The following is a 144,179-nucleotide window of genomic DNA, read 5'->3' as shown; positions in this document are numbered from 1 at the left end:
GTCACACTGGCAGGATTCTGCAGCGTGTCAAAAACTGTTTTATGTCCCCGCGCATTCCTGCGTACTGCTCGGTGTTTATTTTTTGGTGCGCCGGCTATTGTGCATAGATGAGCTGTATGAAAATTGTCGGCATCACGCAGCCGTGAGCAAATGTTTTTGGTTCTTAAGACACGCTAGCTGCATCATTTTGTACCCTTCACTTCAATCGTGAAATGCACGCCGTGCACGTTTTCATGTTCTCAGCTACGTTTGTAAATGCGGGAGGCGACCTTTCTCAGGCGTGGAGTTAATCCGGGCGCTGAGAGCCTAGTAAAATCGTCTCTTGCGTGTATGTAGAGCGAGCGCTCCGTCCCGCGGCACTGCCCGCTCATCGTAGTCTTGTACGTAGCATTAATCTGCAGCCTCTGAACCGCGCAAAATCATCTCGTGCGTGTCCGCAAAATAAATCATTCATCTTGTGTGTGCCTCAGTTCAGTCATGCATGCATGCATAATCAGTAAAACTGCCTTTTAGAAGAAAAAAAAAACTCGTGCTTCCGTACTGAATCGTGTGTTGTAAACATTTTCTGCAATATTCTTGTGTGCTAACAGATGAGAATTTGTACATGTTCATGATAAACTTTGGGCCACATGTCTGCCATTGTTTCCTAATTTGCTCTATACTGCTCCATATTTCAGTAACAGTTGAGGAGATTATTGCTCGGTGGAAAAATCTAAAAGATACGTACAGGCGAAAAACTAAAGACGAAAAAGATGGGAAGAAGAGTCGGTCAGGAGCCACTGCAAAGACGGCCTGGCCACATTTAAAGCAGATGGAGTTCCTGAGGGACTCCATGGAAACGAGACGGTAAGCAATGATACTAATGATGAATTGAATGTGTAAGTGACAGCAATTAACAGCCTGTACATTCTACTCAGGAGCTTCTGCAACCTCGACGCAGTGAGCCACGTGCAGGTGGCCAGCGCAGCAGCCGAGACGAGCCACGCCAGCTGCAGCCCAGCTTCGCCAGGCTCGATAGAAGTAGAAGCATCGCCAAATGAATTTGAATGCATGTATAGTGTCCCAGGCCTTCCTGATGAACCAGGACCATCCTGTATGGCAGCAACTTCACCAGAGGTTCTCCCACATAGGGGAAACAAGCGACAGAAGAAAAGGCGGCAGGAAGTGGAGGCTGCGGACAAGGACATTCAGGCCGTGCGAAGTGCAATTGCAGCGCACAGGCCAATGGTTACACCGCACGTACGGACTTAAAAAAAGATGTTATTACCATCAAGATAAGAAGTAGTTGATATTTAAAAAAGAAGAGTTCTTTATTTCTTAACAAAATTTGAGTAATCGTGGCAAAATAATGCATAAACATTGTCCATGTTGACGTTTGCAAACCACCGAAACCAACCGCGAGCTCGTATTCTTTGGCAGCAACACTGGGATTCGCAGCGGCAGTAAACGCTGTGGAGCGACGCATGTGAAACGGAACCCTGCGAAAAGCATCGCTGCGCCGTGCCGCTGGTCGCTGAGTTCGCTCAATCGCTTGCATGTGAACCGCCCTTGAGTCGAAGCGACAAAGGCGGCTACGGGAAAAGCCAAATACCTATGTGTCCCCCTCATTCCCAGCCCATGTTCCTTCAGCTGGTTGCCGACGCCATTTATTATTCGCCATTTTTTTTCTACTTTATTGCCGTGCTCCCTGTTTTCCTCTTTTTTTTATTTTGGTGCGTCTCTGTCAGGAGCTCTGTCAGGCGCGTCAGCCCTATACTAGTACTGTCGAATGTGGGCGAGTAATTCTCACTATTCAAGAGGCTTTGCCTCCCCAAATCTCTCGCGGCGCACAGAAGAAGGCAGCTGGTCGGCCCGACGATTAAATATCGCTGTTTAGTTACTGCGGCGATAAGCTCATCCCCATGGCATAAAGTGGAGATGTGCTACTACCGGCGCATTTCGCGAGTGACTTTGGGAATTGGATCCTTTTAAAGACTTTCTATCTATTAAAGAATTTTGAAGACTTGGTTAACTTTCGATGTTTACAGCCTTCAATTTATAGTTCATTCATAGTCTTTTAAATGAACTTTATCACGGACATAATGTCCGCCTTGGCGCACAATCCACCTGCACGGACCACGACGATGTATCTTTTACGGCTTTTAAAAGAAAACTCTGGATACATTAGAAAAAAAAAGCGCGCGCTATTTGCTGCAGCCAACACAATATTAATGAACATCCGTCACGTCTGCAGCTTGGCAGCGTTCATAACAAGGAACAAAACAAAGAAAAAATTCAATATACACGAAAAAAAAATTTGAAAAGAGTATGATACAAGCAAGAACGCGAATTCAGCTTCTCATAACGAGATGAAGGGCAAATGCTTACCCATGTATTCTCTCTAGTGAGGCTATCTGTTTAGTTATTTTTTGTTAAAAGATTCAGTAGTAAGTTAAGAACGAATTCTCCTCACAAGCGAGACACTATCCTAAAATCGAGTCGCAAACACTCACTGATAGCAGTGCATTGACAAGGAATCACCATTCGAAGTCTTTACTTTATTGTTATGGTGTCGCCGCCGGCAACTAATACAGCAAACGGTTTCATCACTTTTGCAGGAGCATAATAGTATGAATGCAAGCATGCAAATACTCAGAGAGTAGTTCTACCATCCTTCCGTTCCGCAACGAAGCGTGCTAACGACTACGCTACTTCCTGCCAACGCATATGTAGTTATGCTTGTCTAGGACGCTGGAGAGTGTTTGCAGAAGGGCGTCGAATCAGATGGATGCCTCCCAAATGCCCTTCAGTGTCTCCAGCCTTTAAGATTCTCAAGCAATTGTGTGCTTAATTAACATCATAACCCCACATCAGTGACACAAGCAGCAACACCGCGCTAAAGGCTTTCGCTTCACCGCACTTTAGTTCAACAAAGTGCCCCCTGAATTTTTTTTTCTGGTTCTAACGTAATAATTGTTTGCAGCCTGAGACTGCGATGCAAATGTTGCATTTGCGCAGGTGAGAAGCGTATTACACTCCGCGTATTCTGTATAGCAACGTTGTGTCCATTTTCGGGAGGTTACGTTGCTGCATGTCCCAATTTTATCCACAGATTCCCTCCTGAAACTATGCTGCAAATGTACAAACTGCATGCAGTGGGAGATCGAGACAGGCAACCATAGAGGGATATAAAGTCGGAACCCGACGCATGGCGTTGCATCGCTTCTAATATTGTCGCAACACTGGAGTCAGTGTTCTGAATTACTGCCCGGCCCGATTACGATGTACAAGAGCTGTAGTACACAAAACATGGTGAGGAAGGTTAGTTTTTTTCTTTTGCTTCGGGCTAGTCTGGTTTGGTTTATTGGGTTTTAACGTCCCAAAGCGACTCAGGCTATGAGGGACGCCGTAGTGAAGGACTCCGGAAATTTCGACCACCTGGGGTTCTTGAACGTGCACTGACATCGCACAGTACACGGGCCTCTAGAATTTCGCCTCCATCGGAATTCGACCGCCGCGGCCGGGATCGAACCCGCGTCTTTCGGGCCAGCAACCGAGCGCCATAACCACTTAGCCACCGCGGCGACTCTTTGGGCTAGGATAATTTAACAAACAAGCGCAAACATTGGTACATGGATTTGTTTGATAACTGCGTAACAGAACCAAGAAACAATCCTACTCATGCTCTGTGCAGCTTGTTGGGAGAGCAGTCGTGGTCGTTTCAATGTACATGCGGGATTACCCTTACTGTGGTCTGTCGGCAATTGCTCCATCTGAGCCCGTTAATTTAAACAATGTGTTTCTACCACTGTCCCGCAAAGCCATTGTTGGCCGCTCAGTTCATGAACGCTGAGGGTACACGATGAGAGAGACGGTGTCCAAGAGGACGTTCAATCTCCTCAGATTGCACCGGAGTATCTCACTACGGTCACAAAAAAAAAAAAAACCTGGAGTGCGCCGCTATTCGTGGTTTCACCAGTTGATGTTAGGTACGCTAAGTTCTGGACATGAAGTCCTATATTTATTTATTTATTTATTTACTTATTTACCCAATACTGCAGACCTCTTGCTTGGGTGCAAGCAGGAAGGGCACAAATATATAACATACAAGGGCAATAAGTCAGTAATAAAAGCATGCACGACAAATAAAACTGAAGAATATCTCTATACAGTAACTAAAATACATCATCAAAGGCCTTCAGAAAGTCAACAGCGGATATCACTCTCTCAGGGAGACCATTGCAGTCAGTAACCGTCCTCGGAAAAAAAAGGAAAGAAAATTTATAACCGTTACTTTTCGCGAAATATAGCGCTGAACTATAGTCGTGCTGATGAGGAGTTCGACGTGTTTCTGAAAATTGTACATGGCATTACGCCGATAAAAGAGCTGGTTCACTGATCCGCCGCAAAGATAGGCGACAGCAATTACACAACCAAGACGGCATCTTGCAACTCCCCAAATGATTGTTGAGATTGGCCTTTTGGACGCTTCCATTGCATTCGCCCAAAAAATTCTACAAGCATCTGACATCCCTGCATTCGGCGTCCTCGATTTTTTTTATTTTTATACATATTAATTTGGCTTGTAATCACGAGCCTAAATCCAGGAGTTCACTAAGGTGGCACTTTGGGCTAGTTGTAATGCAGCGAAAAGATACGGCGCCGGTGAGACATGACACATTGCATCACTGCGTCCTGCTTCTGCTGGGATGTATCTCTTCTCTACCTTACAACTCGTCAAAAAGAACCACGCGTTTTCACTCCACACAGCGTCCCTATCGAACCAATACCACCTAGACTAGCTCAAGGCCTCCGCACGCGTCCATGACGTCACACACAGCAGATGTGCCTGGAAGTCAGCTTCACCCCACGCGGTTTTTCCGGTTGCCCGTCGGGCACCCATTTCTCAAAATACTGCGTGTTTTGTGCCAGCGTAATATTAGTATTTAACGGTTTCTGATTAGAATATGTATTCTTCAGGAACAGGCGGGAACGCGAAATAATCGACGCCTTCGCTATGCATGTTGCTCCAGATAAGCAACGCGTCAGCTCCGCTTCGGTGCTATTAGGGAGAACTGAATTAAACAACCTCAAGATAAGTAATCTTCGGCTGTTGTCAAGGCACGTGTTGTTCGTTTCTATTCTATTTTATTTATTTCTTCATATCGCTCTTGTCAGTGCGGTGCGGTCTTCCCTCTTCTGCGCATGATTTGACGTTAACATGTGTATATATATTCATGTTTCTTCATAGAATATACAGTTGCTAGAAAGCGCTTTGTCCTGTTTGTTCGTCCTTTCTCGTATTTTGACAGCGCTTATCATCCCCTTCAAGAATGCATTTCCAACTAGCCCCAGTTGTAGCTCCTTTGACTTTTTTTATTTCTTCCTAGGCAGTTGCCTTGCATCCATAAAATGATTACACTATTCACTTCCCACTCATAACCACTTCAGTAAAAATCGAACATTCCCCTATGCTTTCCTTGGTTGCATTGACTGTCAGCTTCCTTCATATGTTATTCTATACTACTTCACGTTGCACGGATGTTTCACAACAAACCAGCAAGATTTCTAAAAAAAGTTGCAACGAATACAGTGAATAAAGAGTTTATTTAAGCACTTCCCACTCACACACACACACACAAAGAATATAGCTGTCACCAAGTTGTGTGATTTGGTGAGATGCGCACACAAGAATCCAGTACAATTTGTTCAGTGCCATACTGTATGAAACAGGAACAAACATACCCATTTGCATTTACATGTCCATCATACAGAAGGGAAAAAAATTTGGTACACAAGTTACCACTCACTACAGTTCTATCAAATGTTCTATAGCTCCAGTTGCTAAGTATGAAAAGAACATGTACAGATTATAAAATGCCTTAATACAAAGCTATCTTTATAATGTAATCAGGTGTGCATGAAAGGTCCGCTATCTAAGAAACACTTACCATTAAACGATACAGTCATCAATCCTCAGCTCTTTAGAGTTTGCATTTTTGCTGCCCCTTCGACACTGTTGTGTTGTTTTTCATTTTTGCACAGATTATTTAACAGCGTGTTGGCAGTAGCACTCAAAGTATGGTGCATGACTTTTTCTGGCGAATGACCAGAATCACACGTATCAAGGTCTCCAGAATCGTGGAGAATGGTTGACACAAGAGAAACAAGGGCCTCCTTCTGATTTGGAAGAGCCAGAAATTTGGATGCATGCTGCTCACTCCTCAATTTGTCAAGGACTATTTCTGTATAAAGTACAGCGTTCACTACGACATCTCGTGGAAACTTTTATCCTCCTCTTGTCATGCCTGGAATGAGCAGTGTGTCATCATGGTCCAAACTGGTGTTATCCAGGACGAGATTGTCCTTGCACGACATACACATGAGCTTTTTCAGTGTTGCATGGGCACAGTATCCCGTGTTGCAAATGGGTTGCAAGCCCCAAGGGTAGCGTTGGCCTGGCGGCCTGGGGCACAGCTGGAAACATCCGAAGGTCCCGGCAAAGGATGAGTCGACTGGCAACAGAACAACTTGTTTATTCTGGCATCGCAAAAGAGCAGCCGGTCAGGGCGACCACGTTACTCGACGGAAGAAAATCGAAGTCCCTCCTTGGCGTCCGGGGCAGCTGCTTTTTGTACCCTCGGAGTCGAGGGCAAGAAAAAACGGCTAGGGATGAGTCGCACGAGACGGCGACGCACGGACATGTAGAGACGTGAAGTGACGCGTCCGCCGGGCCGGCGCCGGTCAGACCTCCTCGCCTCCCAGTTGGGGAGCTCCTCTCCCCGGCTGCCGCGCTTTGACAAGCGTGGGCACCAACATGCACACACGCACACACGACGACACGTGGCATCGAAACCTGCCTGGACGCGCTTGGCGGGAGGCGTTACGGCAGCACTGAACGGGCCCAAAATGACCGCCACTTTGAACGACGCCCCGGCGTCCGTTGCATCCGCGCCGGCTATACCGCGCGTCGTATGCGAAACGTAACAGACCGCCCCGCCGGGAGAAGGAGATCCCGATGGTCAGGGGACTGCATCCGCTGTCCGGAGGGATGTCGCTCGATGACGCTCGTAATCAAAACCGGTCGTCCCTCGACGTTGCTTGAGCGCAGCGCACAGAGAAGGCCTCGTTCTCAGGTTCAGGATCACACAGGACACTGCAAAGTGACTTCGGGAGAGTTGCCATTTTTGTGCTCGTTCCCAGCAAGCGTTAGAACTACGCCGAAACGCAACCGCTCAGTCAGCAAGCACGAGACAACCCTCACTAAGCTCTGCCAGGCTCTTTCCCCTTTTATACTACTGCCTAGTTCCTTACAGTAGTCAAGCAGCACTCAGAACGCGTCCACAAATTGGAAAATTGCACTAGAAAGCACAGAATCACTTTGAAACACTAAACAAAAGCAATATGTTAAAAATCCTGCCTCAGGAAGAAAACATCACTAACAAACAACTTTGAGGCGGATTCCGACGTTAGGGGCTTAGACTTAAGCCATCGGCGTTACCGTTGAGACTCCCCTTTTTGTAACGCACCTCAAAGAAATATTGTTGCAAAGCGAGGCTCCAGCGCAGGAGGCGGCCATTTTTGGGAGAGATGGTCTGCAGCCATTGGAGAGGGCAGTGATCCGTCTCAATGACAAACCTCGAGCCGGCTAGGTAGCATGACAATTTCTGAACGGCCCACACGAGACACGCACACTCTTTCTCGGTGGCGCTGTACGCCTGCTCACGACAGGTCAGCTTACGACTAGCATACAGGACGGGGTGTTCCACTTCTCCATTTTCCCGTTGGCACAGTACAACGCCCATGCCTCGCTCACTAGCATCGCACTGAACAACGAACCCTTTTGTGTAGTCTGGCGATCGTAGCACAGGTTGGCTTGTTAGGGCGCTCTTTAGGGCGCTAAAAGCTCTTTCCTTTGTCTCGCTCCAGACGACTGTTTGGGGCTCTGTTTTTCTTAGAGCATCCGTCAGGGGAGCCGCGATATCGGAGTACCTGGGGATGTACCTCTGATAGTAGCCGGCGACACCTAAGAACGACCGAATATCGGTCTTCGTGCGCGGTTGCGGGAAGTCTCGCACAGCGGCCACCTTTATTTCAGAGGGGCGGCGACGACCCTGTCCAATCACGTGACCGAGGTATACAACCTCGGCCTGTGCTAATTGGCACTTGGGAGCCTTGACTGTCAAGCCCGCTTCGCGCAGGCGGGTTAGCACTGCCCGCAAGTGTGCCATATGCTCAGACCAGGATGCGGAGAATATCGCTACGTCGTCTAAATACGGTAAAGCGAATTCTTCCTGTCCCCGCAACACTTTGTCCATGAGGCTTGAAAAGCAGTATGGCGCGTTCTTCAAACCAAAACTCAAAACTTTAGGACGGAATGTTCCCATTGATGAAATGAACGCCGCATACCTACTAACCTCTTCTGTAAGTGGAACCTGCCAATAACCCCTGACAAGATCTAGGGTGGAAATAAACTGAGCGCTACTAACTTTCTCAAGGCGCTCCTCGATGTTAGGGATCGGATAAATTTGATCCTTAGTGATGGAATTAAGCCTGCGGTAGTCGACGCAAGGACGAGGTTCCTTGCCCGGTACCTCAACTAAAATCAAAGGGGAGGTATAATCACTCTCACCCGCCTCAATAACACCGAGCTGTAGCATTTTCTTTACCTCAGCCTCCATAATATCGCGCTGGCGGGGTGACACCCGGTACGCCTTGGATCGTACTGGCTCTGGGGAGGTAAGTTCTATATCATGAGTAAGGACAGAAGTCCTACCAGGCCTCTCAGAGAACTGACCTTGAAACTCTTGTAAGAGTTGGTGTAGTTCGGTCTTCTGCTCAGGCGACAGCGGTGCTTTACTGAGTAAGTCACTAATGACCTGATCAGTGTCTTCCCTGTTCGTCACTGAGCCTAGTCCCGGAAGCTCGACCGGAAGCTCTTCGGGAACGTTTACCATCATACACACCACTGCTTCCCGTTGTCTATAGGGTTTGAGCAGATTACAGTGGTAAACTTGCTGTGATTTCCGTTTTCCTGGCAGACTCACCACGTAGTTAACGTCCGACAGTTTTTGAACAATCCGTGCTGGGCCCTCCCACTGCACGTCGAGTTTGTTTTTTAGAGATGTGCGCAATATCATTACCTCATCGCCCACCTCAAAACGACGGGCCCTGGCTGTCCGATCATAATAAACCTTGGCCCTCTGCTGGGCCTTTGCCATTGCTTCACCTGAAGACTCCTGTGCCCTTCTTAAGCGTTCGAGGAGACTAAGCACGTACTCGACCACGACTGGGTCGTCACCCCTGCCTTCCCACGAGTCTCGAAGCATGCGAAGCGGAGACCGCAGCGAGCGACCGTACACCCCGTAGCCGCATGCGGCGCGGTCCTTAATGCAAACATCACCCCAGGCAGACACAGCTCCCAATCACTTTGTTGCTCAAAACACAATGCTCTCAACACGCGCTTCATGACGGAGTGGAGCTTCTCAACGGAATTCGACTGTGGGTGGTACACTGAGCTGTGCAACAGCTTTACCCCACACCTTTCGAGAAAGGCTGTCGTCAAAGCGCTGGTAAACACTGTGCCCTGATCTGACTGGATTTCCGCAGGAAAACCAACTCGCGCAAATATGGACAGTAGTGCATTGACTATCTCAACTGAGCTGAGTTCTTTAAGCGGCACTGCTTCAGGGAACTTTGTCGCTGGGCAGATCACAGTCAAAATGTGTCTGTACCCCGTGGCTGTTACCGGCAGAGGTCCCACTGTATCAATAACGAGCCGTCTAAAAGGCTCCGTAATGATAGGTACCAACTTCAACGGCGCCCTCGATTTGTCCCCTGGTTTGCCAACCCGCTGACAGGTGTCACATGTCCTCACAAAGGGTTCTACGTCACGAAAACACCCTGGCCAATAGTACTCTTGCAAGAGATGGTCCTTAGTCTTCTTAACTCCTAGGTGTCCGGACCACGAACCGCCATGCGACAAGCGCAACAAATCCTGACGGTAGCACTGAGGCACGATCAGCTGATCGAACTCGACTCCTCTGCGGTCTAGATACTTCCGGTACAGGACCCCACCTCTTAACACAAAACGAGCATTTTTCTTGGCGATACCTTCCTTGACATTGCAGCGCATGTTTTCTAGGCTGCCATCCTTTTTTTGCTCGGCTATCAAAGCCGACCGGCTGACTTTTAGCAACCTATTAAGTCCATCGGACGTAGGCGCGATGAGCAAATCGGCAGATAACTCTTCTAACTTTCCCGTGTCGGGCATTTCCTCTCCAGTACCTGGTGCCTTCAACGCTACAGGCTCAATTTTATTCAGTTCGGACGTGCTCTGAGTATCAGCTTGCTGCGCCTCCGACCCTTTCTCATTGTTCGACAACGTCGGCCCCGCAACTACCGCCTTTGCAGCGAGCTCCCGAACTCTCGATCTGGTTAAGGCCTGAACGCTAGCCTCACCAAACAAAAGCCCCTTCTCGCGCAGGAGGTGATCGGACCTGTTCGAAAATAGGTACGGGTACTGGGGGGGGCAGCATAGATGACACTGCGGCCTCCGTCTCAATTGCTCCGAAAGGTCCTTCAATAAGCACTTTTGCTACGGGCAGACACACGCTGTGAGCTTCCACGGCTTGCTTGATCCATGCGCACTCGCCCGTGAACATATCGGGTTCTACGTAAGAGGGGTGAACTACATCCATTGTAGCTGCGGAATCACGAAGCACTCGGCACTCTTTCCCGTTCACAAGGAAGTCTCGCATGAAAGGCTCGAGAAGCTTCACGTTCTCGTCAGTGCTGCATAATGACAAAAACACGACTTTTGTTTTTGTTTCTGGACACTGCGCCGAAAAGTAACCCGGCTTCTGGCACGTATAACACACGCGCGCTTGCCTCGTCTCGAACCGCTTTCTGCGTTCGGCTTCGGCTGCCGCCGTCTCCTTACGTTCGGTCGGACTGCTTTCACTCGCATCCGCACTACGTGTGTCCCCCCTTGCTCTCATGGGTGTGAACTTCGGCCTCTCAGACTTGGAGCCAAATTCACCATTTTGACCGTCCTTAGCTCCGCGAGCCCGACGCGTCACAAACTCCTCGGCTAGCTCGGCGGCTTTAGCCACTGTACTAACGTCTGGCCTATCCAAGACCCAGTACCGCACGTTCTCAGGTAACCGACTATAAAACTGTTCCAGCCCGAAACACTGCAGATTTTCTCGTGGTCACCAAACGCTTTCTCTTCTTTGAGCCACTCCTGCATGTTTGACATAAGCCTGTAGGCAAACTCTGTATATGACTCACTTCTGCCTTTTTCATTTTCTCGAAACTTCCGACGGAACGCCTCCGCTGACAGCCTGTACTTTTTTAGCAGACTCGATTTCACTTGGTCGAAATCCTCTGCCTCCTCTCTCTTCAAGCGAGCGACTACGTCGGCCGCCTCGCCGGGTAACAAAGTGAGCAAGCGCTGTGGCCACGTTTCCCGAGAGAACCCCTGCTTCTCGCACGTTCGCTCTAAGTTAACCAGGAACAAACCAATGTCCTCTCCAAGCTTAAACGGCCGCATCAGGTCAGTCATTTTGAACGATACCCGTTCTCCTGCACCGTGTGCCTGACTTCCATTACGAGCGCGTTCCATCTCTACCTCGAGACGCTTCATTTCCAAAGCGTGTTGACGGTCGCGCTCTTCTTTCTCTTTTTGTTCTTTACGTTCGCGCTCATCTTTCTCTTTTTGCTCCCTCTCCTCAATGGTCTCAAAGCATTCCGACAGCTCGTCATCCTCAGCCTCCAACTCAAGAATAGCCCTTAGCAGTTCTGGTTTTCTGAGTTTGTCTGAGACATTCAGACCCAACTCTCTTGCAAGCTCCAGCAATTTCGGTTTGCGCAACGACTTCAAATCCATGGCTGCTCCGAATGCTGCTTTCTCTACTGCCTACTATTGTCTTGCTGCAAACTAACCCGGCAGCAACGACAACCACAATTACCAGCTCTGTTTCTGACACTAACAAAAGCCTGGCAAAACTCAGAAGAAGAAAGTCCCGCACTCACCAAACCTCGCAGCCAAGAATTCAGCGCAGTCGTTCCGCTGCAGGCAACCAGTCATCACACAGGGCTCGTTGTACTGCTCCCGGATGGTCGTTGTGCTGCTCAGCATACAGTTGACCGCATATCTTCGCTGCTGGCCTCCGTTGTCGGGATCTCACCGCTGGCAACCAGTTGTTGCAAATGGGTTGCAAGCCCCAAGGGTAGCGTTGGCCTGGCGGCCTGGGGCACAGCTGGAAACATCCGAAGGTCCCGGCAAAGGATGAGTCGACTGGCAACAGAACAGCTTGTTTATTCTGGCATCGCAAAAGAGCAGCCGGTCAGGGCGACCACGTTACTCGACGGAAGAAAATCGAAGTCCCTCTTTGGCGTCCGGGGCAGCTGCTTTTTATACCCTCGGAGTCGAGGGCAAGAAGGAACGGCTAGGGATGAGTCGCACGAGACGGCGACGCACGGACATGTAGAGACGTGAAGTGACGCGTCCGCCGGGCCGGCTCCGGTCAGACCTCCTCGCCTCCCAGTTGGGGAGCTCCTCTCCCCGGCTGCCGCGCTTTGACAAGCGTGGGCACCAACATGCACACACACACAGGCACACACGACGACACGTGGCATCGAAACCTGCCTGGACGCGCTTGGCGGGAGGCGTTACGGCAGCACTGAACGGGCCCAAAATGACCGCCACTTTGAACGAAGCCCCGGCGTCCGTTGCATCCGCGCCGGCTATACCGCGCGTCGTAGGCGAAACGTAACACCCGCAACATACGTAACAGCGGGAATCATCGACGATTTTTTTGCTACATCAGCATTGGTCACTGCTATACTGAACTGTGCACAAAGTGATTCAACAATTATGACGGAGATCGGTTCTGCAATAATGTCAAGATCAGGCATGTCCAGTACTTTTTGAAGCCTTAGCTTGTTCTCAGATTCATAAATCTGCCTGATCGAGACATGGTATTGGGCTCCGGATAGCTGGCGATACTTCCCGAATCTATCCTCAAGGCAATCTGCTTAAATTTTCCAAGGAGCACATACCGAAATCCCAGCTCTTCCAGGCAGTATAAAGCGATCTCATGCAGAGCGTGGCTCGTGTGGCCAAAAGCCATGTGAGTTTCTTTCGTCAGGTGGCCAGCATCGTGTCTGAGGCTAGCCCAGTAGTCTAGCCACTCTGGTATTTTCCTCAAAAATTCAAGCTGTGGCATGTTGTTGACGCAATCGGAGACTGCATTTCATCACGCAGGCGTTCACCTTTTCTTGGCGTCTTTACATTCACTATTCGCCACCATGTCAAAATGGTGTTTATGAAATCTGCTGTTCCTTTAGCATGTTGTACAGCGGAACATTGCAGTGCAGCTGCTGTCGATTCATTAAAAATCCTGAGAGCAAGCTTAACGTTCTGGCGCTCCATAGTTGATGGGTTCAGTGCTTTCAGTGAGAGTGTTGGTGCCAGCTTTAAAAGGTTATTTTTCTCAGCCTCATGCAGATCACACAAAGATTTAAATGATGCCGTAAGAATAGGTGGCTTTGGGTCATTGCTGCTTGGATCACACTTTCCACTGTTTCTCTGGTTTAGCCAATTGTTCCTATTTGACTTCAAAAGGTGCACAGGGTCCAAAATGAAAAACAGTGGACGAGAGGAATCAGCTGGGTGTGTGTAAACTATACTGGCTTTGGGGGGGGGGGGGGGGGGGGGGGCTAGCAAAAAATGTCATGGCTGTCCGATTGATAGCATTGTTGTCTGAAACAACAGCTAGTACCTTAAATCCAAGTGACTCAAGGTCAGTAATGTGCTTGTGCAAAAATAGATGCCGTGCTTTTGCATCTATCTGTGCGACTGGCAAAATGTGAACAACATCCTTGTTGCTTGACAAAAGGCTTTGTAGCATGAACACATATGCTGTTTTAGCCGGATCGGAACTATTGGCGGCGGCACCTGTAACGAAGCCTGCTTTGTACTCAAAGTAGGTTTGAAGATGGATCTCATCCATCATTAATGTCACAGTGCGCTCATGCTCGGCCATTGCTTGCAATACAGTTTTAGCATAGTTCAAGAAACAAGGATCTTGCTGTTCAAGTGCTGGATTCATGTGATATGACGAACACAGTCGTCGAATAGTGTCTGGGTGCGGCAGCTTAATTTTAAGCGAGCTTCTGATGAACCTGTATGCATGTGGAGAAATGGTATACAGCAGACCTGAAAACACGAGTACATCTGGTGGATATCGAGGCACATTTTTCAAAACAAGCTCGACTTGGCTTCGCACAAATTTCAGTACCTGTAAGTTCCATCCATGATGTTCTTGGAGCTCATAATCCTTGTTCACCTCATCCAGGAGCATTAGCACAGTTGCGAGAAGCTGGTGTTCCTTTTCGCTGCCACTAGCACAACTCTGCAGCTTTTCAACAGACTGCAGCACTTTATCAAGCTCCCTTAAATCCTTCATTTGTGACGGCACACATTCGTCTCCAAGATTGTGGAGACGGGACCATCCGAGAAACACCTGAACAGACAGGTCGTCTAAAACCACCACTGATGAACGCACTGCGGGAGCTTGGTCGAGGGAGAGCTCCAGGAACAAAACCTTTGCCTGCGTAGTGACCACAGTCCAGAAGTCAGAAGTCTTAAGCTTCGGAAGGGCAGAACCCAGCTCCCCAAAACTGCAAATTTTGTTCCTGCGATCTTCTTCCTCTTGAGCAGCAACAGAAAGCTCGATCGCTTTTCGCAGTGACGCTGCCTCGAGTCGGGCCTTCTTTTCTGCAGGAGCTTCTCGCGAAGATGGTGGCTGAGAGAGATATTTCGGGCAGCCGGGAAACACACTCGGGACAGCAGCTGGCTTCAGGCGGACACGCTGCAGCGGAACTTCGATAACGTTTCCAGTGTTCTCGTCCGTGTACGTTGCAAACCTCACGAAGTCACTCGTTTGAAAGTGTTTTTCACACACCTAAAAACAAAGTAAAACCACAAGTCCATTAGGTTTGGGCGACAGGCTTACAAAATAATCGGCAAGCGAAATAACTGGGAAATAAAACTCCGCAAGCGAAGTAATAAGAAAGTGAAGAAAAAGTCCCCTCTCCGAAGCAAGCCATAAAATAAAATGTCGTGTGAAGCACAAAACCAAGGAAAAGGAGCAGCGCAAAAACATGCAACCACAAGAGAAGAAAGGACAAGACACGGCACAAAACGCGAAAACAGCGCTCGTGTCTTGTCCTTTCTTGCGTGGTTGCATGCTTTTGCGCTGCTCCTTTTCCTTGGTTCAAAATGCACTAACTAGGCTAAAAACAAGTTTTACTGAAGCAAAAAGTTTAAGGCAAGCATCCTGAAAAACAGCACCAAAAGCGACGCTTACCACAGTGTGCTTGGTTGGCACAAAATCTTCGCGAGAAATAGCCTTTGTCCATGCTGCCCTTTGCGTCTTGTCGGCAGGAAACTTGTAGACGCGGACACTCGGACCACCATCATAATTTGATCTGCAGCCTGGGGCGCAGCAGCAGCCAGGCATTTCAGAACTGAGGCTACGCAGGTTCAAACACGCAATCGAAGCCTCTGCAGATGAAAAAGCTTGCACAGTTCTTGAGCTCTTCCGTGAAAACGCGACACATTCACGTCAGCTAGCACCATCACCATGTGCGTACTGGTTGTCTCAGTGTTCCCAACCAACTTAGGATGCGGACTGGCATTAGCTTTCAAGCGCAAGTAGAGTTGGATGTTAAACATTGTTAGAGCCGCAGTTGACAGCAAGGATGCAAGGCTTAACACGACATTTATTTTTGCAATATTTCAAACGATAAACTCGTTAATATAAGCGTGGCAAAAATGAGAAAAGAGTTTTCTTTAATTTTATTTGTAGTGACAAGAAAATAGCCAAGTTCGAGCCAAGCCAGGATAATTCCAAATCCGATTTTTTGCCCCGCCGCGGTGGCTCAGAGGTTAGGGCGCTCGACTACTGATCCGGAGTTCCCGGGTTCGAACCCGACCGCGGCGGCTGCGTTTTTATGGAGGAAAAACGCTAAGGCGCCCGTGTGCTGTGCGATGTCAGTGCACGTTAAAGATCCCCAGGTGGTCGAAATTATTCCGGAGCCCTCCACTACGGACCTATTTGTTCCTCTCTTCTTTCACTCCCTCCTTTATCCCTTCCCTTACGGCGCGGTTCAGGTGTCCAACGATATATGAGACAGATACTGCGCCATTTCCTTTCCCCAAAAACCAATTATTATTATTATTATTAACAGAATTTTTCCGCTTAGTCAGTTTTCTCCCAGATGGCGCCACGTCAACCTGCTGCGCGCTGCATCTCTTAGCAGTGACGTAGACGCTTGGCGAGGAGGATATGCGGGGGCCTTGTAAAGTTATCTAGGTGGTATTGATCGAACGGCCTCAACACACCCTTCAGCCATCTTGCCTTTTCCGTCTCCTCTTTCTCTTCTAACTGGGCGCCTTTCTCAATATCCTGCTACCGAACATGCGTTCCTCAGGCGCAGCGAAGGCTTCACGCCGCATTGATAGTTATTTTTCTCCCACAAAGCCCTACTTGCTCCTTCCTCCTCCTACAGTGTGGAATCCGAACAATGGTTAACCTTCCCAACCCAACCCCGCAGCTGTGCGCCCTCCCGTCTGCCTGCGTGTGGCTATGCGAAGCAGGAAAGGGGAAACGAAAAGAGAAAGAAGGAGTTCAGGGTGAAGCGGCCCGTGGTGGCAGTTTGCCGATCTAAACGGCCAAGTCCCTGAAAGCTGGGCTTGCTTGTGCTAACAGTACCGTTGCCTCAGAAACAAGAGTTCTTTATCACATAAAAAGATAGAGGGAGAGCTTACACACGTCTCGCCCGAAGCATTTATCCTTTTAGCTTCAATTATTAACCGTGTGGTCATGTCGCTACATTTTGCTAGCACAGCAGTGTTTTTCAAAAATTGGTTTGCACGTTTTAGATCCGCATGAACGAATGTGGCCAACAAGTGATTTCTCTTTCCCGTTCTTCACGTCGCGTGCGTGCTCTATCAATCGCTGATTGAGGCACTTCCCTGTCTGGCCGAAGTAATGGCCCGCGCATGATAACGGTATTTTGTACACGACACCTTCAAAGCATGTCACATGCGGCTTCTGATGACGTCGTGCTTCCTCGTGTTCTGTTATCGCTGGTTTTTCCAATTTCACACAATGAGGGAAGTTTCTTTGGTGCCGGAAATACGACAGCTCCGTTTGCGCGCTGTCCAATTCTTTTAAGATTGTGAAAAATCTGATGCAAATATGGCAGTACAATAAAGCGCTTCCTTTCACCGAGCATCGGGGCCGGTTGGCATTGATCTTCATTCAGTTTTCTTAAAAGCTTCTCGGCAATAGACACCTGGACATCGTCGGGGTACCCAGCATCAGTATGCCTTTTGGTCTGCTCCTTAAAACTTTCATACATCCTGTGCGTACATGATTTTCTCAGGGAGTTCTAAAAACACATGTTGACGATGGCTCTTTTTACTAGTTTGGAGTATGCTGAATGATAGGGTAATATATGCTTGTTACTACGAGGCTGGTAGGCCCAGCAATTAGGACTAGGAGGAAAGCTGACGTAGAGTTCTAAAAACCTGATAGAGTCATTTACTGAAAATTCAGCGCTTAAAACAAGTGGTTCAAAACAATCCTTCATGATGGATAAAATGCCTACGGCCTTTGACTTTAGTGAGCGAGAGTCACTGTTAACAAGGATTAGGAAATCATCAACAAAACTAAATATTTTCACAACGTCCTTATCATTAAGGCCACTAATAGCAGTCTTGTCAAGTTGGGGTAGAAACAAATTACTTAAAACCGGCGCCAGGCATGATCCGATACATATTCTATCGTTTTGAAGGTGTGGTTTTCCTTTCCAGTTTATAAAGGTTGATTTCAAGTAAAATGCTAAAAGCTCCAGGAAGTCGGCCACTGATATACCCGCCGCGTTTTGGAACGCAAGCACTGATATACCCGCGTTACGGAAGCCGACGGCTACCCGTAGCGCCGTCCACAAGTTGGAGGCTTTGGACCTGCCGGAGTACGTGTCCAAAGTGCTATCTTTGGGGCCTAAGTTCGCTGTAGAGTCGAAGCCGTCAGCACCACAACTACTTTCGATGGTACGACAAGTTTCACAGCATGCACCGCAACTGGAACACCACCGATGTATATCCGAAGGAGTCGACGTCGTGCACCGCTCCAGGACAGGTTGTTCCAAGATACCTCTCAAGCGCGTCGAGACCTACATACGGGAAAATGGACTGTCCGTACTTCCAGCAGACAAAGAATGTGGATTTGCTACTTCATCTTTAGAACTTTACTCTTCGAAGGCAGACAAAGCCGTGTCTTCCGTGTTTGACTCACGTGACGATATAGCTACATCGAAAGTAAAGGCCGAAGCAAAGCAATATGTAATCGGTTCAACCTTACCGATTTTGCCAAATTTATAGGTGAGTCAAAGAAAGATTTTCTAGACGTGTTTTTCAGCGTTAAAACGCATAAGCCGCAACAACCATTTAGGGTTATTTCTGAAAATGCCACATGCAGAAAACTGTCTCCATGTGTTTGCAAGAAAAGTTGAACCTTTTACGGAATGACGATCCTTTTGCTGTTAAGGATTCTGGTGAAATCATAGAGTTTGTACAGAACTGGCCTGGTGGAAGTATTAGCGCGTTTTCAGTGGATATTAAGGATCTATATTATTCGTTGCCAAATGACAAGGTGCTTTGCTGTGTTGAGGATTAGATTGAAGATTTCGGATGTGCTGTCTTCCAAAACGTGGCGGGTATATCAGTGGCCGACTTCGTGGAGCTTTTAGCATTTTACTTGAAATCAACCTTTATAAACTGGAAAGGAAAACCGTACCTTCAAAACGATGGAATATGTATCGGATCATGACTGTCCTCGGTTTTAAGTAACTTGTTCATATCCCAACTTGACAAGACTGCTATTAGTCGAATGGTAACGACGCTGTGAAAATCTTTAGATTTGCTGATGATTTCCTAATCCTTGCTAACAGTGACTCTGGCTCACTAAAGTCAAAGGCCGTAGGCATTTTATTCATCACGAAGGATTGTTTTGAACCACTTGTTTTAACCACTGAATTTTCAGTAAATGACTCTATCAGGTTTTTAGACCTCTACTTCAGCTTTCATCCTAGTCCTAATTGTTGAGCTTACCAGCCTCGTAGTAACAAGCATATATTACCCTGTCATTCAGCACACTCCAAACTAGTAAAAAAAGCCATCGTCAACATGTGTTTTCAGAACTCCCTGAGAAAATAATGTACGCACAGGATGTATGAAAGTTTTAAGGAGCAGACCACAAGGCTGACTGATGCTGGGTACCCCGACGATGTCCAGGTGTCTGTTGCCGAGAAGCTTCTAAGAAAACTGAATGAGGATCAATGCCAACCGGCCCCGATGCTCGGTGAAAGGAAGCGCTTTATTGTATTGCCATATTTGCATCAGATTTTTCACAATCTTAAAAGAATTGGACAGCGCGCAAACGGAACTGTCGTATTTTCGGCACCAAAGAAACTTGCCCCATTGTGTAAGATTAGAAAAACCAGCGATAACAGAACACGAGGATGCACGACGTCATCAGAAGCCGTATGTGACATGCTTTGAAGGTGTCGTGTACAAAATACCGTTATCATGCGGGGGCCATTACTTCGGCCAGACAGGGAAGTGCCTCAATCAGCGATTGATAGAGCACGCACGCGACGTGAAGAACGGGAAAGAGAAATCACTTGTTGGCCACATTCGTTCATGCGGATCTAAAACGTGCAAACCAATTTTTGAAAAACCTGCTGTGCTAGCAAAATGTAGCGACATGACCACACGGTTAATAATTGAAGCTAAAAGGATAAATGCCTCGGGCGAGACATGTGTAAGCACTCCCTCTATCTTTTTATGTGATAAAGAACTCCTGTTTCTGAGGCAACGGTACTGTTAGCACAAGTGAGGACGTGTCTTTGATGTATATGTATGTCGCATGTGTGAAATAAAATTAGTTGGAAGTTAGCGCTCGCGTTGTTCGTTTCTTCTGTGTCCTGTCTACTCCGCGCTAAAGCCTCTTTCTTGATAATGCACCAACAAGCCCAAAAAGCCACGCTTTTGAGCATAAACTGGTTGACTAGGTGACGCAACTCGCGCAATTTCCAGCCTTGCCTGTCCCTACCAGGGCCCTGCACATCAGCGACCGTATCGAGCATGCACTTAAAATCGTGCAACATCACAACGTTACGTCCTCCAAGAAAATACGCATCTAGATCTTTAAAGAATGGGTTTACCAAATTAGAATGCGCAGGCGCATAGATGCAAAGAATTCTCAGGCGAAGTGCCTTAAAAGTGTAGTCGAACGCACGCACGCGTCCAAGCGCATCGTAGGTAACATGATGGTCTCGCAAGAGGATGCGGTTCAAAACAAGAACGCCAACGCCGCTAGAACACGTGCTGGCGTACGAAAAGTAAGCATCGATGCCAAACCTACGCTTAAATTCCAACACGTCACTGAGGCGAAAAAAAATGGTTTCTTACAGGCAGAGGATATCGCAGCTCGATGAACGAGTGAAAGCGGCCACCCTAGGCCTGCTTCATAACATTGCGGAACTCCTGCACGTTAAGAGTAATGATGTTAAGAGTAGTCGTTTTGGAAATGAAAAATAATACTTTGAGCTGTGATGTCTGGGCAATACACTGCGCGCCGTGAACGGCGCCAAACCACCTCGCTTTTTCCGTTGGGTCGGACCAGAGGAGACACGAGGCCTCCTTGGCCGACCAGCACAACTGTCCGAGTCCGTAGTCGACGCATGCGGACGGTTTAAGCTCGAACTCAAAGCGACCATCTAAACACCCGAAGACAGGGTACTACAAGTGCTGGCGCTAATCCTCGATGTAGAAGAGGACGGCGACTGCACAGGTTCCGCGTCAGGAGATGGCCTTGGCTCCTGCCAAGGCGAAATATTTGTGCCGACACTAAACCTCGATAACGGAGATGCCGACGGCGGCCACGGCTCCTGCCCGGGCACGATTATAGTCTCGTCAATGACGAGGTTGACTGAAGAAGACGAGGGCGACAAGCGCCTCTCGTCACCATCGGTCTCAGATATGTTGGCGTTGTTGCTCAAAGCCGTCACGATGGCTGCGGGCTGCAGCGCGGGCTCCGAGAGCGGCCTGTCCCCAGCATCAGAGACTTGCAGGGGCGCAATGGGCTCGGTAGCGGCAACAAGGCGGAAAATTTGGGCGAGTTGGTAAGTGTTCATTTTCGCTCTTAGCGCAACACACGCCTGTTTGTGCTAGTCCTTCGTCTTGTGTCCCGTTCGTGTTACGGTGAGAGCGAATATGAACACTGTAGCGGCAGGTACACTTCGAGAGACTGAGGCCGACAGAGCAGGCACATTTACTGTCCGCTTGCTAGGTGCATCACCGGGCGCATCACCCGCAGGCCCCGGTTCTTCCACACAGACACCCTGAGACGCAGAGGAACCACCCGTAACAGCGTCGGTGTCGGAAACGCAGGGCTCTTTGATGGCTTCATCGGCTGCCTGTGCGGCCGGCGGAGGTGCAGGTCAGGCCGCAGCCTCAGAGTACGAGGGCTTGATCGCGCATGCCACGCTAGCGTGTGGATCACCACAACGACGACACGGCAGCACACAACCTTGGCCTTGGGGCCTAAATACCCGCAGCGGGCGCAGAAGGGAGCCGTGCACTGTGCTCTGAAGTGTGTAGTCGACCCACAACGCCGACAAACCTGCGGCATGCCTTTGTAATCCAATGTCACGCGGTTGCCAGCGACATTGAAGTAGTTAGGCGCGGGCGACTCGGGCTTCATTTCAATTCGGACGTACCGCGTCCCGGTGGTGACAGTGGGACGCGAACCCATAATGCCGCGACTTATGTTCAGCACCTTGCCATAAGGGGAAAGAGCATTGGCAAGGGCATCACTTGGTAATCGGGTGGGCAGAAAAAGAAGTCAGCTGTGTCACCTGCGGCCTCAGGGGAACGGTGGCGGCGCTTTCCATGCCGATGATGAGGCAGCACGCATCAACGATTGCAGCCATAGCGGCTTCACTCTTCACAGTTACTTGGTAATTGCGTCCACCGAAGTGCTGGGCACAGTAAACTTCTCCCAATCCAACTACAGAGGCTGTCGCATCGACGACATCCTGCGGACTAGCCCCCTCAGGAACAACGACATCAAAGGCAAAAGCCTTTGTAGGTGGCTGGCTCACCATGTTGAGGCGCCCGCCAGCCGAAGGACACCCTAAGAAAAGATCACGACCAGAGTTCGAAAACCGGCCACCGACGCAAGCCGGCTGCCGGAACACACAGCTCCGTAGACGCTACCCTACGAGCGCCTTAACACACGCTTGTATATAGACAACAAATTTAATTGTGACTTTTAATCTGGAAAACGGCTGTGAGAGAGCTTATTTTCCTCTACCTCCAGCCGCCCCGGCCGTCTCTAGCCGTTCGGCGAACATGATGAACTTGGTCCGGGCAGCCATAAAGGGCCGCCATATTGCCGACTGTATTTCTGGTGGAGGGGACTGAAGCCTGAAGAACACCATCAACACATTTTTGTTTTGTTTATTTGTTTATCTGCATCATCAAGGTTCTCGTGTGAGACATTACATGAGGGAGTGGGCGTTACAAGGCAAAAAAAGTAGAAATCAAACTGAATTATTATCGGTGAGCCGCTGGAATGTTACTGGGTCGATGATGGTGGCAACTTCGATGTACAAGCCATTCCATCTCTCGTGCTGTGTGCAGGAAAAATGACTGTTGAAAAAAAGAAAATCAGCGCAAAGGACGGAGAGACAGAACAGGAACAGAGGACGATGCTGGTCCTGATGAGGGCATCCCCAGCGCCGTCCTGTGTTCATGTTCATGTCCTTTGCACTGGTTTTCTTTCTGCAATCATGTACCGACTCGCCCAGCTCTCCACTCGACTGCCTAAAAGTCGTGGTATAAGCTTGTGGGGGATACACTGCATTACGAGGGCTGGAGCAGGCGATGCGGTGATGAAGGGTGGTAATTTGGGCCTGTTGTTTGATCACAGAAGAGGAAAATATGCCGCGCAAAAAACGCATGGACGACAGAAGAAAGACAAACACAAGCGCTGGCAATGTGAACCTCATCTCAGACTGCTTTGAAGCAACCATCTCTAGCTTGACCTTGAAAAGGGAGCTTCCTACAGACAACCAGTTGAGATTCCTGGATCTAGTTTATACTTTTCACCCACACCATCTATGCTGGAAGTACGCCTTCGACCTTTCGTGTCTGCACACTCAAAGGTAGTTAAATGTAGTGTTGCCATAGCAGCAATGAGGGATGCACTCAAAAGATCATGCCCATCAAGTTGGTACCAGCTTTGCATCCCAAATCAAGAGGCTGGAATCGGCAGGTTTTCTCATGACCTTACTCATGGATCTGGCAGAGGTGCTCCTGGCAGAATTCCGGAAGGGAAAATTGAAGCGCGACCATTCACAGGATGACAAAATGAAGACTGTCACAATTCCATGCGTGCATACCGTTTCGCATCGGCTAAAGAAGGCTGGAAACCGCGCTGGCATCCGAGTTGTGTTTTCAGCACCAAACAAGCTGGGCGGCCTTTGCCGAAAAGTGAACCAGAAAGAAAGCAAAAAGGTGTCATGCTCCAAAAAACATGAAGCCCGCTTTGTTGACTGCAAGAACGGGGTCGTTTATGAGATTCCGCTAACCTGTGGTCGAACGTACGTCGGTCAGGCAGGCCGTTACCTCAATGACCGGCTGCGTGAATACGCAAACTCAATAAGGACTGGAGCAGGTAGCAATTGGCGATTACAATGCAAGAAATGCAAAAGCAGTAAACCAAAGCTGCACTAAACACTCGTTCTGTGTAGCTACAGAGAGAAAGGAGCGAAAGAAATCTTCGAGGCATTCGTCATCGACAAAAAGGGGAGGTACCTGCATAAGCACACCATCGATCGCTCTCCTCCAGAAGGGATTGTCCTATCTGAAATCTTGAGTTCGCTTTCCGAGATTAGTGTCCGACCTTTTTTGGTTTCCTTTTTGTTTTGCACCCTGCAAAATGACTTGTGTTTTATCTTTCCTTCCTTCGATGGTATTTATTGCAGGCGCAAATAAAACCGTTTTCAGTTGGTAGTGTCAGCACTTGTGTTTGTATTTCTTCGGTCGTCCATGCGTTTTTTGCGCTGCATATTTTCCTCTGTTGTGATGAACCAATAGGCCCAAATTATCACCCTTCATCAGGTCACTCCGTATCAACTAGCCACGATATTGACTTGAGGAGGGCACACGTGCTGGCAACTGAAAAGAACCTGCTGCGTCGCCTCCACCTCGAATCATTATTTACTCAAACTACTAATCACACGCTCATCGCGGCACTGGAAATGTAACTCTTGTATACAAATGCTCCCCGCGCACTCTTTTCAAGCGTATTTACCCATTATCCAGTATCTGTGTCATCTCACTGTGAACAAGGCTCACGCGTACGGGAGCCATTTTCAAGTTTTATTATCATATTGTCTTTCCTCTGACAAGTTACTTCTGCAGATGAGGGCCAACATGAAGTTTTTTATACTTGCCCGTTTCTTTTCTCGCCATCAAAGTGAGCCCCAGTGGATCGGAATTAAGAGCGCTTATATCACTAGTTTTGCATGTGAACTATTTTTTCGGTCCGCAGCTGAGCCCAACCAAATCCAGAGCCACAGGGCTGTTTTGGTTATTCGTTACTCCATTTTATCTGCGACATGGCGGTCAAGCAACGCAGAACTGTGGTGCGTACGTGCTTTCTTCTGTGTGACGTATTCGGTGCGCTAACAAACAACAGCGCCCGCCAGTGCCTCCTCCGGTCGCACCGAAACGCCATTGAAAACAGGTCCGGCCATCACCCGCTTCTGCCTCTGGTCTCTCGGTCGCTATATGCCCAGTTTTCAGCTACACTCACGTTTGGACTTTGCCTTCTGTAATACTAATTAAATGGCAGCGGTGAGCTCTAATCGATCTGTATGCTCGATTATTCATAAGCTTATGCTCCAGCCGAATGTATATACGTGTACACCCAGCATCAAAAGTTAATACAAAGCGACGCTATCGAAGAAATTTTATTTGTTTGCATTCGTGGTCAACTGCTTCTGGAATCTTGCTGCACTCTACAATTCGTCGTGGTGCACTCTACAATCACAATTACGCTGGACATATTTATTCCGGTCTGCAAAAAATTGCGGCGATGAAATTATTTTTTTTCCTCGCTAATATCGCTTTTCCCAGAGCTTCGACTGACACATTGATTATATCCTATTAGTGACATTTCTTTCTTATTCAATCACTTATGTCCGCTGCGTGCAAGTGATTTCTCTTGAACATACTCACATTAGCCTTATGGCTGCATTCGCTTGGGTGGATGCCAATCAGTATTTGCTTCCTTATTACGAATTTACTTTACCTTGGGGGTCTCCACTAAACACTGGGCCAATACTCATATTATATTTGTTGCTCGTGTTTGTTGGCGGACATCGTTGCTCTGAGCCATTCGCAATGCTAAATACACAGAGGCTAACGCTGAACGTAAAACTCTGCACACATTCGCACCACAAGAAAGAGAGTACAAAGCAGAACGAATTGCGTTATATTCCAGGCGCCATGCACATATTTCGGGCTCTCGTATTCAGCCAGCCGGAAGTCTCTTGCCTAGAGAAAAATTATGTGCGCGGCGCTACTCTCCCTGCAACAAACTAGTAACGCCAGTAATCAGCCGTTGTCAGCGCTCGGCAGCAAGGCGTAATCCGGCGCGGTAGTGTCGACAGCGAGTGGTTTTTGTTTGGCGACGGGGACGAATTTCCTCCGCGCAGAGCGAACGCTTGCAGGCTCGTCCTTGGCTTCGCCCGTCTCCGTGGAAGGCAGGAACGGGGTCTCCTGCTCTGTGGTAGTGGTCCTCGAGTCTTGGAAGGGGGAGCGTAATCTGGAATGAAATAACCATACTGAAGTAAAAACTGTTTTCAGTTTCGTAGTCCATTATGAGAACAGCGGGGTTAAGTTATTGTGCATAATCGTCTTTATAGCCTACCCTGTGCTGACGCAGCGAATCTTGCATTCGGTACAGCAGTCTAGTTCACTTGTTATGGAGCCGCCGCGGTGGCTGAGTGGTTATGGCGCTCGGCTGCTGGCTCGAAAGACGCGGGTTCGATCCCGGCCGCGGCGGTCGAACTTCGATGGAGGCAAATTCTAGAGGCCCTTGTGCTGTGCGATGTCAGTGCACGTTAAAGAAGCCCATGTGGTCGAAATTTCCGGAGCCCTTCACTACGGCGTCTCTCATAGCCTGAGTCACTTTGGGACGCTAAACCCCCACAAACCAAACCACACCAAAGTTGTTATGCCACCGAACGGTGCATTAAAATAAACTTAGAGCTGTAAAAACAATATTCGGCGATAAAAATAAAAATAAAATGACAAAATTCATCTACAATACCATATCCTGTGCTTAAACGGTGTCAAGTATATATCTGATGAAGTACTTGAAAAGGCAATGCCTGCTCATTGACTAAACTCGACGGATCGGTCTCTCCTTTTGGCCTTGATTGTGAACTGTGAGAGCATTAAGAATAAAAGAGATGACTTCGCTGCCCTCCTTGGCATGAGTCAGCCGATTAGCTCTAGGGTGCTTGATATAGATGCTGGCCAAAACGAGGCAGTCTGGCTTTCACTAGACTTGAAAACGGCAAAACTGTCTGTGTTCGTTCTACCTCCCGCCGACTGCTCCAGCAAATATTTTGCACGAGCTAAATGATGCAATTCAGACAGTGCAAGCGGATTGCATTCGTACTAGGAGGCGGCTTTAACCTTCCTGAAGTACTTCAAGCGTACAGAGTGCAACCGACTGAAGCAATCATCGAAATTTGCTGCTCTTATGCTCTGACGCAGTTAGTCCTTCATACTACGTAGACGTAGAACTCGCCGGCATTAGTGATTACACGTTGTTCTCTGCGAAATAAAACTGCAGTGCGCAAAAACTACGAATTGTGCTCGGTGGCGCATTTACAGCTAACAAAAATACCGTACTAGCATTTTTTTTAGGTGCATATTACGATATCTCTCAAACTATAGCGGAGAACGAGAATGTGCACACATTGTGGAACATATTTAGAAATAAACTTCGTCAGTGGGATCAGTAGGTTCCATCATGGATAATGACGGCGCGACGCAGCATATCTTAGGCATGGTGTAATCAGGAGATCCGCAGGATCAGCAGAAAAAGAATGACTGCTTATGCTGCTGCTGCATATAAGAAATCGCCTTCGCTGCACTTTAGTCAAAAACTAAAGCAAATAACTAAAGAAATGAAACGTGTTTTGAAGATAAAGAAAAATTCTTTGAGTCTCTTCATTCAAGGATACAGAGGCGCCCAAAAACAAATCTGGCAGTTTATTAAATTGAACGCCAAAGATTCAATATAGATTCAACCACTCGAAGACGAAGGTACCTTCATCCACTGTGACCTTGTAAAGGCAAATCTCTTCAACCAATACTTGAGCTCAGTGTTTGCTGGTCGCCTGAGCAGCCGTGAATATGAAGCGCAGATAACCGATGTGGCCGCAGAACAAATGAACGACATAGTTTTTGATCTGCACGGAATAAAGATAGAACTGAAAGCTTCGAATGCCACGTGGCCGGACGGCTCACCATCTGCATTACTTCATGCGTTGGCCCGGTATATTTAGTTTGCTATCTTCACGAAATCCCTAAAATGAATTTCTTCGTCAAATGAATGGAAACTTACTCATGTCGTGCCGGTGGCCAATCCGGGTCCCCGCAGTATTGTTTCGAATTACCTCCCGAGATCGCTAACGAGTAATAGCTGTAAAGTTCTTGAACATATTTTCTTTACAAATATTATGAATCATTGCAGTTTTTTTTTGTTACTAACCCCCAGTAACATGATTTCCGCACAGGATTCTCTTGTATCACGCAACTGACCGAAATTAGACATGATTTGGCCGGTGCAGTTGACGACGAATTCACTACTGGCTGTTCTTATTGAGATTTCAGAAAAGCCGTTCATTTATTCCCTCATTCTTTACTCCTTAAAAAACTACCCTGATGCAACATAAATTGTTCAGTTATTACATGGATAAAAGAATATTTACATTTCAGATGCCAGATAGCAGTGTTAAATAGATCGCAGTACAGTAGGGGCCGCTTCTTGCGCCACTCCTCCTTTAAATCAATATGAATTACGTATGCTGGGGTATTTCCTCAAGAATGCGCCTGTTTGCAGACGACTGCGTTATATACAGGGTCATTATTACTTCCGACAACTGCAGTGCTCTGCAGAATGATTTATCATTGATTACTAACTCGCACAATACTTGGCGCATGGATATTAAGGCGAAATCTTTTGTGTAGGTGTGTTTTACTAGGAATAAAAGCTCTCTGGACTTTGCATACAACATTATCGCCGAAACAGTGTCAAAAGTTTTCGAACATTATTATCTTTGTGTTTGCTGCAAATTTATCCTGGCATCATCATACTGATTACAATACAAGCAAGGCCTCCAGAGCGCTGAGAATTTGCTGCTTAACGCTAAAGAGCTCTCGTACATAAAACTAACATTAGACCAGTAAAAAAATATGCTTGTTGTGTCTGGGCTCCTTGGCTGCAAGTACACATTCACAAGGTGTAAAGAGTTCAGAATTTTGCTATGCGAATAATAATGCAAATTATTCTAGAAATTTTAGTGTCTCCGAGGCAAAGGAGAAGCTTAGAAGGGAGCCACTCCAGCAGCGAAGGTAATCTCTCCGACCAAAATTTCCCCCGAGTGAATTCTACAACAAAACTAATATTAGTCGGAAGCATTATCTGTACAATCCTCACTACGACTCACCGCGCCTTGTTCATGCCTATTAAATTAGAGAGATGAAATGCATAACAAACTTCTTCAGGACGTTGTTCTCCGCCAAACGATTTACGAATGGAACAAACTCCCTCATGCCATTCCTACCACTACCTCCACTAATGTATTTTGTTCCTTTCTGCGGAATGTGCATTGTAATTAAGCCCTTCTTTCTTCGATTGTTGTAAAAGGTGTTGTTCTATGCTTGCTTCTTTTTCTGAATGATTGTATATTCGATTGCTTGCCTGCATACTGTTATTCGCGGTTTCTACTTCCATCGAATATGCTAGTGTTGTCTTATTGTTTTCATTGGTCATATTTATTCGCCAACTATGCGCCTACTATTCCGCCTTTTTCAGTACCTGCGGGTTTCAGCGGGAATTAAAATTAAAACTCGGGCTTCTTTTACCCAAGAAAAAGCGGAGCACTTCGAAGAAAGCTTGCTTGTAAGCTACATCGTTCTTATGTCTTAAAATAATTCTACAGCAGAAGAGGACCACATCATCACAGATAGGGCAGAACTGAGCGCATGGCGTCCAACCCGGGAATTTCGCTCTAATTCTGCCATGCGCGGCTGGCCGACACTATACATGGCAGCAACTTTCTTCTGCAGTGGATGTAGCCTTATTAAGATTCGCTATATAACAAGTGGTTTCTATGCGGGCTCCCGAAAAGGGGGGGGGGGGGGGGCAGACGCTTGTCCATCACGTCATGCGTTAACTGGCCTGGTCTGAGATGGGCTCTCGCAGCTCTTCTGGTGGCATTCCGCACGTGCAGAAATCTCGGACGCTGCTGAAAGCGTTTTTTTTTTCGTAAAAGTGGTCCCGCATAATTCGCCATTCGTCGGCTAAGTAGGTAAATGGTGCCTTCGGTCACCAAAGCCATCGGTATTGGAGCAGCGTCACACCATACAGTGCATGAATTATTCCTTTTAGAGAAGCGCCTGTTCCTTTTAGATAATTATTCCTTTTAGAGAAGCCATTCTTTCTGTGCCAGTCTTTAAACTATCTATAAGGTTCCATTTTCGTTCGAAATAATAAATTGCCACCTTCATTCGCAAACAAAACAGCACACAGTAAACAATACGGGGGTATGCTACAGAAGCAATGCGGGGCATCGCTGGTGATGTACTGCCGCTGACCAACGCTACTTCTCGAGCTTATGAAACGGGGGGCATTCTCGACGACAATGTACATTAGGGCTGCGCCGGAAAGGTTATTAACTTGAACGAGGGCAACGAAACGCGCGTGCACACACACACACACACACACACACACACACACACACACACACACACACACACACACACACACACACACACACACACACACACACACACACACACACACACACACACACACACACACACACACGCACGCACGCACGCACGCACATGCGCACGCACGCACGTACGCGCGCACATACACACACACACAACACGCACACACACACAAGAAGGGCGGCCCTTTGTGGAGTTCACTGCTAAAGCGTGCCATGCTTTGGAAGTGTTCTCAACTGGTTAAAGGGACACAACTGCATCTAAGTTTTGTTAGCAGTAAAAATAAATCGTATGGCGCTTTTAAAAAACTTAGGAGTTTCTCCCACCCGAAAAAAAACCGCAATTTTTGCCAAGAAAATTGCATTTAAAATTGATACATTTTATTCCCGCTGCTTCATCCGCACTCAGGATGTCGAGGCCAAAAAAAAAAAACGAACTACATCAGCTAAGATGCTGCTCAAACGAATTATTCACCTGAAACCATATCGCCGCGCAAGAGTTCCTGATGCCCTTCGCGAGGACGCTGTTGGCCCGGCAGTACCCTTTTACAAGGTGTCTGTTTCGTTCACAGCCTGGCCCGGCCAAAGGGATGACTATACTCCGTTTCATACTTAGCTGTCTACGCAGCCAAGGCTACGGTGCCTGTTTGCGATCCTCGTCCGCATCATAATATAGTGCGTCAAAAATAAAAATAGAAATGAATTGACAAGCAAAGTGAACAGTATAGTTGATATTATAGTAGACCGATGGAAGTGTTTTATTTTGCAAATAGATTGATTTTTCTTTTATGTTTTCCAGAACCGAGTGACGCAGATTTTTCGTTTTCTCAGGCGCCGGCTGTATCAGGTTTTCGCAGCTGAGCCGGCAGGTCTGTTTGTGAAAATGGCGTCGCTGTCACCTGCTCGCTTGTTTTCTTCCCCCGCTTCGACTTCGAAAACATCTCCTGTTCGCCTCTTTTCCAAGGTGAAGTCTCCAAAGTTTTCTACAGACTGCAAGGCGGTGATTGCTAATGTCTACGCAAGCATAAGGAAGCTCCACCCCGAGAAGACTGTGCGTGACGTTCTCGCAATTGTGGGCGAGATGACCGGAGTGAGCCCTCGGACAGCTGTGAGGTTTAAGAAAGAAGGTCTTTCTGGCGGAGTAAAATAATTGAAGCCACACTGAATTCTATCACCCCACAATTAATGATTCATTGTGTGCAGCATGCGAAAAAATCCGTGAACACCGAAAAACAGCGCCTCTCAGCACGTCCGTTGCCAACTCTCACTTCACTTTCTTTTCCCTGCGGAAAAAGTTAACAGCACGCTTCTTATTAAAGAAGTCATTTCATTTTGATAACAAAAAAGGCCACTTATATATGGCTCGCATTTAGACTTTCTATCTAGAGATTCGCCGAAAAAAGATAAAAAAAAGAACAAACCTACGCTGAGGATCGAACCTGGGCCCCCTCACAAAATGAACAAACATGCCCGCGCTTCGTACCACTCAGCCACGACGCGAGGCGGAGTGACACATTTTGTTAGTTTTTTTTTGACGGACTACTTCCGTACCTTTGGCTGTGTAGACAGCTATGTATGAAACGGAGTATAGTTCAGATGCTTCTGTCCACTTGGCGCTGTGGATAAGTTCGACCACAAAGCCTAGCGCCTTCGCGTTTAAAGTGACGTAGGCTGCATTTTAACGCGATATCGTTCAATGCTCCGTTCACAAGAAAATCCGGTGTGTCGTTTTGAGCAAAAAATCACGAGCATGGCTCCGAAAAGTGGTCGCCAGAAAACAAACTAGGAGGCAGGTGGGCCACTTAGGTAATGGGGCCTTACGTCATCACAACGTGCCCAACGGATAGTGAGCAAATTATTGGTCCATCGCGATAAGCAAACCTCGTCGCACAAGGCCCACTGCTGAGAGCACTTGGCATCACAGGGCAGTGGCCCATAGCTTAACCGCTGAACCACTGAGACAGGAGGGGTAAGATGATCCCCAGGGATCTATGAATGTAAAGTAGAGAATGACCTTCAGCTTATGTGGCTATTAACCTCTTGCGCGCAGTCGCCTCAAAGCCTTAATAAGGCGGAGCTAAAATGTGCCCTCCAAATTTTGCCATTGCCTGCAGCTCTTGTCAAGCTCAAAAGCATGCCGAATCAGGGCTGCTGACTGCGGCTGATAAGCCGGTCCCGCGTGTACCGTAGCGAAAAAGCTGCAAGCCCCGCACGACTACCGCTCTGCGTCCAAAGATGACGAAGCGGCCACAAAGGAATCCGCTGCGTCCGGCCTAAAGCGACATGATGTTGCTGCAACACCACCGCCAACGCCCACCCTTCGAACGAACCAGTAGACACATTTAGCACACCGTGTACCGTGCTACCGTCACCGTGACTGTAGTAGCGGAAGCCCACCCATCGCCAATGAGCACGCGCTGTTTGGTCCCGATGTGGCAGACTTGCGCGCAGCAGCCGGATACCTGGCGCCACCTGGCACAGTCAAGGCGATTTGCTCAAGCACAATGACGCCGCGCAGGCTCCCGGTCCTCCGGTAACTTTAAAATGCTACACGGTATGCTAAAGATATCTATTACCAGCAGCCTCACGCGACCTACGGATAGCCGCGAATGAGACGACAGGGCCACTCGCACGCGAGGAGCGCTCATGCTCGTTTCGCTGCAGCTTTGGGGCATATCACTGATGGCAACCGTGTCGTGCTCCATATAACTGTTCTCCACCGTGAAAATGCTCCGTGGTCACCATTTGCAAAGGAATGGCAATGTTGCCTATAACGTAAGATGAGCGCACAATAAAATCGCTTTGACGTTACCGCAGTTCATTTTTTTAAAAGATTGCCATAGTATGAAAGCTCCCTTTTAATTGAAAGTGCATTATGTGATTAGCACGCGAAAAACAACAGATAAGAGGCAATGTGGAAGACTGGGCGAGTTGGTAGGCAGTCATTCTAGAAAAAACAGCGCTGTTTTTTCTAGAAGAAGAGGCAACCTGTCCTGAGTGCTCCTATTAGATGGCCACACCCCGAAGAGGTGTGGCGAGCCAGCTGCACTCACGCAGCTGTCGCAGCAACCTCCTCCCTTCCGAAAGGGCTGCCTCTGCGCTGCGTGCCGACCACCAGCAAGAGCAGAGCGGCCACCAGGAGGCATCCCAGGAGCACCGCAAGTGACGCGCACACCGTCCTCTGCGTTCCTGGCGCCTCCTCCACGGCGCTGCGGAGGACGTGAGGTGAGTGCATAAAGAGATAGCGGCGGCCGCGTTACTCCCATGTACATCCTTCCCACGTTCTCGCTAACCACGGTAGCAGCCATTTTGGTTATATCGCCCGATAGCCAACCGTTACCTTAAGGAAAAAAACAGGTTATTATAATCTGTCTACCGCCCTATCGGATTACGCTACTCTAGACGGCGTCCTCATGGCCAGTACATAAAGAATTTATGCTCAGCTTTTGTGAGTGCACGCAGCTCAGAGGTGCGAAAATATTCGTTTCAGACAGATTCTAGTAAATGGATCAGAATTTTATTGATAATTTTGAGAGGTTCTAAAGGGCTCATTGAAACAGTCAGTAGTTTAATTTTGTGGAAGCGTTCTCAGCAGAACAATGGTGGCGAAGAGGATTGTCACGACGTCCTCACCGCGCTTTATTCTCATGGCGAAGCCTACGTTGTGCCGTCTCGGCCCCGCCCTGGCTCGCATTGGCTTCTTCCTTCGCCACGCCGCCAAGACTGCCAACGTCTGCAGCGCGTATTTGAGGACCACCGCCGAGATGGGCCGCTCTGAAAGCCGCCACAGAACCGCGGTCCACGGCCACACCAATGTTGACGCGCCCTGGGCAAGCACCGCCGTGTACCGCACTTGGCGCCGCCATATGATCTGCTTTTGCGGTTGGCACTTCCGTGCTGAGGCGAGCCGTAGGCGACGCTGCCTTATTTCTGGGGCTTCTGCCTTTAGGAGCTGCGCCACTTCCAGTAGCCTTTCCGTCTCCCACTTCTGCTCTTCCTCGAGTAGTTCCTTTTGTTGAGTTACCGGGCGGTGCTTCGGCAGCGGCTGCAAATGAAAACCTTATTGAACACATGAGGCATTTTTATGACGCAATGACAGGTGCGGCACATGAGTGCAAAGAAAGAGATCTCGGAATATGTGTAGCGGAATGATGCTGCTGCCGCCTGCGCTAAACAGCACTTCTGAAAAATCAAGACTGGGAAGAGTTCCCTGGCGCCTATTTTTGATAATGCTCTTTCGAAAAGGAAAAAAAAAAGGATGCACAAGACGGGGCAAAACGCAGCGTCGCTTGTTTTGATCTACACATCTGATCGCATGTTTCATCGCAGAGCAGCTGAAAATAATTCAGAGACTTCAACGTAAACCTGAAGTTGCGAACACGAGCACCACTTCTCCCAAGCTGCCACGAAATCAAGTGAAGCTGACGTACTTTTTCTGGATCCCATGCCGCACCAGGACACCCCTTCAGCTTTCCAGGCAGAGAGAAGCGGTTCAGGCCCCGATCGTTCTTCTGTCGGGACTGCATTAATTTCTGGGGTGGTTTTAACTTCCAGCTGCAACAATCAGAAACAAAGGGTCGTTGTTTAACCGTTAACTCACCTTCTTGCCGCCATGGCAGTGGTTTTTCAAGCTATGGAATATGACGCGAACTGGCTAAAGACTTCGTCAATTGCAATAAAACACCATTATTCCCGCTAACTAAAACTCACGAAGTGGTGTGTTTCCAGCCTCCTTTAAAACAAGCGTTACTTAATTCAATTCAATTTTATTTCGCATTTTTTACAGACAGTACAAACAATTCAAGGGCAAGCAACAAAAAGCTGCTGATTAGCAGCTTGACAAACGTTGCTGCCCCTATATCTGGCAGGTTAAAGGGCGTTAACATGCAGCTTTCATAGAAACAATTGTGGACGTTTCAATTCAAAGCAGAGAAGTTATATGTTGTAGACACTCTCATTGGACACAACCAAGCTTACTAATCATAGGCGTACATGGCGACATATTACAATCAATAAGACACAACTAATAACACTATTGGACATATATTGGTGCATATGTTACAGGAACGTTAAAAATGCGCAGGAGGGAAAATATTTTGAAGGTTTCCTCGCAAGTCACTGTCTTACTTGTCAGGATTGTTCACCTGCACTTGATAACACGAACAGAAAACTGGGCAAGTTGGAATGCCTCTATCACCATTTCGCTAAAAGAGCAGACCTATTTGCGCATGCGTGAGTGATAGCCACGGCTGTACAGAATGTTTATAAGAGTGAATTCTTTTAAAATGAAAGCTGTTGTAAGTTCAGCGCCCGTCTTTTTTGCGCCACTTTTTCTTACAAAAATGTTACACACTGCAATATTACACTGGCACTTCGCGTGTCACGTAAGCTTAAAGAAAATCGTGAAAGTGCACCATGTTCATTATGCTGGAATCTTACAGCAGAAAAAAATAAATAGTTAGGTAAACCTTCATACAATTAAATATAAGAAAAATTATATAAAACCACTATTAGATGCAGGACACAGAAATTATCGATACAATGGCAACAAATTGTCATTGAGGACCGGAAGTTAATTACATTACTAGGCTAAGTTGCAGGATCTGTGCTAGAAATGAGACATTTTTTGCACTCTTTTTTTGAGCAATTGTTTGTCTAGATTTACGTCCTCTGAATTGTTTAACAGTTTTAGAAGACAATTTCCTATCTTCTTGCACCCTTAATTAGTTCTAGAAAATGGCAGCGTCTAACTCTTTCTGTGTGTGATGTCGTTTGCAAGTTGCGATGTTTTTGTCAGGTTGCACAGTTTGAGAAAGCAGTTGAGAGAATTTTTCAAGTTGTGTTGGCCTTTCAGCAAGAGGTTAAAGTTGTGTATGGGAAGAATACCAAGATGTGGGAATAATTAGCTTGTGTGCTATGTGACGGTTAGCTCCCTTTTGTATAAGAAATATTTTATGAAGTTCTTTTGAATGTTTTGCCCCATACAAGGCAGCAATAATTTAAATGAGGAGAGAATAGGGCGTTATACAATAAAGCCTTAATCCTTGGAGGAATAGTGTAGCGGAATCGAGATAGCATACCGTAAGTCATCGCGAGGCTTTTATTTATACGATCTACAAGAGCATTCCAGGTTAAATGGTCATTAAAGATTACTCCCAATGTTTTAATCTGTTTTACAAGGTCTAGCCTATCATTTTCAAGGTATAAGTTTATGTAAAAGTTTAGAGGCTTTTTGATTGCTCATAAAACGGCCTTTGTTTTTGATGTGTTAATTTTTAGCTAGTTAGTCTTACTGCATTCAGACAACAAAGCGAGCATAGTATTGGCTAAACGGCCAAATTCCACGACATTATCTTACTGCAGAAAGATACTGGTGTCATCTGTGTTAACTATAAAATCTGTGCTGTCATTGATGTTAATCATATCGTTTGCATTTAGGTTGAATAATACGGGCCCTAAAATGCTACCTTGTAGGAACGCCGCTGTTAAGCCTTGAAAAGATGCAAGTTCTTCACCAATGGGAACGCTCTGTTTCTGATGCTAAAGGTATGATTCTAAAAGTGTCAGAAGAACGCCGCGAAAGCCATAGTGTTGAAACTCAGTAAGCAATATGGAGTGGTCATTACTACCGAAAGCTTTCGAAAAGTCTATAAATCAGCTTAGGGTTAATTTCTTCTATTCGAACCCATTCAATATTAATTCCTTTTGAGTGAGCAGAGCCAACTCGTTTACATTCCGTTACGGAATCCGAACTTCTGTTGTGATATAATAAAATAATTTTCACAAAACGCAGTGACGCGGTTACAAAGATCTTTTTCTAGTCCTTTTAATATGATAGGCAGAACCGAGAGGAGGCGATAGTTCGAGACCTCATTTTTATTCCCTGATTTAAAACGAACTATTACTTTGGCACGCTGCACGCTTTCGGGAAAGATTCCCGTATATAGGCAAACGTTAAACATATGTGTAAGTGCTGGGACCAAGACATCTGTAACAAATTATATCACCGTAATCTGGAGGGCACCGATATCACGTGCCTCGCTATTCCTAAGCGATATGAAAACCGAAAGAACCTCTTCTGGAGTTGTTGTGAGAAAAACAGCGCTATTCACACTCGGAGCACCCAAATATTGTTCTAAAGCATTATAAGAAGCGCTCTTGGCTAGATGTACAAAGTAGTCATTGAATATGTCTGAAAAACCACTTGCCTTTAACTGGCTTGCTATTTGCTATTATTTTTAATTCTGTTTGGTGAATACCACGATTTAGAAGCTGGTTAAGTTTACGCCATAATACAGTGCGCGAGATTTGTTTGCACTCAATATATTCTCAAAATAATTATTTTTTACATTACGTAAAAACTTGGTCAAAGTTGCGGTATGTTTTGAAAGTGGAGAATTCTGCTGAATTTCTGTTTCGCAAGAATTCTGAGTACAAATGTTTTTCTCCTCGATCATTCTTAGGTGCTCATTGGTGAGCCAAGGCTTATGTATCTTATGATTCTTCGTAAGCTTTTGAACTTAAAACAGTCCTTCTATAAACTTATCAGCGTTGCCATGAACTTGTTATAAGTCCTATCAGGATTGCTTCTTTCAAAAATCCGGCCTTATAGTGTTCGTTTTGAAATCGCAATCAAAAAGCTTTTAGCGTTTTGAGCTTTATTTTTTGTGCAAGCTATGACTCACAGTGATTTATGGTTTTCAATATTTCAGTGCACTTGTTATTCAATATTTCAGTGCACTTGCTTCTTGTGAGAAACAATATATCGTAGAAACCGGGCAATCAATGAGCGCCAAACTAAATGGTCATCGAGCTGACACAGCAAGGAACCTACAGAAGGCAGTGGCGGAACATTTTAATGAACGCGGTCACAATTTCGAAACTGTTCATTCTTCAACCAGGCTTCAAATCTGCAAGGAACAGAAAATACAGAGAGGCAATCCTAATTCACAAATTTAAAACATTACAACCAGCAGGGTAATGCAATATGCAAAGTAAACTTACCGCCGTATTCACAAACGGGCCTTACCTTTACCTCACCTTCACTCGAGAGGCGACTTTCGTAAAGGTCACCGAAAGTGGAAGGTACGGGAAAGGTGAAGCCGCGTTTCAGAAACCTACCTTTCGGCGTCCTTACGGAAAGCGCCCTTACCCGCGGAAGTAAGAGGCATGGTAGCGAGGCTAAAAAATTATTAAAGCTTCCGTCATTGTTGCATGCACTCATAACTTTTTCTATCCTATAAAAAGTAGTTAAACAAGTACGGGACATGTAATACACATTTATTAGGCGAAATCAGGTAACATAGCTCTAATTTTGACGCACGTTTTTTTTTTTTGGTCTAGCCACAATGATAGCCAGCGGTCGCTATAAGAAGCTTTGTTGAGTTGACGTCCGTTTTTGTTTATTTTCCTGTGCCTCGTGTGTTGTGCGTGTGCCTCGTGCGTTGTGCTTGTGCTTTTTGGTTATTCGTGTTTTCTTTAATAAGTAAATCTAGAATTTAAGTTTTCTGTATATATTATATTGAATTTTACTGCTTATTTTATATTGAATTTTACTGCCTATTTATTTGTTTGAAACACGTGTAAATGGAGCAAAAAAAAAAAGAACAACGTTTACGGAGAGCGAGCGCCGCGTCCTGAGGGAGTTGGTAAACACGCACAAGTCTGTGATCGAATGCAAAAAGAGCGACGGGGCCTCCCTGGAGAAAAAGAAGAAGACCTGGAAGCTGCTCACTGAGCAGTACAACTGCCGCACCGACGTTCGGCCCCGCACTGAGGCCCAGCTGCGCAAGTGCTGGGACAACTTAAAAGAAAAGTGGCGAAGAGCGAAGGCAGCAGACATGAAAGCGATTTTCGGCGCAGGTGAGCTCTGCTTTCATTATTTTGCTTGGTAAAAAAAAGCAATTGCTTGCTTTCTGCCTCCATCATCGCATTTAATTTTGTCATCCTTTGTGCTTTCTCCGAAGCAGCTTTCCGCAACACGGATGGCGACGCGAAAACGATGCCAAGGAACAACACACGCACTCATGTGGTTCATTTTCTGGTCCCGTTTCGTTGTTCATTTTCTGGCTCCGTTCTTGCTTCGTTTCGCTGAAGTCATAGTTTTCATGTGACATTTGCCTCGTTTGTAGGCGCTCGAAAATTAAGGAATTTTCAGTAACATTATTGCCTAATTTCTGTGCCCTTTCTCAGGGGGCGGCCCGCCACCACCCAGCCAGCTGGACGACGAATTACACCGCGTTGGAGACGTGGCGTCCCATATGGGAACGAGGGTAGATAACCCTTTTGACAGTGACGGCAGCCGCTACAGCAACAGCGGGCCATTACAGCGCACCCCGACCGCTGCCACACTGCTGGAGGCGACGCATTCCGAGCCACAGGCGGAGGCTGATGGTATGATTCTTGCTTGTGTACTTTTAAATATATATCCGATTATACATACCGGCGTGAAAGCTAGGTTATAGTTTAGGGCATGTGTGTGTTGGAAATATCGCTCATAATAAATCTTAGAAGTTTTTTAATCATTTCTCACGCAATTCTGATTGTGAATAAAACGTGTCAATTCACCGGGTAATTGTGCTGTGTCAGCCACGCAACTGCAACACAAATTAAGCTGCAAGCATGGGATGCGCAGGGGTCATGTTATTGAATCAGGAAGTAGGAATGAAAATTGCGGTCACGCTTGCTTAGCCGGCACCAACTTTTTAGCCATCATCCAACAAATGAGAGCATATGACTGCATAGTTAAACTTCCTGCACAGTTATCAGGAGCAAGATAAGCCCTGCATATTGCAAGGGATTTTAACCTCAGCATGGCCATGTCTTTATTCCTTAGCCTTTGTTGGATTTTATTCCTTAGCCTTTGTTGGCATGCCTTGTTCAGGCGGCCTTCTACTTGCCGTTATCTAGAGCATGGAAGTTTAGGGATGAACACCTGAAGATGAGATCTTCCAGCCTCACTGGTACTGAAAAAGAAAAGGCAGAACAGGGACAAACAGTTTCCAATTTGTTGCAGATATTTTGGGATTATGTTGCTCTGTGCAATTTACCTGCCATAATAATCTGTGCTTAACTCTGTGGTTTGCAGAGTGAGGGAATTGAGTTACTGTAATATCACAAAGTGCTATGCAATATGAATGCTAGCAGTGTACTTTGCAAATATCAACATTCCCAGCCTGTACAGGTTCATCTGTGTGCTCTATCAGTCTGGTTATGCCGACGCTTGTGTTGTCATATGCAGCTGTCTAGCTTTGCCTTAATTTTTTTTTCTGCATACTACTCAAGATGACAAAAGGAAACATACCACCAGATGTTTCTTGTTTCCATCTTGTCTTTTGTTTCCTACCTTTTGTAAGCCTGCGTAATTTTTTCTGGCATGGAATTCTTTTAAAACTGCCAAATAGTTGTTTATGGCTGCTAACATACAGCTGCTACTGCCTTAAGGCGCGCTCACACTAGCGGGAAGCTTCCCGCGCCGGCACAGCGTCAACGTCGACGCTGCCTCGCAGCTCCTCAGAATGACGCTCACACTGCGCGCGTTTTCTCGCTGCGGTTGTCTTGGAATGTGGAGAGAGGAGGCGCTGAGGGAGGACCCGAACGAGCAGAAAGAGAAGGGGATAGTCACGTGACACTAGAGAAGACTGGAAAGCGCACCCTGCTAGCTCCCCTCCCGTCGCCCTGGCAAAACAGCCGCCGAGTGCCCGGCCGGCCGGACGCGCGCAGCCTCCGCCTCCGCCGACGGGGTCACTGAACTGGGACCGACGTCACGGTTCACGGTCGGCGCCCATTGGCTGTTCTGGTCACCGGCACGGGAAAAATAGGTACCGAACCCATCGCTCCGCGGGACGGCAGAGCAGGCTGTCCGCGGGAGAAAAACCGGCTTGGGCGGGAAGCGGCGCGCGGAAAACGCCCGGCGTTGCGCGTTTTCCCGCTAATGTGAGCGCGCCTTTACAGGGAACATGACTGCTGTTCTCTGTGCCTACGGCTACACATTCTGAATGCAACATTCTCATGCACTCAAGATAAGCTGGCGTATTTGTGGCATTATGATACTGTGCACACTACTACATCTCTGCTTCGATGGTAGTGAGATATTGTATTGTTATGAGCACAAGACTGAGAGTTTAATGAAACATGTTTAATTTACGAACAATTCTTCAGAGTTCGACTTCTCATGGGGTCGAGCAACGGACAGCAGTCAAGCTGAAAGTGGCGAGGCTGCTGAGGTTGCCGAGGTTGCCCCAAACGACCAGGAGGCCTACAGCAACCAGGACCTGCAGGAGCAACAGTGCAGCGACGAAGAGCACAATACGCCGATGCTGGCCACCACTTGGGAAGTCATTCTTCCTGCTACACAGCCGGCTGGCTATCAGCGTCGCAAGGCTGCGCTTGCCCCAAAAGAGTCTGTGCTTGCCACAGAGCTGAGTTCCCGTCTTGAGGCTGTGGTAGCAGACAACAAACGAAAAAGAAAACAACATGTGTTAAGGGTGAAGCACATGAAGGCACAGCATGAGCTGCACATGAAGCACACAGTGGAGATGCATGCACTCCAGAGTGCGAACAAAAAGGCTAAAATGCAACTTCTGCAGATGAAAATTGCTGCGTTGAAGAAAGACCTCAACATAGAATAACAATAAACACATTGTTTCTTGAAGGAGCGAGTCATGTACATTCATTCATATTACCTAATTTTGTGTAAAGTGGTGCCGAATGATGCTTCCCCTGGCTCTGAACCCACTTTGCGAGTCCAGAGGCAATGGTTGCAGCTGTAGTTGAGGCTGTGGCTGCCGAGAGTTGCAGGTGTTTGTGTGCAACAGAGCAAGAGGCATTTCCTCTGTAGCACGACGACGGCCAAAATTGTGCAGTGCAGCACAAGCTGTTATTACAACTGCAGACATCCTGGTGTTGATTTGGAGCTTCATATCCAGGCACGGGAATCTCCTCTTCCATATTCCAAATGCCCTCTCCACAGTATTCCTCGTCTTGATCTGTGCCTTGTTGTATCTAAATGAAAACAAACATTCCATATGATGAGAGCACCTGTTATGTTATTGTGAGGTCATATATTCTGCCAAATAGTTTCTGCTTACCGGTACTCTGGGCTGCCGCTCTGTCCTGATTCCCTGAGGGGGGTCATGAGGTAAGGCCGGCACGCATACCCCATGTCGCCGAGAAGCACTCCTGGGATGGTTTCTTCCTCGTAGCAGAACCTTGCACGGCTGTTGTCAAATATACGGCTGTCATGTGTAGACCCAGGCCAGCTTGCCACCACATCAAAAAACTCCATCTGAGGGCCAGTTATTGCCCGCAGAAAATATGCGCAGAAACAGTGTCGCAAACAAATTACACACAGCAATTCCTTTCCATTCAAGAATATTGCAGCTACATTGAACAGATGTGCAATTTGCGCATAGCGTTCTCGTAACAGCTATCTACTTTATGCCGTGTACACCCAAATTTACTGAGCCTTTACTTTCTCATAATACCTTCTTGTCACTGTATAAACTCCCCGATGAAAGATTAACATAATCCATAATTCATGATCAGTCAATGAGTAGTTCAGAAAATTAAAAAGGTGCTGTGTGTCACTGGGCCTAATAAAGCAATGTGTAGATATGGGTATTTGATTGTGCCGTCGGCAAGCCTCGGAGTCTCTGGACTTCTGCCCAACAAGATATGATTTTCATATTTACTCGCATGACTGCTGACCAGAAAATATGAATTTGGCAAGCATTTCTTTTCCACGCACAGGCACAATTCACTTGTTAAACCACTTACCTTAATCATTTTGTCAATACAAAATTGAAGGTTGCCAAATACTGGAGCATTTTCTTTTTGTTATGCCTTGAATTAGCAGTTACGTGGCATACCTTGTGTTACAGCTTCACAGCACTGCTTTGTTTTACTCAACTATGATAAAGGAGAACAGAATTGATAATTACTTTAGTTATGCACAGTTCTGCTCTCTCTGTTGCATTCCTCTGTAGCCTCCCCTTCCTTTCTTCACCCCCGATTAAAGATAAAGCCCGCCATGACGCGCGGTGAAAATTACATACTTGACATGAAATGAACAAGTATTACAGCAGCTTTAAAGTTCTTCTTACCTGCACCTTGAAGGAAAAATACCCTTTCCGATTCCGGAACACTTCGGCATTTTCTCCTCCCGGGCTCTTTATCCGCACATGAGTGCAGTCAATGCACCCAGTGACGCCGGGAAACTGAGCGATGCCGTAAAAGGCGTGCATCACTTTGTGCATATCTCCGGCCGCTGGAAATGTCACCAGTGCCGGAAACAACGTTTCTGCGATGACGGCGGACACAGTCGACACCACCCGGGAAACCGTGGGTTGGGAGACATTGACGAGGTCGCCGGTCACAACTTGAAAAGTCCCCGCACCGTAAAAGCGGAGGGCGATAAGTAGTCGCAGCAGCGGCGGCACAGGACAACCTCGTCCGTCAGGGTAGCGGTGCAGTGGAAGCATTGACAGCAGTTCCAGCACGGCAGGCTTCGAAAACCGGTACCTCGCGAGAAACTCGCCGTCGTCGAAATGCTCCATCGGGTTCTGGCGATCCCTAAGCACCCTCCGCGATGGCTTTGCGCGGTGGGGAACTTCGTCATTCACGACTTCCATAAATTCCATGAACTCGACGAGCTCGGAAAAGCTGTCGTCGTATTCCTCCATGTTGGATTGACGAAAGGAGCTGCTAAAGGTAGGCCAGGGGCTACCTTCGCGAACGCGCCCTTTCCGAGGCCGAAAGGACGGCTAAAGGTGCAGTTTAAGAGTAAGGTCGGTTTCTGAAACCCGGAAAGGAGCCGTAAAGGTAAGGACCTCCAAAGGGGAGGTAAAGGTCGGTTTGTGAATACGGGGTTTAGAGTCTTTCAGTTATATCCAGGCTCTAGAAGATTCTTTAAACAAGTCCTGCACATGGTCAGAGCATATAACAGCACTGCATACGGCCGCAATATCGTTTCTTTCACCCCACTCTTCCGCCCCGACCTGTCCTTTACCCCCTCAATGGCAAGTTGTTTTCCCTCTCTATTTGTTTAAATTAACTCTAGCGTGTGCCCCGCTTATCTTGCTGTAAGGCCGCCCCTCTCTTCCAGCTGCATACCTTTGCAGGAAGCAGGACGCCGGCACACGCGGAAACGGCTCCCCAGTATAAGCGAGAGCCCCCGAGTTCATACGGGGAACGAAAATGGTCGCTTGACGCACGGACCCCCCCCCCCCCCCCCCTCTAACGACGTGGGCTATCGCCGGAAAGGCACCCGCAGCATTCTGCCGTGCTTCGTGAACAAAAAGCCTATTCCCAGGAGGGCCGTGACGGACACCTGTCATGGCGGACAGGCAGTGCTCGCCAAGACTGTAGGAAGACAGGGGCGATCCTTAATCTGGTTTCCCGGAGCGACAGACAAACCCCTTCATGCTTATTAGCTGTGTCCCGCCGTCGGTAGCGCGGCAGCATCGTGGGCCCTTTCGCCCCCTCCTCTGTTGCTGACGGGCGACGCGGACCGATGATGGGTGGCGGTATGCCTGAGGCAAGGATTAGCTCCGAAGGGGGAGCGTGTGGATACTCCCACTTGAGAGAGATTGGTGGCGTATTTGTTTTTTATTTAGTTTGTGTTGCTAACATGACTCTGGGTTCGAGGCTAAGCCCAACCCAAGGGGTTGTCCCCATCTCTCATGTTATTTTTGATTGGAGAATTGATGCTTAGGGCGGGCCACTGAAAAAGACCGCCCTTAGTGCTTTGTTAATGAAGTGCTTAAAAGCGCATGTAAACGGATGCAGTCCAGTCCAGTCCAGTCTGTGCTGGGGCTTCATGCTTAGCATGAAGCCCCAGTCGATGAGTAAAGTAGTGCAAAGTTTGTTCTTTTGTAAATTCAGTTCTGCTTTTTCCAGTTTAACTCTCTGTATATGTATGTTGTAAATATATGCTCTGCTGACGTCATCTACAAGCTCGCCTCCTGTTCATCTTCCAAGCCGAGCGACACTAGAGGAAGGGTTTGTGAACCATATATATACCGCGTGGTACGGTTGGCAAACCGACAGCGCGAGCGACCACCTCCAAACGCTCACTGATCATATAAAGCTATCAAGGAAGTATCAAGAAATCTATCAAGGAAGCCATCAAGAAAATAGCTGTGATCCGAGCGCTCAATATGGGCCATACAGAAAACACACATTATAGGCAACCAAAACTCCTGAGTTCCACCCCAAACTGATGACATAAAAGTAAATGCCAATTATTAGCCGGGAGTACAGGAATTTCTCGAGGTGACCCACGTGTATTATATCTTACTTACCGTTCCGAACACAAAAAAATGAGCCGACGCTGACGCAGCTACCGAAAATCGAGCGTTAACACGCAAAACATAGGTCGCTGGTTCCAATCCCTGCCGCGAGTTAGACTCTAACTTAACCAACAAATTTAAGCTTCACGAAACGCGAAATCATATGCCACCATCCCGAACACTCTGCGATCAACGGTTGAGCCGCAATGCTCACATGAACATTCAAAAAACGTGGAATTGAGGTCGCCGGTTCGGTTCTCTGTTGCAAACTAGGCGTTAACATAACTAGTAAGTTTATGACTCACGAAATGCTGAATCGTATGACACCATCTAGAACAATCTGCAGCAAACAGTTGGCCCAAATTTTTTATTCACGAATGTGGGGTGTATGTGGCCCGACTTTGACGCCTGCTGGACAGGGCTATATATACCAGATTGAGATTAGTTTGCGTTGTGGTGCTCGGGCATCACGCTGCCGCCTGTTATTACCATCGTTGTAGCGAGCCCACGACGACACGGAACGAGAGCTAGGACACACGCATAGCGCGTGTTCTTGTCGTGTTGACAAAGAAGAAGGAGCGCCGACCAAAGAAAACAAAAAAACATAAACAGACGTTTCGGCTCCCGTACGGGAGCTTTGTTCACATTGAAATGAAGCAAGCAGCTCAGTGGCATTACATATGCTTGAAAAGAGGGCGCAGGGAGCGTGCGTAGATTGGGTTAAGATTTCCATCGTTGCGGTTGAGGGTGTGACTAGTAGTTTGGATGATTAATGATTCCAAGTGCAGGCGAGGGTATAGCTTCTTTTCGGTTGTAAGCACGTGTGCCCGACCCCAGTCGATGTCATGGCCTGTAGATACTGCGTGCTCGGCGATAGCATTTGAATCCACTTTTTTGTTGCGTACATCGTTACTATGTTCTTTTAGCCGCCTCTCGAAATTTCCGGTTTCGCCAATGTATGCGTAGTCACAGTCGGAACAAGGAACCTTGTACACTACGCCTGGATATTTTTCTTTGGGAAGGGGGTCTTTGACATTTACCAACGCATGGCGCAGTTTTCTTGTCGGAACGTGGGAGATATGAACACCAAAGGTGCGCATGATGCGTGCTAAAGCCTCGCTTAGTCCGGGAGCATAGGGCACGGCAGCACGTTTCAAGGGTGACAGAGGAGTATCGCTTGCTGGGCGACATAACTGTTTTTCCACGGATTGCACAAATGAGGTCGGGTAGTTGTTGCTTGAAAGTTCTTGTCGTATAGTTTGAAAATCAATGGTCTGGTCTTCAAGGGAGTTGCAGATGCGTTGCGATCGTTTGAACAAGGACATAGCGACTGATTTCTTCTGTGTAGCAGGGTGAACCGAATTAAAGTTAAGGTATCTTCCAGTGTGGGTCGGTTTTCTATAAACGCTGAAACTGAGCTTATTGCTGTCCCGCCTTATCAATACATCCTGAAAGGGCAACGCACCATTCGCTTCTTCTTCGGTAGTGAAGTCTATTGCTCGTTCTATAGAATTCAAATGGTGCGAGAAGGCGGCTAAGTCAGAATTACGAATCAGGCAAAAGCAGTCGTCAGCATATCTCAGGCCGAGCACGCAGTATCTACAGGCCATGACATCGACTGGGGTCGGGCACACGTGCTTTCAACCGAAAAGAAGCTATACCCTCGCCTGCACTTGGAATCATTAATCATCCAAACTACTAGTCACACCCTCAACCGCAACGATGGAAATCTTAACCCAATCTACGCACGCTCCCTGCGCCCTCTTTTCAAGCATATGTAATGCCACTGAGCTGCTTGCTTCATTTCAATGTGAACAAGGCTCCCGTACAGGAGCCGAAACGTCTGTTTATGTTTTTTTTTGTTTTCTTTGGTCGGCGCTCCTTCTTCTTTGTCAACATGTTTGTCCCCGACCAGACGAGTTTTCGTCGAACTCGACTTCTTCTTGTCGTGTGTTGCGCTACAAAGAAGGTTTTAGGTCAGAACCAACAAGTCCATGTGTCTGACTTATTGCCTGTTATTACTTTGCTGTTATTATCGGGTTATGATTTTCGTTATAATGCATAACGTTGAGACCCGGAATCAGAGACGTAGAGCTTAACGCTGTAAAAAATCACGTTCAGAATTTAGTGTCCCCACATATCCAACTAAGGTTTATGCCATGTATCAAGGAGGCCCTAGATGAATTACGTATTCACAATACATGACGGAAGCTAGCAGGCACCGAAATCATGAAGCATAATAAAGTGTCCTTTTCTTTTAATAGGTACTTTTTATCAATAGGAGAAAAATAAAAGCAGAAGGAAAAAGAACCGCTTGTCGCCGGCGTGATCCGAATTTCGGGTGCGGTGCTATACCAACTGAGCTACTGCGACGGCGGTCCGATCTTCTGCTTTGGGAGGTAGTGTAAAGGAACCATCGTCCACAGCGGCGCACGTAGTATGTCCTGTATTAACGAGCACCTCTTTCCATCCCCTTGTCAGATGAACAGTTTATCGATGACAATAGACTACGCTCACATTATTAATCAAAAGATCGAGAAATGCGATGAATATAACCCACCCCTACATATAGCTTTCATAGATAACGAGATATCTTGCGCAGTGTATCAATATCCCTCAAGAGAAAAGCACACGGGCGTTTCAGCGAAAACTTTTGAAAAATTTTAAAGATAGGCTTTCCGGGCTAAAATATGGCTTTTGAGGCAGAGTATTGCCAATGTTGGCGGACACCAGAAAAACGGTGACTCGTCTTGAGTTGTAAGCTTGTTAACGAATCTTTATTAATTAGCTTCTCAACTAGTAGAGGTAGGCGCGTAGTTGAAATTATAGATTTTTAGCCATTCGTTAGTAATAGCCGCATCAGTTAGAATTTCTGAAATGCGACTGCCCTTTGCGCGATCCCCCGACAAAATTTGGCTTTTTCCACTAGTTACGTGCAATGGAAGGGTTGCCTTGTCGGCGTGCTTTCGAAAGCGCATGTACAACCTCTGTCCGTAAAGTTTCAAGAATGATTTATTTTCTTCTCTAGAAATGAATCCTCATACAAATGTTGGTTCTAAAACCCCTTGATAATATGAAAGTACCGCCAACCATTGAACTTTGCCGCCGCCGCGCGACCTCCTTGCCTTCTCCTCGCCCCTTGCTCGCCCCTTTCCTCAGGGGCGGTGGCTCTCCGCCCGATTTCCTGAGCGACGATTGGTCTCCCTGCCGTTCCCCGTGGAAACGCGCGGGTCTGGCGTATTGCTTGTGTTTTAATTTTTCTTCCGCTCCATTTTTCTCCTACGCTCGGCGAGCGAATATTAGAGTGCCGTGTTTTATTGCAATATTGCAACGTGCAAGCGCTATGGCGTGCTGTTGCGCGTACAACAGCAGCAAGCGGCCTGATGATGGTTATGCGGTATTAATGATATGATATATATTCTCGTTGGGGGATTTTCACGTTGTTGAGGTCCGTGCTTTGTGGGGTCTCCCCTCGTGTCCGTGTTCGTCTTTGCGCCGTGAATGTAAGCATGGAATACCAACTCGCCCGGCAGCTCATTTTAAGGATTAAGCACGACGTCATAAAAAATGGTCGACACCGTTGGTTGGAAGGCATCATTCGAGTGTTGTTTGCTGCTTCATTTTTAGGTTATTTTGCATGTGAGGCCAGAACGGAACGAATCTGCAAAGCATCCGCGCATTGCATCTTCTCTGGAAACAGCGACTGGGCTCAAAACGTGCTAGTTCTTGCACCTGTAGCGTCGTCTTTATAACAACAAATAGGCAATTTTTAACAGAAAGTCTTTTAGCCTAAGATACCATTGTCCATTAACTTTCACTTGCATGAGACTGCTGTATAGATGTACAAAGTGATGTTGATTTGGGCTATGACATACACCACTGTTGTATTTCCTTGAGCATGTTTTTCTCAACTGTCATCAATACTGCATAGCACATATATCTACACTAGCATGGATGCTGAATATTATGTGATACTGCCGTCTGTTACGTGTATCTTGTCAATCAAGGTTCTTTTGCGTGCGCGAAAATAAATCATCCTGCTGACCATGCTCTCATTTTCTTTAATGATACATTTTAGGTGATGCCCAATCGAAATAGCAGCTTTAGATCCCCTACTACATACTGGAACGAAATTTCAGTGTCAAGTATAATATTACATTATCGAGAGGCGTTCATCTTGCCTAGAGATAACAGTGCGTTCTCTCATAGGTATACCGAGTATATTCTTACGCTTCCTTGCCTAATAATGTTCGATGAATGGTTGTCCGCGCTCCTTGATCGCATTGAAAGTGCGCAATTAAATGCAAAAGCAAAGAAAAACATTTCGAAGCAGTTCGTGTTAAGCCTAGTTAGAATGTAAGCTCTGTTTTTGTGAGGTTTTTCATTAAGTTTGGCCAGCTAGCATAACGCTTTTACGCTTGCCCTTAGTTTTCCATCTATAGTGCAAATTTAGGATTTAACTGCAGTTAAATATTCAGCACTAATTAATTCCGGCCGATAACTAGCACACCTCTTTGCACTGAACCTAAGCTTTCGAAAGGTATATGACACGATACTACAATGCAAAGGGTGGTTTTGATTGCATATAGCTCAATAACGCTAATTAATAGGTATCGTAAACTTATTCAGAGCATATGCATTCATCCTAAGCTTTTCAACGGTATATGACTTTAGCAAGGTGGAAAGTTTGGCTGGTTGGTGCATGATTTTGCAGCAGGAACAGCGCAGCACGAGACAAAGCGTCGTGTCTCTCCTGTCCCTTCTTTGTCTCGTGCTGCGCTGTTCCTGTCGCAAGGTATACGACCTCATCATCTAGCTCATTGTTTGGTTTTGTAGCAAATTAACTAATTAACGCAGATTAATGTGTATCGCTAGCTAGGACGGTGCCATTACAGTTGGCCGAAGTTTTCCAGCTGTATATGACTCGATGCAGCAGCGCAAATTTGGGTTTTAATTGCAATTTACTAAATATCAATTAATTGGGCCTCCAGCAATTAGTCATAATAAGTATATAATTAACCAGTGATTCAAACTCACGGTTTACCACGTCACATATACTATGCCTAGATTCATAGCTTGACAGTAGCGAAACAGACTAAGTCCCGCTTTGACCTTCTCTGATCTTGAAGTTCAGAGCGCCAGCCCGGGTCGTTTTCCGAAGTTGTACTGCGACGACAGAGTTCACGCTCTAAAAAAACAAACAAAGACAAAGTCGGAGGCAGTACTAAATCAGGAGCACAAACTAAAACACCTTATCATGTGACTTAAATGTCTGCAGTACCGAGCTCGCCTGAAGGCTTTGTTTACGTCAGTATTCCCCATTCACACAGTTCTAAGAAGAAACCAATCTTTTCATGAATGTTACTTTCGGCATTCTCAATGTTTTTCTTGCAATTTTTTTAAGATTTTGTGCACTCCTGGAGCGCAGAGCTGGCCCAAAAACACGCGCTTCGCTCACTGCTGCGGTCGGCCGGCGGGCGCCAAGGAGTAAAAGCGTGTCGTGCGCAGAGCTCACAGCCGCCGCGCGAGGAGAATCGAGGACAAAAGCGCGGCGCGGAGGAGAGTGTCGCTACTTTCAAATTATCAAGGGGCTTTAGTTGGTGCGTGTGTGTAGCGCCATCTTTTCGGGCTGACCTGAGTTCTTTATCTTAATAGCTGTGCCAGCCGCCAAAGGGCACAACATGTATATACAGACCTGCCAACCCGACGATGCTAAATCTACTATAGAGGATGCCAAGAAATACTAGAATTCGGTGAAAAATACTAAAATTATGTTTTAGTACATCAAATTTTTTATTTGGCTATGAAAACAAAGCAACTTCAACTGGTGTTTCAATACATCACGCAAACAACTTCAGAAAGATGTCTTCGAAGTGGAAGGTTGGGACAACACTGAGGATTTTTCTTGAATTGCTGCTGAACTGTACCCAAGGGGGCCGGGCTTCGTCAAGCTGCGCATGTGCAGCTTTTTTCCGTTGCCCCCTTTCTTCCTCTCGGAGAAAAATAAATTTGACTTTGACTTTGACTTTGATGTTGCTGCTTTTGCCTTTCTCAGAAAGTCCTTGTCGAACACCTGATCGTGACAGACTACAGACTCCTTACATTTCACAACTAACAGCTGTTCTAGGCTCTTTTCTGACATGGATGAGCGAAACTGAGTGCAAGTCTTCTTCACTTTGCTGAACACTCTTTCACAGTCTGCGTTAGTGTGTGGGAGAGTCAGAATCCCTAACATAACTTTTGAGATATTATCATACTTAAAAGTACGGTCAATGTCCTGAATATTGGCAATAGCATGCCACTGCTCGTCTATCCGCACCTGTGTAGTTAATTGTACTGGAAGTTCTTCGAGCTGAATGCGGCTTAACTGGGCTTGGATGTCATCCAGGTCCGAGTCATCATCCTGCCCCTCAGAAACTGGCAAGAGAACTGGAAAGCGATTGATGAAGTACCTGACATCAGCAAACTTTGCTGTCACAATGCTGGAAAGCCTTGCCACTTCTGCTTTCTTCAGAATCTCTGACTTAAAGGGGAATTTCAGGATGATGTAATCGCTTACCACCACAAAAAATCTTCTTACTCGTGTAAGAAACTGTTGCTTGCCAGCAATCTTCAGCCTTTCTAAGATTTGTAGAGTTTGGCTGCCGATTACAAGGTCATCATCATCCCTCTGGCTGCCAGAAGACTTGTAATCAATATCTGTCAGCTCACAACTACTCTTAATAACAGATGGTTTCACGAACCGCAGTAAAATCTCCCTGAGCAGGCTGTTCAAAACTTCCAGAAGCACATGTACTTGGGGAGCTCCAGACTGCAAAAAGGTGTTTGTCTTTTCAAATTCTGGTATGACTGACAGCAAGAAGGCGCAGTATGCCTTGTTGACATCTGATGAAAGGAACATGAACAGTCTTTCTTGCCTATTTATGACCTTGGCCACTTGCTGCTTCAGAGCTTGCTGCGAAGGAGCTGAGTCGATGTCCAGCCTTGGTCGCTTGTTCTGATGTGCGATTTTTGCTGTCCGCGTCGACTTCGGAGAGTCCATCTCTGGATTTCGTTGTTCACTTGGTGATTCCAAGGGTTTCTTCGATGGCTTCACTTCACTGTGAAAGAAGCTGAGCAGTGGCTGCCACTGCTCAACAAGCCGTTTCAAGCTCCTACCAAGAGATAACCAACGAGTGTTGACATGTTTCAGGATTTTTTTTTACTCTACATCATGCAAGCATTGAAAAGCTCTCAGTTTGTCTTTCCTTTTTGAACTCTTCTCCAGGTAGTAGTAGACATCAATCAGCACCTCGTCCACACTTACAGAAAGGCAGGCCAAACCCTTCTGAGCTGCCAAATTGATTAAATGGCAACAACATCCAAGGATGGCAATGTTTTCATGGTTTTCTTTGAGAACAGCAGCAACCCCATTCTTAGATCCGATCATCACTGGTGCGTTATCGCACGCCATGCCGACGCAGTTCCGTACAGGCACGTTGTTGGCCTTCAGCGTGTCTACAACAAGTGCACCAATGTTCCGTCCAGTTGAGTCTCCCTCGAGTGTAGGCATTGCTAGCAAAGCAGTACGAACAATGCCGTCGACGAATGTGACAACAATCGGGTAGAGCTTTGCATCATTGCCAGCGTCGTTGCTCCCGTCGGTAGCGACCGAAAACGGTCCGGATTGAAGACAGCTTACAACACTACTGACCTGTTGATTGGCTATTTCCTTGGCGATTGCAGCCGTTTTTGTACGAGCGCAAGCGTAGGCCACTGCCTCTTTGGAGTTCGGAAACATTTTCCTGAAGAGGTCTCCCGCATGGTCTGCAGCAGTGAATGGCACGTTGTGCTCGATGAGGAAAGCTGTGAAAAGGCATTCCGCTCGAATAGTGCCTTGGTCCACCGAAGCGCTAAAATATCCACCGAGCTTCTCGTTGGTGTCAACGATCTGCGCCGAGTCCTTGTGCTTCTTTGTTCCGAGATGCAGGAGGTTGTCCCGACGACCGGCGTGCGCAATGTTCAGATCACAGCGGCAGACAGTGCAGAAAGCATATTTTTCACCCTTGCGAGATTTCTGAATGCACGGAAAATCCGTCGAATAACTTGGTATGAACACTTGAAAGTACTTCTTGCCGGACATCTTACAACGACACCCGAAGCAACAACGCTGCACGCCGCGGAAATCACAACGCCGCCGACAACACAACAGGCCTAACAAGCCCGGCTATGACCACACCAAACGCACCATTTCAAACGGGCAAACACAACAGAAGAAAGAATGCGAGGAAGTTCTCTCCTTCCTGCATGAACGCGATGGTGGTGATGACGATGGCTATCCCGTTTGCGAGCCACCAAAAACCTCAGTGTTGCCAACACAGAATCAGAATGTACGGTGTGCAGCCGCTGAACGACAAAAATAAACAAAAATCGTAAAAACAGAGCGACATTACGATACTCGTAAAAAAACGCTGGAAATCGGGCACTTTACGATAAAATCGTAAAACTTGGCAGGTATGTATATAATAACATTGTCACTAGTCGTCACGGTTAAAGAAACAGAGAGAGCTCTGTGGAAAACAGGGATGCTGACGAAATCAGCACTTTGAACACCACGGAATTGCTGTGTTCTTTTTGTCGTTTTTTCCCCGGCCCTTTACCCAGCGAATAACCTTCTCACTGGCACTGCCGACCACCTGATCTGGATATCCGCTGTTAGTCAGTCCTTCCACCTGAAAATCGATACTTTCCTTGATGCGATGGTGGCAAGACTTTGATGGAACTGACTTTGAACACGAGACCGCGATTCCATCCTTTATGAGCTTCGAGTGTGCTGACGCAAAATTTAACAGGCTTTTCGCGGAACGCAGACGGTAAGTCCAACAAAGATAGTCTGGTTTTTTAAGCATTCGAAGGTCCAGAAACTGCAACTCTCCTTCATTTGGAACCTCGTCATGAACTTGAGGCCCATACCGCGGTCCTTAAACAACTTCACTATGTCTATTACCCTGCGTACGAAGCTATCACAGTTGTCGACGGTGATTAAGTAGTCATCAACGTAACAAAAGGCCTTCCGAAACAGGCCAGCTGAATTCAGATCTACCTTCTTGTCAACAAAGCATAAGAACATGCTACTAAGAGCAGGAGCTACCCTAGACCCAATGCACACCCCTGCGCGCTGCCCGAAGAAACGGTCACCATAACCAATGACTGTAGACTTCAAATAGAGCAACAGAATTTCTAGCAAGGATTCAAGGCACACACCGCACCTTTCAATAAACACCTTTTCATCATAGTCACCAGCTACGCATGAATGGACGCACCTCATTAACATGTTGTGTGGCAACGAGTAGTACAGGTCCTCGACATCTATGCTGAGGAAATGGCACTGCCCAGGGTTTTCATCCATCAGGTATCTGACCACGGCTTCTGAGTTCTAGATACTGTATGAGTCATATAACTTCAGAGATCCTAAATTGCTCTGTAAATACTTTGAGACGTTATCCTGCCACGAGTTATTCTCCGAAACGATGCAACGGAAGGGCATACCTTCCTTATGCGTCTTCACGCTGAAGAAGGCTTCCAGATGGGTTGCCGAGGTTGCCTTCACTGACGGCGCTAGACGTAGAAGGTTGTGGCTCTGAAGAAGTGTCACTGCCTGCTTCTTCACTGCGTTCGCTCTGAATTGCACTTCTTTAAACTTCTTGTCAACCGCCCCACTTGCCTTTTCCTTGAACGTGCTGGTTGGCATGACGACGAACACTCCATCCTTGTCAGCAACCAGCAGCCGCAGGTCACGTTCCAGCATATATTCAACCAGCTGGTCTGTGCTCCCGCGCTTCCTTTGCTTCTCGTTGGTCCACTGCAGCACCGAAAGTCACTCGTCGGCGCATCAAGAACGAAATTCACTAGAGACGCACCCATACACGGACTTTGAGAGAGCGAGCTTCTCCGCTGGATGAAGAACGGTCTCAAAACCAAACTTCGGTCCCAACTGTAAAGCCTTCCTATGCTCCGCTGAAACAGGCTTCTCCCCTAAAACGATGATGTTGCCTTCTTTCGTGGACTGTACGCGTCCATGCTCAGGAAGCCTGGTTCTTGCCAAATACCATAGCTACTCTGTCATCCTGTAGGTTGTCGTGGACCACTCGCGGAACATGCCCTGGAGGCCGCACACTAGTTTCAAGTGATCATTAAAGAATCTTGCCTGGCGCCACCACTGGCAACGCGGCATCTTGGTGAACCTTCTGGTGTGTCCCCTTGAAGGCTCCATGAACGCACAAACCCCGGCAACGTCCACAGGGCACCGGAAGTACCTTGCGTACCAGGAGAGGGTGCGAGTCTTGCTTACGGCGATTAGCGACATTACTGCTAGGTTAGATAGGTCAAAATTAGAAGACAGGAAAGGACTCACTGTATTAGAAACTAGTTGCAACAGTGCAGAAAACAGCTAGTTGGTATACGTTCATTATGATAAATCCAGGCGCTCACAAACAACAACACAGAGGGGACACAGCGCTTACTCGCAACTGCAAGAATTTTTATTCAGAGGCTTCTATATATATATATATATATATATATATATATATATATATATATATATATATATATATATATATATATATATATATATATATATATATATATATATATATATATATATATATATATATATATATATATAAATATATATATATATACTACAAACACCAAAACAAACCCAGAGTAATCGCACGCCGCATGCCGACCGATAAGCAGGAAAAGATTAACACGCGGTTTTCAGTCGCTCTTTCAAAAAACTTATCTCTCCACAAGACAAGCCAACTTAAGGGTCACTGACACATGTATGCCCCCTTTCCGCGATATGATAGGCTTCAACTCTCTCCCGCGTTACACGATCTCGGTGACGAAACAGACCACACGTTTTAAAAAAAAGGGGAGAACATTTCTTCTTGTGCTTGCTGCAGACACGACAATGAAGAACCATATTGTTTCAAGTGTTACCTTTTCCCAAATCTCCGGCATGCTCCATCAGCCGCTCATACAAACAACGACCACTCTGGCCTATGTACACTATTCCGCATGACATGGGGATATTGTACACTGTGCCCACTTTGCACAGTGCCTCTGAATAAAAATTCTTGTGGTCGCGAGTAAGCGCTGTGTCCCCTCTGTGTCGTTGTTTTTGAGCGCCTGGATTTATCATAATTAATGCCAGGCTTAATCCGCACTCCCTCACAGAGGGCCAGAAAGACACGCGGGCATCAATGAGCGCTTATTTGCTCTCCGAGGCACAGAAGGGTGCTGCATTCGTCGACAGCAACGTTGCTGAAAAACTACGGTTTTCTCATTATGATCCTCAAACAAAGCGGCAGAATGCCGAATGGCGGTCCACAAGCTCTCCTGTGTCGAGAAAGGTGTGGCGACAGAAGACGAAAATAAAGACGATGCGGATAGTTTTTTTTTTCGATGCCTTGGCCAAGTGTCTATAGGACCACGAGTTCGTCCCACAAGGGCACACGGTGAACCAGGGGTGTTATATCCGCGTAATGCACTGCGACGCTGTCGCCCTGACTTATGGGCATCTGGACAATGGATCCTCCTCTACGATAACGCAAGGCCGCACAGAATTTCGTGACAGAATTTCTCGCCAAGCACAGCATTACTGTAGTTCCCCATCCGCCATAATAGCCTAATCTCTCCTCATGCGATTTTTTTATGTTTTGTCGTGTGAAGAGAGCCCTAAAAGGTATCTGGATGGGGAGCGTGTAGGCCATTCAAGACGCCCGACAAAAGAGTTGAAAGCCCTGCAAAAGAAGCGTTTTTCAACTGTTCCCAAGACCGCAAGAAGCGTTGGAAGCTTTGTATGAACTGCAAGGGAGACTATTTCGAGGGGGTGCTGCACGAAGGATTTCAAGGTTAGACGCATTTTTTTAATGGGCTCAGTCTCGGAACAGAGGTTGTATTTTGGCATGATGCAACCAAAGGTTTTCGATCCACACCGGCGAGGGTGCTCGCGTTCCGGAAATTTTAGAACCTGATATGGCTACTACTACCGACCAGCTACATATCTCTAATTGCAACGAGTTGCCTATCTGCGACAGTTAAAAAGTTAATGATCAGAAATTTGTTACCCAGCTTGCTACTAAGACAATTCACCAGCTTTCCGGTTTCCGCCAACAGTGGTAATACTGTGCCGAAAAACCCGTTTTTTACCCAGAAAAGAACACTTTTGAAAAATTTTTAGAGCCTTTCCTGAAACACCAGGTATAAAAGCTGTATTTTACCGGTACTCCCCTCTGGGGCTGAATTGTGGAGGATAAAGACAAGCGTTCAGCTTAAATTGAGGACAACGCATAGAGCTGTGAAAAGGAAAATGTTAGATGTAACGTTAAGGGGCATGAAGAGTGCGTAGAGGGTCAGAGAGTAATGTCCTAGTCGGAATCAAGAAGAATAAATAGGCTTGGGTAGTGCATGTATTGCGAGAGCAAGATAACCGATGGTCGTTAAGGCTAAAGGACTGCATACCTAGAGAAGGCAAGCGTAGCGGGGGTTGCGAAAAGTTAGGCTGGCGGGTGAGAGTAAGAAGTTGGCGGTGATAAGGTTGCCCCAAATGGCACATAACAGGGTTAATTGGAGAGGTATGTGAGAGTCCTGCAGTGGACGTAATTAGGCTGATGATGATGATGATGATGATGGCGACGGTGATGTGCGTCAGTCCTAACCTCAGCAGTCATGCAGACGTTTCAAACTCAGGGCATAGAACAACTTTCTTTAAAAGTACTGGAAGATACCTATAGTACTGCATAGCCACCATAGTCCTACAAAAAGACAGCAATAAATTACCAATGAGGAACGCTGTGATACAGGGGGACATTCTCAGGAAATGCAGCTCACCGCCTGTTTACAGGAGATGTTCAGAGACCTGGATAGGGAACAGTTGTGGACAAAAGGTAATAGAAAATGCTTTTATAGTTTTTGATTTTTTAATGGCATTGTCTTACTACGTCACTCAGCTGGGGGATTAATAGCAAAGCATTATAATAATCTTACCAAGGCAAAACAGGAGGTGGGCCTGCAAATTATTTCACGAAAAAAACTAAAGTAGTGTTCAACGATCTAGCATGTCAGCAGCGGTTTACGATCGGCAGCCAGGCACTAGAAGTGGTAACGACAAACGTTGACGCAGGGCAGGTACAAACCGTAGATCTGGACCGCGAGGATGAAATAAGAAGAGTAACGAGTGTGGTCCACTGCGTTCCGTAGGCATTCTCAGACAATGAATGGTAGTTTACCAGTATACCTCAAGTTAATATTGGCCGAGGTTCAGCCGGGGACCTAGTAGACGTGCGAGAGCAAAGTCGGCGGTATTTATATTGAAGAAAGATGTGACGTCATTGCTACGTCATGCACGGAGGTTCGGCGCGGCGGCAGCGCAGCTCGGCTGCAGCTGTGGCTAGTCACGTGGTGTGACGGCACGCTTGTGATGCCTGGCTCAAGGCTAAAAGGCAATGTCCACGTCTTTGAAAGCTGCAGATCGGAAAATGGAAAATTGAAAGTTGGTTTTGGGGGAAGGAAATGGCGCAGTATCTGTCTCACATCTCGCCGGACACCTGAAGCGCGCCGTAAGGGAAGGGATAAAGGAGGGACGGAGAGAAGAAAGGAAGAAAGAGGTGCCGTAGTGGAGGGCTCCGGAATAATTTCGACCACCTGGGTATCTTTCGACCACCTAGGGAGTTCTTGGGTTGGAACCGACCCGGCGGCTGCGTTTTTATGGAGGCAAAAAGCTAAGGCGCCCGTGTACTGTGCGATGTCAGTGCACGTTAAAGATCCCCAGGTGGTCAAAATTATTCCCGAGCCCTTCACCATCGGCATCTCTTTCTTCCTTTCCTCGTCTTTCACTCCCCCCCTTTATCGCTTTCCTTACGGCGTGGTTCAGGTATCGAACGATATATTAGACAGATACTGCGCCGTTTCGTTTCCCCGAAAACCAATTATTATTAATATCGTTAACGCGCACTGACATCGCACAGCACACGGGCGCCTTAGCGTTTCGCCTCCATCGAAACGCGGCCGCCGCGGTTGGGTTCGAACCTGGGTGTTCCGGATCAGTAGCCGACCTCCGTAACCACTGAGCCACCGCGGCGGGTCAGAGAAAATGGAGCTCTCGCTCCAAAAGTATAAAACAGCTGTGCCTTACCGATACTCACCTATGGTGCAGAAATGTAGAGGCTAACAAACGCAGATCAACTTAGAGTTATGGCAGCGCAGCGAGCTATGGAGAGGAAGAGGAAAGGTGTAACGTTAAGACACAGCAGAAATAAGAGAGGGTCAGAGGACCCACGCGGCTTCATGACGTCGTACTGGAAGTCATTAAGAAGAAATGGGCTTGGTTAGGGCATGCAATGCGAAGACAAGATAACCATGGTCGCTAAGGGGTATGGAGTGGATTCCAAAAGAAGGCACGCGCCGCAAGGGCCGGCGGAAAGTTAGGTGGACGGATGATATAAAGAAGTTTGCGGGGGCAAGTTGGTCACGAATGGCACAGGACAGGGTTAATTAGAGGCAATATTTGGGAGAGGCGTTGGTCCTGCAGTGGGCACAGTCAGGCTGATAAAAATGATGCGATAGCAACAGATTTCACACTTCTCACGGGATGTGTTGCAACTTCTGCGTGCGTTTGCGCGGTTTCCTTTAGAGCTGCATGCCGGCGTAACAACTGCCATATCCGGACCGCTAGCAGCATTAACAGGTACTCCCTGTGCTGTGACGGTGCCGCCATTTTCTTGTATTACAACATTCTTGTCCCTCATTCTTCTGCTTTCTTTTTTCCATTTATTTGACATTAGTTATTGAGCTCCTGCATAGCTTAAAAACGCGTAGAAAGACTAGCAGACGAAGAAAGAACTTAAGGGCAAGCGCTAACTTAAAACTAGAACTTTATTCGGCACAGGAACACTAATAAAAAGGAACATCGTTATTATGCATGTTCATTCCTCGAATAATATTTCAATAGCTTGTCAGCGGTATACATAGAAAACCAAAGTAATGTAGAACAGTCTCTGAAGGAAACGGCGTTTTAGAATTGGTAGCGAGGGACTGGAAATGGTAAGGAAATACTTGTATTTAGGGCAGGAAGTGACCGCAAATCCGGATCTCGAGAGTGAAATAACTAGAAGAATAAGAATAGGGTGGAGCGCATCTGGCGCGTTCTCTCAGATAATGAATGACAGTTTAAAAATATCCCTCGACAGAAAGACATCTAACAGCTGTATCCAACCGGTACTCAATTGTGGGGCAGAAACGTGGAGGCTAACGAGGATTCAAGGTAAATTAAGAACAACGCAGCTAGCCTTGGAAAGAAAAATGATAGATGTAACATTAAGAGGCCACAGGTGGGCAGAGTGGGTGAAGGAACAAACGGCGGTTAATTATACCCTAGTCTAAGTAAAGAAGAAGAAATGGACTTGGTCAGCGAGATCACCGATGGTCATTAGCGGTGACGGAGTGGATTCCAAGAGAATGCAAGCGTAGCAGGAGGCGGCAGAAAGGCAGATGGGCGGCTGAGGTTAAGAAGTTTTCGTGGATACGATGCCCGCAGCTGGCACAGGACAAGTTTAAATGAAAAGTTAGGAGACAAGCCTTTTGTCCTGCAGTGGGCGTAGTCAGGCTAATATTGATGATAATATATGGTTATTGGGGGAGGGAAAGGCTGCACTCTAGTTCAAAAGAACTTAGCTATAAAATATTTGCTGTAGGATATTTAAGAAAAAGCTAATAGCGTAAAAGGGTGAAAAACCATGCCCTAATCGGATTCTAATGACCAACCTGCAGATGTACAGCCCTGTACAGTAGCGTTAAACTTCTCTGTTATGACAGATGTATGACGTTATGGAAAGGGTATGAATTCTTATTTTCACCCTCATCAGTACTAGCATGCCAGGCTAACTACGAGACACACCACTCCTGTAATCTTTCAAATTAAACTCTCCCTTTGTCTTAGTAAACTGTGATTCCCACAGGAATTGCCAGCACTATTTTATTAAGACGAGCGCCGAAAATAACAAACCCTTTGCCTCCATGTGTAATGACAGAAGTATTTGCCGAACCCCGGCAGTCGTGCGGACCGTTCATTACGTTGTCGTTGGAGCCAGCCAGTGCAGTTTATCAGTACAATGTGAGGCCAAACAATTTTTTAAAGAATGAAACTAGACGACTGGACTTCAACTGAAATTGCGAATCTTGTCCGCTTTCTGTTTCAACGTTACACCCATCATGTTCATTTTCATAGCTCGCTTCGTGATCCTCAATTTAAGCGGAACCCTTTTCGTTATCCTCTTCTGCCCTATAGGTGAGTTCCGGTAAGATACAGTCGAGCCCACTTATAACGGCCGCAGATATAACAAACGCTCGCTTATTACGGACGGGTGCGGTGATACCGTCAAAATATAAATAATGTAACGGCACTTTGTCGCAGATATAAGGTACAACTTTGGCCGCACCGCTCGGTTATAGCGAACGAGGAGGCGCCGTAAACTCCTCCCGAAGTTGAAGAGGTGCTTCTGGCCAGCTTAGGTATGAAAGATCGCCTCTCAGCCTTCACGACGCCGCCCTGAAAATAGCATTTCGACCCAAAAACGCAATAAAACATTCAAGGGGCGCTTTATTTACCTAAAGTGCGGTGAGGCGAAAGCCTTTATTGCGGTGTTGCTGCTTGTGTCGCTGATGTGTGGTTAAGATGTTATTTTAGTACACATTTGTTTTTGAATCTTAAATGCTGGAGACACTGGAGAGCATTTGGGAGGCATCCTTCTGATTCGATGCCTTTCTGCACATACTCTTCAGCGTCCTAGACAAGGAGAACTACTTATGCGTTGGCGGGAAGTAGCGTAGTCGTTAGCAAGCTCGGCTTCGCAACGGGAGGATGGTGGTTTGAATCCCATCGTGCACCAAGATTTTTTTTTTCTTACCGAGTTGAAGAGTGTGACGAACGGACGGACGGACACCGCGGTTATGAGCCATTAAAGGCTTTCGCCTTAAAAGGCGGCATTGAAACAGTAAGTGACCGCCGGCCAAGCCCGCGTCGATGGCCTACGAGGCTGAGCTTGCTGAGCAAAGGGTCCCACGTGGAAGAGGCGTTTTGCGGGCGAGACAGGGGCATGATCGAAAGTGAAGGTACTGACCATGACCGTGGATCAACTAACAGCAGTGATTTGAGAGTTTTCAATGCCTTGCTGGTCATTTTGGTCAAGTGGTATGCGTTGCCTACCCAGTCGGCTCTATTTTTTGCGCTGCTACCACGTGCAGAAATCGTCATACAGCGGACAGTGCGGCAGATGCACTCTGGGCCACGAGCGCTGCGCCACCTTCCTCCTGGTCATGAGCCCAGAAACGACATATGAAGCTGGAAAACACACGCGATCAGACGCATGCAGATTTGTGGCTATATTTCGTTGATGCGTAGCTGGCTGATGTTTCCTGAGATGACTGCGTTCCTGCGACCAAAAAATGGCAGACACCGTGCTCTGACGAAGACGCTGAACACCAAATGCGAACACTTCCCTGCTACCAGGAATCTATTTATGTGGCTGACCTGCCAACAGTTGCCGTAGACGCTTCAACCTCGATTGGTTATATCCCGTCCCCAAATTTGATAGCTGGATGCATGGGCCTTGTCGAGTATTTAATGACCACCTTAGATAGCCGACACTTGTTGCGGCCTTTGGATTTTTGGCTCTTATACAGAGAGTCCATTTACCACCAACATCAGATGTAACGAACGGAATTCGCGTGACCACCAGGTTCATTATAAGTGGGCTCGACTGCACAACTGGTTTGTAATTTTCTTTTAAGGGATATTGGTAAACTGTCATTCATGACCTGAGAGAACCTTCCAAATGCGCTCCACCCCATTCTTATTCTTCTGGCTATTTCACTCTCGTGATTCGAATCTGCGGTCACTACCTGCCCTAAGAATTTATCACTTCCAGTGCCGCGCTAGCATTTATAAAGTGTTCTTCTTTTCCGGGGCTGTTGAGCAATACTTTTGTTTTTTACTTATTAATTTTTAGACCCACAGTTCTTTCCTAATTGTCTAAATCATCGATTATGCTTTGCAGTTCGCCTCCTGAGCGACTCATCAAGGCAATGCCATTAGCGAATTGCAGATTACTGAGGTGTTCTCCACTAACTCTTATCCAAACTGTTCCCAATCCAGTCCTTGAATACACCCCGTAAACAGGCAGTGAATACCACTGGGGAGATCGTGTCCCCCTGCCTGGCACCCTGCCTTATTTGAATTTTATTGCTGAGTTTATGGAGGACTATGGTAGCTGTGCAGCCGTTATATATATCTTGCAAAATTTTTACATACGGCTCTTCTACATCATGATTCAGCAATGCCTGCATGATTGCTGAGCCATGACTGTGCCGAATTTAGGTCTCCCCGTTAAGTTCAGTGTGTATACTAAGCCAACTCATACCGGCCGCTATTTCAACTTTAACCCCAACCACCATGTTAACCACGAGGCATCCGTTGTCTCCTCCCTTTTGAGCGGAGCAAATTCCATCTACTCCTCCAAAGCGGAGAAAAAATCGGAAGAAGCCACTGTGTTGGCCGATCTGCAGGAGAATGGCTACACATGCCTTTCGCTCCTTCAGGTTCGGAGGTTAGGGAGGCCAGTCAACACGAAAACAACTCAACACGCTCACATTGTGCTTCCATACTTGAGGGCCGCCAGCAAGACGCTGAAACGCATTTTACAAAAACACGACATCTGCGCGTCTCACAATCATGTGTCAATTGTCAGCTGCTTTTTACCATGACCCAGAGAAAATCAACCGGGTGTCACTTAGCAAATTCTATATTCCAAGTGCCCGGCTTCATACATCGGCGAAACAAACTCCTCGGTGTGCAAATAAGGCAGCACAGAAATGACCTCCGGTCAATGAATTAGGAAGGTAGCTCCTTCGCCGAGCACTACAAACACACCGATCAGAGGATTGCCTTCGAAGAGATGAGCGTCTTGGCCATGGCACTTAATCCGTTCAAAAGGCGCCGTGTTGAGTCATGGCACATCTGGCTCAAAAAGGCGACGGGACGGTGAATATGACTACAGGAATGCTCCCCTCCGCGTACGTTAGCGTATTTCACGTCGTCTTCAGAAATGAAAACCGAAGACCACTGTCTGATGCTGCTGCCTCGTATTTCAGTCACCCTTGTAGAAGGGACCTAGTTGGTACCGATTTTCTAAACCATCATTTCGAGAAGAATTGCGCGAGCCTGAAGAAGTGGTAGCTGGTCGTGAAGTTTTTCTTCTCTGCATGCTAGCTAATATGGAGGCTCCTACTGTCCTTGCATTCTGCGGGCAGGGCAATATTAAATTCTTTTTATGGCCCACTCTACTATATGTCCTTGCAACCTGCTTGCTGCGTGCCAGGGTTCAGCTCTTTTTGTTAATAGTAAACCTCGCAATGTTCCACCGCAGGAAGCCAGACAGCATAACACGCTGGGGAAGTGTAATACATATAATTTTGCTTCAAAAACAGCAGTTTTCTTCTGCCTTTAGTCTTTCGGTGGTCTCTTTTTTGTGCCCTTTCTTGCATCAGTTTCCCTCCACATTCATTTGTTCTAAACAAATGTGTGCAATGTATGGTCTTGGGCATACAAAACAAGCTTTCTTGCTTATTTTTTCCTCATGACTGCCCGGAGCTGAATCTCAGGTGGACCGCATCGCGGAAGGCATTTTTCGGGCCAATAAACATGATTGTGCTGAAGTAAGGTATTTTCGTATGTGTTCAGCAATGCGTATACAGAGCCAACCAGTCAGCTGCTCAATAACTGCACAATGACTGCAGTATATATGAATACAACACAACGGAAGACAGGACGACGCAAGTAAAACAAGACAGCAACACAATTACGACACAAGACAGAAGATAGAAATACAACACGCTAAGCTTACAAGAGAAATTTTTTGTTGTGTTTTGTGTATTTTTTCGACCAAGAATGGGCACTGTGATAAGTATTGAAGCATCTATTTATAACAATTTTCACAGCGCCCGCTCTTTTCTCTGTCGTGCTGTAAATGCACGCGTGTTTTCTTTTTCTGCCTCGGAGCTCTGCCACAAAATATCTGGTGTCATTCGATGCGTACCTTTACAGCGGCTCATCAAAGCAGAGAAGACTGTCTTTGTTTTCTAACTAAACATGTATCCAAGCACATTGGAAATGTCAACGTGAGCTTCCGAACGTGAGCTCGTGGAAGCCTTTTATATCAAGAAACGAGGTGACAATTGCATCAGTGAAACCTCGGTTATTATCCGGCACAGTGAAATGATGTTTCTTGAGGCATATCTGTGAAAGGTAGATGTTTGTCAAATTGAGATTAAGAGCATGGATAAGGTGAGAGGCTATATATACGCTCTTCCCTGAATAAACCCTGTTGAAAGTGTAGCGCTCGTCCTGTTCTCTTCCTCGTTCGTGTTGCCAGTTTGCTCTCTTATGTCTTTCAAGAATCGGTTTGACGTGCCGGCACTTCTTCCAGCCCCCACCCAGGAAACTCGCTCAAATTTGGGGTAGCATCACATGCGAAGACAAAAAAGTGGGATTGAAAAGAACCACGAAAAACGTTTTGTTAAGTGCGTCATGAACGCTTTATATAAGATTCCTCTGTCTTGTGGCAAAGTGTACATCGACCAGACGGGGCGTTGCGTTAACGACCGACACATGGAGCATGAAAGAGACCTAGCTGGCTAATAGGGAGCGCACAAATCTTGTTGATCACTGCATTGATTGCGGAGCTTGTGAACTGCGTTTTCGTTGCGTGTCAGTCCTAGGCAGGAGAAAGCAAAAAACCGCTCGTGAAACCTTGGAGGCATTTTTTGTAAGGAAATCTGGATCAGAACCAGTGAGTGGCACCTCAGCTGCCTGGTACAACGCTGAAGTGAATTTCCTAGCACGTCTAGTGCGATGACTTTCTGTTTCGCAGTTTTCAAGTGACTTGCTAGGCTGCGCCAGCGCAGGCCTATGGTTTTATATGCCGTAGTAGTTCTCCCAATAAATAAGTTGCAAGTTAGCGCTCGTGTTTGTCTGTTCTTGCTGTCCGTGTCCTGGTTGCGCTAAAAATATGTATAATTTGTCACAAATCCAACTAGGCCAACATATCACTCATTTAAACCTGCCTGCCCTCTCTCTGCTGTATAGCTTGTATGTAACATACATATTCATGCTCATTTTTGATAGGCTGTGTGCTAAAAAGACGTTCACAGGAAAAAATGGGTGTAGACGACCGGAAAGAAGCCCAACTTTCAACTTTATTTACGACAAAGCCAGCGCGCTTATATATGCGCTGTTATCCAGAGGCGAACTGCATGAAAGAGCGTGAAGCTAACAACCAAACAAGAGAAAGTGCAATGGAGCATATCTAAGATAGATTATAAGAAACCCAAGAAGGTGAACATATCAACACGTGCCGAGGTATGGCAAAAATTTTCACACGGGCTAACAAGAATGCAGAACAACATAAGAATACAGAGCTGAAAATATGCATAACAACGTGAAAAAGTTCTGACAATGAAAATAAACAAAAGAGATGGGAATAGAAACCGTGTAAAGGGCGGCAAAAGAGATAAAAGCATGTTAAAAATTCTAAAAGCTAACTAAAATACAGAGCAGCGAATGGGTTAAGAAACAAGATGTAACCATCCAAAAAGGATAGTTGATTTTTATAAAGGTCAACAGAAGGCGTGCTAACGCACTTGTCTTTTCTTAGGTCAAAGAAAAAGCCAACTTCTCTCTCGGTATTGTCCAGAGCCTTAGCTAGAAAATTAGTTTCAATAAACTTGGGGTAGCAGTTTTTGTAACCACTGCAGTGTGACGGAAGGTTACCTCCAGATTTCTCTCTTCAGGGTGACGTTGTGCTTGCGGGCGCACTCATTGAACCATTTCGCGGTTTGCCCCACATACACTTTTCCGCATGTCAAGTCAAGTTTATTTCAGCTTTTGTCTTACAAAAACTGTGGGTGACGAAAAAAAGCGGTTCGCAATGACCGCTTGACAGGCTTCGTCACCCGTAGAAGTTGGCAGCATTAGCAGACACAGTTACACATGAGAGCCATTATACATTGTTAGACATTGTTAGAGAAAGAAGACAAAAAGAGAAATGACAGGTAAAATCATTCAACAGAGTAACAAAATACAACTTAGTCAATGAATAGCTCCCTAAGTGCAGAAGTCATTTTTTATTAAATGCTATAGAGAGGGATGTTCAAACATTTCGGAAGAATATATTTTAACATCGCACAACCGTAGTTTGTTCTGCATCTGGGTATTGCAAACATTCCACGGTCACTAGATGCATAGGGTGTGGCATATGGTACAAGAGGAACAATGCGGCTCAAGAAAGGGTCATTTCGTGCCGTGATTTTTTTATAAAAGCAGGCAAACGTGTAGTCAAATAGCTTATTAACCGGAATAATTTATGGGGCGAGTCGGGGCGTCAAAAGAAGCATTTGCAATGATCCGTAGCATTTTTTCTGTAGTGTAAAAAGTTTTTGTATATTTGACACGGTAGTATTTCCCCATACCAAGTACACATAAGCTATATATGAGAAGAAAAAAGCGTAATAAATGTCGAGCTTCGTTTTCGAGGGCAAAATATGTTTATTACGAGCGATGATACCTATGAATTTAGAAAGGGTGGTGCATATCTTGCTAATGTGGGTATTCCTTGACATTTTGGGAGTAAAATCTATGCCAGGGGAGGTGAATGCCTCGACGTATTGTAGTTCTGTGCAGCTGAAAAGGATTGGTGGAGGATTCGCGACTACCTTGCCCTTGCAAGTGAATCTCATACACAACATTGGTAGTGCGTTGTGTGTACATAATTTGATGCTTGATATTACAGGCTTTGCTAACACGCTTCTTCGTCAGCATCGGACATAATTTCGCCAATTTGCAGCGAGGCTAAAAAACCAGCTTAACCCCGTGACGACACGCAACTTTCTTCAAATTGTGCGAAATGCCGTGGAGGTAAGGCATTAACTGCACATTTTTTTGTTCTGCCTTATGTTAACATGGTGAGATTTTTTAGTTTTTTGCAAAAGGTTTTCAGACATGCCGGTGACCAGATGGGCTGGGTAACTTGCAGATAAAATTCCGTCAATCTGGGACTGGAAGCTTTCGCCTATCAAGTGGGGACATGATTTTTCTAACGCAGATTTCATGCAAAGGGATACTATGCCACGCTTTACCGGCTTGGAGTGGGTCCTATCATAGGACAAAAGTGACTTCTTTGAGCGTGGCTGATAAGCACAGCACCATGCGCATTTGTACAAGTAATCTGTAAGTCAAGAAACTGGAGTCGATCATGATCTGGACGTTTATGCGTGAATTTCAGACGCTTTGATAACCAAACCGAGTGAGAGCTTGGTTTACAAGTGTATCGCCGGCACAGTGTGTAGGTACATTAAGAAGAATAAGACAGTCATCAACGTAAAGAAAATAATTGCTATCCCTCTGTCCTTCAATCTGGCTTCAACGCGCCGGTCAAATGACGCCAGAGAGATTGCGCATAGGACCGGTGCGACTGACGAACCTACACATATTCCCGCCTTTTGTAAGTAAAACTTTTCGCGGAAGCAAATAACAGTGGAATCCAAATAAAACATCAGGAGGTCCAGAAAGTTTGCTGTTGTGACACCAGCGCAATTCTGAAACCTGACTTGGCCATATTCTTCCAAATGTTCACGGACAGCATCAAACAAACTGTCGTGAGGCACAGAGTAAGATAAGTCCTCAACACCAATAGAAACAAATTCGTTACACATCTGTTCCGGGATTGGTGCCCCTTGTTCGGATTATATATAGCGGAACGAATGGCTTGGTTTGGTTTATGGGGGTTTAACGTCCCAAAGCGACTCAGGCTATGAGGGACGCCGTAGTGAAGGGCTCCGGAAATTTCGACCGCCTGGGGTTCTTTCACGTGCACTGACATCGCACAGCACACGGGCCTCTAGAATTTCGCCTCCATCGAAAATAGCGGAACGAATGTATAGATTTATAGCGCTCCCGTAACGATAAACAAATGAAGAATTAAGTGTCCCTGCCGTGCCACTAAGTGTTTTCCTACCCGTTAAGGGATATTTGTAAGGGGGGAGAGGAGAAAGGAATGGGAGGACGCGAGCAATTTTAATGGCCGCTATATTGTATTCTAGAAACCGAAACTATACCGCAATTTCATCCCCTGACGTCACACTCACATATTACCAACTCTACCCACCATACTGGGCCGTGACAGCATCAATGGCACGCGGCAGGTGGTTGTTTCTACAATGATATTGTAGATCGCGCTACAAGTCGCAATGCAAGATGTGCTGTTTTCTATTTGCTGCCACAGGTGGCGCTGTGATCTCAGGGTGCTAATGGGGTCCTGTGCATGAGAGCAGATGTTAAAGCAAGGTTAGAAATCTAACAACGTGGCGTAGGGAGGCTAGCTTTGGTAGCACATGATAAAACACCAAATCGGGGGGTACAGGTTGATATGGGAGGGGCGTCGTTCGAGAGCAGAGAAGCTAGCAGTAAGATAGCATTTGAGGAGCGATTGAGAAAAATTGGGGAGAAGCAGTGGGCTAGGAAAGTTTTCAGATACCTGTACATATGGAATGTTGACACGAATTGAAGAAAGCGAGCAAGAAAATTGAGAAGCAAATATTCGGACAGCAGTAAGGGGACAAATCAGCAATTATCGGTTGACAAAAAAAAAATAAAAGAAACAGAGAGAGCTCTGTGAAAAACAGGGATGCTGACAAAATCAGCATTTAGAACATACTGGATCTTTAAGCAGGAAAGTGCCAAAGAAAATACCCATGATAATTGTAGGGGAACCTCTTTGTTGTTTGAGGCCAGGACGGGAGTTTTGCGGACTGAGACATATAGAGTCAGGTACCACAAGATAGACACGTTGTGTGTTGCGTGCGGAGAGGAGGAGGAAATGGCTGAACACTTGATACTTTTCTGTAAAGGACTTCACGCTACAGTGGAAAGCAACGGGGCTGATCTATTCAAGGCATTCGGGTTTGAGGACAGTGAAGGGAAAGTAGATTTTAAGTGGGTAGAAGTGACCAAGCGAAGGTTATTTGATTGGTGGCTAAAGTCAAGACAAGAGTAAAATTTCATAAGTCACGGCTATGTGGCTTGAGCCACCGCCCGATTTAAAGGGTTCAGCCTTATCCACCCATCCATCCAAACACCCGCCCACCTACCCCTCCAACCGCCCACCCACCCATCCATCCATCCACCCACCCACCCATCCGCCCATCCACCAATGCACCCATCCATCCACCCACCCACCCATCCATCCGCCCATCCATCCATCTATCCACCCACCCATCCATCCACCCATCCATCCACCCATCCATCCACCCATCCACCCATCCATCCATCCAGCCATCCAACCACCCACCCGCCCATTCATCCACCCACCCATCCATTACAATCTATTACCATCCATTACCATCCATTACTATCCATTAACATCCATCCATCCATCCATCCATCCATCCATCCATCCATCCATCCGGTAGCAGACCACATGAAATCTCGAAATGTGATGAGTAGTTGCAGCCACTGATGGCGCTGTGATCTCGGGGCGGTAGCACATCCCACGAAATCCCGACAGGTGATGAGTAAGAGCTTACGCTCTTAAAGGGACTATGCAGCGAATAAAAAGTCACTTGTAAAAGTTTTCAATCCTTAGAAATGATGCTAAGAAGCATTCACACAAAGTATGAGTCTTCAGAACTGAGCCGGCAATTTATTATGACCTTTTAAAAACCATGTTTTTTTTTTAAATTAGCGGGCCGATTGGTGTGCTTGTAGTGACCGATTTTGGACCTAAAATCGTGAAACAAAGACGTCACACTACCCATGACGTCGCCAGGCCACCACACGCTCTCGTTCGCTGGAGCCACGGCAGCCACGACGTCACGGGCACACTTCCGGTAGCCGTGAAAATCGTCAGCCTGTGCCGCCACGCGACCCTCTCGGGCAAGCACGAGCCAGGGCATTGCCTTCGCGCATATGGTTTCAATTTCCCTCTGCCGCCTCCTTCTGTCGGGAGTTCCGGAGCAACGCGCACGGCTCTTCGTGCGCACGCATAGGGCTCGATGCCCATCGCGGCCGTAAAAGCGAGCAGTCGCACCTCGAGGTGCGGGCTTATTACTGCTGATTACCACAGATGACAAGCAAAGAAACCCGACGCGTGCCGCAATCCAGGAAAGCAAAGAAGAGAGACCGGAGAAATGCCGCCACGCCGCCGACGCTGCTGCGGGGGGGCTAGGAGCGACAACCGGAAGTTGCAAAATAAACGTCAGCGGATGGCTTATTCATGGGCGGGGCCCAGTCCCAGACCTGTTTTCTTTATTTCTTTCTGGTGCTCCTCGTGTACGAGTTGCGGGAGAGGAAGAGCGTAATTTTTAATCGTCTATATCTTCGCAGTTATTGATGCTAGCTCAAAGAAAACAAAGAAACCAGACGCGCGCCGCAATCCAGGAAGGCGAAGAGACCAGAGATATGCCGCCACGCCGCCGACGCTGCAGCTGGGGGCTAGGAGCGGCAACCGGAAGTTGCAAAATAAACGTCAGTAATTTTTAATCGTCTATAGCTTCGCTGTTATTGATGCTAGCTCAAAAATTCTTGTACTGGTGTGACTAGTGAGCGAATGCCTACCTCTCGTCTGCTTTACGTAATCTCAATTAATTTATTGCACAGTCTCTTTAAACCGAGTGGTGGCCAACAACTTGCCTCCTTCCAGGACCCGCACCACTTCCATTGAGCTTCGAACGCGGTAAGGGTCACCGCCAGCTATTCCGTCCAGTTGGCGCCGAAGGAAGTCACTCGCAACTTTTTGCCACGCATCTATTTCGGACACAATAGCACATAGTGCGCATGCAGGCTTAATTACGCGTTTTTCCTGAAAAGAAAATTTCGAGGCACCCGGTCTCAGCCGCTTTGGCAGTCTTTCCTATGTATTCCAGGTTGATCGCCGCAAGCACTCTTAGTGCGGCATGTTTTTGTTTGGAAGGGTTAAAGTAGACTGGTTTAAAATTCTTCTTGATCGCTTCTGTGGCTTTTTCGTTGAAAGTATCAGTCGGCATGACAACAAAACCACCTTATTTGTCAGCCGTTACCACCGTTACCACCCTCGATGACGTCGATCTTCCAAGCGGCGTCAAGAACATCTTGGAAAAAGGACCCAAGTACAGTTTTGAGCCTCAGACGAGCCTCCCGGCTCTGGTAGCGATGGTACGAAAAATCGGCTGCAAAGTTAATGGCAAAGATATGCACCGGATCATGGGTGTCGCATTGTCACAAAGTTCATGCCTGCCCTGTCCAGCTTTGACCTTTGTTTCCCAGAAACATGTCGCGAAGCGGCGTCAACGACTTTTTCCCCCTCCTCCGCGGGGGAACGGCATTCTCACCATAGCGCTGGAGGGGTCACTTAAAACTACTCCCTTCCCCCTCCTAGCATTGTTGCCATACAGGTGGCAAGCGCTTGCACGTGTTGGGAACAGCAGAAGCGGATTGAATGCCCCGGCACTGTTCGCGGCCCCCAATGACTCCTCGTGGGATTAAGGTGTTGTGCCGAATTCTTTCGACATTACTTCATGTGTTCTTTTTTTTCTTTTTGGGAGCTGCATTCCTCTGTGCGTGGCTCCTGAAGAGTATTTTTCTTTGCTTGTTTTTTTTCATTCTTTGCCATGCGAAGGGGGCGACGGGAACGCCGCGCGCTGGCAGTTGGTCTGGAGATTTCGGTGCGTGCGGTCGTGAGTGAGGTCAGCCAGGGAAGTGGTCGGCAAGGAGCCTAGGCGGAGATCTGACGCGTAGAGCGCGGCGACGGTGGTCCCGAAGACGCGAGGCCCAAGTTCGCCCCTATCCGCAATCCCCCATCAGCCCCGCGACGAGCAACCGCAGCCCAACGCTCCCTGCGACCGGACCTTGCCACTCCGCACCTAAGCCATCGTTTCTCACCACTCACTTCGACTCTTTTATCTTTGTATTTTTGCTTTCTGTGTTTCTCGTTGTAATCCTTTGTACTGTATTTCCGTCTCGTAACATTTCTGTATAGCAATCGCCCTGATGTTTCTTTCTTTGTGTTAATTGTTGTGTTAACGTGCTCAATTGGTGCTTGTGTTATTTGCGTCACGTCAGTGTACGGCGCTACCTTGTCGGGCATATTGTAATACTTGGTTTTTGTTTGCCTAATTAAATTAATTCGCTACGGAACTTGCCTACGCCTCATGCCTCCGGTCAACGACTAATCAGGCGTGGCCCCTATCGCCGGTCAGCAGTCGAGTCACAATCTTTCGCACGCGGGGTGGAGGTGTTTGTCGCTCCTCCCCCTTCGAACTTACGGAGAGTGCAGTGGTGGGCAGATTGGCCCGATTAATTGTAACTTCGGCGCCAACCAACACCACAGCCGCCCACGATATCTTGACAAACTGGCGTCCGCGACAGGACTTGCTTACCACGATTGGCGGTGACCGTGAGGCATAGCGTTCAATATCTCACGTACTGTCAGAACTGAGAACAAAGAACCGTTGGTGCAATGGCTGAGTTAGGAAAAATAATTGCTCTCGGGAAGCAGCTAGGCTTCGAGGAGGTCGCCCTCCAGGAATTCCTCAGAGATGAGCGCGCGAAACAGCGCGAGCTAATGAAAGAAGAGCAGCGGCTGCTCGAGGAGGAAGAAAGGGACAAGGCGCGCTCCGCTCGTCGAATGCTCGAACTGAACACTGAACTACAAATTCTCCACGCGAGAGGCGAGGGAGGCGGGAGCGCTGGTTCAGATTCCGCTTCGGTTCAAAGCGAACCTACATCGCGTTTCAGGGTCGTCAGTCCACATAAGCTAATGGCGCCGTTTAACGATAAAACGGACGACTTGGACGCCTACCTGACACGGTTCGAACGAGTCGCAGAGGCGCAGAAGTGGCCGCGAGACCAGTGGGCTACTGCACTTAGCACGTGCCTTGCGGGAGAGGCGTTGAGCGTTTTTGACCGCATGCCGGGAGCGGATGCGGTAGACTATGACACGTCAAGCGAGCTCTTCTGCTTGGTTTCCGGTTGACGGAGGAGGGATTTCGACGGAAGTTCCGGACAGAAGCCCCCCACGAGCACAAAACCCCGTCCCAGTTCTTCTCAAGAAGTACTTTGATTTGGGCTAGTTGGTTCATATCTTGAAAGAAGTTAGGACGGCGCTAAAACGACAAAGACAAAGAGGCACGAACACAACAGGACGGGCGGATACAGAATGGCGCCCGTCCTGTTGTGTTCGTGCCTCTTTGTCGTTTTAGCGCCGTCCTAACTTCTTCCAGTTCTTCTCCCGATTAGAGAATTACTGGGAGCGGTGGGTACAGCTCTCTTCGTGCGAGCAGACCTACGAGGGTATCAAGAGTCTCCTTTTGAGGGAGCAGTTTCTAGAGAACTGCACGCCGTCGATGGCTACCTTCCTGAAGGAGAAAACGGCGGGCGATCAGAATGAGCTGCTACAAAGGGCAGACAACTATGTCACTGCTAGGGGGTCCACATACTTTGGCCGGCATGAACTGAAACGTGAAGACCGGCCCCTAGAAAAGTCCTCCGACGCTGGTCGCAAGGGCCACCAGGGAAAACAGCTACCCGCGACAGTATCATCCACACCACGCTGCTACATTCGCGCGGCACGTCGCGGCGCATTGCAAGGAGAGACGGAGAAATCCTGAGCAGGGCATCCGGGCACGCCCTGGAGCAAAGGACGTGTCGGCCGGCATTCAAAACGGCTATCTAGAGCTGAAAGATGGCCAGTTCCTGCCAGTGGTGAACCTCGGCAGGGCCCAAGAGTCCGGGGTCCTTCCCGTTGTTGAAAGCCTCATTGCTGGGCAGAGGATAAATGTGTTGAGAGACACGGGGTGTAACATTGTTATTGTCAACCGAGACCTTGCAACAAAGTCCCAACTTACTGGCCGACACCGAGCCGTTTACCTGGCGGACCGCTCGGTGAAAACGCTAGCCGAGGAGCGAATTCAAGTTGACACACCTTACGATAGGGGAGAGGTGCTGGCCGGATGTATGGAATCGCCACTATTCGACCTAATTCTCGGGAATATCGACGGCGCCAGGCATCCGTCCGAGCCCGACGCGACTTGGAGGGGAATAGCCCTGAGTATCGAAGGGGCCGAAGCGGGTGCATCGGATCCCGTACAGGAACAGCCAAGTACCCCGGACGAGCCCGCACCCGCGGCGGCCGTGACGACCCGTCAATTAACAGTCCAGGCAGCAATCGTCGGAGACGTTCCGCAAGTTACGAGTACCAACCGCGATGGCAGAAGTCACCCCGACGCAGATTAGCCGCGACCAACAAGCGGACGAGACCCTCCGGCGTTGTTTTCAGATGCAGAGGTAAGAGGGAAAGGTCCGGTGCAAGGGAGGGGGCTCGTACACCTTTCTGCTAAGAGATGACATGCTCTATCGCCAGTTCCTACCAGAGTCAGGCTCGGGTACTTTACAGCTGGTTGTCCCCTTTCAGCACCGAAACAAGGTTCTCCGCCTCGCGCACTGCGGACTGATGGCAGGTCATTTGGGGCAGTTCTTCTCTAAGATGGACCTCGCGAAGGGCTATTGGCAGGTCCCCCTGGACGAGCACTCAAGGGAAAAGACAGCGTTTTCGGCTCCCAGAGGCCTTTACCAATTCAGGAACATGCCTTTCGGCATCAAGACCGCCCCAGCCGTCTTTGCTAAACTGATGAGGAAGCTCCTAGACGGGATAGACACGTCTATCATTACTACGACGACCTGCTCGTAGCGACGGAGTAGTGGGAGGACCATGTCAAGGACTGGAGCAGGTTCTCACGCGAATCCGGGAAACCGGGATGACCATACACCCCAAGAAATGCGAACTCGGCGCGGATCAACTGTGTTTTCTCGGTCACACGATTGGAAAGGGGACCCTTGGCCCGATGGAATCAACACTGGACAGGATCCGCCAAGCCCCACGACCGATAAACAAACGCCAAGTATGAGCCTTTTTGTGCCTAGCGGGATCCCGAGTTAAGCAACTGTTGCAGCACCTATGACCGACCTGCCCAAAAAACTCGCACCAAACAGCGTTAGGTGGGGGGATAACGAAGAACAAGCGTTTAACAGCCTGAAACAACTGCTCTCAGAGGCCCCCATCCTACAGGTTGCGGATTTCAGCAAGCCATTTGTACTCCGTACCGACGCCTCGGATCAAGGGGCTGGGGCAGTGCTGCTGCAGGAAAAAGACGGACTTCTGCATCCCGTCGCGTACGCGAGTCGCAAGCTACTTCCCAGAGAGAAGGCGTACGCAGCAGTTGAGAAGGAGTGCTTGGCCATTGTATGGGCTATCAAGCGCTTCAATTTCTACCTCTGCGGCAAACGATTCACCGTCCAGACAGATAATCAGCCGCTGAAATATCTGAACGAGGCTCAGTTTATGAATTCACGGCTGCTCCGCTGGGCGCTGCTCCTACAGGAGTACGACTTCGGGGTCGAGAGCATTAAGGGAAAAGATAACGTCGGCGCAGACTATCTCAGCCGGGTGTGAATAGCCATGGGGTGAACTAAACGCGTTGCGACGGCCCAGTTTCACCCTTACCTAGAAATTTCTTTTTATTGTTATTTTGTGCATTGTTGGTAGTGTTTTGAAATGTTATGCAACGCAAGATGTTTGCGTGTGGTCGTGTTTCAGTGTTGGACGGTTACGACCGAATGTGCAGTGTCGAACTGTTTTGACTAACTGGGACGTGACTGCGTGAGGTGTGGCAGTGCGTGAGGCGTGTGTCGGTGCACTATCCTACGAGCCTTCGTGAAAAACTGGTGATACGACGAGGTGGTGCGCGCTGGTGACAGTGATGTGCGCGTCATTCATCTGAGGTGGCTTGTCCGCCAGGAGCGTGTGTGCACGCACGAAATTTGTGTTTTGTCTGTGAATGTTATTGAGAATATCATTCTTTTCGTGGGGGTTGTGTCACAAAGTTCATGCCTGCCCTGTCCAGCTTTGACCTTTGTTTCCCAGAAACATGTCGCGGAGCGGTGACGACGACTTTTTCTTCTACCCCGCGGGGGAACGGCATTCTCACCATAGGTCTGCTCGATTTGGCTGCACTTTCTGAACCAGTTCAGGAAGTGCAGCACTCGCACTCGATTTGACGGTGCAGCTAGCGCCACCTGCACTTCGGCACTCGATATGACTTCTTGCTGCACGAGTTCTTCTGCACTGCTGCACTAGCCTCCGGGCGAGTTCTCTTCTCGTGCAAGTAGTGCAAGGTGCTCGGCGCGCTCCGTAGCAGGCGGCTCCGCGGCCTTGCTTGCTTTGGTGAGCGGCGTTGAGGCCATGGTTGAGACGGCCGCGCACCCGTGAGAGACGCGGCATCTGCGCCGTGCCCTCACCAAACAGCTGAAATGACAGTGCGCGTACGTGTGTGCATGTGCGCGTGTGTCTGTGTACGCGTGCAAGCGACTGGCTGGTTCTCATCTTTCTGTCGAGCCTCGCACGTCGCATACACCATATCTCTTTTGTGTGCAATTATTATTATAGACGCAGCACAATGGGGCGCTTCCATAAGAGGCAGATGGTGAGATGTTTTATAATACGTGGGTGATCGCAACGTTTGTGACTCGCTGCGACATCAGTAACTCCGCTTAAAACAGCGACTGGGCTTGAGCTCGCCGTCAGTCCACACCTTCGCCTGCCAGTTAGCCTCTGACAGTCACGTCACGATCTGCCGAAAGTGTACGCGATCTAGTTGAGTTCAAATATAGATCAGGCAACTGTGGGCGGAACAGCGCAGTCACTTTTCGATAGAACCGAAGCAGCCTGAATCAAGCGTATGAACTGTAAAAGATCGTTTCGAGCGGTAATCTGAATAACCTCTCGAATTCAATGTTTGTTGCCTCTTCAAAATATCCGTCAAATCAGTGACGGTCGACCGGCCTGCGCCACTTCGCACAACACAACTGAAAGAACGGTGTCAAATTCTTCACCACATTTGGAATTAACAAATTTCATAGCCGCTCCATGAGATGTGCCACTTCGAGTGAATGTACAGCGTTTAATAGAGCTAGCACAATCTCGTGCATATGTGAAAACACGCGACAAACACCAACACATAGCCGCAGCAGACGAAAGTTTCTGCACTTTTACACTCGATTTGGCCACTGCACCGACAGCACTAGTGTCAGGCTACACTCGCGCCGCAAGAACTGGCGCTGCACTGGCACGGAACTTTTGTGAACAAGTGCCGAAAGTGCACCCAAATCTAGGAGACCTCATAGCGCTGGAGGGGTCACTCAAAACTACTCACCCCCCCCCCCCTCTCCTAGCATTGTTGCCATACAGGTGGCAAGCGCTTGCACGTGTTGGGAACAGCAGAAGCGGATTGAATGCAACGGCACTGTTCGCGGCCCCAATGACTCCTCGTGGGATTAGGGTGTTGTGCCGAATTCTTTCGACATTCCTTCATGTATTCTTTTTTTTTTCTTTTTGGGAGCTGCCTTCCTCTGTGCGTGGCTCCTGAAGAGTCTTTTTTTCGCTGTGTTGTTTTTGTTTGTTTTTCATTCTTTGCCATGCGAAGGGGGCGACGGGAACGCCGCGCGCTGGCAGTTGGTCTGGAGATTTCGGTGCGTGCGGTCGTGAGTGAGGTCAGCCAGGGAAGTGGTCGGCAAGGAGCCTAGGCGGAGATCTGACGCGTAGAGCGCGGCGACGGTGGTCCCGAAGACGCGAGGCCCAAGTTCGCCCGTATCCGCAAGCCCCCATCAGCCCCGCGACGAGCAACCGCAGCCCGACGCTCCCTGCGACCGGACCTTGCCACTCCGCAGCTAAGCCATCGTTTCTCACCACTCACTTCGACTCTTTTATCTTTGTATTTTTGCTTTCTGTGTTTCTCGTTGTAATCCTTTGTACTGTATTTCCGTCTCGTAACATTTTTGTATAGCAATCGCCCTGATGTTTCTTTCTTTGTGTTAATTGTTGTGTTAACGTGCTCAATTGGTGGTTGTGTTATTTGCGTCACGTCAGTGTACGGCGCTTTCTTGTCGGGCATATTGTAATACTTGGTTTTTGTTTGCCTAATTAAATTAATTCGCTACGGAACTTGCCTACGCCTCATGCCTCCGGTCAACGACTAATCAGGCGTGGCCCCTATCGCCGGTCAGCAGTCGAGTCACAATCTTTCGCACGCGGGGTGGAGGTGTTTGTCGCTCCTCCCCCTCCGAACTTACGGAGAGTGCAGTGGTGGGCAGATTGGCCCGATTAATTGTAACTTCGGCGCCAACCAACACCACAGCCGCCCGCGATATCTTGACACGCATGCCTCGACAAATCACTTCCCAGCAAGAACTCTGCGCTCAATAGCCTTGCAAATTCATCAAGTCGTCGAACCTCGCTGTTCTCGAGACTGAAATCTTTGCATGAAATCTGCATTACAAAAATCATGCGCACATAAGGTAATTGAAAGCTTCCAGTCCCAGACTGACCGAATTTTATCTGCGGCTGACCCAGCACATCTGGCCATCAGCATGCCTGAAAACCTTTTGTAAAAAATTAAAAAATCGGACCGTGCTAAAGGCGAGACAGAACAGTAACATGTGCAGGTAATGCCTTACCTAGACGGTATTTTACACAATTTGAAGAAAGTTGCGTCTCCTCACGGTGCTAAGCGGGTCTTTTCGGCTCCATGCAAACTGGCGAAATTATGCCCGATGGCGACGAAGAACCGTGTTAAGAAGGCCTGTAATATCAAGCATCAAACCGTGTGCACACAATGCACTGCCAATGTTGTGTATGAGATTCCCTAAACATGCGGCAAAGTGTATGTGGGGCAAACACGGAAAAGTTTCAATAAAGCGCCCGCAAGCACAACGTCACGCTAAAGAGAAAATCTGGAGGTAACCTTCCGTTACACTGCAGCAATTGCCAAAACTGCTACCCCAAGTTTAATGACACTAAGTTTCTAGCTAAGGCTCAGAACAAGACCGAGAGAAAAGTAATCAATGCCTTTTTCATTGTCCTCAGCAAAGACAGGTGCGGTAACACGCCATCTATTCACCTTTCTAGGAATGAACTATCCTTTTTGGATGGTTAGATCTAGTCTCTTAACCCGTTCGCTGCTCTCTATTTTAGTTAGCCTTTAGAATTTTTAATGTGGTTTTATCTTTTTTGGCGCCCTTTACTGGGATTTTATCCCCATCTGTCTTGTTTCTTTTCATTATCAGATTTTTTTCATGTTGTTATGCATCGTTGTTATCCCATGTGAATGCTTTTATGCCGTACCTCGGCATGTGTTGATATGTTCACCTTCTTGGTTTTTTTTTATAATATCACTTAGATATGCCCCATTGCTCTTTCTCTTGTTTGGTTGTTAGTTCCACGCTCTTTCAGCTGCTCGTCTCTGCATATCAGCGGATATATAAGTGCGCTGGCTTCTTTTGTCGCCAATAAAGTTGAAAATTGGGCTTCCATCCTGTCGTCGCTACCATCTTATTTTCCTGTGAACGTCTTTTTAGCGCACAGCCTATCAAAAATGAATATTTACCAACTAGCCCGTCAGAAAGAATTACTAAAGCACATATTCACACGAGACCAATATGAATTCATATGAGATTTTTCGTTCAGACGTTTCCTCACAATCCTGTGGGTACGGTGAGTTACCCACCGTGTCTGCCTCAGTGGGCGGGGAATTTCGTAGGGAATTTAAAATTTCACGTGGTCACTGATTGGTCCATTTCGGTCATGTGACTCTAATGATGGCATCAGGGAATTGACTATTCAGTTAATAATTTACGGAGAAGCCGCAAACGTTTTGTGAAATGATAGTCTCTATGCTACTGCATTAATAGAAAAAGGAAGAAACTGCACATCAATACCACTTTTCAAAAGCTATCTGAAATCTGCTTTTACAATTTCACAGTTTCATGCCAAAGTGTGTTGGCATGTGATCTGTTATCCTTCAAAGGATGACCACGGCGCGGAACGACTGCAGTAGGAGAGTTGAATGTTGAGGCAAATAGATGATAAAATTTGTTACTCAATATGAAGCCAGGACGTTGGCGACAATGAGAAAGGTTATCTGAATGAGCACGCGCTTTTACGTGGCGGCGCAGTTAAAACTTAATTAAAAGGGAAAAATTAATCAGAAGCATTCTTTGCAGCTACATATATTACACTATCCATTCGCCTCCTTCATTGTGAAGAAGGGAAATGCTAGTGACTAACTGCTAGGATTCCGCAGGCATTTTCACATTTTTCCCATGAGGCAACAAGTTGTATAGAAGGCAGTGCCGTACCCCTTCCGCTGGTTTTGCTGGCCCAGGTTGCGGCACAGCGACGGGAATCCAGATGACGGGCGGCGATGTCGGCTGCGATGGGGAAAGACCGACGAGGCGCATGGCCAGAAGCACGGCATTCATAGAAGCCAGGCTCGGGTCGTTGGATGCTCCTTCGAAGCGTGGCATTGTCTGGAGCAGAACTGGCGGCTGCCCATTGTACTGGAATCTGTCGGGCGCAAGACCGGCGCCGCCAGTTCCGGCTTCTCTCCCTGGCTCCATAGCGGTGGTGCCTGCTGGCACCGGAACCTCGACCTCGTCCTTCCCTGGCGCGCTGCTGGTGGGACGTCTCCTGCCGTACCTCTCGCCATGCTCTGAGCATTTCTTCATGACCTGGCAGGGAATGAGAACATCGCAATTGAGATGCCAACGTGAACATTAAAAGACTCGACGGCACCCAAAAGAACTTGCGCGACATCGAGAGAATGGAGGCTTTCCCCAGAACACTAAATCTTTACAATGCTACATTCCACAAGCTCGAAGGCAAGATCGTTTGCCCCGATATTAACCGCCCTGCAAGCCGTTTGCCTGAAATTCCTTTCATTATTTTTGAGGTCACTGTGCGGCTATTGAGCTCAGGGTCTAAAGTTAATCTCACGGAACGCTTGTCGACGAAGTTGGGCTTAGTGTCAGCGCCTGTGAAGTACATTAAGACGACGGATGAAATGTCGGTTCACTGCTTCACCCTCCTACCAACTTCACCGTCCAAATTTATCCTTTTTTATTTCAGGCAAAGGTGTTATACAGAGCCTTCTCCGGTGGATTCAGGTGACCGGATGTTGGCAGTGCCGTGACAGCCACAAAATGTTACGGACTAACGCTTACATGCCGCTCACGTTTCATCGCCAGACGAGCTCCGCCCATTTGACCAAAGCCAAGCCCGTGAATATTGGCCCCTTGCAATCGCAGTGGCAGCCCACGCTGCCACAAAAATACGTAGGTCTTAGACTTATGGAGGTCTTAGCCTTGAGCCAGAGATTAGGCAGACGCACGGCGAGATCTGTCGCATAGGTTAGCGTGCTACACAGCACCGCGTGAACATTAAACTTTTTTAAAATTTGTGCACGCAATCAATTTATTCACCATTAAATCAATGGCGTGACCTTCTTCAGCTACGCGCGCGAGATTAAAGTGCAAGCCATCCGAATTTTAAGTTGAGAAAATTGGTCGTTACGATTCTTAGCTGAAGGCATCTAAAGTGACGCTAGAAAGCCATGACGAAGCACTGAAGAAATGGCGAGCGCGAACTACCAAATCAGTGTATGTTCAACCAAAAGCGGCGCTTATGACCATGCAATATATGAAAACAAGGCAAAAAAAGCGAAGGTAATTTATCGAAGGATAAAATGCACATGGAGAACCTGAAAAATTACAAAGCAAAGTGATTACATCACAGAAGCGGGCGCTGCTGTCTGTGATGCAACAATTGTGCACGGTTTTCCTCTTCTATTGTTAAATCCTAAACCGCAAAGTAAATGTCATACCATATTTCCGTGTCAAAAGTGAATACGAGGCAGGCAGTCTGCCGAGAACTCTACGCTCGAAACTAAGACCTGCACAGTAGCCGACTCAAAGGGCTTTGAAAATAGTCCACAGCCATCACATGGAAGCGATCACAACTGCGGAAAATGAAGAACTCGTAAAGCACGACGATGTCTAGTGCAGATATAGCACACCGCTTACTCAAGGCAACTGGAAATCCGTCACGGTAGTGGACCTGTGCATTTTAACAAAATGAAGAGGCTAGCTAATTCTATACATAGATTGATAATTCAAAGCGCAAGAAAAATAACGGGCGAAAGAATTGGACTAGAAAATTGCTGGGACAGTCAAGTAAATTCGTTCCGTGTATTGTGCTGCGCTTGGAATTTGCACAATCCCATAACGAAGGACACCAACCGCGGACGTTGTTAAGGCCTGAGCACACGCAGCCCTGGATGACATTGGGAAAACTTTGGGTCACTTTTAGATAAGAAACTGCTAGGTTTTGCTGTTTGAAGACTTGCTCCCAGGTGTGTTTCTAGGATTCGATAATAAAGCGCAGCTAACCTGCTACGGTTGTTGCCAGCGCTCTTGTTGACGGGCTCTTTTTTTCAACCTCTGAGCTCCTCTTGCTGCGGTTGATGAGGCGTACAGTGGCTCACTCCTACATAGGGCAATCGTCGACTAATATGGTGGACGGCGACCGACAGAAGTGTGTGTCACTTCTGCTTCCTCTTCTTTCGGACAGCTTATGGACGTCAAATATTGTCGCATTCAAATGCTACCGGCCGGATGGTCATGTTACGTCTAAAAAAGAAAATATATTTAACCTACAGGAGAAAGTACAGGCAGGAACACAAAGTGTTTCTGTTTTTTTTTTTAAGAAGCACGGTAGTTCATCACATTTCGCTTCACGGCTTCACGGTCATCACGGCTGCTGAAGCCGTGACCGCACTAGCGCTAGGCGCGGGTGGAGTACAGGACGTGACGGAAGCGTTGTGCACGACGAGAGGCGGACGTCTGATTCATAGCGTTGTTCTGATCATGGACTGCTGCTCTCATTCCTTCCCGGCAGAGTACAGGGCCCGCTTGCATGGAGAAGTTAGACACTCTAGTCCTTGCCTAGCCATATTCGCAGATTAGAGCGCGGTGCTCGAAGTGGTCCGTACCCTCTGCTAGAAATGAGGGAAAAAAAAGGCACTTAACCGGCTTACTTTACCGGGGGACACCTCAACCACGCAGTGAGAGAAAAAGTGGCAGGGTGTAAACGTAATTAAACCCAGTAGACTAGCGAAAGCACCTCTTTTTCCTTGTTGGCTCATGGTTTTGCTTTTCTACCCCTCTGGAACTTCTGGCGACGATATTAGTTCGATAGTAGTATTAATTGACGAAGACGATGACGTGCAACGTACAGCGTGAGTGTGCGCTGCAGTTAAATACGGGACCTGAGTGGCTGCAGCGATAGCATAGTACTCTCGTGCGCAGGCCAGCGAAGCTAATCTATTCGATGCGCCGTGGGTTGGAAACACAGTCGCGGCAATATTTATTTTATAAATTTAGTTAGGCTCACAAGGTCAATTCTATATAAGGCTTCAGCGGTGAAACAGCTTTTGTAGCTTTGTTGGTTGAAGTAGAGCTTTCGCTCTAAAACGCGAACGCTAGCTTGAAACATGCTTTTAGTCGGCGTTGGCATTTTTCTCTCATGCGCGGTGGTGTAATGACTCCACCCATAAGTTTAAGCAACTTCTTTGAGTTAAAAAAAAAATATGGAGGCACCTAATGAATTCATAGGCGAGAATTCTAAAGCATACTTTTCATGAAGAAGTAAGTAATGCACCTTACTACCCATAACTTCTCGTGGATGAGTTAACTGCCACCTGCCACGGTGCGCCGTTTAGGTTGCTTGTCTGGGGATTGTTCCTGAATAATCCGCACACGGTCAACCACACCGACGCCGACGACGACGCCGTATTTGTGAAATTGTGAAAAAATTTGTTGTGAGGACAAAAATGTGTGGGCTATGATGGACGCCATAATCTGGATATTGACGGTTAAATTCATTGTTATTAAGTATCTATAAATATTAATCATTAATAAGTAACTGTTGGTCGCCCGAGATTGCTCGGAACAACCTAACCTGGCACAACGGTGGGGCAGAATTCCCACCGGTGGTAGCACCTGCCATGCCAGGACAGTGGCGCACGGTTTAACTGCCACCTGCCAGTTTAATAAATGATCCAGCATAGAGGCAGCTCGGGGAGCGTAACTTCGATCGCACTAACTCCACCGATGGCAGCACATGTCATCGCAGGGCTGTGGCACATTCTTTAACCGCTGCACCATTGCGCAAGGAGTGGTATGACTCCCAGGTATAATTATGAACGTAAAGTTGAGAATGACCTCATGCAGATGGTCGGCGCATACGGATGCAATTTGATGCGGCAGCTGAGGGGATGGCAACCTTCATCACGAAGTTAGCGCGAAGATTAGAAGGGGTGCGATGGCGTAGCGACCGCGGCTACGAACAGCCATACGGAGATAGAATTGCCAGCTGCGTTTCATCGGGTTACATCACAGCGCAGCACGCGGTGACTGCATTCACAAAGTGAGCGGCCGGACTTACGTCTTCTAACTCGTAAGCAGCCTTAATAGTCTCTGGCGACTTTTATCTTTAAAATTAAATCACAATTGTCAGGGCTTTATCTTGCTTAAACCTACTAGCGCTCGAAAGCATTCTCAAATCGGCAAGGTCAAATTTTGGCAATGGCCTGAACCAAGGTTAAAGTTCGCCACCGTGTTGGCCACGCTTAATTACGGTTCGGCTTGGATTTTGGTACAAATCTACCACGGTCAAGTTTCAAGGGTGGTCTGGCCAAATAGGAAAGTCTCCGTCATGTTGCGCGCAGTCAATTTATCTAGACATTCATTTTGGTACAAATATGCGTAGGTCAAATTTCGGGGGTCGGTCGGTAAAATTTATTGGGTGGTACGGGCAAAATTTGGAAGCACCATCGTGTTGGGCGCGGTCAGATTCGGGGCCGGCTGGGCTAGATTTGGAAGTAACTGGGTGTTAGGATTTTAATGTCTTTTTATCATCATGATTTTGTCATGATTTTAATCATATTGACATGGTTCTTGGTGTCTTGGTGAGGGTTTGAGTGCGTTCGCATTAAATTTTTATTTTATTTTCTTCTCACTCCCTCTCAGCCACTGCTCCTTTGTTGGACACTTTGCTCTACCAATGCCGCGCCATGTCCGGCATCGGCATATCAAGCGTCAGTGACCATTCTTCGGACTACTGGAGGCGATGAAGGGATCCCAGCGTTTCGACCCGCCACTTTTCACCAGCGCGACTATCATATCTCGTATGGCACCACGCGGCTATCAACGGAAACCACAAACGCATCGACACGGACATCGGGACCATCCAGTATAAAATGCGGCTTCGCCGGATCCTTCGGCAGTGGGCGCGGCGGCAACGCCAAGATGAGCGTCACCAACCCGTTCGCATTTTTCGCACAGGTGAGCAAACGTTAAGGGAAATCATTTAGAAGTAATAACGTCTGCTTACTGTTGCTGCCGTGCCCACAGTCGCTTTGTGAATTGCTCTTGAATGTGATTGTGTTGCTCCGATATCAGCTTTTGCTTGGCGGTGATATCGAAGAAAATCCCGGCCCTATTGACCAAACGATTGCTGAACAGCTGAAGATAATTGCTGAAGACATTCAGGAAATTAAGAAAGGTACAGCTGTAACCAACCAGAAGCTTATTGCAATAGAAAAGAAGCCTGAAAAAATTAGTGGGCTTGAAACGCAAGTCACGGAGTGCGCCAGGAAAGTTACGGAATTAGAACGTAACCTTGCTACCATGACCAGCAAAATCGATGAGCTTGAGAACAGAAGCCGTCGCTCTAATCTAATCATTTATGGTGTTAAGGAGCAGGAGGATGAAACTACAGACACTTTGCATAAAACTGTCACGAAAACGGTCTTTCAGGATATACTTGGAATTACAAAGACAGACATTGAAAGAATTCATCGTCTGGGCAGACCAAGTAAAGACAACGAAACTAGACCTAGGCCTATAATCTTGAAGTTTCTTGACTACCGAGACAAACTTAGCATTCTTAAACAATGTTCTAAACTAAAAGATTCCAGTTTCTCCATTGGAGAAGATTTTTCGCTTGCTGTCAGGAATGTTAGGAAAAAATTATGGGACCGCACTAAAGAACACCATGATAGAAAAGAAAAGGTATCTCTGGTATATGACAAAGTGAAAATAAATGGTCAGCTCTTCACGTGGGATAGTGAGAGCAGTGACATTTTTCCAGTTAAGCCAAAAAACGAAGATCAAAACAACACTGGAAAGCGAATCACCAGGAGCAAACGTCAATAACTGTACTCAACTTAAATGCACGCTGTATTACAAATAAAACACATGAACTTGAAGCTATTGTGCTGGCCTTTAAACCCGATATTGTCGCAGTTACAGAGACATGGTTACACAAAAACATTTCAGACCGTGAAATTGTGCCGTCGGGCTACACAATTGTAAGAAAAGACAGAGAATCAAAAGGAGGGGGCGTCGCTCTGCTTATTAAAGGTGACATAAAATATTCAGTCATGCCGGACGTTCCAACAGTTGAAGCAGTTTGGTGTAAGATTTATCTGACAAATGGTATCGCGCACGTTGGCGCTGTTTATCGGCCACCAAACGCACAAAACACGTACCTAGATCCCTTGTTTGATTACATGTTAAAGCATATGTCTGGCAGCAGGATACTAATGGCAGGAGATTTTAACTTTACAGAAATTGACTGGAGCTCTCTCGGTTCAGGAACTGTGGCAAGCTCCATAATGCTTGATTTTTTATTCACATTTAATCTAAGTCAGCTTGTTTCCACGCCCACTCGCATCCAGGGAGCGTCCAGAACAATTCTCGACCTAATATTTGTTACAGACCACTTCCTCCGCGGTACAATTAACATTCATACACATGAAGGCCTTTCTGACCATGAACTGGTGGTGTGCACCTTGCCCTTACCGAATGTCATCCGCTCTCATCGTCCATTTAAAAGTGTACACGTATTTAATAGAGCAGATGACGCAGCCATACTTACATACCTTGCTCACGAATTTCGAGACTTCTATGATCTCTGCACCAACGAACAAACCAGCATAGACGAGGCCTGGCTTCAATTGAAAGCTCTTATTGGGCATTGCATTGACCGTTTCGTACTCTCAACAAAAAAGGTCGTCCGTAAGCAAAGTCATTGGATCACGCGTGAAATAATACATACGAAGCGCAAAATAAAAAGGCTACGCAAATCTAACAAGTTACGAGCTGTCCCAGCCTACCAATTGCGGATCCAGGAATTAACAAAGTCACTTAAGAGTAAAATTAAATGCTCGAAAGAACGTTTCTGCAGTAGTACTTTAAACAATTTTATCAAAACAGCCCCGTATAAGTTTTGGCATTATATAAATCAACGTCCAAACCCTCATCCCCCGGTTTCCCCCCAGGAAGGCAGAGAAAAGGCAAATTCATTCAACCGGTACTTTCAGTCAATTTTTACGCCAGACGACAACCAGCTTCCTGAATGCAGGCCCAGCACTACCGCCCACGTCAAACTGCCAGGCGTTCCTATTATCTGAGAGCGGACTGTTATCGCTTCTGCTGAGTCTAGACGAGAAGAAAAGCAACGGACCGGACGGAATCCCAAATGCTTTTCTAAGACGGTATGCGGAACCAGTCAGTAAGTTTCTTTCTCTTGTTTACTCAAAACCACTCCGGGAAGGCCGTTTACCATCAGAATGGAATATAGCTAAAGTAGTCCCCGTGCACAAGTCAGGCAACTCATCTTCACCGACTAATTATCGCCCCATTTCACTGACCTGCACGTGCTGTAAATCACTGGAGCATATAATACTTAGATACATGACTCAGTTTGTAGAAGAACACAATCTACTTAATTCAAACCAACATGGGTTTAGATTCGGCCTATCTACCGTTACCCAGCTAATTGAAACCCTCCATGACTTCGCATTAGGCATAAACGACCAGTCACAAATTGATGCTATTTTTTTTAGATTTATCAAAAGCCTTTGATCGGGTGTCCCACATGAAATTGTTATTTAAACTAGAGAACTTATTTGGAGACGGCCCGGTTCTTCGCTGGATTAGTGACTATCTTGCAGATCGCTACCAGTTTGTGCAGCTTGGTGAATGCGTTTCAGACGCGGTTCCTGTTCTATCCGGCGTACCACAGGGCTCAGTACTTGCTCCGCTTTTGTTCTTACTCTACATTAACGACGTAACCAGGAATATAAATGTCAAAGTTCGCCTATTCGCAGATGATTGCGTGATCTATCAAGAGATCAAAAATTCCAATGACCAAGTAAACCTTAACAACGCCCTGAATCGTGTCGCGCAATGGTGCAATAAATGGCAGATGATTATGAATCCAGACTAAACAGTTTCCATGACAATTAGCAAGAAAAAGACACCATTAAAATTTGAATATCGCCTCAACAACGTCCCGTTACGTAAAGTGCAGGAGTATCGGTACTTGGGCGTATCGATAACATCAGATCTTACTTAACTGGTCAACGCACGTTCGAAACGTCACAAAAAAAGCTACGAACAAACTATTTTTTCTCAAACGTATGCTGCGTCATTCTGCTCCTTGCACTAAGCAACTCGCATATGTCACCCTCATTCGTCCAGTTCTTGAATATGCCAACATAGCTTGGTTTCCGTACGTGAAAAACGATGTGACCATGTTAGAAAGCGTGCAGCGCAAGGCTGTTCGTTTCATATTCAACAGATACCGCCGCACCGATTCCCCAACTGAACTACTGCATCTCGCAGGCCTTCCGACGCTGACTAACCGAGCCAAGGTACACCGCTTGAAGTTCCCTGCTTTAAGATTGATCCCTTAGCCTTTGTTAGTATCAACCGTTCTAGAAACACACGCCACAAACACGCTCTCACAATTAAGGAATTTTCGTGTAAAAACAACGCCTTTCTCTACTCCTTTTTTCCTCTCGCAGTGCGCGAGTGGAACAAACTTGATCCAGTAATTGCACAACAAAGCTCGCCTGAAAACTTTACCCAGCTTGTAGAAGAAGCACTATTGTGGCCAAACGCAGAGTAAAACTATTGTATGGTATCTGTGTTATTATCACATTGATCATTTTGCTTTCATAGTTTTGTGCTGCATTACTTGCATGTATTTTATGATCCTAATTTTACAAATTGTGTACTTACCATTGTTATTTATGTATTTTGGAACACAGTAAGTTTTCTGTGTTGCCTCTTGACTTCCTTGTACATATCCCTTGACACGTCCTGTATTAATGTAACCAGTCGATTGTGCCGCTCTCTCTGGTATAATTCTTTGTTAATAATACTGTAAAATTTTTTTTCTATACCCACCCCTGTTACAATCCCTCTGGGGATTGACAGTATATTTAAATAAAAAATAAAAAAACAAAACTCATATTGATGCTACCATCGTCGCTTCGATGCGTTTGCAAATGGTAGAAGCCGAGCTAATTCGCCGTATAACCGGTGCCACAGTATACAGAGAAGAGATACTACCGCACTTCACCGGGAGCTTAGATGATGAACCTGCCATCTGTTGCATCGTAACTAGGACAAGAAGTCAGCTAGCTAGCAGATGTAGCAATCGAAATCAAGCAAGCAGTTCTGCATTCTCTATCCTCCTTCGTTCCTCACCTCGCGTGCGCGCGAGCACCGTGCTTGAAAGGCTTCGTGGTAGTCTTCACTACGTTTTCGCCGCACTTAAATATTCTGATAGGTAATAGTTCTTGTCTACAACGTATATAGTCTTTGAACTTTGCAGGTAGCTTCTTTTGACGTTTGCTTCTGCGGGACGAAGTAGAGTGGCTACTGTTGAGGAACACGATGTTTGAAGAGTGGCTGTAGGTTCTGAAGTGGGCGAATCGGGGCGCGGTGACGGGTTCTTACTGACATCAGTGATATTGAAGTTATGCTGGGTTGGAGACGTATTGCAAGATGAGCTCTGATCCGTGTTTCAGAAATGACAATTGGCTGGCGCTCGGGTACAGTCGATGGGTGCTAAAATCTCAGCGAAAAGAGCCTCCGGAGCTGAGGACGGTAATTGCTCCTTAAAGAACAGCTGAACATTTGAATGAGTGCCACACTCAGCCATCGTCCAGCAGGTATGAGGTAGGTCCACGTCGCTCCACAACTCTTCGAGGCTCCGAAAACTGAGCAGACAGCTTGCCTCGTACAGTTGCGAACACGCACATAATCGTACAGTTGAGAACACGCACATAGGCTTGCGAACACGCACATAGTCGCCGATGTGAAAGTCAAGGTGTTTGTCTCCACTCCACTGGTCCGCATAAAGCTTATGCTTGGCTTGCTTCTTCTCAAGCCTCTGTCGAAATAGCTCAAACGCTTTTCTAGGATCTGCCGAAAAGCTCTGATCCTGCAGGCCCAGGACGTTAGGTCTTGTGCGGGGCAACCGGCCATGAAGCAGGACGGCTGGTGCGATTCCTGTCGTGGCATGTGGCGTACATCGGTAGACACCGAGGTCGCCCACAACATCAGTACATTAGTCACGTCGCTTTATAAAGCCAGCTGAACGTATGCCTTGAAAACCGTATTAAACCGTTGGACAAGTTCATTGGCTTGGGGGTGATAAACCGACGAGTAGCATATCTCCCGATCCTTGAGAAAAGTTTGGATATCCGCAGATGAGAACTGTGTTCAGTGTTCAGGCACAATCTGCTGAAGATAACCCTCACGACCAGAGCCCGAGGAGAAATTCTGGAACTGTTGCAGTTGTGACAGCAATCGTGAAAGAAGCTATAGTAGTCCATGAGCGTGATTGCGAAGCAACAGTCCCAAGGCTTGTCTGGGAAGGCGACAGGTTGCAGAGGAGCTGCAACTTGTCAAGCCGACTGTCAAGTAGATCTCTTGTAGTCTGCTTTTCGTGCGGTTGATTCCGGGATGCTACTCGTGCACGATGCTCTTGAGGCGTTGTCGCAAACTTTCGGGAACGATGACTCGGTCACCATAGTACAACACGCCATTTAGAATAGACAACTCCGCGCGTAGGAGATAGTATGGCATGAGATTTTGCGGCAGGGATTTCTTGTCAGACAATGTTGCAGATCGTCGCTGATGGTTGCCTCTTGTAGCTCTTATAAATTCACAGCTGGGGATAGCAGGCATACGAAATCGTCGTCACTTGCGTCGAACGTAGCGCAGGAAGTAACAGAAGCGTATCATCAAGTATCATGGAATGACACTCTAGCGATGCACCTTTTATCGTCATTTGTAGGGCCGCAATGACATCCAGACCAAGCAGGGTTTTCCCTCCCGAGACAACATACAACAGGATACAGGCGGTACGGTCGTGGAATTTTGCTGCCGTAACAAAACACCCTTGTACGATTACTCTTGACTTAGAGTAGTCCAGGAGTTGAACTGAGGTTGATCTAAGAGGGAAGCTATCCGCGAAGTATCGGTGGTAAATATCTTAAGCAAGAACATACACTGATGAACCGGCGTCAGTCAGGAAGCGGATGGACTTGCCTTCAATTAGGACAGAGGCAAAGATTCAATTTTTCTCACCTTTAGCTTGTAGAATAACCGCACTTCTGGAGTCATTCGGCATCGACGGTTCATCAGCAGTATCTTGGACTTCTGAACTTCAACTTGACGATCGGACGACTTGGACAGACAGCCCAAATGACCCACTCTGCCACACCGGCAACACTTCCGGTGCGGGCCCGGCTTGCGGGATAAGTGTAGTGGGCTGACTACTGCCAGATGGGCAGTAAAACCGCAGCGGTAGCACATGCGCTCTGGAAGTGCAGGTGGAGGAATTGATGTGTGGCAATGGCACTTGTAGCACTGGGTCTGACGTGCTTGTCCCGATGCGCGCTCGCATCCAACGTGCTGTACTAGAGCAACTTCTTCAGATTACTCCTTGGCTACACGCGAAATTTCTCGCACGGTCGAGCAAGGATTGTCACGCAATAGAATCAAGGATTAGCCTTCCATAAGAAGACGCTCAAATGATGACTGGTGGTCTTCTCCACCAGCTGGTACCTGATGATGTCGTCGGCCAAGCTCCCAAAACCACAGTCGCCGGCAAGGCTACGAAGAACAGCGACGTACTCATCACCTGTCTCTCCTGAAGCTAGTAATCGACGGCAAAAACGATGATGTGCTGCGATCACATTCAAAGAAGATTGGTAGTGCTCTGCCTGAATGGACATCGCCTCACCGAATTCGTCACGGTGAGGTGCCTCGTTAGCGGAGGTCGACGCAGCAGGCGTAGTGGCTGGAGTAGACGACGGCGATAATGCGTAGAAAATGCGCTTATCTTATAGTCTCAAACAGTTCATCAGGATGGCCTTCCGCCGGTCCGCGGCGAGTGTGGTGGCACCAAACGCCAGCATGTTGTTCCAGAACTCCAGCTCCCATTGCCCCTATGGAAGGGCAGGACGACCAGGAGTGGGAAGGAATGGTGGCGGCGGCTGAATACGCGAGAAACTCATGACTGAAGGAGGCCACGCCAAGATCCTGGTTTAAACTATCATCCTCGTCGGCAAAACATGCTGTGTCGTAACTAGGACCAGAAGACAGCATACGCAGCAATCGACCTCAAGCAAGCCGTTCTGTATTCTCTATCATCTTTCGTTCCTTACCTCGCGTGCGCGCGAGCATCGCTCGTGCAACGCTTCGTCGTCGTCTTCACTACGCCATCCAAAGAGCCGCCACTGCCCAAGCTTCTTGGCAAATATTTTGCCCTCTAATCCAGCAATATGTTGAATTCCTTGCATCGTCTCTTGCTACGCATTTGGAGAGACCCACAAGCATCTTGTCACCGCAGCCTACACCTGCTCCTACCTATTCCGGTGCTTTGCCAGCGCCACTGCCCTTTCATCATCATCATCAGCCTTACTACACCCACTGCAGGGCAAAGGCCTCTCCCATGTCTCTCCAATTAACCCTATCCTTTGCCAGCTGCATCCACCCTTTGCCTGCAAACTTCTTAATCTCATCCGCCCACCTAACCTTCTGCCGCCCCCTGCTCCGCTTACTTTCTCTTGGAATCCACTCCGTTACCCTTAAGGACCAGCGGTTATCTTGCCTTCGGATTACATGCCCTGCCCAAGCCCATTTCTTTCTCTTGATTTCTACTAGGATGTCATTAACCCGTGTTTGTTCCCTCACCCACTCTGCCCGCTTCCGATCTCTTAACGTTACACCTATCATTTTTCTTTCCATGGCTCGCTGCGTTGTCCTTAACTTAAGCTGAACTCTTTTCGTTAGCCTCCACGTTTCTGCCCCGTAGGTGAGTACCGGTAAGATTAAGCTGTTGTACACTTTCCTCTTGAGGGAAATTGGTAAACTGCCACTCATGATCTGCAAAAGTTTGCCGTATGCGCTCCACCCCATTCTTATCCTTCTAGTTATCTCCCTCTCATGATCCGGATCAGCTGTCACTACCTGCCCTAAGTAGACGTATTCCGTCACAATTTCTAGGCTCTCGCTGCTAATTGTAAACTGTTGTTCCCTTGCTAGGCTGTTGAACATTACCTTGGTTTTCTGCATGTTAATTTGTAGACCCATCGATCTGCTCTGCCTGTCTAACTCATTGATCATGATTTGCAGTTCACCTCCTAAGTGACTCAGCAAGGCAATGTCATCAGCAAATCGCAGATTATTTAGGTATTCTCCATTTATTCTTATTCCCAACTGTTCCCAATTCAAGCCTCGAAATACCCACTGTAAACATGCGGTGAACAGCAGTGGGGAGATCGTGTCTCTTTGCCTGACGCCCTTCCTTATTGGAATTTTATTGCTGACTGTATGGAGGACTATAGTAGCTGTGCAGTTGCTATATATATATATATTCCAGTATTTTGACATAAGGCTCTTCTACTCCCTGATTACGCAATGCCTGTATGACTGCTGAGGTTTCCACTGAGTCGAATGCTTTCTCGTAATCAATGAAAGCTATATATAGAGGTTGGTTATATTCTGCGCATTTCTCTATCACCTGATTGATAGTGTGAATATGATCTATTGTGGAATATCCTTTACGAAAGCCTGCCTGATCATTTGGTTGATTAAAGTCTAACGTTGCCCTGACTCTATTAGCGATTACCTTAGTAAATACTTTGTAGGCAACGGATAGTAAGCTGATCGGCCTGTAATTTTTCAAGTCCTTGTCGTCTCCCTTCTTATTAATTAAGATAATATTTGCATTCTTCCAAGCTTCTGGTACAGTCGAGGTCATAAGGCATTGCGTATACAGGGTGGCTAGTTTTTCTAGCACGATGTCCCCTCCATCCTTCAACAGATCTGCTGTTACCTGATCTTCCCCAGCTGCTTTTCCCCTTTTCATTGCTTCTAAGGCTTTCTTTACTTCATCTTTCGTTACTGGCGGGATGACGCATTGCTGTGCACTGCCCTTTCACACTTTGCCAATCGGAACATGTCATCTCCCGTACTTGTAACACAGCCGCAATACTCGCTACCTATAGCATTGGAGATTGCTTTTTTTCTTTAGTAATTTGTGGGCTTAATCAAAGGAATAATAATAGTGCAATTCTTTTATCGCTGGAAGGCAATTGAGTAGAATGAAGAAAAAACAGCCACATCACGCCGGTGCACTGTGAAGCCACTACCTCTGAATTTTGCGTCCGGTGTTCTACTAACTGAGCTACTGCGGCGGCTGTCAAATCTTACTTTCTGGGTATTTACTTTCAATACGTGGACGGCATACATAGCATATCAGAGTTTTAGTAGAGCTTCCGCCCTCTCCGTTCTATTCTCGCAGTATTACAGGACTCATCAACGTTTGACGTACTACGTCCGCAGCTAAGGACGAAGGTGCCTCTGGCGAACTCTCTCAAGGAGAGGTGACACGATATCCCTGAAATCAGATCATTGGACAGCCGTTGCCTTAGCTCAGTTGGTAGAGCACCGGACGGTAAATTTGGAGGTCGGGGCCTCGCATGCCGTGGGCTCCGTGTAGATGATGTTTCTTATGCTTTTTGATCAATTATCTTTCAGTGAAAAAATATTTGCACTATTATTATCTCAATGATTAAGCTCACAGTACTGTGCGTGTGGATATTAATATGCAGAAAACCAAAGGAATATTCAACAGTCTCGCAAGGGAACAGCAGTTCACAATTGTTAGCGAGGGGCTGGAAGAAGTAAGGGAATACGTGTGCATAGGACAGGTAGTGATCGGAGATCCGCATCATGAGAGGGAAATAACTAGAAGATCAAGAATGGGGTGGGGCGCACTTGGAAGGCTCTCAGATAATGAATGGCAGTTTAAGAATATCTCTCAAGAAAAAGTATAGAACAGCTGTATATCACAGGTACTCACCTATGGGGCAGATACGTGGAGGCTAATGAAAAGCTTTCAAGTTTAGTTATGGACGGTGCAGTGAGCTGTGGAAAGGAAGGAAGGAAGCCGGCAGAGTGGGTCAGGGATCAAACACTGCTTAATGACATCCTAATCAAAAGCAAGAGCAATAAATGAGCTTGGGCAGAGCATGTAATGCGAAGGCAAGATAGTCGATGGCCCTGAAGGGTAAGAGGATGGGTTCCAAGGGAGCGGAAGCGTACCAAGAAACTGCAGAAAGCTAGTGAGCCGGATGAGATAAAGATGTTAGCGGGGACACGATGGCCGTAGCTGGCAGAGGACAGGGTTAATTGGAGAGATATGAGAGAGGCTCTTGTCCTGCACTGGACATAGTCGGGCTGATGATGATGATGATGATTAAGCCCATAAATTATTTTTAATAGAGAGGGACATTCCCCAATGCTACTTGGTTTCGGTGATTGTTGATTTCTTTTATATATTGTCTTCGGTGTCGTTACTTGTGCAACACCTCCCGTTAGTCGAATTAAGCGAATAAACAAATTTTCTAGCACATCAACACAAAGCCTCAGATGGAACGCCAATCTCAACATCTCCTCCTCTGCTTCTCGCAAGCTATGTCCTTTGAAGCAAGAGCTGGAGGATGTTCGCGCAAAAGTTAAACGTTTAGCATATCTATCATTTCGAAAATTAAGTTAGAGTAATGCTATATCATGGGAGGCCATCATACGAAATACAATATAAGGAAAGTTGGAGAATATCAAAAGTGGAACAGTGTTTTCTTTCTTTCATGTAGAGTCACACCAGTTGTGTATCGAATGGAATTTTCAGTATTCCACTAATTTAAACGAGACTGAAAGTATTGCGACAAAATACTCCGTTTTTTACTCAGTCGCAAATGCAATACATAGGTCCACTTACCTGCCATACACGTCGGCCATTTGATCCATTATCATTATCCCGTTTACTGCCAAGAGTATAGCGATTCATTATTACATCCTCCTATTTGAATTAATTCTCTTTTCTCTTTCTCCAATCAGTCAGGATTCTGAAATGAGTATTGAGTACTGTCGAACGCATTATCGGTTTGGTAACCAGTGACTCTGCTCAGTATATGACGGCTTCAATTTCACTTCCAACGTTCTACTCATGAGTTCGTATTCTTTGCGATTGTAACACATACCTTAGTCTATTTTCAGCAATTACGTTCTTTGACTACTTTTTATGTATATAATTTTACCCCTTCTCTAAAAACCACTTCTGCTTGGGCATTTGACTAAAGTATCTTGTAAATATAATTATGAAATAAACATTAAATTTGTTAATGAAACTACACTGGCATAATCAGCATATAAATTTATCTTCCCACCATGTACACATTTAGGCACATAACTCAAGCATGTAGAAAACTGAACCGGCCGTAGAGATCATATTGCTAGGGCATCCCGTGCGATGCTGGTATAAGCAATCGTAAATGGTTAGAGTGCGGAATGGGTGCAGCTAAAAGATGTTTTAATATTCTAGATTAATGGATGCTAGATAACCGCCTCAAGGCTGTTTTGGAAAACTGCTCTAGTTGAACGAAGTGTTCGCTAATACAAAAAAAAAACTGCTTTGAACTGCGCTCCGTGAAAGCAGACGAAACCCATCCCCGCTTCCACCGCACAATACGGCTGGCCAAGCCCTGAAGTTGGACCACGCGACAGGAGCGAACTGCCTGTCACCTTCGTTGCGGTGGTCAACGGGGGAGGAGCAGAACAGCGCTCCAGAAATTTTTCAGGCGTGCTAAGCACTCACGCGAGAGTGAGGGCGAAGCTTGTCACTCGGGGCACTGTCGCAGTTTTACTCTCGTTTGGTTGCACTAAGCGCAGTGCGGTTGCGGGCCGTATGAACACCGTATGAAAGAGAAATTTCTCATTTATATGGTAAATATTCCACATCTGGTACTCTACCAAGGTACAGTTGTGCCTAAGAATGATCAAATGGTGCAATTTAGTCAGGCACGCAAAGGTGTACAATATGCCAGACCTCATCTCCCGAGGAACTCGACGCCTTGTGAACAGTTGTTACCTTCGGACAACGAATGTACCATTTATGCGCAATCCATTGATCCGGATTTTTTTTATTCATTATGAGGACTTTATTTTGAGCTACAGCAGGGCCACACTCCACCCCCCCCCCCACCCCCCTCAGGCTCCCTCCATAATGAAATAAACGTTGAAAAGTTAGGGAAAGGGTCTCTATTCGTTTCCGTCACCCAAACGCAGCACAGTTCAAATTCGTCGCGCTTGTTTTGTGCCCGCATGTTGCACAATACTTTTTTGTCCTTTGCCTCTCACTCACAGAAGCGAAGATGAGAGACTTTTTTGTCGCGACCGACGACTCTCGAGGCTGAGGCGGCAAGTCGGAGTCTCTGGACCACCGGAACACATGTTTTCCGATGGAGGACGACGACCCTTATTGTCTCCGACCGCCCTTTGATAGCTAAGCCCAGAGTGTTAGCAAACACTGGACAAACGCAGTAATGAGCCGCCCAGAGTACTCGGGCTCTTGGATACAATTGCGTATTGCGCTGCTGAAGGGAGGGGGTCCACATCCAATTTCCGTTCGTGCGTTCACAGACTTGCTATCGGGATGAGCGGCTGCTTATCTTTTGCGCAGATGTGTGGATGTGGACAACGCAGTTAAGGACAACGCAGCGAGCCATGGAAAGAAAAATGATAGGTGTAACGTTAAGAGATCGGAAGCGGGCAGAGTGGGTGAGGGAACAAACACGGGTTAATGACATCCTAGTCGAAATCAAGAGAAAGAAATGGGCTTGGGCAGGGCATGTAATGCGAAGACAAGATAACCGCTGGTCTTTAAGGGTAACGGAGTGTGTTCCAAGAGAAAGTAAGCGTAGCAGGGGGCGGCAGAAGGTTAGATGGGCGGATGAGATTAAGAAGTTTGCAGGCAAAGGGTGGATGCAGCTGGCAAAGGATGGGGTTAATTGGAGAGACATGGGAGAGGCCTTTGCCCTGCAGTAGGTGTAGTAAGGCTGATGATGATGATGATGATGATGATTATGGATGTGGCATTATGAAACGGCACTAGGTGCTTCTGTACGAAAGGGTCTTGGAATGGTGGATGACGGCATCTTGGGTGCTGGTAATGAGCTTGCCTCGTGAAGGCTCGTCCTTCAGTCTCTAAACATAGGCATATACGCCGCGTCTGGAAATATATTGGCCACGTGGGAACTGAGGGCTCTTGTATAAAGACTGTACGCGTGTTTCCACAGCAAGATGACAGTCATTTTGAAACTACTGAGCTGAAACAGCTCTTACTGTTTTCGAAGAATTGTTTCTAAAACAATTCTTTTCTAAAGCTTTACTACGCCAGCCAGCGAGCCATTTCGGCTCCTCGTCGCGCCGTATGCCGTATGCCTTATGTTGTATGCCGTATGCTATGGCCGGCCTTGAGCCGCCGTTACCTAGCAACGCCACAGCCGCGCTCTAACAGACGGCGCCACTGTCGACGCCGCTGCCGTCGCCGCTCGCTCCACTAGATGTGTTCCGCTGGGGTAGAGGGAGAGAAGGTGTCGCCTCGGGGTGAGTGTATATATATATATATATATATATATATATATATATATATATATATATATATATATATATATATATATATATATATATATATATATATATATATATATATATATATATATATATATATATATATATATATGCGCACGCTTCACCTCAGTGTATTGTAGTTGTCATGGAGAGTGCGAAAGAGACGCAACAACGACAGAACGAAGCGAGGAAGAGACAACGCGCGCTCAAGAGACGCCAGAAGAACGCACCGCTTGACTCGAGAAGCGTCGTAACGAAGATTTAGCTAGAAGAAGTTGTGCCACGTTCCGGGGTGACTCTTCAACTGCGGAAGAGACCGGTTTGAGTTCTCTAGAGCGTCAGAATGAGACGCTGCGTCAACGACGTGCCGAGGAAACGAAGCTTTCGCAATTGCACTAGGGCTAACCATAGCTAAACCGCAGCCAATTTTTTTCAATAATCATTGATCGGCTGAATGCTAAACTGCATCATATCAGCCAGTTCCGAAGGCAACAATGCTGGGATTGAAAGAGGTGTCACGTTTCTTTGAGAATTATTCAGTTTGAATTATTTTCTCGTGGCTTGTTTCTTCGTTTGTTATAAATAGTTGACCTACTGATGAAATTTGTCCCCAACTAATGTGACAGCAAATAGGAAGACGCCATCGCGCCGTGTTAATAGCTACGTCAGCTGAGCATCATTCAGACGGAATCGCAACTATCTGCATGATTTTGGTGTAGAACATGCATGGTACTGAATGGAAGCACTCAGGAAGATGCCAACATTTGTTTTGAGATGCGTCTTCAGCTATGGCGACGACCGTTTAGGAGTCATATTTGTCGTCAATTTCTGAAATTGTTCACATAAGGTGCTATAATAAGGCAGAGAGGTCTCGAATAATGTTAAAAAATGTATGTCCACTGCGCAAAACTACGTAGTTATTATCTGTCAATTCATCGATCGTGATTCCTGAGAAACTCGGGGCTTGGTGAGCGGCTGTTGCCTTCTACCAACGAATGCAACATAATAATTTAGAAATCGATGACGCAGATACTCTACATTATGACTAAGAAGAAAAATAGAGTAGTCCCTGCCTCTTTTGAGTGCAGCAAGTCATCCGAATACAGCCAAAGCCCGTCATAAGTTGTCGACCTCCATTGAGTCGCAGCTTTTGCATTGCGCGTAAAACATTGCGCGTAGAGAGATGGTTAGTTCCATAAGCAAACCAAGTTGTAACGCCTGCTTTTTGTTCATATTATTTCATTGGCCATCCCGCCTCGCAGAGGCCCCACCGCACACGTAGCACGTGGCACGCGACCGACGATGTAGAAACTAAGATATGGCGGCGCGGGGAGCCTCAAAAGCTGCCTCCACGCTGCTCGAGATAGAAGCGCCGCAGTACCGCCCTCGCAGCCGCTCCTACTACCGAAGCCGTGCTCCATTTACTTTGTAAACATTTCAGATTCCTCAGTTTGCTGCACTGCAGGAGGAACTCAGCTTCAAAGCAGAAAAAATGATAAATGGCGCAACTTTTACGACAAGTATAAGAGGAAAGACGAACACCACACCTCCTTCTCCTAATTGTCAAAAACGTTGCGCTCTTTTTAGGTCTTCCTAAGCTAAATTACCAACCAATACGATCAACCATGCTCGCCAGCTTCAAAGCGGCCGTCTTAAGCTTTGCCCTGCTTTGAAGGAAGTAGGTTATGTCCTTGGTTGTGGTGGTAACCCCCTCTGCTGCTGCGGACGAGGACCACCCAGTGTTGGAAAGCTCTTTCGTCCTTCGGTGCCGGTAAAAATCTTAAAATGGCTGACCCCACTCTTCAGAAAGTGATGGAATTTATCGTTCCGTGTGTCGTGAAGACGAGCCCGGTTGATTTCGAAACATTCGCCGTCAGTGAAACTTTTGGTTGCTGCCGCGATTTCCTGTTCCCAATGCCGGTTCTATAGAGTGGAACCTGGTGCTTTGCGCTCGCACTAACTAGTCGGTAACCGCAAGATATAAACATAGTTCGCCCGCTGAGCTGTGCGCCAAGCCGTCCAACTGGCACAGCTTCACTAACACACTCCCGCCTAAAGTAAAATAAAATATAGCTAAATTGTTTCTCAGAACGCGGCGCGCACAATTTTTCGTCTTCCCGCGAAACTCCGACCCAGGCAACATTCCCCTTCCCTCTCTATTTCCTTATAGCTGGGGTCAATACAAAGACAACACAACGCAAACGAACAACGAAAACAAATAAAGAAAACGCCTGTCAGTTTTACAGAGCTGAAGGCAGCAGCGAGTGGCGAAGCGAGCTCTTTGCTGCCCGGAGCTGCCCATACCATTTGTAGCCTCCGAATAAATGCCCCCCTCGTCCTCGGAACCTCGTAGCGACGAGCGTAACCGGATGCCGACGTGCCCTTGACCCATGCAACGGCTATTGTAACCATTGCAGAGCCGTGGAATGCGCACCTGATTCAAGTCCGAAATGTGCCTTCTGCTCTAAGACGGCCAAAGCACAGTCTTGCGTCTGGTTGCTACTCGGGAGGTGCTCCCGACGTTGTCCGTATCTGTACCCCTCGTATACATCCGCGGGAAGCGGCCGAACAGGAGACACCGACAGGAGGGACCGTCGTGTCCAATAGTGTCCATAGCAAGGACGCATCAACCTTTGGAATATTGTTTTAAATATGTTATGTAAGTAACAGTAACCTTGAATCTTCGATTGGAAGGTTTCATTGATGCTGAATATCATCAAACAACTTTATTTGTTACGTAAAAATATTAGTTTTGGTTAAAGAAAATGTTCTAGCGTTCTATACTGACTTTTTATGATTACCATAATGGGAAAGTGAACATGTAATGGTATATCTCGTGCTATAAACATAAATTTCATGTTCCGGATCAACATAGTGTAAATTTAGAAACCTAAAGGCTATTGAATCATGGCAGCGCGAAAGAAACGGGAACGAAGATGAAGAAATATGGATGGCAGGACAACAACAACAAAGACAGGACAAGCGCTGACCAAGCAAGTGAAATTTTATTGGAAAACTAGGCTTCATCATGTATATTCGATTGCATATCATCCCCGGTTATCAATAAAACCAGACATACGTATCTATTGTAACCACATCAATCATTTTTGATATCACTATAGAGGCCAGACGCGGCATGCCTTCAAAAAAGGAAGAAACGATTGAAATACACGCAGAAGTCGTCTTTAAGTCACATTAAAAGCCGAGTTAAGATAGCGTAGCAAAAGCATAGTCAGATAACATAACCCATTCACAAGAAAAATAAACAACATTAGCACCAACAAACAAGCACGGCTCTAGTCATTTAGTTGCGCAAACCTCAAAAGAAATCATTGTACGCTGCCATCCAGAGAGGAGATTTCTTTGTTGGATAAAGTACTTTATGGCTTATTAACACACATTCACTACCTCTATAAATAAGCCACGTTTCGATCACGTCTAACTTACGTCTGCCTTTTGCGCGTGCCCATATCTCTGACTATTGGAACAGTAACAAGCACTCAGAATTGCATTATGACCAACAAATACAATCGCAGTCACACTTCTTGCATTCCTTGCAGTCTCCTGCAAAATGGCCGCCCGCATTATTGCTAGCACGCAATCAGCGCTCGCTAACTATCTCGTTCACACATCGGTCAATCTGATCGATATCGGAACGGGCACATAGCAAAGGAATCTCATACACCACACCATATGCACAACTCGTGGTTCGTACAACATGCCTTTTTGTGCATTCACCTTTTCCTTTCACAAGATACTTCATCCTTTTGACATCTTTCACGGCGCAGAAAACAGGAAATTTATATTGCTATCCTCAACATCATCATCATCCTTATGCGAAAATAGCGCAAAAAGTTTGTACCACCAACTCGCCCGTCTTGCCAAATCGTGTTTACCATCATCATCACCATCGTCATCATCATCATCCTGACTGCGCTCACTGCTGAGGAAAGGCCTCCCCCAAGTCTCTCCAATTAACCCTGCGCTTTGCCAGCTGCAGCCAACTTATCCCCGCAAACTTCTTAGTCTCATCTGCATAGCTAACTTTCTGCCGCCCACTGCTACGCTTGCCTTCTCTTGGAATTCAATCCGTTACCCATAAGGACCAGCGGTTATCTTACCTTCGAATTACATGCCCAGCCCAAGCACACTTCTTCCTCTTGGTTTCGACTAAAATGTCATTAATCCACGTTTATTCCATCACCCACTCTGCTCGCTTCAGCTCTCTTAACGTTACACCTGTCATTTTCTTTTCCATGGCTCGCTGTGCTGTCCTTAACTTAAGCTGAACCCTGTTCGTTAGCCTCCATGTTTCTGCCCCTTAGTGGAGTACCGGTAAGATACAGCTGTTGTACACTTTTCTTTTGAGGGATAATGGTAAACTGTCATTTATGATCTGAGAGAACCTGCCTTATGCGCTCCGCCCCATTCTTATTCTTCTAGTTATTTCCCTATTATGATCCGGACCAGCGGCCACTACCTGCCCTGAGTAGACGTTTTCCCTTACCACTTCCAGATCCTCACTACCAATTGTGAGCTGCTGTTTCGTTGCCATACTGTTTTACATTACTTTGGTTTTATGCATGTTAATTTTAGACATACCATTCTGCTCTATCTGTCTAACTCATTGATCATGCTTTGCAGCTCATCTCCTGAGTGGACAAATGGGCGTTTTGTTCTCAAAGATAAAGTTAAAGGACATTACATTTAATTAGTTAAACAGGTTTACACGGGTTCACTTTCGTTGCAAGTGATATTATTGGAACATCCCTTTCCTGGAAGATGCTACCTTTTGTTAGTTATGACGTGATGGTGAAAGTCCAGGATTCAATTCAACACGTTAAGTTATTATGAAAAACGTTGGAAAATACCACTCGTAATGTGTGCTTTTTGAATTGTTTTTATGCTTTATTAGTGTATAACAGCCTAAGGTTAACTTTTTCAGTTCAAGTGGTCATTTGGCCACTTTCCAAGGTTAATCACCGACTAGCCCGCACGAACATATTAACCGATGCTATTAGAATGCTTGAATCAGACGCCACGGTAGCTCAGTGGTGCTCGGCTGCTGAACCGAAAGACGCGGGTTAGATCCCCGCTGCGGCGGTCGTATGTCGATGGAGGTGAAATGTTAGAAGCCGGCGTACTGTGCGATGTCAGTGCACGTTAAAGAATCCCAAGTAGTGGAAATTATCCAGAGACCTCCACAGCTGCACCCCTCATAGCATGAGTTGCTTTGTGATGCTAAACCTCAAAATCAACCAACAATCAATCAATAAACTATATTGAAAACACTGTATCCATGAACGTTTCCTATGGTCGTTACTGTAAGCATGTCTTCCGCTAGCAGCACTTGCAACATTTTTTGTTAGCTTTGCAAGAGAACAGCATGGTTTCCTCCGAGATCATTTTACAGGTACAGCTGGGCTCGGTGGGCTCGGTGGCTGTGTCATGACACAGCCTCCTCATCCACTGATTTTCGCTATGCAGGTGCTCGTGCCTACCTTCGCATACGTCTTGCCAGCACTTCACTCCAACCTTTCGTGGGTCGTCCTACCAGAGCTGGAAATGCCGATCTACAACGGGAACAACCGAGCCTTTGCTTTGGGCGCCTCGGAAGCGTCGATAAAAGCCGCGCCCCCTCACTGGATCCTCGACACCGGATGGAAAGCGCAAGCGGCAGCGACAACATCGTTCCTGCCAGCGTATAAGAAGCATCGCTTCCCGCCCGCGCTTTGTGGGCTCGGTAGCTGTGCCTTGACACAGCCTCCTCATCCACTGATTTTCGCTATGCAGGTGCTCGTGCCTACCTTCGAATACGTCTTGCCAGCACTCCAACTTTTTGTGGGTCGTCCTACCAGAGCTGGAAATGCCATTCTACAACGGGAACAACCGAGCCTTTGCTTTGGGCGCCTCGGAAGCGTCGATAAAAGCCGCGCCCCCTCACTGGATTCTCTACACCGGATGGAAAGCGCAAGCGGCAGCGACAACATCGTTCCTTCCAGCGTATAAGAAGCATCGCTTCCCGCCCGCGCTTTGTGGGATCGGTAGCTGTGCCGTGACACAGCCTCCTCATCCACTGATTTTCGCTATGCAGGTGCTCGTGCCTACCTTCGCATACGTCTTGCCAGCACTCCAACTTTTCGTGGGTCGTCCTACCAGAGCTGGAAATGCCTTTATACAACGGGAACAACCGAGCCTTTGCTTTGGGCGCCTCGGAAGCGTCGATAAAAGCCGCGCCCCCTCACTGGATCCTCTTCACCGGATGGAAAGCGCAAGCGGCAGGGACAACATCGTTCCTTCCAGCGTATAAGAAGCACCGCTTCCCGCCCGCGCTTTGTGGGCTCGGTAGCTGTGCCGTGACACAGCCTCCTCATCCACTGATTTTCGCTATGCAGTTGCTCGTGCCTACCTTCGAATACGTCTTGCCAGCACTCCAACTTTTCGTGGGTCGTCCTACCAGAGCTGGAAATGCCATTCTAGAACGGGAACAACCGAGCCTTTTCTTTGGGCGCCTCGGAAGCGTCGATAAAAGCCGCGCCCCCTCACTGGATCCTCTTCACCGGATGGAAAGCGCAAGCGGCAGCGACAACATCGTTCCTGCCAGCGTATAAGAAGCAACGCTTCCCGCCCGCGCTTTGCGGGCTCGGTAGCTGTGCCGTGACACAGCCTCCTCATCCACTGATTTTCGCTATGCAGGTGCTCGTGCCTACCTTCGAATACGTCTTGCCAGCACTCCAACTTTTCGTGGGTCGTCCTACCAGAGCTGGAAATGCCATTCTACAACGGGAACAACCGAGCCTTTGCTTTGGGCGCCTCGGAAGCGTCGATAAAAGCCGCGCCCCCTCACTGGATCCTCTACACCGGATGGAAAGCGCAAGCGGCAGCGACAACATCGTTCCTTCCAGCGTATAAGAAGCATCTCTTCCCGCCCGCGCTTTGTGGGCTCGGTAGCTGTGCCATGACACAGCCTCCTCATCCACTGATTTTCGCTATGCAGGTGCTCGTGCCTACCTTCGAATACGTCTTGCCAGCACTCCAACTTTTCGTGGGTCGTCCTACCAGAGCTGGAAATGCCATTCTAGAACGGGAACAACCGAGCCTTCGCATTGGGCGCCTCGGAAGCGTCGATAAAAGCCGCGCCCCCTCACTGGATCCTCTTCACCGGATTGAAAGCGCTAGCGGCAGCGACAACATCGTTCCTGCCAGCGTATAAGAAGCACCGCTTCCCGCCCGCGCTTTGTGGGCTCGGTAGCTGTGCCGTGACACAGCCTCCTCATCCACTGATTTTCGCTATGCAGGTGCTCGTGCCTACCTTCGCATACGTCTTGCCAGCACTCCAACTTTTCGTGGGTCGTCCTACCAGAGCTGGAAATGCCATTCTACAACGGGAACAACCGAGCCTTTGCTTTGGGCGCCTCGGAAGCGTCGATAAAAGCCGCGCCCCCTCACTGGATCCTCTACACCGGATGGAAAGCGCAAGCGGCAGCGACAACATCGTTCCTTCCAGCGTATAAGAAGCATCTCTTCCCGCCCGCGCTTTGTGGGCTCGGTAGCTGTGCCATGACACAGCCTCCTCATCCACTGATTTTCGCTATGCAGGTCAGTAAACCATATTGCCTTTTTGCTAAAAAAACTAGTAACTACTGTCTGCTACAGCTGCTGAGCCTGCAGTGTTGCATTTTTGTCGCTGATGATTGTTTTGGTGTTATAAAATCCCTCCTGCTCTTGTCGGGCGATATTGAGACGAACCCTGGTCCTGATAAATTGGACCGTATTCTTGCTAAGCTGGAGACATTGTCAAGTGGTCAAGACCAAATAATCACCGATGTACAGGATCTTAGACGTCAGATGCGTTCTATTGACATAACAATTTCTGATTTGTGTAAGCGCGTAGCTGACCTAGAAAGTGTTTTCCAGGGTTTCTCTACTCTCAAAACCGATCTACAATCTGCCCAATCTGTCTCCGCTAAGACTGCTGCTCTTGTTACTGACCTTGAAGCTCGGTTAGATGACACCGAAAATAGGTCACGCCGTAACAATTTGATATACTATGGTATTCGGATTCTAATTCGCGCGAAACGCTCGTCGAATCGGAAGAATTAATAATCCACCATTGTCATGACAAATTACAGATAACCTTGGACACAAGTCAAATTGAGCGTGCAAATCGTTTGGGCCGCTATGAGGAAGGCCGTCGACGGCCGATTATAGTAAAATTTTTGTCCTCTAAAACAAAAGAAACTATTCTCTCAGAGGGGTCCAAGTTGAAGGGCACCGATTTTAGCATCGGAGAAGACTTTTCTCTTCCTGTTCGAAAAGCACGCAAACACCTTGTCGCGTTGATGATGATAGTGATTATTTATTTAAAATAACAAAAAGGAAGGTAAAAGATGTTTGCTCACCCCGGCATCTGCCATCACTAATCGGCGGCACGCAAAAGCAGAAACCGGACCGTTCTCCCTGCGGTACAAGACACTTCTTCTCGGAAAAAAAACGCTACACCTTTGATGCTGCCACAGAAACGGTTACAGAAATAGCATAGCGCTTATCTCGCCACCGTCGCAAATCTAATTTTTGCTATACCACCCCTCGAGAGAATATTTGTCTGTCGGTTATCTATACCAATATACGCAGCCTGCTTTCAAAAACCGATCTTCTGTCCAGTCTCGTGTCTTCAACGGGCAGCAATCTGCTCATTTGACAGAGACATGGCTGACTGATAGTATAAGCGACGCTGAAGTTCTTTGCAACTTACCAAACTTTAATCTTTTCCGTGCTGATCGCACTAGCTCTCGAGGGGGTGGCGTCCTTATTTCTACAAGCAATCAGTTACAGTGTTCCCACATCAACATCACATAAGACCTCGAAATACTATGGCTCCTTTGCCGAGCCACACCAGTATCTATATTAATTGGAGTTTGCTACAGACCCCCTCATAATAGTCCCGAATTTCCCCGTAAACGGCAGAACATTTTAAACGAACTTAAAACTAGACACCCTAAGGCACACATCCTCCTGGCATAAATTGGTCTACTCCTCATCAACCTGTTTTTAGACAGGATGAATCCCGTCAATTTATGGATGTCTGCCTAAACTTTAACCTAGCGCAACTAGTAACACAGCCTACACGCATCGCCGGAGATACTGCTAACATTCTTGACCTCATACTATCTAGCTACCCCGACAGCCTCAACGCTATCACTTACCTCCGTGAAATCAGGGATCATAAAGTTATTCATGCATGCTTTAACTTCTCTCCAATGACAAAAGAAACTTCTCAAAAAACAATTTCTCTTTACAACAAAGGAAACTATGAGGCCTTCAACGCGGAATTGGAGGCCTTTTTTCCATCTTATCAGGAATCATTTGACGAACAAGACATCCACACAAACTGGTCAGTGTTTAAACACAAAATGAATGAATGGACTAACAAATATATCCCCAAATGCAACTTCCGCGCTAACCACCACAAACCATGGTTCACCAATACTCTCGGAAGATTAGAAAATAAAAAGAAACGCCTCTTCAGAAGTGCCAAACTGAGCAGAGCAGACTGCGCATGGGAAAAATATTACGGTGCTGAAAAGGCGTATTTGGTCGCCCTAAAAAACGCTAAACGTTCCTTTCATCATATCGACTTGCCAAATATACTTACAGATAACCCGACTAAATTCTGGCAGCTTTTAAATCCCCAATCTTCGCGCGTTGTTACCCTCACTGACTCACAATTCTGGACGTGTTATTTCGGACGTTGAGTGCGCTAACATATTTAATTCTGCCTTCGCATCTGTATTCACTGAAGAACAAGAACCGCCACCCCTCATGACAACCAATGACCCCACAACTGCAATGCCAACCGTTACGTTCGCAGAAACCGGCATATCCCTTCTAATCATCATCATCATCATCATCATCATCATCATCATCATCATCATCATCAGCCTTACTACACCCACTGCAGGGCAAAGGCCTCTCCCATGTCTCTCCAATTAACCCTATCCTTTGCCAGCTGCATCCACCCTTTGCCTGCAAACTTCTTAATCTCATCCGCCCATCTAACCTTCTGCCGCCCCCTGCTACGCTTACTTTCTCTTGGAACCCACTCCGTTACCCTTAAAGACCAGCGGTTATCTTGCCTTCGCATTACATGCCCTGCCCAAGCCCATTTCTTTCTCTTGATTTCGACTAGGATGTCATTAACCCGTGTTTGTTCCCTCACCCACTCTGCCCGCTTCCGATCTCTTAACGTTACACCTATCATTTTTCTTTCCATGGCTCGCTGCGTTGTCCTTAACTTAAGCTGAACTCTTTTCGTTAGCCTCCACGTTTCTGCCCCGTAGGTGAGTACCGGTAAGATTAAGCTGTTGTACACTTTCCTCTTCAGGGCAATTGGTAAACTGCCACTCATGATCTGCGAGAATTTGCCATATGCGCTCCAACCCATTCTTATCCTTATAGTTATCTTCCTCTCATGATCCGGATCAGCTGTCACTACCTGCCCTAAGTAAACGTATTCCGGCACAATTTCTAGGCTCTCGCTGCCAATTGTGAACTGTTGTTCCCTTGCTAGGCTGTTGAACATTACCTTGGTTTTCTGCATGTTAATTTTTAGACCCATCGATCTGCTCTTCCTGTCTAACTCGTTGATCATGATTTGCAGTTCACCTCCTGAGTGACTCAGCAAGGCAATGTCATCAGCAAATCTCAGATTATTTAGGTATTCTCCATTTATTCTTATTACCAACTGTTCCCAATTCAGGCCTCGAAATACCTCCTGCAAACATGCGGTGAACAGCATTGGCAAGATCGTGTCTCCTTGCCTGACGCCCTTCCTTGTTGGAATTTTATTGCTGACTTTATGGAGGACTATAGTAGCTGTGCAGTTGCTATATATATCTTCCAGTATTTTTACATAAGGCTCTTCTACCCCCTGATTACGCAATGCCTGTATAACTGCTGAGGTTTCCACTGAGTCGAATGCTTTCTCGTAATCAATGAAAGCTATATATAGAGGTTGGTTATATTCTGCGCATTTCTCTATCACCTGATTGATAGCGTGAATATGATCTATTGTGGAATATCCTTTACGAAAGCCTGCCTGATCATTTGGTTGATTAAAGTCTAACGTTGCCCTGACTCTATTAGCGATTACCTTAGTAAATACTTTGTAGGCAACGGATAGTAAGCTGATCGGCCTATAATTTTTCAAGTCCTTGGCGTCTCCCTTCTTATGAATTAAGATAATGTTTGCATTCCTCCAAGCTTCTGGTACAGTCGAGGTCATAAGGCATTGCGTATACAGGGTGGCTAGTTTTTCTAGCACGATGTCCCCTCCATCCTTCAACAGATCTGCTGTTACCTGATCCTCCCCAGCTGCTTTTCCCCTTTTCATTGCTTCTAAGGCTTTCTTTACTTCATCTTTCGTTACTGGCGGGATGACGCATTGCTGTGCACTGCTGTCTTTCTCACTAGCGCTCTGATTACATTGGCTACTGTACAGGTCTGTGTAGAACTCTTCGGCTACGTTAACTATCTTATCCATATTGCTAATGACATTGCCCTGCTTGTCTCTTAATGCATACATCTGGTTTTTACCTATGCCTAGTTTCCTCTTCACTGTTTTTAGGCTACCTCCGTTCTTTATAGCATGCTCGATTCTCTCTATATTAAACTTCCTTATGTCGGCTACCTTGCGCTTATTTATTAACTTTGATAGCTCCGTTAGTTCTATTCTATCCGTAGTGTTAGATGCCTTCATGTTTTGGCGCTTCTTAATCAGATCTTTCGTTACCTGAGATATCTTCCCGGTATCTTTTCGAACTGTCCTACCGCCTACTTCTACTGCGCACTCCGTAATTATTGATGTCAGGTTATCGTGCATTGAATGAACATCAAGATCATCTTCCTCAGTTAAAGCCGAGTATCTGTTTTGCAGCGCTATCCTAAACTCCTGTGCTTTCCCTCTTACGGCTAACTCGTTATTGGTCTTCTTCTTCGCTAGCTTCTTCCGTTCCCTCTTCAAGTCTAAGCTAATTCTAGACCTTACCATTCTATGGTCGCTGCAACGCACCCTTCCGAGGACGGCCACATCCTGAATGATGCCAGGTTTAGCGCATAGTATGAAGTCGATTTTATTTTTAATCTCACCATTGGGGCTTCTAATAGATAAATTGAAACTTTCTTCATCCACCGGCTTTGATGGAATTAACACGAAAGTCATAAAGAACACTCGCCATGCATCTGCAAAGTTCTTATGCTTACTGTTCGCGCAGTCCATTTCAACGGGTATCATACCCCACGACTGGAAAGTGGGGAAGGTCGTTCCAGTCCACAAGTCGGGTAAAAAAGATTCGCCACTTAACTACCGCCCATATCACTAACCAGCATACCCTGCAAGCTCATGGAACACGTCATTTACTCTTTAACAATGCAGTTTCTGGACTCAAATAATTTCTTCCATTCGTCACAACATGGATTTCGTAAAGGATACTCCTGTGAAACTCAATTAGCTATCTTCGTTCATGACCTGCATGCCAACCTTGACTCTAACCTCCAAACCGACGCAGTCTTCCTCGACTTTGCTAAGGCTTTTGACAAGGTACCCCACAACCGCGCATTTCTGAAACTTTCCTGCCTAAGCTTGCATCCTGACATACTAACATGGATAAAAGAATTTTTGACTCACCGTTCTCAATCAGTCGTAATTAATAATCAAATGTCTAACTTATTACCAGCTTCCTCAGGGGTGCCCCAAGGATCCGTCCTAGGGCCTCTTTTGTTTCTAATTTATATTAACGACCTACCTCAGAAATTAGATTGCCATATTCGGATGTTTGCCGACGATTGCGTTATTTGCAAAACAGTTACTGACTCCGTTAACCAGCAATCCCTACAAGATAACCTAAATCTGGTACAAAACTGGTGCAACGACTGGCTAATGACACTTAATATAAACAAATGCAAGTATATATCTTTCCACCGTCGCAGTAATCATCTCCTGTTCCCCTACTCTATCTCTAACGTTCCTATCGACCCCGTCCAATCATATAAATATCTCGGTGTTCATCTTAGTCATGACCTCACGTGGAATAGCCATATCGCGAACATTATTTCATCTGCTAACAAAACGCTTGGCTTCTTAAAGCGTCATCTCCACTCTACCCCCAGCATGCTAAGCTACTCGCATACAAATCCCTAGTTCGATCAAAATTAGAATACTCATCGCCCGTCTGGTCTCCGAAACAAGTATACCTTACTAACTCACTTGAATCAGTTCAAAATATGGCAACTAGATTCATTCATTCCTCATACTCTTTTGATATCAGCATCATCATCATCATCATCATCATCAACCTTACTACACCCACTGCAGGGCAAAGGCCTCTCCCATGTCTCTCCAATTAACCCTATCCTTTGCCAGCTGCATCCACCCTTTGCCTGCAAACTTCTTAATCTCATCCGCCCATCTAACCTTCTGCCGCCCCCTGCTACGCTTACTTTCTCTTGGAACCCACTCCGTTACCCTTAAAGACCAGCGGTTATCTTGCCTTCGCATTACATGCCCTGCCCAAGCCCATTTCTTTCTCTTGATTTCGACTAGGATGTCATTAACCCGTGTTTGTTCCCTCACCCACTCTGCCCGCTTCCGATCTCTTAACGTTACACCTATCATTTTTCTCTGAAATCGCAGTCCAATTTACCTACTCTTGCACTTCGTCGCCACATTGCTAGTTTATCCCCATTTCATAAACTCTTTTATTCCGAGCTATCACAGGAACCCTATATCTGCCCTCCCCCTCCACGCTTTTCTCTTCGCACCGGACATCAGCAGCAGGTATCTCGGCCACGAGCACGCACAACTTTTTCTTCATCATTCTTTCCCCGGGCTGCTAGCGACTGGAACGGCCTTCCCCATGAACTTGCTGCCATCACATGCCAAACTATGTTTCTTAACCAAATTACGCGTTTGCTTGCATCACGATAATCATTTTTCTTTGTATAACTCGTCCAATTTTTGTGTACTTTTTCTGTTGTTAATCTATATGTGTCCCACCCCTTATGTAATACCCTCACACTAGGGTCTTTAAGGAAATAAAGTGAAGTAAAGTGAAGTGAAGCAGTACACTCAGTTACAAAAATAGTTAACCATGCTAAATATAAAAATGATTACTATAGGCATATTCCTTGTTATTAGTAAAGCATTCGACTCTGTTAACCAGAAAATGTTTTTACAGAAACTTGAGAAATACGGAGTTTAAGCACCAGCTAGCAAAGTTTTTTTTTTTGTTGCTATGTAAACAACCGCGTGCAAATCGTGTGTATGTCAGCGAAAGATCTGCAATGAGGGAGGTAAGGACAGCTGTTCCTCAATGGTCAGTGCTTGGCCCCCTACTTTGTTTCCATATTTATTAAAGATTTCCCCACTAACAGAGTTGTTATTTGCGCACACAAAGACGACATAACAAAAACCAAGAAGACAAGACAGGGCACATCTTGTCTACCCAGTCTTTATTGTGTCCTCTTTGTGTGCGAATAAAAAGAACTCTGAGAATGAACCAACTAGGCCCACGATGCATATTAATGGTTTCTCAGTAACATTGAGCATGTACAAGGAATCCTGTATGCAGATTACTAATATCACACCAGTCAGCAGACAAGGCAAAATCACTCGTCAAAATTAGCCTTCAAAAATGAGTAACTTGGTTCAATACTAAAAAAATAGCGCTGAATGTTAAAAAAAAGCAAAGTTAATTGGTTTTGCTTCCCGCCGCAAATGAACTCCCATATCATGCTACTTTCATCTGGATGGAATACCCTTCAAAAGAGTTCAAAGTCAAAAATATTTAGGAATAATCCTAGACAAAAATCTGCACTGGATGCCTCATATAAATGACCTACGTAAAAGGTTATCTTCACGCTGGTCCGCACTAATTAAAGCACAAAAACATTTCTACTTGCACATGTTACGAATGGTGTTTTTCAGCGTTTTTAAGAATCATGTAAAGTACTGTATTGAATCCTGGGGTTTCATCTTCGCATCATACCAAACAAAAGTTAGCATCCTTCAGGAAAAGGGTGTCAGAATGATATCGCCTGCACCTAAATCAAAGTGTCCAAACCACTTTTTAACAAATTAAATATAATGCCCTTCAATATTATCCTTTATTAGAAAACGTTCATTTAAATACACCAAATAATTAGCACAGGCACCCTCCGCATCCACCTACAATATTCATCTCTCCCAGACGTGAAACTAGGTGGGCACAACGTATTAATTTTAATGTAGCCATAGCTCATAACAAACACGGGCGGCACTCAATATCTATCATCGGAGATAAATAAAGCAAATACGTTCCGAGAAACTTGAAAAAAACGTCGAACTTTGTGTCCTCATTAAAACGGTACTATCTTAGCAAGGAATTCAACGAACCAAACTAAAATGCATCTTGTTGTTCGTAGCATTGCTCCAAAATGTAATCGTTCTATGTTTTGGTAATCTTTTTAAAGGGTCCATCAATAGCCACCACTAATAATCAGGTGGTCAAGCAGCAGTTTTTGTAATAATTTCGGTATAAGTAAACGTTCAGATTCTGATTCTCTGCTTAGTCCACATTCGCCAATATTTCTCTTGGGACAGATTTGAATAATGGCTATATCAGCTTGACTCGACGGTATCCGTCCGGAGGGGAAGTTACAAGTTACATATGTGTGCTGTATACTGGAGCTGTTGTGCCGCCCTCATTGTAGACTCTTGAAAAGCTTAACACCACTTACTGGGCGTGTTAGTAAGTCATGCTCAGAAAAGCACAACGCAAAGAAAAACATGGACACGGACACGGACACGCTTTGTGGTGCTACATTACTTGTCCGTGTTTGTCTTTGCGGCGTGTTATTGTAATCTCGCAAAGCGTTGTGCCTTCGCAACTGGCTGGCCTGCATGCTTGTAAATGATGTTATACAATTTTCGAGAATGTTTTATCTATATTGTTTCAAAATTTACATAACTCATCATCACCAGCCTTACTACGCCCACTGCAGGACAAAGGCCTCTTCCGTACCTCTCCAATTACCTCTCTCCAGTGCCAGCCAAGCCAGCCTTATCCCGGCCTATTTCTTTATCTGGTCCGGCAACCTAACTTAATACCGCCCCCTGCTACGCTTCCCTTATCTTGGAATCCGCTCCATTACCCTTAACGACCAGCGGTTATCGTGCCTTCGCATCACATGCCCGCCCAAGCCCACTTCTTCCTCTTTGTTTCCACTAGGATGTCATTAATCCACGTTTGTTCCATCACCCACTCTGCTCGCTTCCGCTCTCTTAACGTTACACCTACCATTTTTATTTCCATTGCTCGCTGTGTTGCCTTAACTTACACTGAACCCTGTTTGCTAGCCTCCACGTTTCTGCCCCGTAGTTGAGTACCGGTAAGATAGAGCTGTTGTACACTTTTATCTTGAGGAATTTAGGTAAACTGCCATTCATAATCTGAGAGAACGCGCCAAATGCGCTCTACCCCATTCTTATTCTTCTAATTATTTCCCTCTCATCATCCGCATCAGCGGTCACTAGCGGTCCTAAGTAGGCGTATTCCCTCACCTCTTCCAGCCCCTCGCTACTAATACTGAATTTCTGTTCCCTTGGAGCCTAACATTACATTGGTTTTCTACATGTTAATTTTTTACCTACCGCTCCGTACTGCCTGTCTAACATATTGATCATTATTTGCAGATCATCTCCTGAGTGACGTAGCAAGAAAAAATCACCAGTAATCGCAGATTACTAAGGGATCCACCATTAACTCGTTAACACGTGTTTGCACCAAGGCGGATTTAAAGTGGTGGCGAAGGCTGGGCCGAAAAGTGGTTTAGCACGACTGCAGCACAACCAGAGGATGGGGGGCAAAACACTCATATAAAGAAATGATAAAGCTACAAAATTGGAATGTAATCTGCCAATAGAAAAGAAAAAATATATTGGCACCTTGTTTTATGAAAGAGGTAAGTCATTTTATTAAAACCTGGCAAATTTTGTATTTTTGCAACACTCTTGACCTGCCCCCTATTCATGAGTGTGCGGTGCATTACAGCGCGTCTTTGCAGGCCTTGTTTCGATACCCGGCTAACCCGCCCACGCCAGTGTCTGGAAGTGTTGCTGCCTTTCTATGCTGCCCCTCCTTTACCAGTCACTTTCATTGCGTTCCCAATTGCACATTAACAAGGCCATAACTAGCAGGAACTCGAGCACACAAGGCGAGCACATTTGACTGGCAAAGGTTGGGGCGCGCTGAAAGGCAGCAACCTTCGAGAGGTACGGGCTCGAAAACGCGGATTCTACAGAAAGATCGCTTTATAATTCGCGCCAAAGCATACGTATGCGTGACGTCATTCTACGTCACGTTTGCGTAGTTTGCCCCTCAAAATCCAGGGGGCGCTGGAGTGCCCACGAGCCGCCATTTTTTGGACCAATGGGCGTCTATGGAGCCTTCGCTACCAGTGTACATCTACCTTGTCTGCACCCTGACTCAATCTGCTCTCTCTCTAATCTTAATCCTACAGCTGTTCTTTACTGTCGACAAATGTGATTCCAAACTTTTTTCCAAGCTCAACACTTTAGAGAAATGTTGAGAAAGGACACTAAGGTAATTTCACGTTTGACCAACACGAAAAAGTAACATTTTTGAAATGTTTCTGTGCAGCCAGGATTTATGCTGATCCGTTACACTGGGTCTGGCTTGCTCCGCCTGGCTTCTGGTTTCGATTCGCCCGGCCTGGCATACGAGAGAGCAAGGCATTTCCGGCACAAAGAACAGCGACGCATTCGTAGTAAAAGCAATTTCGAAAGTAAGGAGTTACTTTTGCTGAAGAATATCCAGTGCAAAATAATTGGGTCACTGAGCAAGTCAAAACACAAAAATGACGTTTAGATTCCCATACAGGGCACTTGTTCACAGTAAGACTGACTCGGAAGAAGGGGAGGCTTAAAGGCCTTATCATCTTTCGTGATCTTTTCCCGTAGATATGACGAATCGTGCCCTGATTCTTGTTCAGCGCGTTGGCCGTCGTCTGGATGATTAGGGATTCCAAATTTAGTTTTGCCGAAGTGTTTCTTTCGGTTTCCAAGATTGTTGCCTCTTCCAAGCTCATCTCGTGGGGGCTGGACAGCGCGTGTTCTCCAATCGCATTCTTTGATAAGCGATTGTTCTTTACATCGCCCTGGTGATCCAGTATGCGTCGCTGAAAGTTACCAGTTTCACTTTGCTTTTAAATGAAGTTGGTAACACTGGATCTTGACCGAAACCGTTACACAAGAAATTTTATTACGAAAGTGACGAAAAAAGTCTAGCACCTGCGAGGAGCACGGTAGCTGACATCGAAAAGATAAAACGCGTTGCAATTCCCTGTGTGAGTGAGGTCAGAGAAACCCTTTCTCGGATCTTCAGAAAGCACGCAGTACACATCGAACATGTTCCAGTAAGTAAGCTGCGAGCCGAACTTGTAAGTGTGATGGACCGGCTACCACGTGCAAAGTTCCCCGGTGTTGTTTACAGAGTCCATTGCAGGGACTGCCCCTCACTCTATATCGGGGAAACCGGAAACTTTCAGCGAAGCATAACGGATTACCAGCGCGATGTAAGAAACAACCGCTCATCAAAAAATGCGGCTGCAGAATACGTGCAGTTCAGCGGCCACGAGATAGGCTGGGATGAAGCAACAATCTTGGCACCCGAAAGAAACACTTCGGCAAAACTAAATTTGGAGTCCCTAATCATCCAGACGACGGCCAACACGCTGAACAAGAATCAGGACACGCGTCATTATATCTGCGGGAAAAGATTACGAAGGGTGCTGAAGCCTATATAAACCTCCACTTTTTCTGTGGCAGTCTTATTGTGAACAAGGGCCCCGCATGGGACCCGAAACGACATTTTCGTTTTTTGGGCATGGTCAGTAACCCAATCTTCATGTTAACAATGCTTCACTCTGACCAGACGGTGTTCCGTCGAAGGTTACATTATGGAAATATGTCATTACATTACTAACTACTAGACCACGGAAAAAGTTGTGACAATTTACCGAGAAACTAATTAAAAGCGATATTTGATTACTGTACTTCAATGACTGTTCTTTCTCACCTTTACCATGTGCTGTTGCGAGCTTTTACTCAACGCGCTAGACTCCCACAAATTCCACTTAGCACTCACCTGCAGCCACTAGGGCGTTTCGACGCAGCGTTCCTTAAAGCCCCTCAATGAATTAATCAATCAATCCATCTTTTATTTCAGCTTCTACATGCAATCTATGGACGGTGCTAAAAAAACCAGTGAATGATGCACCGCTTGACGAGCCTCACCATCACTACAAGTCAGCACCAGGCACGAGGCAAAAACAAAGACTACTTCAGTCTCCCTGCGAGACAGCAAAAACATATTATTAAATAGACGATACGATGCAGTCTGCTCTTCCTAATGTAACAGAAATTTCCCGTCCACATGCTCTCTGGTCCTTCATTCTGTATAAATGTAGAATGGGTCTGCTTCGTTGAAGATAGTTGGAGTCAGCGCCCGCCCGTGTACTTCTTTCTGCAGGTGTCATTGTCGGTTATGTAGCACTGTAACACTTCTTCAAGAAACCATGTTTCACCAACTAGCCCCACGACGCGCTTTGTTATGTTGAAGAGGGATGCGAATTAGCTTTTCTAAACCCTTAAAAAAATAAGGACGTACAGACACTGGTCTGTACTCTCCCCACTTGTTTTTATCGCCTTTTTATATATCCCGGCCACCCTGGCTAGCTGCATGCCAGTAGAGAATTGAGCGGTCATAAGTGCGGCGTTATATATATAGTTTAGGCATGGCCTAATTGTGTCAAGAATATATTTAACTGACCGGCTCTATATCTTGTGTGCATCAAGACGATAGGTATCCTTTGATTTTCTACATATTGCAAAAACTTAAGCTTCGTCCATCGGTCTGTTAATCCTAAAGAATTGGAATACCGCCATTAAATTGGCTAGAACCTATTTCGGAGAAGAATTTATTAAATGTGTTTGCGAGGTGTAAACCTGAGGTTTCTTTACCATCAATTATTAATGCGAAAGCATTATTAGGCTATATGGGCAGCTGAAGCGCGCGCAAGAAATGGAAGCAAAATGTGCCGCACAATATGATGCCATCAGCTAGTGTATAGTAGTCATGATTGAATGTGTATGACAATTGGTATAGAAACAGTGTCAGACCACTGTCATGGCCATGTCATGACAATGGTGTGACACTGTCATGACATTGTGTCATGACAATTGAGTCATGAGTGCGATGTCATGAATCATGACCGGAATCATAATAAAAGTGGTCATTGCCTGAAGAGTCATTGCCTGAGGAAGAAATTGAGTCGTGGTCATCAAAGTCATGATCATAGGTCATGGGCACAAAAAGTGTTGAGTCACGGTAACAAAAATGCGGAGTCATTGGTCACAAAGTGAGTCGCAAAAATGTGCTAAGCCATGACTCAACAAAAATGCTTAGTCATGGGTCATTAAACATGCTGAGTCATGGGTCACAAAAAGTGGTTAGTCATGGATCACTAAAACTGCTGAATCATGGGTCACGGTGGGTTGAAAAGCGCGAACAGACGAGAGACGAGAAGAGAAAGACTCGCAACTAAAGTTTTTATTGAGAAGGACATACATTTTATACCCCAAAACACGTGACATATCAGTAACATAGTAATTGCGCTGGCACTTTCAATGGTTACATCGCTACAAACTTAACAGCCGCACGGTACACACTCATCAACAACGAGCCCCCCCCCCCCCCCCCCCTTACTTTCAGTTCATGAGTTATCTAAAAACGAAACCTCCTTATCAACCAGAAACACGGCAGGCTGGCTAACACACTCTGCTTGCCTTTTTCCAGTGAAATATGCCTCCATTATTGCCCTGGTTGTTTTATCTTTGTGGCGAAACAAAATCTGTTTTGGTGACCAAGGGGCGGCATTTTTTCTTTTTCTTTTGCTGTTTTCCGCACTCGCGGCAGTGATCTTTCAGATGGGAATAACTTGAATCCGAGAGTTAATGCAAGTGTTGCCGCGAACGAATATTAATGCAATGGCCCGTTTGGCCTATGTAAACTTTCTTATAAGACAGTAGAAGCTCATAAACAACTGAGCAGGCGCAATCGACCAAACGTGACATGGTGCCACTTGGCATTGGAACGAGCCAACACTTTTTATTTGTTCATGGCGATTGCTAATGGCTCGGCATAACCCATTCAACTTATACGGGGCCGAAAAAACGACTTCGACTTCGAAACGTCCAGCCACGTTTTTCAAATTGTGTGGTGTCTTGTGTACATACGGAATAACAGCCAGTTTCTTATGTAACTTTTCGCTTTTTGGATTCACAAAATCCGCCCTTATCAATCGCAAAAGCTTTTCACAAGTTGATGAAATAAAACTCTCATGATTCGTCATGATTGATCGTGCAGGACAACATGCTTCGCCACTGACTATTGTGCGTAAGCCTCGCCTGCGCGCGAAGGAAACTAGTTTAGCGCGCACGCATGCTCGTTCTTCCCGCCTTGTGCTTGGGCGCATTGGTGTGAGGAGATTGCTTCGCGCTCGCTGTGCACTTTTCGCTTGTGCACGGAAGCCGCTGTGAGGAAAGAGCGCGCCCGCTCGAGGGGGTTCCTCGCGCTTTGGCACTGTTGCCGATATTTTGCGCCCGCTTTCGTGCTTTACAGAGGGAGCAGCTCATGTGCGCGGCGTCAGGCAAAGAGCCCGAAAGGGCGCTCTTGTCGTCACACCTTAGTGCATAAGCACCTGGCGTATATTGCAGTGAAAACTGAAATTAAAGACCTACGAATGCGTTTCGCTTTTTTTTTATTCGTGTCTTCAAACTGTGCTTGCTCCCGCCGTGCGTGCTGGTCACACGTTTCTGCTACCTTTTTCTTTTCCCTTTACACGGTGTTTCAAAGGCTTTGGCTCTACGCTACTCACCCCAGTGTCAGAGGTCAAATCGCGCCGCGTTTAGATTTGTGCGAAATACTAAACTGCAATCCTCCATTCCCAGTGTGTCATAAGCCTTCTGTTGCTGCACATATTTTTCAGATGATTAAGCAGGACATTACATCTTTCAGACAAACAAATGTGAACAGAAATAAAGACTTCAATCTACGTGTTACTCTTCGTATCTCAGCTCGCACTTGGACTAACTACGGCACCAAACACATAAATAACCAAATTTCTACAGTATGTAATGCCTACCCTTCAATACTCCATGATGCTTTAACCTGTAAAACTATTTCTCAATCTGAAAAAAAAAATGAAGTCGCTATTTTCACTTGTTCCTGATGAACCGAATACTTATGACTTGTAGTGTTTTCCCTAGGCTAATCATCCTTTATTTTGTGTCGCGAATTGTAGCGTTATTGCTCTATTTTTCTGTTTATATTGTCATGTGCCTTAATTCTAACTATGCCAAAACATATATTGATGTCATTTGATTTTGTTTTTATATATTTTTGTTAATTCATTTCTTTAGGATAATGGATTTGTCCATCATTATGCCTTTGATGTGTAACCCGGAGTAAGGCCTCGTCAGGAAGTATGCTATTAGCCCCCTTTTTCCTCATTCCGTGGGCATGAACTGTGTTTCAAGTCCGAATAAACTGATTTGATTTGAATGTGGTAATGCATTGCCGTTCCTACCGGTGTCACTCTTACATAGCCGCTTCTGCCGTATGGTCGTAGTTACCGCAGATGGCGTACTTACCATAGAAATATCTAAAAAAAAATCTGTTCACCCGGGAACCTTCAGAACTGGCTTTGCGCAAAATCTACGTACAGCCTTGGGAAGTTGAACTACACAATCACTGGCACGGCTCAGTTTTGATGCGCATCGATGGGGCACGCAACGCTAACGCGCGGCCGCCTGAGGTATACAGTCCGTGGTCTACAGCCCGTGGTACAGGATAGCACAATTGAAAACAGCTTATTACTGACTAGTGTTAACTGAAAAAAAGGCGGAAGCAAATATTTAAAATGCACGTTCGCCGGGATAGAAGAAATTCCAATCAAGCTAATTAATCATCTTGGCCCAAGAGGCAAGGAAACGCTGACGAAAGCAGTGGAGGCAGTCATAACAAATAACCTAACTCCGCACAGCTGGAAACTGAGTAAATTGAATTTAATTTATAAATAAAAAGACGATAAGATGAACATAAAATACTTCCGACCGATTACGATAACATCAGTTAAATTCAGGCGGTGAAATTAAAGATGCAGTCATGGTACAGAAAGTAATATGATACTTGGAGAACTTCAGAATGCATTCAGAAGGGGTAAGCGCTTACATGATAGCCTATTCGTGCTTATCTAGTGCATAGAGATAGCTAAGGCGGAAAACAGACCTCTGTATTTAGCCTTCCTGGACAGAAGCGGTGCATACGACAACGTGAACAAGGAACTCCTGTGGAACATAATAAATGGTGAAGGTGTCAGTCATGAGGTAATTCATTTTCTACACGAAATATATCGAGAAAATAAGGTTGAATTAATATGGGAAGGAATTAAGAGTACGAAAGCTGTCAAGGTACACAAAGGATTAAGGCAAAGTTTCTCTCTATCGTCGCAGCTGTTCATGCTTAATATGATTCGTATGGAAAGAACGCTACAGGGAAGCAATCTAGGTTATAATCTGTCGTACCGATTAGGCGGAAAGGTTGTTGAGCAACGACTGCCAGGTTTAATGTATGCGTACGATATTCGACCCTTAGCAGGTAGCCAGGAAGATCTGCAAATGCTGGCTAATTGCTGTGGAGACAAAGGAGACATTCTAGGTTTCAGTTTTAGCGCAACTAAGCGAGATGTGATGATTTTCAACAATACAACTCATCAGGAGCTTACAATACAAGGCCATCAAATACCCCGAGTTGCCGAGTATAAATATCTCGGTGTATGGGTGAACGAATGGCAGATGTACGCGTAAATTCACAAACAGTCTCTCATAGCCAAAGGGCGAAGAGAGGCCGGAATAATGGAACATAGGGTATTGCGGTGGTACAACAAATATGAAGTACTGCGAGGTATTTCGAAAGGAATAATGGTGCCGGGGCTGATTTTCGAGAATTCGGTTCTGTGCTTAAGAAGCGAAGCTCAGTCGGGATTAGAAGTAAATCAGAGAGTTGTTGCAAGATTAGCACAAGGTACCCACGGGAAAACCACAAACTATGCAGTACAGGGAGATATGGTCTGGGAATCGTTTGAAGCACGGGAAGCTCAGAGCAAAATGCTATATGAAGAACGCCTGAGGAAATCGTACGATAACAGGTGAGCACCTAAGGTATTTAAATACCTATACAGAAAGAGCATTGACTCACACTGGCGGAAAAGAACTACAAAGCTAACCAGTTAGTATGCCAGACACGAGGACGAAGAAAGAAAGAAAGAAAGAGCATTAATTGAGAAGTTAAAACGCATAAGGTAAACATTGAATAAATTCAAAGGAAAAGAAGCATAGTGTAGAACTATATCGATACTGGAAAAGGCAGATCAGGAAGGAAGAGTTTTATGATTATCTGTCTGTCTGTTGTTTCCAGGAAGAAAGAAAAGGAAAGTGCACAGGCCTGCTCACTGGCTAAAGCCGAGCCACAATCGCTACCACGTTTTATGATAACTGAATGGGCAGTGCCCTACTCTTTGAAGCTAGGTCATGGTGTCTTAGAACACGCAGCTACAAAAACAAATTTAACGTCGAAGATGACGCATGTGCTGTGTGTGGTAAATCTGTGGCAGGTAGACCACATTTATTGGACGTTCCGGTAGCTGCGGCTGCTGAGACGGTGGAGTGGGCTGTTGACGTTGCTGGCTAGGCCGGTTCTGAAAGCGTTCTCTGTTGCACCAGCCGAGGGCTTCTGGTTTGCGCGAGGCAGGTGGCGCCAACTTCATCTTCATCAGCGCCGCTGGCGATGCCGGCGCCGCTACAAATCTACAGCAACAATAGAACACCTCGTACTAAAATGTTACGGCATCCATCCGTATGTCAATGCAAGCACAGTCACACTTGCTGAGGCCCTGGGGTTTCGAAATAAAAATCGTCATGTAAATAAATCTTCGGTGGAAAATAGCAAAAGCTGATTGGAATATTGTTAGCTCAAAAACAGATAGGTGACGTGAAGTTAAAAGTGTAGAAAGACGCAATTAAAGAAAATGACGAATTTTAATAGCTTACAAGTTAACAAAAATAATGAAAAAAGTCTGAGCATGGTGGCAACTGCCATAACCCCGTTTTGAAGGGGACGCTCCTACCTTCCATCCACCCATTCTTCCATTTCCGTGAACTTTGCCGCTAAGCCGCGGACTCTCGCACATCCTCCTCGCCCGACTGTCTGCTCCGCGTTTATTGGCGGCTCCGGCCTTCGCCCTGCAGGCACGCGCGGGAAAAGATCGTTTTCTTGCGTTTTCGTTTTTCATCGGCGCCATACGCAGGCAGTCTGCATCTGCTGCTGGTTCAGCTCCTAAGAGTTGCCTCGTGCCATGTTAGGGCCGTTGTACGATCGTTTCGGAGCGCCTTCCGCCTCGTCCGCTTCGCGAGCGGTCCGCCAGTTTTCGGCCGCCATGCGGACGTGAGGCGGAAAGGTGTTGTACGATCACTTTGGCGCTTACGAGCGAGGCGGATGGTCCCAGCTTTCCGATTGGCGCGCCCGGCAGTGCCTGTCGTCTAATCACGTGCGGCGGTACAGGCATGCATGCTTGTAGAAAAACACGCAGATATCTTGCAGTAGGGATAGCCCGTATTAATTGCGGCGTAATCGAGACATCCGTTCCATCAACGCTTTTTTTTTTGCCGCAGGATTTTCGTCGAAGGTACAATCGTGGTCGGCTGTAATATGTGTGGGAAACAACATGTAGACCATTTATATCCAAGACACCAAAAAATATCGCGATCGCGAACTCTTCCTAGTTTGATCGCGATGTTTTCACAACGGTCGACGATTTGCGAAAATAACAGAAGGCTGCCCCCTCTGAAAGTTAGGCAACCCTCAGAATTTCAGAACAACGACGCAATTCTTATTGCGAATTCTCCATATATATGGTCAGGCCACAGTACAGGCTGCTATCAACCGACCGTAATTATAACCGGGATAATCACGTTTTTCAAATAGTTCAGATTACATACTTAATATTTTAGTCAGTTATTCAAAATTGCACACTGCAGTGTTAATGCACTGCTGACAGAGAGAAAAATAATGGCACTTGCAGCCTTTCCTAAGGGGCCTGTCACACTAGTTCGACACGACGCCGATGCAGACACGACAACGATGATCGGCCGACCGGGTCGGCACACCGTGTCTGTGGCAGATCGGCACACCGTGTCTGTGGCAGACCAACCTGTCACACTAGGCCGACAACGACACCAACGCGTCCGACGACCAGATGTCTTCGTAGTGTGACGTGCTTTGACGCCCGCGACGCCGACAAACCCAGACTGCCGACCGTGTCGACGCGAGTTCGGTCGCCGAGCTAAAACATTCATCAGACACGAACACGATTCCGCTCTAGTGCTGTTTGTTTAAGTTCATAACAAGCTCTGGGATAGATGAATGTTCAAAAAGTATCATTACTGAGGATCGTTGGCCAATGCGAAGGTGCTGGTTGATGTGATAACTACGATACAAGCAAATTTCAGCCGCCAGCTGCTGCTGCTGCTTCGTGTGGCTCGCCTGACGTCTGCTAGATCCGCTGCTGAAGGCGTCGCGGAAATCGAGTATAACTTTTTTTATTATGGGACAAGTTGGCAGTAAAGGGGTGACTAGAGAAGTTTCTTTATTACGGCGCTGGCTAGTTCCAAAGCGCCCTGAGCTGCGGCATCGATGCGAAACCAGCTAGGCTTAGCGACGAGCACGGCAGCCGGGAAGCAGCGCAGTTCGTCGCACTGGAGCTGCCGCAGGCGGCGTCGTTGACGAAAGCGCGGCTGTTTTGCAGGCATGCTGTCGTTGCTCGAATATAGCAGGCGGCCTTTCTGATAGCATGGCTGTTTTGTCTTTTTTGGTGCGAACGTGAAGTAAACCGAGCCTGCTCGCCGGCAGGCCAGCCTGGATACCGTACGCCGCCGTAATAAAAATCAGCTTAAGATTGTTTTTGACGTAAGCAATAAACGCTCAGACAGAGAAATGTGCCAAATGTATCATTCCTGAGGATCGTTGATCAACACCGAGTTGCTGGTAAAAGCAACAACTCTGATAGGAGCAAAATTTCTCGCCAGAATCGCCTCGCAAGCTGCCGCTGGCCCGCCGTTGCGGTCCGGCTCGCCTTTCGCCCGCAGCGGTCCGCTGGCTCCGCAGCCGAAGGTGTCGCGGAAATTGACCATAACTTTAGTTTATGGTAAGATTATACTGCTAACAGGAAAGCGATATTAAGAGATATTATAGCGCAGGCTACTCGCGAAGCGGCGTGTGCTGCGCCAGGCAGCAGCGCAGTTCGTCGCCTGGCGCGACCGCAGGCGGTGCCGTTGCCGAAATCTCGCTACTAGAGCAAGCATGCTTTGTCGCTGCTCGTGTATAGCAGGCGGTCTTTCTGATAATATTCCTATTTTGTCTTTTATGGTGCGAACTTCAACACCAAGCCAAGCAGTAATCAGACCGCTGCGAGTGGCAAAGCGTACGCTTTGAGCTCGAGTGCTTGAGTCGAGCGGCGCAGCGATGCTTGCTGCTCCGTGTGTCCCTGCTTGCAGTGGGGCTACAATTCGCAAGCAGCGACCGGTGCAGCGCGCCGGCCGAGTTTTCGCACATGGGTCGCCTGCTTTTTAGTTCTATCGTCACACTGCTGAGTGTTTCTTATCAGCACCTCTGAAAACCGCTGATTGCTCTGTTCTCCATGGTGTCGTGGGTATAGCAGTAGTTTCCCATTCCAGAGGTTCCTAGTTCGAATCCGCTTGGTCGGGAATTTTTTCTTCTTTTTATTATTTTAGTTTTAAATAATCTCTCCTGTCTGTTTACCCGCAAGCGACTGGATTTATTTTTCGAGCCATGCCTTTCTGACCCAGCAATAAGTGCCGCTCAGTACTGGGCTGCACTCAATATAGGTTCATATAATCACGAGTGTTAAGAGTTTGTTTTACCATGGTGAGATTTATTTAAAACAGTTAAAAATGAAGCGTCCAGGCCCATGAATTTTGCATAGCAGGAAATGACAAAAGAAGAGTGAGAACGAGAAAGGGCCAAGTCGGCGGGAGGTCTCACACGTCTCGCTAGTGTGACATGGGAGTTGGCGAACCATCGGCCAACTGCCGTCTTGTGGGACACGTGGCGCCGACGCCGACAGTCGACCGACTGTTTTCGTCGGCGCAGTGTGACAGAGAGCCAGACATCACGACGACATGGTTTTGGCAGACCGAATCGGCCGGCTGTTGGCCTGTCTTTTGCACAGTTGTCATTTTAATATGCAAACAAACCCCCCCACCCCCAACTACGTATACAGCCAGCTCACTGCTAATGCAAAAGACATGCTTATCTATTCAATATATAAGTTGTGTGTGTCTGAATTTTGTATGCATTAAGAATTCACATTTTAGCACACTGCAGTCAAACACAAATGCACATAAGAAACTATGACTTTTCCAGTTGTTTGGAACAGGTAAAATCAGTTCTAATTAAAGCAGTTCTACATTTTACAGAACAGTGACAGTGTAACAATAGTGACTTATTTTTGTTGTTTTTCAGTCCATAATTAAAGCAAAATAGAAATAGCACTGTGTGACTGCAAAGGGGCTTAGACATGCATCACTTGGTTGTAGTGCAAGGCGCTTTGTTCTCCACAGAGACAGCGGGCCGTCAGGTAGTCCTTTAGCACATCTTCATGAGCTGATATTGCCGTTGCACAAGTCGGACTACAGAATTGAAAACAAGTATGGGAAGTTCTGCTGAAGGCCATGTCATTGTTGCCATGTACAAAATAAGCTGGCATATACTTTGTTCAACTCCAAAGCATTCTCAAATGTCGCTGTGAGTGGAAAACAATATGGGTGCCTTTGTATTGCATAAAAGTCTACACATGTCTTTCTATTACTATAAACATAATGAGGTGTGGCAGCCAATAAAGTGGATTACAGGTAGAGGAAATGCAAGAACCAATTTGGAGGGCTTACATTGCAATGGCTCTTGGCTTAGGCTGGGAAAGAATGCTTTGTACAGTCAGGGAAACAGGATACAATGACCCTATAATCTGCTTATCTCGCGCAAACACCAACATCTCAAGAAGAATTTGTAAACTTGGATTTTTAGTATGAGGTCTATGATGTTGCACAATAAAATGAAATAAAAATTGAGCCATTTAAGTATGTGACAGGCATATATGCGTATGTTCTCTGATACAACTTTTAAGCAATGTTTAAGAGTTATTTTCACTCATTAGTAAAATGTAGACTGATTGAATGTAAAGGTGATCAGTTCACAATCTAGCTAGCAAAAGTGAGCATTGCTCACTGTTAACTGATGTTTATACAACTCAACATGTGTTGAATTTTAAAAAGAGTGTGCTATTAGTTCCTGACTGTCAACATTTTCAGCAAAATATATCTATTTCACTGCAAGTCTGGTTTTGAAAGAATGAAATTAATTGAGGCATCGATAGGCATCAGAAACTTGGAAAAGACCAGTTTGAAGTTAGGCCGAAGAAAGCCGAAAAAAAACAGAAAAGCAGTGATGACTTTTGTCTTTACTGGTGCCTCTTTGCTGCAAATTGAAGTTGACGGCTTTTGTGTTCAAGATGAACCAACAGCCCTGTTAACACTATCCTGAATATATAAAAGTCACATGCATAAACATGCATTCGTAGCATGCTCACTGAGCCATGTTATGAAGGCGGTGTGTTGCTTAGCTGAAGAGACTATAAGAGAGAAACCAAGAAAAATCTGACCTAGACAGGCACAATAATGCATGCTTAGCTTTTGAGTGCACACGTTCAGTTGGCTAGACCTAGCTTTTGAACAGTGTACAAGTAAGCGTAAATGCAACTGTATGCCGTCCAACAAAAGTATTGTGTAAATGTGCCCCAATATTACTTGAAATAGATTGTGAGGAAAGTTCTTACGCGTAAGAGAACATTGCATTGGCTTGCCGAGCTGAGCAAGCGACTAAGCACTTCATTAGAACAATTTATTTTAACATTTATTATACCTAAATAGTACTAAATGACAATATTTGAGTGGTCAGCTTTGTGCAGAATTAATCAACCATTAGAATCCAAGCACAGCCATACGGCTACAAAGGAAAGCTTTGTAGCTCTTCTTTATGGCCTTATGACTGCACTTGGGTGGACATTATTGTATATTTACTCCCCTATTGCAAATATTCTCTGCCTTGGGGAAATCACTTTGATCAGTGGATGGACATCATCATTTTCTGGGTGGATTTTTGCAGTGACCAGCTCAAAGGACAAGAGGTTAGTAAGCCCTGTGAGGTGGAAGGCCATTCCGGCCTTTAGAGGCAAAAACAAAAATCAATCTTGAAATGCAGTGGCATGAGCTAACTGAGGCACAACAGTACTTGTGTGGCTAGTGCAGAAGGAAAGATGAGTCAGAACAGATTAGTTGGTTATGTGTTGGTAAAGAGTTAAAAAAAACCCTGCAGTTTCTGCCCGACATGAAGAAATTTGAAGATACACCTTTGGTGCTGTGAAACTGGAGCTTCAACAATAGTCTGAGCAAATAAAACAAGGGCTCAGGTCTGAACTCATTCTAGGATTTTAGTTAAGTTCGGTTTGTGCCATCTGCCAGATAGTGCCACACAGGGGATCTGAACGCAAGTAACTTGGAAGACGGCGATGCTAAGTACATGTTATGGTGTAGATATCCTAGGCTGTGGGAGGGCGTACAAGCATTATGAGGTGAGACCATGCTACATTGCGAGCCATGTGAACGGCTGAGTATTTCAACCAGTATCCAGTGAAAATATCTTTCTCGGTAAGCCCTTATAAGTAGGCAAAATGTAGTTTTGCTGACAATAAAAAAAGATGTGAGCACATTCTTAGCAACATTAGCAAACAGGCCATTCTAGAGCATGCAAAATGTTGTTTTGGAGAACTAAAACATGGGTATTTATTGCAAGGTGGCAGACCCCTTTATATAGCCATCAGTGAAGGCATGTAACAAAACACTGAAGGGAAAGCCATATTGTAGGCAGTAAAAAGCTGAGGCTCAAGGGCAATACCTTGGGGGATATCCAAGACTGCAGGAAAAGGCAGGATGCTTAAGGGTTGGCAAGGGAAATCTGCCGACGGCTGGCTTGGATCTAGTTTAGAGCTATTGGATACAGGTTAAAGCACGACAAAAAAAGCCATACATAAATAAGGGAATCACATGCTTTTTCAAAGCCAAGAAGAAAAGCATCGAGGGGGATATTGCAGTCAAGGTGCATGTGGTGAAGAATAAGAGCAAGTTGGCTATTGCAGGAATGTTTTCTAAAAGCTTGCCAATTTGGATGAAACAACTTAATGGGCCAAAACAATCTGGCAGGGCAAGAGTACAAAATGTGTTTGGTGATTTGCAGCACATGACAATGGCATAGATAGGGCCATAGGTGCTGGGTAATGATGGGTAAGAAACATAGAGGGGCCAAGCTATGAGGCAGGAAGCTATCTGCACAGTATGCACTAGATATGCGTACACCGTGCTTCCTGTCCTGTTGATGTTGGCTATAAATTTCACAAAACTTGGTACGGGTGTACTGTCGGGTGAACCGGCAGCAAGTTTGCATATTGAAACTGCGCTAAGGGAGGAGGACAACAGAGCAAGAATTGTTACTATGTGTAGTGGTGCTGTTTTCCGTCGACTTTGTTCCTAACATACCTTTACCAGCTCTACAGGGCTCATTTTGCAGTCTGCTGTTTTAAGTGGTGTCAGGTAAAGCCAATCGCTATTCTTCAACCAACAAACTGCTGTGCCATACAACACATCCTTCTAATCATCTTCATAAGTTGCAAAATAAATGTACTTCTTTAGTCTCATATTCACAGTCTCATATTCACAGATTAATTGCTTGTGTCATCATCAGAACTAAAAAAATTAACCACACTTTCACATTTACAGCATTCCTCATTAGTGCAGTCCTCGTTAATATGGACTCATACTATTAGCAGCGTTTCTGGGGAAAAAACTTTTTTCAGTGCACTTACGCTTTGCTAACATATAAACTTGCTGATCATAGTGGACAGAGTGAAAATGCGTACGGCCCATTGTTGCATATGTTCTTGTCCCATTAATGTGCAGAGGGGAAAGACTTAAAATTTTGGATTTGAGCAGATAAATCGAACGCTGCCTGAATCATATACCTATCTTGCACACTGGAATTGCCATCACAATGCTTGCCCCACTGTCTGCACAGACTGTTATGCTAACCCGTGGACTGCCAGGCACACTGACTTCTAACCAGCTCACACACTTTCTGGTTGCCAAAGAGCTTCTCTTTCTAGTGTAAAAATCACTGTCAGGGCTCGGCGAATCACATCCTGGCTTGGATTCCTCATTGCACAAAATGAAATAACCTGCTTAAAATTAAAACAACAGAATCGCTTGCTTATATTATAACCTCACGTATGCCTACCCGCAGCCCGCAAATCTAGGTTAGCACTCTTTATACTGAGTACACCGGAGAAGAAAAGAAAAATGCAACACTCCTGATTCAGGCATGCGCAGCGGGCAAGAACAGAACTAGGCACCGGTGCAAAGCAGGGAATCTGCTAATGCAAGCAGCAACAGCTATTTCATTCAAGTAAAGGAATGTGTTCAAATTAAATGTGGTCTTTGCCTTGGCAGGCCAGTGGTTCCATTGATACTACAGGACTCTCAGAAACAGGGCAACATCGGTATTGCAGAACCAACCACAATGCAACAATGCTTAGCACATTTCAAAGAACTGAAATAAGCTTTGTAGCTTTGTTATTGTAGCTTTTAATCTGTGCAGGAATGGTACTGTCGTGACCGCACAAATGTGAAAGGATAAGTGGGCCAGACAACCTAGCCGATCACTAGGGAAGGTGCAAATATGCGTCTATATGTCAGCAAATAAACTTTTGTTAGTGTAAAATGTAAGGAGGATTAAGGAAATCTTGGAAGCGTTCTACACTGTCGATACACAGCTGACTGTGCTCGCCATCGCCGTCACTCGAGCAGCAGACAAGTAATCATGTCCGTAGCACGCAGTCACAGGCAAATGAAGGTAGCAAGGTGCATGTGCATTCTGACATCACCTTCTCAAGGCTTCGAAACTGTGTTGTTAAACAAACTGGTGCGGCTGTCCCAGGGAGTGCTGGTGAATAACCACTTAACACCAGCAAAGCAGAGTTCACGAGCTGCTCTGCAACAATAGCATTGTGCACACATCCACTTTCGTACCGCTGATCTCCTGATCGAAAGGGACCGTGAGTAAAATCAACAACAAACAGTGTCACGGCTCATGAGGCGCTTCAAGGTCACCGAATTTTTCTGATTACAGTGGAAACCAAGATCCCACTTCAACTTCACATTGCCAAGAATTTGTCAAAGCAAAAAGGTAAAAAAAGCAATGGGGAAATATTTTCTTAATATATATATATATATATATATATATATATATATATATATATATATATATATATATATATATATATATATATATATATATATATATATATATATATATATATATATATATATATTTTTTCAAGACTTGTTATGCGCAACTTGTTCTGTGGACAATTTTTATCCCTAAGTTGCTGCCAGTTATTTTTTTTTTTGCATAACAGAGTAGAATGCTCATTGAAAAGTAGACTGATGAGTTAACACATATGAGAGATTCTACACTGTGAACTAGCCGTGATTTAAATGCGGCAATGATTCTTGTTCGTAATCGCGTAATACCATGTCACAACCTAAACCGAAATGGCTAGAGGAAGTGTTCAGTCACCCATTCATCGCGCAAATATTTATTGCAAGCAAATATCTGCACAGCCGGCAGGAAATAAAAAGAAATGACGCCCCCGAAGATACATCTGCACTGCACACCAATGTTTTCACACAAGTCACACAGTGCCGCCGGCCACTCGTAACCCGAGCACCCATAATCACAAAATGTATTGAATGGAGCGCCAAGACGCAAAAGGATGGCAGCGTTGCTTTTGTCGCCGCGGAAAACAGTCCGGCGGCCGTGCAGCAAAGATCGTGTCACGTCGCACACACGGCAGTACTCGAGCACAGCGCCCGCACGAATCGCGATCAAAATGGTAATGGATACGTAGCAGAAATAACGTAGTGTAGTAGCGATCACTGCAACCATCGCAACGAATGCGACTAGCTGCGCAACGCCACGATCATTCCAGCATTCGGAAAGCACAGCGTCCGTCGTCAGCTTTCGCAGGCACACATTTCTCTGCCTTGACGTAAAAGCACTCGCTCCGATCGCAATCACGTTCACTACGCGGACACTTGTCATTGTGCTATGCAGCTCATGCACGCACAAGAAATTCACCGTGACTCGCCGCTGTCCGTGATGATCCTCGCAGGAATTACAAACGCTTACAACAACCACAAACAGCTCGAAATAAACACTTCGTGACACCGCCACTGCACAGGCCTTGCATCGGTTTGAAGCGGCGCTCTGTCAACTCCGTCAGCGTAGATGATTACAGAATTCAACTAGTGGAACTATCGCTCGCCACTGCTGAACGCGGCGAAGTTTGCAGTCGCTCTGAACACTGGTAATATCTAGGTGTGCACAATATAATATGCTTCGCGACATCGCTGCCACTGCCCAGGCCGCGCTCCCCAGTTCAGTCGACGGATGGCCATCTTGCCCCGGCAGGGCGGAGGGGCTCGAGACGTCACTGACGTCACGGGAAAAGCAGCCAATAGCTGCAATCCGGTCCCCGGCCGGATGCGCTCGCCCGCCAGAAAGTTGAAGGTGACCAACTTTCCATCCGTTCGCCGAACGAGGCGGATCCGCCAGGCCCGCTCGCGAAGCGGACGAGGCGGAAGGCGCTCCGAAACGATCGTACAACGGCCCTTAGGAGGTTTTCCGCCCTCTGTATTGCTTGTAAATAAATCGAACATCATAGAATGCAGCGCTAGCAGACAAGGACACAGGGCGGACACAAACACACACTTGCGCTGAACTTGTCTGAACCGTGCCTTATATGTAACAGAAGGGCATTAACACGCAAGCGTATCTACTGCACAGATGCGACGGGGATAGTCTCAGTCACGTTTTTATAATGCATTCAGGGAGGGTTCCATCTCGACAAGAAGCACCGGCACGAAAAAAACTGTAGTCTCTGTCCTGTGTGCCCTAAATCTCCAGCGTGGTAGCTTTAACGACGTTATACCATCGTTTATCTAGGGATAATTGGGGTGTTAATCTTAAGAGCGATTAAGGAATTAAGGTGTTCGTTCCACTGTCGCAAGAGCGCGCAACTCTACCGCGATTCCGAGATCTAATGCAACCTTAGGAGCTAGTAACAGAAAAGGTGCGTTTTAGAGAGGGCTTTGACTTGTCGCCAGAGAAATTGTTATGGTATACTGCATTAAATGGTATTTTCAAAATAACATCAAATTCTTTAACTCCGCAGTTGACAAGATAGTGTGACGTTCCCACCTGTCGGGGGTCAGTCACAGAATCTACGGGTCCTGCTGAAGCGAGGAGAAATGAGCCAACAAGGCGGTAACCCGGCAAAACAATATTTATTCTTCTCTGCCTGAAGGCGTAACTGGTGGTCCGCTCACCGCTGGGTTTCATGAGCCTCTGGTTGTAGGTCCGGCAGATCGGGGCTCCACTCCAATCGTCTCGCGTCGGCGGGCCGCGGCTGCTGCGGCTCTCCCGGGGTCTGCCTCTCTTCCCGGCATCTCTCGACTGGCGGTGCTGTGACGGGTCGAGGCCATAGGACTCTTGGGCGTTTCGGCTGGCGGTCAGTTTGCTACGGACGCTGAGGTCCGGCTTCGCTGACTATAGACCAGCACGATATTTTGCGTCCGTTCGCCTCGCCCGTCTCTGCTCGACTTATTTCCTTTGTCTCCCTGCCCCCGCCGCGTCTCTCCGCAGATTCCCTTTCTCTTTCTCTCTCTCTCTCTCTCTGGGTAATCTTCGCCCAACGGTTTTTCGTCGTCGCTGCTCACACAGCCGACCAAAGCCACCCGCCAAACTTCTAGGAATCCGCAGCTGTTACAACGGGAAGGCGGATGGCGCCGTTGGGGATGGCTCGAAGGGGATCAGGTGTCCCTCGGAGGGCGACGCTTCTCTGCAGTCAGTCCGTCCGGTGCCAGCCGCCGACCTCCTCCCCCACCTCAAGCCATTACGCAGCCCGTCGTGTCCGCTGCTAGTAAGGTCGCCTGTCGGCCTGCACACAAACGCACAAACGAACCCGTCTTCGCGCGCCGGTTGGGGGAGGGGGGGGGGGGGGAAGCACGGCGCAAACCGCAGGGAAGACTGCGGTTGCGTAGGGCACCGTGCGCAGCCTCTCCTCTTTAGCCGTCTGGCGGTCTTCGCACATCTGTCTTCTGCATCGCCCGCCGTCGCATTCCCCACCGCCGTCTTCGCCGACATGTCTGGGTCGATAAATTTGAAGGCAGGGAAAATGTCTTGGGCACTGGTCGCCGTGTTAGTTCTTTTCAGCAATGCCGGGGCCTCCCGTATGCAGCCCTTCACAATAGTACGAATCGTTTCCGTGAGGCTCACTTAGTCACGGAATGATCGCAGTTTACAGTGCAGAATATTGATTCAGCACGGGCACCTGAAGAAGAGTTGAAATGCGGGCTAGTTGGAACATTGTAAATTGAAGAAAAAAACAGTCACTAAAGACAAGGGACAAGAAAAGGAATGTTCACGCCACGGTTTTTTTTTTTTCAAGAGCATCTGAAGCATGTCTTGAATGCATTCGAGGGATATTAGCGTAGATGAGTCATCAAGAGAATATCACACCTTTCCATCACTTAATAAAGCCTTTCGTTGGCACCAGCAATCATCCAAAAATTTTCAGCCAAACACTTTGCCACGCTCACTTCTGCAGTAGTTAATAAGGTTAACGAAAAAACCCGAAAATAACATTCTTCTCTTTCAAGCAGCCGTGAAATTTTTAATGACCACGTAATAAAGCCGCGGCGGGTGCATCACTCCGAGGAGCCAAGCTTGAAATTTTCGGTCTGAACCCTGGTAAAAAATTCCTAACCATCATTAAGGAAAATTTCCCAGCATTTTCGTAGCTACTCACTCACTAGTTAAACGACATCTTTAGCTGAATTACCGGAATCACTATCTCGCTCTATTTCAAAATAACAGCGTCAAAAAGAGTATTTTCGCGAAAATTTTGTGCTAGGTGAAATATACATTAAGCGGAACGTCATTGTGCTGAAAAATACTGAATATAGAAAAGTAACTTAAATCTTATGCTAATAAAAACTCTTCCCTATTGAGGCGGTGGAGTGCGCTTTGATTGTTCACGCCGCAAGCGCTCATGTTTAGTGTTTTCACTGCTCGAACGAGAATGTGATAAATGTGGCTCGCGGTAAAGTCACGCATGTGGAATCACTTTCTAGTGATTTAGTTTAACAGAGCGTGAAAAAATTGGCAGTAGCTTAGCTCAGCTATGCCAGGATATACGTAGCGAGAGCTGCAGTTCCCCCCTGGTTACGCATGCTGTCGAGCATGTTGTGACTATAATGTTAAGCATTGAAGAAGTATTCGGTGACACACATCGTTTATTGGTTCAATTGTTTTGACAGAGATAAACATTGCCCGACGATCGGTAAACTAACACGCAGTTGTCTCAATGGTGCCTACACACTATTTATACTGGTTGGTTTCTCTCAGATGCACAAGGTCGATGGTAGTTCCCCACTGTGTAGGCTGAATGCGAGGATCGCTAGCATCATACGAAGCGATTGCGGTACACCGAGTCGCATCACCTCAGGTCTTATACATGCAGCCGTACATACGCAGCTTCTCCACACCACCCCACACGCGACCGCGGCGGAGCTCTGACGTCAAGCGCCGGGCACCTGCTGCCCTTCTCCGGTTGCCGCGCATGCGCATTCACGCGCGGCGTCGGGAAGCGCCGCTCATGAAACCTCATCAGGCATGTTAGTGAACCGGTCAGTCTATTTGCTAAAAATATCCAGTAATTATTTCCAGATACAGCTGCCGAGCCCGAAGTGCTATTTGTGCCGAATGTTGCCATAGTGTACGGTCCTTATTACTCCTTGCTGGTGATATTGATACTAACCCTGGACCTGATTAATTGGATGTCGTTCTGGCTGAATTGAAAAGGCTGTCTGATGGCCAAGCAACACTAATCTCTGACCTGCTAGATATAAAAGGACGTATGCTTTCAGTCGACAGATCGATATCCGATTTCAATACCAGCCTCACTGAACTCGAAGAGCATTTCCAGACTCTATACAGTTAAATCCGACGTTGAAATCATTCAGTCAACAGATAGCCAGACAGCTCTGTTGGTTCAAGACTTACAGCTTCGTCTTGACGATTCTGAAAACCGCTCCCGCAGGAACAATCTAATTTTCTACGGTCTGCCTGATTCATCCCCCCGTGAAACATATGCCCAGTCTGAAAAGACTACCGCTGATCATTGCTTAGAACACCTGGAATTAGCCTTGGATCCCAAGGAAATAGAGCACGCCACCGGCTTGGCCGTCATACCCCAGACCATCAACGCCCTATCTCCTGTTAAATTCATATCATCCAAGACCAAAGAAACTGATCTATCTAAAGGGCCCAAATTTAAAGGAACGAACTTCAGTGTCGGGGAAGATTATTCCCGCCGCGTCCGAAATATTTGAAAGCACTTGGTTGAATTTGCAAAAGAAACAAGTGATAAATTCTCGCTCGACTATAAGACGCTTCATATCGGGCCTGAGCGCTACTTTTTTTCAACGGAACGACGGAGTGACGGAAATCGCATAGCAGATATCTTTTCGGCGCCGGTCTCCACAATGCCCTCTATCAGCTTGTCATTCCAGAACCAAGTCCCGGACCACCATTTGCCTTTCCGTCATTTTCACAAATATACACAGCTTCCTTCCCAAACGAGACCTTCTATCTAACCTTGTATCGTTGTCCGGAAGCAACACAGTACTACTTAATTTTGATGATGGGTGACTGATCAATCGATGTTGGTGACCGACAGATCTATGGTGTTGATCTTGAAGTCTTCTGATGGTTCGGTGATCCGGCGACACGTTGCGGAACAGACTGGACAACTTCTTCGGGACACCATCTCTTTATTGTACCGGCGCTCACAGGCCACCTGCCCTCCGATCTCCAATCTCTCCGTTGGCGCCAAAAACTCGCCCTTAAATCCCTTCGCCCAGCATTCTGGGGACCCTTTTTGTAACCAATAGGAAATGCGCTTCTCAGAGCCAATCAGGAGAATTTCGTTCAAACTGAAGAAGCCAATAGTCGCCGGTGCTCACGTTGTTGTTGTCGCGCGGGCACCGCGCGAATTCCACGAAGACGTTGCGCATTTCCGCTTGGTTACAGCACAGAGACACAAAATCACTAAAAACGCCAGCGGAAGCTCAGGGAAACCGAACACCCAGTCCGAACCACGCACACTGCTCTGGTCGCCCTCCCCACTTCTGCTGCCTGCTCCGAGGCGTCCGGCCCGTCCCGCGGCCGGTTCGCCGTTGAAAGCAATAAATTTACACGCGACCCCCTGTCGAAACCCCGGGGGTCCGCGCGTCGGCCGCGTCTTGCGGCCGAGTGCGACTTTACAAGGACGGGCCTCCTTACTGCCGGTTAAGCGTCGTTGCCGCCATCTGCTGCGTTTGTCTCAAAACAAACCCATTTCGGCGGCGCCTGGATGGCGGCTTCTCGAGGAGCCCTGAAAAACATCCAACACACACAAAACCAAGGGGGCCAAGCTGCCGGCTTCGGGTGCGCGCGCGATCGGTCCCTGAGCAACAGGCCGGCAACTTAACTCCTCCTTACGGAGAATGTTGTGCGTACACTCGCTGTACGCACAACACTAAGCATGTTACAACAATGAAAAAAAATGCGGAGGGACGTACGAAACAAGGCATGCGCAAAAGCACACCGAAAATGCACGCAGCTAACACATCTAACAAGAAAAACTCGTGTCTTAACGACAGACTCGACTCTTCGTGCACGCTCACACCCATCACGAGGACAATGTTAATGACAATGCTAATGACAGTGCTAATGACAAATACTCTCACACTTGTAACTAAGACAGCACATCGTTCTCAGGGCACCCAAACATCTGTAATATGCAAACAAAGATAGTTCCGAGCAGTTTATACCACACTGTCTGTAATCACGGAAGCACACAAGGTAAAATCAGCATAACTGCCGCACAGGAACATTCGGTCATGTCCATGTCTGTAGTCTCTGAACACTGAGTCCTTCCAACTCCGGATCCCCCACACCCACCTACTGCATCCGCGCTTACTCGAGCCTTTTGTTTCATCTCGAAACCTGCTACCGAAGCTAGTTGCGTTGCATATCTAGCGCATGGCTCCGTGTTGGGACATGGCGAGGCCTGTTAAGGGTGGAGTGGGCATGGCCAACGCAGCCTACGATTCAGCTGCGTCATCCCGGGTCGAACACTTGCACTTGCCGTTTACGACCGAATATCGGTGCGGCACAGGCGGTCCGCGCAGTGACATTCCGTTTGCGCTGCTGTCTATCCAACTTACGACGCTCGTTGGTGGTCAGCGCACTCAGGCCACTTGCCATCACGATGGACAGACCCATGTTTTCTGAGGGCGTCTTCGTGCTTTGCGTGCTCAGCGGTGGTAGCGTGTTTACGCCAGACGCCAGCCCCTCGAGCTGCATAGGCAAATCCACTCCAGGATCTTGCCGTGATTTGAGATGCTCCGCAAATTTTCGCCGTGTTTCCGTGCTCTGCTCACGAGAAATGACGCAGACACTGTCCCTCCCAGCTGATCTGCTTTCGTATGGCAATCTCTCCGCCGTAGCACTGCCCGTGCCTCTGTCCGCTGTCTCAAAGCCGCCTCTAGTCAGCTGCGACACCTGCGCCTCAAGCGGCGCCGCTACCGCTGAGCTCGATGTTTCTACCGCGTCATTGGTGAAACACCCAAGACGCACTGCTTCCACGTCGATGCGCAAAGAAAGTTCACACTGGACACCTGTACCTGGCGAGCCGCCTTTCTCCTCATGCTCATGAGGTTCAGCGAAAAAGTCCGTCATGCCCTCACGTGCACCGCCCACCGGATTGGTTTCACCGACGGTCTGATTGTTGGCATTCCCGTCCACGGCACTCATCTCCAAGCCAGCAGGTAGGTACTGCTGCTCTCTTTCAGCTTGAATTTCTGACTGCGGAACATCCGGCAACACAGCGCCAGTGATCTCTACATTGTTTGCCGGAAATTGCGCTTCGCTCGAAGCGCTCTCAATCCCTACCGGCTTCAAGCTGCAGCAACCACCCAGCTCCTCTGTTACACTGCTCAGAGATTCGCTGCCATCTCCTCTACCCGGAGGGGGTGATCGGCTCTGAGCTCGCTCTAGCGGTGCCACCTCCTGCTGCGCACTTTGCTCTTTAAGCAGAGATTCTTTCATCTGCCTGTACTCTTCTTCGACTATCGCTAGTTCGCGCTCGAGAGATTCCAGGCTGACATCGTCCAGCCTGGACCATAAGGCACGCCTGGCGTATTGCCCACTCGAACACATGAATGCGGCCATCACACCCGTTGCTCCCCAACCCTACGGCTCGAGCGCTACGGAGGCAAGCAAATGGGAAGGGGGACTCACTCTGCGGTCGCACCGCTGCCCATGGCTCCTGCGACCTCTCCGAACCTCTCAGATGCCGCCTCGTCTTTTCCCACGGCTGCAGCACTCTCTTGCTCGGAGGCTTCCCGTTGCCTCCTCGTTGCTCCGCAGATTTGCACCAGTCTTCGTCCCAGACTCTCCTCAACGGCCGTCCCCTCTTCGACTCCAACAGCTCCAGAGGCTTCGCACCAGGATGTCGCCTCTCTTCGCTAACAACAGCCTCCGAAGCCCGTCACCAGGAGCTCGCCTGCTCCCTCCGCAACGGCGCCCACTTCTCGCGATGATCAGCCGCAGCGCTGGGGCCTCTCACCAGGGTGTCGCCCTAGGCTGGTGTGCCATAGTGCCCGTGTCCGTGTCAGCTCCGCAGAAAGCCGCCGGAATGATCCTGTCGACTGCGCCAGTTAATTTTGATGATGGGTGACTGATCGATCGATGTTGGTGACCGACAGATCTATGGTGTTGATCTTGAAGTCTTCTGATGGTTCGGTGATCCGGCGACACGTTGCGGAACAGACTGGACAACTTCTTCGGGACACCAGCTCTTTATTGTACGGGCGCTCACAGGTGACCTGCCCTCCGATCTCCAATTTCCCCGTTCGCGCCAAAAACTCGCCCTTAAATTCCTTCGCCCAGCATTCTGGGGACCCTTTTTGTAACCAATAGGAAATGCGCTCCTCAGAGCCAATCAGGAGAATTTCGATCAAACTGAAGAAGCCAATAGTCGCCGGTGCTCACGTTGTTGTTGTCGCGCGGGCTCCGCGCGAATTCCACGAAGACGTTGCGCATTTCCGCTTGGTTACAGCACAGAGACACAAAATCACTAAAAACGCCAGCGGAAGCTCAGGGAAACCGAACACCCAGTCCGAACCACGCACACTGCTCTGATCGCCCTCCCCACTTCTGCTGCCTGCTCCGAGGCGTCCGGCCCGTCCCGCGGCCGGTTCGCCGTTGAAAGCAATACATTTACACGCGACCCCCTCTCGAAACACCGGGGGTCCGCGCGTCAGCCGCGTCTTGCGGCCAAGTGCGACTTTACAAGGACGGGCCTCCTTACTGCCGGTTAACCGTCGTTGCCGCCATCTGCCGCGTTTGTCTCAAAACAAACCCATTTCGGCGGCGCCTGGATGGCGGCTTCTCGAGGAGCTCTGAAAAACATCCAACACACACAAAACCAAGGGGGCCAAGCTGCCGGCTTCGGGGTGCGCGCGCGATCGGTCCCTGAGCAACAGGCCGGCAACTTAACTGTAGTACTAACAGAAACATGGCTCAATAAAAAAAATCAGCGATTCTAAAGTTCTGAATCCCCCATTTGCAAAATGTTCGCCTCTCCAAATTTTCGCTGAGACCGCGAGGTTTCTCGAGGGGGCGGTGTTTTAGTCGCCGTTAATCCCGAACTACCATTATCGCTTGTCAACATTACATCTCACCTTGAAACTACGTCGCTCATTTGCCGCACTGCGTTAATAACAACACTAATTGGCGTCTGCTATCGACCACCACATAATAGCCCTGACTTCCCCCGTGAGATTAACAGTGTTTTGCTACAATTAACAACTAGGTACCCAAGCGCACGATTTACGTTTTTCGATGACTTCTGCAACCGATCTATAAACTGGCACCAACCTCACGTTACCGTTTCTCAAGAGCCTCGAGAATTTGTCGATATATGTCTCAATTTTAATCTTTCACAGCTAATAATTGAGCCAACACGCATCAGAGAGACTTCACAAAATATTCTTGATCTCATTCTTACTAGTCATCCTGAGGCCTTAGCTTCTATTACATAGTTGAGGGAAATCCGTGACCATAAGGTTATTCACCCTCATTTAACATTACTCTCGTTCAAAGGGAAGTGTCCGAAAACAATACGATAGGCCGACTACGTAGCATTAAATAATGAATTACACTCTCTCATACCCACTTTTGAACTTCACTTCCATTAGCATACAGTTGACGAAAACTGGTCAATCTTCAAATGTAAAATTAGTGATATAACGAGCAGATATATTCCAAAGTGCACTATCAACACTAATTCCCAAAATCCTTGGTGCAACAAAACATTCAAAAGACTAAAAAATAAAA

At 46.9% G+C, this 144,179-nt stretch overlaps 1 protein-coding gene and 2 pseudogenes across 2 annotated transcripts; 1 reads left to right on the top strand and 2 right to left on the bottom strand.

Moving 5' to 3' along the window:
• Positions 1–25,700: 25,700 nt before the first annotated feature.
• Positions 25,701–125,720, bottom strand: LOC144104476 (uncharacterized). 2 transcript variants are annotated; one of them, XM_077637517.1, is made up of 6 exons: positions 125,617–125,720; positions 81,772–82,143; positions 34,596–34,719; positions 33,799–34,210; positions 33,219–33,374; positions 25,701–25,958 (listed from the first exon to the last, which is right to left on the bottom strand). In XM_077637517.1, exons 1-6 carry the CDS (start codon positions 125,677–125,679, stop codon positions 25,748–25,750), a joined length of 1,338 nt encoding a protein of 445 aa, XP_077493643.1. In that variant the 5' UTR covers positions 125,680–125,720; the 3' UTR covers positions 25,701–25,747. The 2 variants fall into 2 exon arrangements, with proteins under 2 accessions (XP_077493643.1, XP_077493644.1); XM_077637518.1 differs by lacking the exon at positions 125,617–125,720 and adding an exon at positions 83,860–83,988.
• On the bottom strand, positions 50,637–53,577 carry LOC144105050 (uncharacterized; annotated as a pseudogene).
• Positions 86,421–87,687, top strand: LOC144105049 (uncharacterized; annotated as a pseudogene).
• Positions 125,721–144,179: the final 18,459 nt, after the last annotated feature.

The sequence above is a fragment of the Amblyomma americanum genome, chromosome 9 (assembly GCF_052857255.1).
Source record: "Amblyomma americanum isolate KBUSLIRL-KWMA chromosome 9, ASM5285725v1, whole genome shotgun sequence".
Classification (NCBI taxonomy): Eukaryota; Metazoa; Arthropoda; class Arachnida; order Ixodida; family Ixodidae; genus Amblyomma; species Amblyomma americanum.
The sequence above is the reverse complement of the archived record's forward strand: the minus strand, read 5'-3'. Positions and strand labels throughout refer to the sequence as shown.

Bases quoted from the DNA above. Each gene is read 5' to 3' on its own strand.
- LOC144104476 (XM_077637517.1), bottom strand. From the start codon at position 125,679: ATGTGCGAGAGTCCGCGGCTTAGCGGCAAAGTTCACGGAAATGGAAGA. The intron at 34,720-81,771 runs GTACGGCACTGC...TGATTGTTGCAG, and splicing joins CAGCAAAACCAGCGGAAGGG to CTGGAAGTTAAAACCACCCC. The intron at 33,375-33,798 runs GTGAGGACGTCG...CGTCCTCCGCAG, and splicing joins CGCCATGAGAATAAAGCGCG to CGCCGTGGAGGAGGCGCCAG.